This window comes from Harpegnathos saltator, unplaced genomic scaffold, assembly GCF_003227715.2.
Source record: "Harpegnathos saltator strain DR-91 unplaced genomic scaffold, Hsal_v8.6 scaffold483, whole genome shotgun sequence".
Taxonomy (NCBI): domain Eukaryota; kingdom Metazoa; phylum Arthropoda; class Insecta; order Hymenoptera; family Formicidae; genus Harpegnathos; species Harpegnathos saltator.
Window position 1 is genome coordinate 269,571 of NW_020230297.1, and position 144,179 is coordinate 413,749.

The 144,179-nt window shown below is 38.8% G+C and overlaps 1 protein-coding gene across 2 annotated transcripts; it reads right to left on the reverse strand.

Moving 5' to 3' along the window:
- Positions 1 to 31,576: 31,576 nt before the first annotated feature.
- Positions 31,577 to 101,943, reverse strand: LOC105187927 (T-box transcription factor TBX20). Of its 2 annotated transcripts, none has more exons than XM_011149081.3 (6): positions 100,598 to 101,943; positions 71,967 to 72,219; positions 66,070 to 66,343; positions 57,882 to 58,046; positions 36,558 to 36,634; positions 31,577 to 34,871 (listed from the first exon to the last, which is right to left on the reverse strand). In XM_011149081.3, exons 1-6 carry the CDS (start codon positions 101,103 to 101,105, stop codon positions 34,280 to 34,282), a joined length of 1,869 nt encoding a protein of 622 aa, XP_011147383.2. In that variant the 5' UTR covers positions 101,106 to 101,943; the 3' UTR covers positions 31,577 to 34,279. The 2 variants fall into 2 exon arrangements, with proteins under 2 accessions (XP_011147383.2, XP_025158059.1); XM_025302274.1 differs by having other exon boundaries at positions 31,577 to 34,859; positions 100,598 to 100,968.
- Positions 101,944 to 144,179: the final 42,236 nt, after the last annotated feature.

The following is a 144,179-nucleotide window of genomic DNA, read 5'->3' on the forward strand; positions in this document are numbered from 1 at the left end:
ATTTTATGACGTATGTTTCAATCTCTTTTTAGATTATAAACTTTTATTTGTACCAGAAACAAGCATTTTGAGTTTAAATTTTATGTATGTATGTGTGCGTGCGTTCGTATATGTATACGTATCTTGTATAGCTATGCGCATGCGTGCGTACAAGTCGCATTTAAGTACACAATCTAAATTATTAGAAGTAACAATTTATTATGCATCTATATTATTTGTATATATACAATCTCTGTACTATTTCATTTACAATAGCTTGTTGCTTTCGACAGTTTATATTTTGGTTTGTGAAACAAATATGTATGCTATTTTATATTCCATATGCAGAGAGAGAACGAGAGCGCCATCGCCGTCGCAACGCACGCGGTACGGTGTGCCTGGCACGTGGCGAGAAACGTGACGTCGGCGTTAGGCCAGATTCTGCCCTTTCTCTCATGAAGAATCCTGGCTAATTTCACGGAGAAAGGAAAGGAAGGGAAGCCACGCGACGGCAAATTCACAACGTTGGGGAGTTGGAGTTGCTGCTGACGCTACTGATGCTTCTGATGTTAATATCTCTGATGTCTTAGCCGCTGGTAGCTGATAGTTGTTTCTTGGTTAATTGGTTAATCGGTCAGTTTGTTACTTAACTAAAGTTGACAAACATATATTATCAATTAAAATAACATATGTATTAAGTTTCAATATAACAGAGAAATTATAATACTTTAACTTGACTCGCCATCATTCTACTTACACATATTTATTGTATCCCATAAATACACTGTATGATATTTTGCAATACATTTACGTACCAAATCGTTTCAACAATGTTTTTTTCAATTTGTTATGAATATTATAATTTCAGTGCCACCGTACAAAGCCAAATATACACGTAACGGAATTATACAAAATATATTTATTTATTGCTAATTAGACTTTTTTGTAAGATATACCGTCTATATATTCATATATTCATATTTCGACACATATAATTTAACTTTTATGATAAAAGTCGGTGTGAAAATTACTGTAGCGAGGAAAAAGAACAAAAGTAAGAATATAAAAGAGAACAATGAAGAATAAAAAAGATTTGAAAATATTACAAACATTTGTTAATTTTTCGATTTTTTAGATAAAAACATGTTCTAGTAAAATTGTGTTTAACAGAGCAACGAGGTTCAATTGTGACTTTAATATTGATATAATTATGTTATCAAGCTCAACACTAAACAACATTTAAAGAAAATTTAGATATCGCGCATTGTTCATTAAAAAGTGATTAATAAAGTTGTTCATTAAAAAGTGATTAACAAAAAGTGTTTAATTTACTCTACTATTGTTTAATTTTATTCATTGATTTTTTGCTACATTGCAGCAAGTAAATTTTATTGTTAATAACTTTTTAATAAACAATGAGGGACGATTAAAATATTTTGGCAATTGCTGAAAAAAAACAGATTAATCTAAAAGGACGATGATATTGAATATGCATATTGTTAATTCATCATGCTTAGTAATATTCAACAGGTTTTAGTTGCCACTCATTGTTTAATACAAATTTATTATCAAAAGAAGTTTGCGGAATATGAAAATTGTATGTGAAGACTATAAAAAATTTATATGCAAAATACAAGAATAAAAACAATACACTATACGTGTGAAAAGAATGGCTTTGCCTAAATAACATATAACTTTGTACACGATTTTTTAATGAAATCTTCAACAAGAGTTTTTCGAGAATGTCCAGCCGTGTATAAAGATATATAAGATGAAAGAATAAACTCATTTTATTAATAATTTTTAGACAAACCTTCAAAAACTGTTAACATTTTACATTGTCATGAATTTTGGTGAAATATTTTAAATACTTAAATATCTTAAATACTCTTAGATGGATTTTCAGTGACAAAGAAATTTAATGTCAAAAGTATTTAAATAACGTTATTATTGAAAATATTATACTCCTTTTACAGGTAAGTCAATCCTGTGATTGTATATTTGTAAGTTTACCTATTATCCTCCCATTTATTTGTGTAAATATTTTAAATTAAAAATAGATATTCTCTCCCTTTCTCTTTCTTTCTCTCTTCCTCTCTCTCTTTCTCTTTCTCTCTCTCTCTCTCTCTCTCTCTCTCTCTCTCTCTCTATTTAACTAAATTAGACTAAATTAGATTAAGTTAGAACAAATATTCATTTGTTATCATATAAACATATAATCATAGTGCATAGATAAATTTAGAAAGGTAAGTATAATATTAAAAGCAATATTATTATCTGAATTTTGATTTTATCATTAAATTTATAACAATATTATAACATTAAATTTATAGCAAATTATGGGCGTTAGGAGTTTTCGGAAATTTATCCTAATTCATTAATAAACAGTAAACAATAAGTGACGATTAAAACTTTTGGAGTGTTGTTCGAGGGATAATTTTGACAATATATGTTGGGGTCATAACCATATCCCGTTGTTGTAAAACGTAATATTTATCGTTGTTCTAATTCCACTATTGGAAACATTAATTTTAGATAAAAATGAATATTACAATATAAATTAAATAAATATTAATGGATATTAAATAAATATTATGCGCGCGCTTATACTTATTTATATTATTTATATTACAAGCGCATATATTTATATTATTTTTATCTATATATATATACTCACCCGCAAAAAAGACGGGCCAGTAAACTTTAGCAAAATTTCATGACATCTTTCAATAGCGATAACTCAGTCAAAAATCATCATCTTGATACGAAACAAGGCTCAAATTAAATTTTGGACATTTCTTGTCAACAACTAGAAACCTAAAAGTGAATTATAATAAATGTTTTACAAAATGGCGGATGTTGAAGATAGACTTAAATTAATGGGGAAATAAAATGTGTTCTTTAACTGTTGCGCTGCTCAGAGGAATCGGTTCTCTAGTACAAAAATATACGAAGTTTAAAGCTCATTTATTTCCTGACAAATCCATATTTTAATTATTTTTCTACAACCTTTTTTGATAAAATTATACCGTTTTGAAGAAAATGTTATAAGTTTGGATATGAATCTTATCGAGCATTTATGCAGCATGCTGAAACAAAGAGTAAGAAAACATATCATATTCAAACGTTAACAGCACTTCTCAACGCTTTGCAAAAAAAAATGGAACAATGTAAAACGAAGAAATCAGAAATTTGATTTACAGTATGCTCCACCGAATAGAAGAATTGCTAAATACAAAAGGAGGTAATACACATTATTAAACACACACACACACACACACACACATACACGGGATCAGATTCCTGCCACGTCCACGCCGCCGTTGGTCATGAGTAACGCTAAGAGCAAGACACATACATGAATGCATATGTACACGCACGCACTTATACGAAATTTAAATCCAATCATCTACTACCACGTGGAGTATCTTGATCGAATTACATGTTAATTTCCTTTTTGATAAAGTTTTCCACCATGGTTTTTATTCTGAACTGCAGATTTTATAAGAAAAGGTTGCCCATTTTGTAACATTTTTCTTTAAATGATATAACTTTATCAAAAAAGGTCGTAGAAAAATAATTAAAATATGGATTTGTTAGGAAATAAATGAGCTTTAAACTTCATATATTTTTATTATTTCATATATTTTGTTATAGAGAACCGATTCCCCTGAGCAGTGCAGCAGTTAAAAAACACATTTTTTCCCCATTGATTTAAGTCTATCTTCAATATCCGCCATTTCATAAGACATTTATTATAATTCACTCAAAACTTTTGGTTGTTGACAAGAAATATCCAAGCTTTAATTTGGGCCCTGTTTCATATCAATACGATGATTTTTGGCTAAGTTATCGCTATTGAAAGATGTCATAAAATTATGCTAAAGTTTAGTGGCCCGCTTTTTTTGCGGGTGAGTGTATTATTTATATTTTTATATTATTTTATCTTTATGTTACTCTAATATTTTATGTTATTACTTTAGCTTAGGTTATACTGCTTTTATTTATGTATATGGTCGTGGACAAAAAAATGGGAGATTATTTATGTGAATTTTAAAACGCATTTGTTTTGCTCAATGAGAAGATTTTCTTATTAGAAAATAAATTCCTTATTATATTAGACTAGATAGATATATTATATTAGACTAGGTAATATTAGACTAGATGGACATATTCTGAAATACACGAAAGTTATGGGCAACCTTTCTACGATTGGACTTGCCTTATCGAACTGTACCATTGCGTTAACTCAAAAAAGAATTAGGAAAGAGTAATGTAATGAACTGCTGCACTTCAGAAAAAAAATAATAAAGATATTATTTGCTAAAGAAGAAAGGATTTCAGTATACATTTTTTGAATTGGTGTAGATAGTTCACACAGTGAAGAAGAACCTATAATTCGTACGGTTTATTTTTTTTGCATGTAAATATGAACATATTATCACACAGAGGTCCTCCTGAATCTCTCTCTCTCTCTCTCTCTCTCTCTCTCTCTCTTTCTTTCTCGTATCATATCGTATATATGTATATACGATCTACATCGATAAAAGCGTCGCGCGGCTACAAATCGACTGAGAGGAGAACATCCGGACTAGCTGGCGGTTAGACTCTCTTTTCTTAAAAATCGATCTATTAAGATTCCGTTCCGATAACTCATCGCTCTCTGAAAATAAGTGCGGCCACGCGGCCACCCGTTTTCTCGATTCGGAGGGAAAAGGCGGCGTGAGAGAGGGCGAGATCGCGCAAATTATCTTTCGGTGCACGTCGTTTTATCGTCGCGTGGGCGCCTTCGGAGCACCTTTCCAAAGGTCGCGGGTCAAAAGTTTCGGGATCACGTACTACCCCGCGAACGGGGTGCGTACGTGACGCAGATAGCTTTCTTCCATTGGCGCTCTTCTCTATACGACCATCTATGTCGCGATCAGATAGCGAAATCCGCAATTATTTCATAAGAGGCCTCTTTCCTGCCTCCTCTTCTTTGCCTCTTTCCTCTTTTACGGACGGCGATCTCTCGCCAGGGCCGCTTCCTTTCTTCGCGAGTAATGATGGCGGACCCTGTAATTCGCGCGGCTCTTAAATTGCTCGCGGCGGCGACGGCGGCGGCAGCGGCGGCTGCCGCCGTCGCTGTCGCTCCGGTAAACCGCTTAGGCAGGTGCCGTGATTCGATCACTCTCTCGATGTTGCATTTTTTTTCAGTGCGTCTTACCGTGACGCGTATGAATCTTGAGAACGCGCAAAAGAATGTCCTGAGATTCGCGTAAGATTCTTTGAGAGATAATTCGAGAGGACTTTTTCTTCGAAGAGATGTTTTATTGCACGCCTATCTCTCTCTCTCTTTCTCTCTCTCTCTCTCTCTCTCTCTCTCTCTTTCTTGCTTCTTAATTTGTAATTTATTATATCTTTTTAACATAATTATGTCTCTGGGTAGATTCACGATAAATTTGGTTGATTCATGATTCAAAGACTAAGATTCTCCCATCTACTTTACTGTTCGTCAAGAGAAAGTACGTTTCTTTTTAGGACATCTTGTATAAGATAATGAGCATTAATCAAGCGACCGCGTGGATTTACGATCGATGTGACTGGAATGTTATTTAAATTACACTAGAAATTCGACTTCGATGAGGTGATATATCTTCGGTGATACTTAATATGAGCTTAATATCGTCGTAATTAAAGATAAGATTGTGTTTCTTCCATCTACGATCTTCGATCGCACATTGAATAAATTTTAAATTCGATGAAGAAATTTATGTTACCATTGTTCGTCTAATTCAAAAAGTTGATTTAATTTATTTTTTTATAAAGATCTTATACATCTGATTTTGGAATTGAGGATAGAACGAGAGATAATTCTCATAAATTAATTTAATAAAATTCTTAGTTCACGAATAATATATTCGATAATAATATATTTCGATCATATATTAACGTTAATCATATTTTATCAGATTAAATTCGATACGACAATAATCATCTGCATGCAGCAAATAGAAACCGTATATACGAAAAAAATACTGTTATACTAACAGCATCAGTTTAATTAGAATCTTTTTAATTAAACAGCTATATTATTGAAACAAATATTATTGTTTATTTGTATTGCTTGTTTGTATTATTTGTTCAAAGTTTTGAAGAAGACTAGAAATTTTTGAAAGAGTTTGCAATTCTATAATTCGGAAATGTCAATAGTACAAATGGAAAGAGAACTCTTATTATAAACAAAGCAATAATAAAGTAATGATATAGTAAGATACTTATTTATTTAATTATCGCACTTGATCACTCGTGTGGAAACACGCAAAAAGCATGCGTTACCAAAATTGATAAACTCTGGAAAGGTCAATCTTTTGACTTATATTTACTAAGCATTTTTTATTCAGTATAATAACTACTACTTATTATGTAAGTTTGGATTTTTTTTCTGAATACCTTATATGATTGAGCATAAAAATACAATATATTTATACTAAATTTATAATAAATATAATTTATAATAAATAAAATAAATATATGTAATAAATATGCTTTAGGGAATCTATCTTTAATGGTCTTGATATGTTGACATATATTATAGAACTCACCCTCCTGAGTAACAGTTAAGACGTTTTAGCCACCGCTAACTGTTTATTAAAAAGTTATTAACAAACGAATTTTGATGAATAGAACATAATCAACATTGTACGCATTTAACAAGTCTAAAATGTATATTTTTAGTAGGGTGAGGGCGAAGCCCTCACCCTACTAAAGTAGTATTTTGAACACGATGTGTATCCATTATTCAAAATGTCAATATTAAATAAAGTTTTCAATTTGCGTATACGTCGGCTATGTTTCAGGTTATCATAACCATAATATGCAATTTTTTTGCAGGAATTCCTCTGCGTATATATGTAAATAATATTTACAATATTGTGTACTTGCTTATGTTTATATACGTATATTTTTTAATCAACTGTCATTTAATCAATTTGTTATAATGCTGTAAGGTAGAGTTATGTTAAGTTAGATTTTTAGCGAAAGTAAAGCCCTTTACTCTACCAATAATGTACATTTTAGACTTGTTAAATGCTATTAAATGTTCTATTCATCAAAATTTGTTTGTTAATAACTTTTTAATAAACAATGAGCGACGGCTACAACTTCTTGAATGTTATTCAGGAGGGTGAGTTCTATAATATATTTCAACATCAAAACCATTGGAAATGGATTTCCTAAACAGCATGTTTACTATACATATTTATGTATATAATGAGTAAAATCTGTTTAATTAGATTTGCTGTCAGTTATATCATACGAAGTAATTGCCACAATTCAACAATATAATGTATTTTTTAAGGTTAATACGATTGTACCATTTTATTGATGTGATATATATAACTTATTTTATCTCCAATATTGCCGTAAATGAATTATTTTCGTGATATATATTTAAATTATGCTCACATTTATTTTCAAGCAACACACTATTATCCTATTTGCTCATCTGCTTGAATTAACTAGAACATAATTATCAAAACTCGTAACTTCAATTTAATTATAAAGTCAAATTTTTAATTTAATTTTTTATTAAATATATAATTGATTAGACTATATAAGGATTTCATTTAACTATATATATTGATTATGAACGTGATGATATTTAAGTAGAATTATTAGCATAAACTATAATATATCGAAAGAGCTTATTCGCGTTATTGGTTTCTCTTGTATCTTTATTAAGTAATTTTAGTAGAAATAAGTGTAGAGACTAGATATAATTATGAATTACAGTAATCTAAACGGTGATCGAAATTTTGCATAAAAATTATATAGGATATTACAAAAATAGTTGGCCGAGTTTTAATAATATCATACATTAAAGAAAAATAGTATTGAATGAAAAAATGTATTTGTTTAATTAAACGCTGATTAAAGACTTGGTTCAAAAGAAAATGATCTAATTCAATTAAACGTTGATACCACAGTTATAAACATATGTAGTTAATGCAACCCTAGTTGTCATTAATTTTAATTTTATTTCTTATTGTAAAAATAATATTTTATTTTTAAATCAATAACTTTTCACACAATACATACTCAAAGGCATCTTAAAAATAACTTTCAGATATGGATATTATATAAAATATGATGTTGCATCAACAAAAATAACACCAAATTGCATATATAGTGAAAAGTATTTTCACAATTTAGTATATTTTTAAGACAGCGTGTGATAGATAAGTTATTGATTCAAAGATAGTATATTATTTTTTAAATAAAAATCTTACAATTAAAATCAATAATAAATAGACTGAACTATTTATATTTATGGCAACTTTTGTACGACAATGACATTTAATTAAATAAAAAAGTTTTCTTCTATGTAACAGTATTTTTTCCATGTAAGAACACATTGAGTTGTACAAATTTACAAATTGTTGCGAAGATACAACACATTGAGTCGTACAAATTTACAAATTGTTGCGAAGATACTAATATTGGGACAAATCAACCCGTTAAGCGTCACTTGTGAAAATTCAATTTATGAACGTCGACGAAATTATTATCTGATTTGATACTTGCGCCCGAATGGAGATTTTAAGCCTTGCTTTCGGTTTGCTTGCGAGTGGGGAATTTAATTTGGGAATTTATAACGTGTGCGAAAAATCCTGAACAGCGAGACAATCATGCGAAAAGATCATGAAAGCTTATTGTCGGATTAAGAAGTCGGGCGTTTTGACTGCACGAGCAGGTGCAATCTACTTTTTCGGTCGTTCCCTCGCTCGCTTGTCTGCATTCCTGGTTGGCTGCTTGCTTACCTGACTGTCTGGTTGCTTGCGTCCTACGAATTTCAGCATTATGTCGAGTAAGTATCTTCTGGTTTTAGCGAGGCTAATTATACTTCACTAAAGGTGATTCGTAGAGTCGATGATCACGACGAAAGCAAGTACGAATTAGGGCACCATAATAGTCAACCGAAGTTCGAATCACTCTGTCGTCTTCTCTTTCCATCTCCCCTCTCTTTTTCTCATTGTGACGGAAAGGACACGCCCGGGATGATCGTCGTCGTTAGCATGTTGTTGCCGGGACGCAATTTAACGATCATTTTCACGTCGCAATTTCGTGCACCTTTCCGTCTCCCCTTAATGTCTTCATAACGCACAGGCCGCGTGAAATCCATCAACGTCGTTTCTACGTTTTATAACGTGACGGTCGCGTGTCCTGCCCGCGAGCGAATCGCCGCCGTATGCACGCGGTCGAATATTCCTCCTAGACGCGCTATAAGTATTTCAATGAACTGCAGAGTCTGCCGCAAGTTCTCTCGCGACACATCGGGTAGACAGATGCCAAGACACCAAGACGCGGTTGCGTCACGTTTTCATGGCTCAATTATGATGCTAGTAAAATCCTCGCCGATCTCGAGCTTTCGTAATTATTCCTGATAAGATCTCCGACGGCGATTCATAAGCTAAAATACACAAATTCTTATCGCATTGTTACTTGTCAGAATGTATCGGGTATCTCGGAAAGATGATCGAGCCTATTAAACGGAAGCATGATCGAAACATTTACTACCGTATCTTCTCGACGCGCTCGTAATTCTCGTGATTCTATCTCCATTTGTTTGATTTAACGTGGGTCTGTAAAGGAATCTTTTATGCTTGATTGCGACATATTCTTACTCGTAGCCTTGTACGATTCTAAAAAATTTAAGAAAACGATTTCGCTAACGAATCGATTTCTATGAATAACTATATCTCCGGCGTTTTTTTCTTATCCAGCTAAACTTATATAAATGATAATTTAGATAAAGTTCTGGCACTAATTTATCTATATAATATAAATTATGTTATTTTCATCTGCATCTCTTAAATTGATAAAAGCGTTATATCTACAAAATTATCTAAATAACATTTACAAATAATTTAATGTACACTGCGTAAAATATCGAAATATTAGTTTTTACGTTATAAACGTTTGCGACAGTACTGCATGTAAGAAACATTGGGACTGAGATTGCATTGAGATTCATCTATAATCAGGACAAAGTGCTAAAAGGAATTTACATTTACATTCCATTTAATCTTTATTTAGTTATTTTTAAAATCATCTAAACACGGACATTGATTACACCGAACGTTGTTTTTCGTAGTCACTAACGAATGAAATGAAACATTTCTACCAGATATCCCTCTCCTCTAGCAGAAGTTATTGGGGTCCTCGAAGCTCGAGTTTTACGATGACATATATTGCATCAAAGGAGATGAGGCGAATTGAGCGGGACAACGTGGAATTCGGCGATCGCGACATGGAAATGACTCTCCTGGAAACTATTATCCCCAGGACACTAATTTCAGCAGGCTCTCGGGGTTTGCTCGCGAGCGTCTTTGCTCTCTGACCTTGAGATTCCGGAGATACTTATTGTATCCTAACTCCCTCGTTCCTCTCTTTGGACACATTGATTCCTTGGTTCTGTTGTGGGCGGGTCCGCGTGTGTCGAGAGATCAGGCCGGATCTCCTCTCCCTTCCTTTGTCGATCTTGTCTTCGACTTCACCTGGGCTCGGCCATGGCGTGATGAGCAGAGGAGACCCGGCCGTTACCATTATCCGTAATTATCATCGAGTCCACGTATCTTATTCTTATCGAAAGATGCGAGACGATGCGGCTCCATCGACGGAAAGGCTCGAGTTTGCCCGTTCCTCCTTTCCTCGCTCGCTACAACGTAGGTTTGCACTAAGTTGAAAAACTGAATCTTCGTCGAAGGGTTATAAACAAAACCCTTTCTTTCAATTTAGGAAGATAAGATTTACAGATATGTCTGCAAAATTTGCAATTGATCGCAACGTTGTTTCCTGTAATTCGCATGTTAACTCGAATTGTCGATAAGACCAAAGAAACATGGAGAAGGACCTAACGTTCCCCACCCCGTGAGCCCACGGGACTGTTAAATTCGCGTGCAAGGTCTATGTTTGATGACCCGGACAATTTCGCGCGAAGCTTGTCTCATATCGAGTTGAGCTTTTGTGTGGCGGCCACCTCAAAGATCTTTATCAGAGGTGATAAAGCCAGGGACACACGCGCGGTTTCATTAGTCAACACGTTCGCTGTGGGCTTCGAATTTTTACGACAGGACCTGGTACGAACTGTTCGGATTCCGAACACTTGTAGATCGCACCGGGATAGTGTCGGACCGGACGATAACTCGACTAATTATCGGGACCGTGGAAGTCAACCGGCAGTCCGTTGACTCGACGCGAGTGTTGGAATTTCGGTAGATACTTTTACACGGGGTGCCCAATTTATTAGCCGCGAGAGCAGGCCCCATTCCCAGTCAGCTCTTCCTCTTCTTCCTCCTCCACTTCTTTTCTTTCTCGGACCCTGAAGAGATTAACTACGGACCTCTCGAAACATGTTTGTAAATCCTTCTGAGATAGAGATCGACGTGCGCTGATCTAGGCACGCTTTAGCCCTTTAAATTCCTTTCGGCACCGGCGCTTCTCACGCCATCTTTACTTCTGTCTGCGTTTTCTTCTCTTTAATTCCATGGATGCGCTGATTATGCTGAACATCCCTTCCTTTAAGGTTGATATATGAGAGCAATATAAATTTCACCATATCTTATGTCTAAAATTTTACTTTCGATTCTCTAATTTTCTACAACCAATTTCTCAAACTCTCAAGTTCTACGGGATCAAAAATGAAAAAAATTATTGAGACATATTAAGGTTAAAATTGGAAAGTTAATAATCGATGCGAAGAAATGAAATATATATATAGAGGGAGAGATCATTAACTTGACATAATGAAGACATTTGGGAAGACAGTAATGCACGTGTGTTCGACCTTTTTGAGGGCCGTCCCTATTTCGGAACTGGATCCGCTGGAAGTTGTAGAAACAGCTGACATAGCCCGGCTTGTATCCGCCGATTCTCTTAAGCACCGAAACGGCTAACTGAGACGTCGGATTGCCTGAGCTTTATCAGAATAGGATCTACGGCCCCAAGATCCGACCAGTTGCCATTTACTTTCCTTAGGCGAGCGAGAAGACGATTGGTTTGCGTCCGGATACCCAATACGTACTGTATGCTTCGTGAGTTCAGTATCGGAGCGGCGCTCGCTGATCGCAGATTCGGACGGAGTCGGTGTTTCCCTCTTGTAATTACACATATCTGATATTCCGATATTGTATACAAGGTGCCAAGATGTTTTGGATCTACCAATTTTCTTATTTACAGCAAATTCATGATAATAGTAATTATTATTATTAATCAACGCGTTATTTCACTAATTGCAATTATGTCTCCTCGCAACCTTTCTTTCTCTCGCCACGTGTTTCTTCTCTGATGATGAATGAAGCGTTACAGGTATAGAAATATCAACGTAACGACAGATTCAGTTGTTGCAGATGAACAGAACAGAGAACGAGAGCAGAGGGAGAATAAGCAAAATGAGGTTGCTTGCAAGTAAACTAGTTTGTAAGGGACATGGAAGATGTTCATAGCGAGGATGCACTTGAATGTATCGAGTAAAATGAGCTGCTTGTGTTTTGCTACTAAATATTGGATTGCGAATACGAAAAATCATTATCGATATTCAGCTTTTTCTCGTGTTGGTATAAAGACGCTGACCGTGGAAGAACGTCAACGGAGGAGTCGAGGGGGGACAGGGTTCTCTGGAGGAAGACTGAAGGGGTAAGAGAGAGACAGAGAGAGAGATAGAGATAGAGGGAGAGGGAGAGAGAGAGAGAGAGGGAGAGGACGAGCGAGCGGATGTGTCTGAAGTAATTGAGGCTAGAGGTCATCCGGGTCGCAAGAGTCACGAGTCACGAGCGAGCGACCTCGAACAATGCCAAGCGGCCCTTGTTGTTCATCTCCTTCTTCCTCTTTCTCTCTTCTCTCTCTCTCCTCTCCCCTCTTCCTTTACCTCCCCTCCTGTACCCCTACCCTCACTCATCCCTCTCACTACCCCTTTTTCACCCTCTGTTCCTTTCCCTTACTCCTCCTTATCCCCTCGCTTCCTTGCTCCCCTCTACCTGTTTCTACTCTCGCTTTACCCTCATTCCCTCCATCCCCCATCCTCTGTTATCCTCTCTCTCTTTTCTTTTACCCTTCCTTTCTTCTTTATCATCTCCCCTACCCTCTTATTCTTTCTCTCGTTCGCTCTTTCTCCAGTTTCTATCACCGATGCTCTCCATTTCTCGAGCGGCCAAAGCGGCCATCAATCCAATCGCCATCGACAGTGCTCCGCGCGCATCGCCTTTGTACTTGTTAGATTTGATCCAAACCGTAGATTAACATTAAAACAAATGTTATTTATGACGCGCGGTATCATTGCGAAACGGACCCTGATGTGATGACCCGCGATATTCTGTGCCAATATCGTGCTCTCATCTAACACAGCCAATCTTGTGCGCTTTCTCTTCGTTCGAGAGGGTTCATAGAGAAGTTTCATAGAGAGAAACGGAAAGCAGCAAGGGAACGACAGAGAGCAAGAGAGAGAGAGAGAGAGAGAGAGAGAGAGAGAGAGAGAGAGAGAGAAGCTGGAAGGTATATCGAAGGAGATCGGAAAAAAAGGAAACATACGTTTCCTGGCAAAAAGAGCGAGCGGAAGAAACTTAAATTGCACTTGGTATCTATAATGCGAGCGATACACAGAGACCAAGTAAGTCTTTCACTGTAGGACAGAATTTTGTTGGAATCAGAAACATGACGTAAATAAATTTGTTCTGCAGAAAATGTGTGAGACTAGTTTCCTTGTTTCTGTTTTTTCTAGGTAGACTTGTCTCTATCCGAATTGTAAATTGTAAAACCGTAATTATAAGTTCTTTTGTTGGATATGCATCATTCTTTTACTTACTCATAATATTATTTTCTCATAGAACTCGCTAAATTATGAAATTTCAAAATTATAAATTTAAAATTTTATAAAATTTTATAAAATTATGATTCACAAGGATGGCAAATTTTTAACTGAAAACGTTTGTTTTTCCGTGGTAGTAAATTATTTTATACAGGGTGTCCAGAATCTTTTGGGAACGAAAAATTGTGAAGATTAATCAGATCAAACTGAAAAGAAAAGTCAAGTAAAAATCGCAATAATTATTAAGTTATTAATTGAAAATGACCACCTCTAGAGGCTTTTTTAATTGATAACGTGAAAATTTGTATATTTATTTGCAAAATGCTAAAGGACTTTTTTGTTCAGAATAAATCTACCTAATCTACAATTATACGGTTATTATGTCTAGCGATAGATATGAGTATATATTGAACTTTAAATCTTGAATCTTGAACCTGTCGCTAGGCACAATAGCCATCATATAATTGTAGATTAGGTCATTCTGAACAAAAAACTCCTTTATCATTTTGCAAATGAGTAGACATAAATTTTCAAGTTATCAATTAAAAGAGCTAGATGTGGCCATTTTCAATCATTAATAACTTAATAACTATTGCGATTTTGGCACATTACTTTTCTTCATAATTTGAACTTCTTCTCAGTTTGATTAATCTTTACAAGTTTTCGTTTTCCAAATATCTCGGACACCCTGTACATCGCTTCAGTTCACTCTGCTAGGCAATTGATCGAGACATTTGTCCTTAATCGATTTGCAGGAAAGTGGAATGAAATAAAGAAACTAAAAATTCTAATTCCCGCGCGCAGATGATGATGTAACTCGGCATGGGGACGTGGAACAGATAGAATCTTCCACGCTAGCCGGCGTAGTCAGGCAATCGAAGACAAATTAGCGTTGCGTGATGCGCGTTGATTCCCTTCGATAATAGAACAACGATTACGTATACACTCGATCGACGACACACAATCACGAGATTCGTTCGTGCTTACGCGCGCGCATTCATGGAGAACGTATCTCCGAAATACGATGCAACCCAATGTTCGATTTCAAGCGAATTTTACGTTTGCGTTGTTTGCGCTACGCTAAAGTCTAACATTTTCTAATGAATACCGAATAAAGCTACAGGTACGAGCTAAAATAACCCGTGTGGCAAGATGAAGAGAACTGAATATTACTCGCATCTGCGTTTTTAAGTTGCTTCAAGTATTGTGCGTCGAAGCACGCCCGGTTTGGTTCCCGCGAAATCGCACTTGCACGCACCTCACTTTTTGCGTTTCGTGCACCTGTTCGACGGGTAATTTCTTCTTCGGCGATCCCAAGTTGTGTCATCCCGCGGCGGCAGCCCTGTTTCGCGGAAGCATATTCGACAGATACGTTTCGGCGGGAGTCGCTTTGTACATGTGTCGTTAGGACACAGCTGTCAGCCAGTTGGTATAATGCTTTAATAAAAGTGTTTTTGCTTACGCTCACGGAGAAGCTCTCGTATCTGTCGTGATGTCTACTTTGTGTGTTTTACGTAATCACTTATTGCATGCTTTACATGTTTTGTCACAACGTTAACGCAAAGGTCAAAATTTTTTAAATACTTAAAACTAGCGTTTGCTGTCGCTTCAAACTCCAGATATGTATGAAACTTTGTGCGTATATTTGATTACTTAAATTGCCCAAGAGCTCGAGGTTTCTCAAGCTCTAAAAAATTCCGACGACTTTGTTGGTTGTTTTTGCGAAAGTTCATGGGTTACGATTTTTCTGAGACAACGATCGTTCTTAGAATTTCGGTGTTAATGTGGAGGAGGGAAGCTAATAGCGATGCAAGAAGAGCGATCAATATGGTGAAACATGGGCGAATGGCGATTAAACAATTCCGGGGCGAAAGGACGAGCGGGAGGATGCGCGTTTGGCGGAAGGAACTGTAGCGTCCCTCCGAGTTAATTACTAGCAGCGAACCGGCGTGAACTCGAACCCGAGAGCGTCTTCTGCTTTTACCTGTAATTTACGTGCCGGGCTTTAGATATCCGCCGTTGTTCCTCCGTGCATTTCACTTCAGGTACAACGCTTAATTAAACTCCCAGTGTGTAGCTGCTGAGACGCGGGCGGGCGTTGGATGCTCGCCCCAGCTGAAAATCAGCCGGCCGGATAACAGGATTTCGCTCGCGTGTGTGTCGCCCGCGACGAACAATCAGCAAGCATCCACGCTCTAGTTGTTAGAAATTAAGTCAGTTTCTTCGTAAGTACGTGAGTAAGCACGGGAGTAAGTACGGATGCGCGAGGTAGATCAAGGCAAATTACTCGGTTCCACAGGAAAGGAACGCACCTTCAACATTATTTCGTGTATCAACAAATTTATATACGTTTCCAAACTTGAAAAAATTGAATAAAATTACATTTGTACTTACCGCGTGATGGTCTCTCGTTAAATTTAAATTCATAAATGTATCCACAATTTATAAATTTTTTTTTCTCAATAAGAACGCTTGTGATGAAGTTGAAAATTATTATTCGAAGAAACAAAGGACGATTTTGCGTTTCAAACTAAATATTCTCGAGATCGTAAAAGGTCGGAAGTTTACCTTCAATGTATTATTTTCGATGAAACGGCGGGCTTGACGGTTAAAACATTGCCTTTGCGGTCTGCCAGTGGGCTTGAAAATTCGCAAGAGTGTGCTCGCGCGCGAAAGTGATTCCGTGCGATTTCGCCAACTGATCGTGCCGGATTGCTCGAATTATCGGGTTCCTGTAAGTTGCGTGCCGAGTGTTGCGCGCCTCGGCTCTTCGAAACGGCTCTTCTCCTCACGACAGGACAATTGCTGCGTTTCCTGATATAGTTTGGACCCTTCCAAGTGTAACGGACAGAAAGTCCGCGCCGAACGCCGCTCTTCCGCGACAGCTAGAGCGAAAGAGCGCGCGCGCGCAAGAAAGAGAGAGAGAGAGAGAGAGAGAGAGAGAGAGAGAAGCGACGTGAAAAATGAGTGATGCTTTAAATATACGCCATTGCTCCCCCCCAAATACACAGTGTGGGCGCAGTAATACGGAGGATATCGTGGGGAAATAACATCTCGATCTCAGGGAATAACTAGAACCTAATCCGCGATTCTCCCCTCTATATCTATCCTGCTCTACTCCCCGTCTTCCCTTTCGCTCAGCGACGATATGTGACGGCTTATTTTCCGAAAAGGCAGCTCCCAACAACCCTCTAACAGGCAGGACCCGGCGCGCCTCGCAAATATAATCGAAACGACCATGGTTTATCTCGCTCTCCTCTCGCGTTACTCTTCGAAATCAATCTGCATATCGAAACGACCTTACGCGAATTTTGCGTTCGCAGAAATATAAATTCGCCAGGCGCCATTCGGCTATATAAAAAAAAAGAACACTCAGAACCGCGCCGCGGTCGCCTCGCGATCCCGGAAATTAAAAACGTGAGTTATTCGCACGAGTTATGCATTAAATGTAAATCAACTAAAAAAAATGTTTGATGGACGTGTGTGATGTTTTAGGCTTTCTGGATATGTGGAGAAGAGCGCTCGGACGTGGTTTCCTGGTTGGCGACGCGTACCTCGTGGATTTGTTTCTGACATTCTGCGAATATTTCAGTCGTTTGAAGAAGTGAATTGGAATGTTGACGAAAAGCCAGAATCAAAACTCGTAAACAACGCAACACCAAGCCAGAATAAGCATTCGTGGCCGTATCTTGTGCACGTGCAAAGTTCACATAAAAATAACTAAGGACTATCAAATTCAAATAATTATAGTTGAAAATTGACTGAGTTCAAGCATCGACCACTTTGATTTGAACTAAATTCCTCATCCTCTCGGCCTGGCGATAGCCGGAAATTCTGCCTTCGGATTGGCATCGACAATGCAGTCGCAATCTTCGGCCGCAAAAGTCGGATGGGATCCTACGCACTCAAGCTAATCATCGTTGCTCGAAGGAGCGTGAAGTAGGAGGAGCCGAAGGACATCCCCGTTAGCCGTGTCCTGACGTAGCGTGCACGGTGCAAATTGGCAGCTTCCTTCCTGCCGACGGACGCTCGATTTGCCACCATCGAAATCGCTCGAGTGTCGAGATCGAAATCGCGAGTAGTTTACCTCGATCACGGATCTCCTCGGCTTCGATTTACGGGCAAATCGGTCAATTCACACGCGATCGTCGTGGCTCGGTGATCTCAAGAACAGATCCTATTGTATTGTTGAACAACAACCGCTATCATGGTAAATGGCAATCTCTCGCAATTCGCCGTGAGGTTTGCCACGTTCAATGAGTTAGGCAACGGACCCTCAGAGGTCTGTCGATTGTTGCAGAATACGGATAATCGAACCGACGAACAGACGTTCCGCGAGACGATCACGTGTATTCATGCAGATTTCGTTGACATTTGAGAACTACGAGGTAGCGACGAACGAACGAACGAACGAACGAACGAACGAATGAACGAACGAACGAACGGGGCGAATACCGTTGGAGCGTCGGCAGGAATGAAAGATGCAATCGGATATAAATGCATAAATAAAGGTCCCGTGTTCTCCTCTATACGAATAAATAAAGTATAGCTTTCCCGCCTGTAATGGCGTTGTAGATTTAGCGGCGTGTATGTTACATACATAACTTCCCATATACCCGATATTGCATTCGTTTACATTACTTCCAGAATTTTTTGATATAATGCGAAATGTACCTTACACAAATGGCGTAATCACACTTTGAGCGTGATTCGATGAGTCGTTTGTCCGAAGTTGAGATGAATTAAACGCAGGATATACAAATGTAGTAACACTAAATAAACCTGCAGGTTTTCATGCAACAAAAGTTTAATCATAATTAATTATTTTTTTTGACAAGAATACAAATTCTTTATGACGGATAATTATGATGTGATGTGTCTCGTGATAACAAAATCAAATCGCTTTTCCCCCGTCTTGATGCTCAACTCGAAGAAGTGAACCATAAGTAGCTAAAGGGATGGAAGGGTGAGGTTTAGGGAGGGAAGGAAGTGCGGGAGGACGGGTTGTCGGCACGATCGCGGGAGGAACAGAAGGGCGAGGAGAAGGAAAAAGGAACGACGGTGAGAGAGAGAGGGGGAGGAGAAGAGGGAGAGGGGATTAGGAGGGGGTGAGGGGAAGGGAAAGAGACAGAGAGAGGTAAATAGTAGATATGAGAAAGCAGAGAGAGAGAGAGAGAGAGAGAGAGAGAGAGAGAGAGAGAGAGAGAGAGAGAGAGAGAGAGAGAGAGAGAGAGAGAGAGAGGGGGGGGAGAGAGAGAGCGGAAGAGGGAGGCGAGAGAGAAGGGGGAGAGGAGAGGAGAGAGAGAAAGAGAGAGAGAGGTGGTATGATGGGAGCTGAGGGAGAGGGGAAGATTGGAGAGAGATATTAAAAGCGGAAGAGACTCAGGAGTGAGAGTGAGGGAAGGGGTAAGTGGTAGAAAAGGAAAGGGGGTAGTAAAGTTAGAGGGGGAAAGAGTAAGAGGGGTAAGACGGAGGGGATGAGAGGGAGCGAGAGATGGGCGAAGAAGGAAGAGGGAGGAGAGGCAGCGAGGGAATGAGAGATGGGGAAAGGGGAGAGAGCGAGAGAGGGGGGAGAGGGATTTGCCGAGAGTTGCCTGCTTTGTAGCAGGGGTACAATGGGATCAATAACCTGCTTGCTGATGGACCCCGTAGTCCTCTATATCCCCCTCTCTTTCTCTATCCTCCTTTCTCACTCCTGCTCGTGGACCACCTGCAGACGCGCGTTTAGCTACGGGTTAGCTGCGCGCTTTCCTCGGTGTCACCAGTCCGTGAGGAAACTCTAAATATTTGGACAGGTTTCCACGGGGCAAATCGTATTGTCGATTGTTCCCAAGATCCGCTATGATCGTGTTGCTCGAGACTTAACGGCTGTCTTTGTAATGTCTGACTTTGACACTTTGTAATCACTCGTAATTAAGACCGCAATGTGCTTTTCATCGTCAACATGTACGCGCACGAGCTATCAGCAATACGACGATACTGCATTGTCTGGGCGTGAAATTCTCATTTGTCTTTCGTGAACGAAAATTGTCAATTTACCTATCATCCGTTTTCTATCGGAAGATTTCCACGTTTTCGATGTTGGGTTCGCGTTCAATCGTTTGCAATATTTCGTTGATCAAAGATTAGGAGAACTATCGAAATATCTTTGTTGATTTTATGTATTTCTGAATAATTTTTAAACTTCCACTTCTCAACGTAACTTCTGATTGTTCGTTTACCGACCTATGAATATTCGAAGACTAGATAATTTTGACAAGCGACCCCTTTCTCCTTCACCGCGCGTCGGGTGTTGTTTATGATCGATGAGATATTATTCTCAAAGAGCAGAGTCCTCGAGCTCGTCCGTTCGCTTGCTCGATCGATCCATCACGAGTCCGACCGGTGACAGCCTCAAACACAGGATTACGCGGCGAGTCAAGGGCCACAAGGACTTGATTCATTCGACGTTCTTTCCATGTCGTTCGTTGATATTCTCGAAAAAGGCGAAGTCAGAGCTGAATCACCCGCACACCCGGAATCTGTCGCAGAGCTCGAAAAATATTTTCATAGAGGTAGAGGGGGAGAGAGAGAGAGAGAGAGAGAGAGTCATGCCAATCTATTGTCGACTAGGGGATTACCTTGAAGAGCGCGAGACATTCTTGACTACGCGACACAAAGACTCGCCGAGATGGACAAAGATGCACGATTTTCTCCTGCGGTCAAATTCGTAAAGTCTGCGCTTTACGAACTAAAAACAAGACAATGTCAAAATTGATACGACGTATTTTGAATCGACGCGATGCGCCATAAATTGCCTTGATACACCATTATTTCATAATAACGCACAAATGATCACGTTTATAACTATCGCGCTCACATTAATCTTAAGAATAAAGAAATATCAACGCAAATTACTTTTAACGCCGCTTCAAAGTTGCTTCTTCGAGTTAATCAGCTCTTTCCTTTGCGTCCGTGTAAATTTCGAATTCATGGAATTTAATTCCTTGACTCTACCCGGGCTCTATCGCGAGGAAATCAAAATGATTCGATAAGACAAGTCGCGCGATGTTCACGTGGAAATTTGTGGGACCACTTGGGTGGTAGAGAAACGAAACGGATAACGATAGACTGCTAGCAGAAGTTTCTTTTCAAGTCAGGAGTATGATCGATCGCCACGACACTCGGATTACGTTCTATTCAGAGGAACGTACTACAGAATACTCTCAGCAGGTAGCGGAGCCCGCAGCGCGCGCAAGAATCGGTTTGACCATAGAAAAACGCTGGATGTAGCGGCGCGGATATCCGCTCGCGCTTTTCGCGAGCTACGACGTCGCCGCGCGCGGCAAATCTAAAAGCGGGCCGTAGCGCTTTGATCGCCGCGGCCGTCTTTTATTATTTATCCCGCGGATCTGTTATCCTTAATTTATCGTTTCGCTTATCGACGTTTACGAGCCTAATAGCGGCTCGCTATCCGACGCGAATTCGCCGCGGAGCGGAGCTGTTTGAATTTTTCAAAAGGTCGCGTGGCGGCGTCGAATCCGTCGTGGATTTCCGAGCGGTTATTTGGTCTCAGCCACCGTCGCAAACTTTCTTCGTGTCAAACAGCTGTAAATCATTCTCGCTGTACCGACCGAATTTTAACGACTGGATTGCGCGCTGCTTACGTATCGAACGACGTATTAAAAAAGAACGTTACGTCACGTACGTACCGCTTCTGTACCGAAGAATTGGCCGCAAGCAGTTTTTTACCGGACGAAAACGGAAAGAGGCTACGTGAAGTGATGTGTGCGTGCGTGCATGCGGATGTGCGCGTGTGTGTACAATGCTATTGCAGAAGAAAAAAGGTAGAATTCGCGACGCCCAATATCGAAACCTAATTTCGATGTTCGATTGGATATCGAGTGCAGTCGATTTTCCTGCCAGCTGTAAATCGAGATTAGTGACGCGCGGTAGGTCGCGTACACGCGAGCGTTCTAAAACGAACAGACAAACGTACAAATGAATGAATAGAGGTGCCTCTATCCGACCAGAGGAAAAAGAGGGAGAGAATGAGAGCGATCCGGGTTGGACGTAATTTCGCCCTTCAAAGAGGACATCCTCCTTCTCCCTCCCTCCCTCCCCCTCTCTCTCTCTCTCTCTCTCTCTCTCTTTCTCACTCCCTCTTTCCTGGCCTCTTGAGTTGGGTGGTACTCAGCTACCCAGTTCGCTCCTTAACTTACCTAGCTCGGGTGTCGCGTAAGCCCGATTTAACAAGCAGATTCCCGCGGCTGCCGATGCGGGTGTCGTTAGAAGGACTGATCGCACTGTCTGGTCTATTTGCGAAGAAGGGATCGAACAACGAATCTTTTTTAATTTACCTCACAAAATGACCGCCGATACGTTGTCACCGGAATATTCGATATCGCGAACAGTTTTTAGTTAACTGGATAAGCCGTGACCTGTCGCCTTATAGACCGAATCGCGTTTTCATTTCTAAATTAAGTTCGAGCGTGCATCCAGCCAATCGCGTGGAGATATACGCGCACAATACTGTTCGTTAATTTAGCGTAATCTGCTACACGGCAGTAAATTGGTGCCGCCCTCGCGCATATGCATACGCGCGAGCGGCATACTTTAATGAGAACGATAATGCTATCACTTTCATTTCACTCTCGCTATCGTGTTTTGCAGCTATTACGGCAAACACGACGGATTGAATAACGACTGCACACTCGAAAATCTGCTCTCCTTTTCTCTCTTTTCTTTCAAAAAGTAAATAAATAAATAAATAAATAAATAGATCGACATGTGGCGTTGCTTCCAATCAGCAGGGACACGCGTGCGTGCGAAGCTCGCAGCGAAGCACCCCTCGTCGTCGATGGCGTCCGATTTTCGTAGGCAACCCCTTGTGCTGTCCCTCCCGGGGATACGCGCGTCGGCAAATTAATTCGATCAATTAATACGTGTTTAAGCAAACGCGCAGCGGCGCGGTTGATAACACCAGGCGACTACCGAAAACCATGCGTCCGCGAGGCTGCGGAAGCAGGCGGTCGGTGCACACGTGCGGCGTCTACATGTACGTACGGTGCCGCCGGGACCCAATCGATACCGGTGGCATCGCCGGACCGCCATTTTATTTCACGGCGATCCCTTTCGCTCCACCACACCCGGAGACGCACGCCGAATAGCAAGAATCCTCCGCGGGAGAGAAAGATTCGCTACCTCGTGTGCATATTCCTTCCGACCGTGTGCGTCCGCGGGCATCTTCCCGCGATATTTTCCACTCTTGTGTATCCCTTTTCCTCCTCCCTCGCCGGGCAGGAGCACGAACAAATATCTGCTTCATCTTAAGTGCTCGAGATAAAAGGAGATGCGGGTGGAGAGACTTAGCTTTGAAAAGCAACCTCGCGGTGTTTCTCAAGTATTGGCCAGACATCGCACAGTCGGGCGATGAAATTATTGCGGATCCTTTCGTGAATGAGAAGTCAAGCATCGAGGGTCCTGACCTTCCATTTATCGAGATATATAATTGCGATATCGGTCATCGGCTCTATCGACGTCAAGATCATTGTCATAATTGCAATTGACTTGAATCCTCTTTAATTAGTGATGAACTTCAGCATATTTTCCATTGATTTGCCATTCAAGCAGGTCGATGGCGGTTACGTCGAGAGCCAGGCCAGAGTACAGGCCAGAGTAAGCTACCTATCTACCTACTAAGGGGTTGGTATGTCCCGCTCGAGCTCGAGACGCCGACGTAATCGGAACAGGCGATCGGGATCCGATCGAGATCTGATAATCGACTTGTTGGCACCTGTGGCAACCGACGTAATTAATGCCGGTGCGTTAGGTGCTAACCCCCGTGCTCCCTTCCCCCTCCTTACCTCTATCTTCCCTTCTCCCGTCCAGCCGTCACTCCCCGTGCCTCTCCTCTTCCCAGCTCGTTAATCCTCGGCGGGACATTACCGAGCAAATTAGGCAAACCGACTACCTACTCTTCTCCTCCTTGTCATTCTCGCTTCTCTTCCTCCTTTTCGCTCTCGCTCTCCCTCCTCAAGAGCTACCTTTTTGTGTCCCTTTAGCTTTCAAACGCGGAATAAAGTGGCCGTGAATCGGCCAGGAAGTGGGCGTTTCGCCGTGGTGCCAGCTTCCAGAAGGTACAAAGAGCAAGAGGAGCGCAGTGAACAGAAGAGGATTGCGAGAAGGCGGGTGGGGAGAAGAGGGGTGGCAAAAGGACATACGGCGCGACTCCGTTGCGCGATCGTCGCCGTTCTTCGTTCCGGTAGCGCAGTGCCGCTCCTCACCCTCTCTTTCTTCGCTCACAAACTGACTCTCCACGCGGTTTGTTTTCCCCAGCTTCGGCTCTTTTTAGTCCGATCTTCATTCGTCGTTCTTCCTCCATTCCTCTCTTACTTGTCCCTCCAACTGCCCTATCTCGCAGGCTTCACCTTCTCGCGGGGGTAATTAACGATTTAACAGACACGTTGAATGAGCGGTGCTGTGAGTCGGTTAAGCAAGTTGTTATTAAGGCTGACGCGGCATCCCCTTTTGCAGAGGAAGGAGAGAGAGAGAGAGAGAGAGAGAGAGAGAGAGAGAGAGAGAGAAGATGAAGGAGGAGGTAGAATATTAGAGAAGGAGAGAAAGAGGGATGTGAGAAGTAAAGGAAAGAGAAAGATAGGAAGGAAAAGACATACAGAGTCGACGCAGGGCGAAAAAGAAAAAAGAGGGAGAGTAAAGTTTATTACATATCCTAGGATATAAATTCTCCTCAGGGCTTGCAGCGCATACCAGGAATTAAATTATAAAGTACAAATTAGCATAATAAGGTACGCGCGAAGCGAGCATACGTGTAGTAAGGCAACCAAAGAATGCAACAAATACGAAAAGTTGCCAACGAAAACGAAGATGACTACATGCGTGTTGTGCGTTGCACGTCATAGCTAAAGGGTGCGTTAATTTAATGAGTGAGATATGAGGTAAAGAAGAGTGCAAAAGTACCTGAAGTACGAAACAAAATCACGATATTCAAATTTTCTTTTGAATGGAAAAGGGACAAGTAGAAGAGAAAAGGAAAGTAGGAGAAAGGGAAAAAAAGTTACATTCAATACATCATTTTACTCCGATCAACTTTTTTATTTTCTAAGCGCAAACTAAAAGATTCCGTTCGATTAAAATTTATTCGATATTGGAAGTGAGCAATGATCTGTTTGCATATATCTGTTTGCATTTGTAGTATATAATTTATAAGAAATTTTCGATACATATATGAAGAATAATCGATATGAACTACAGAATAACCGACACATATGATTTAGTCGATATAAAAATTGGCGACAGAAAGATAGTGGGAGAGGGATGAACCGACATTTTGCGAGGAGTTCGCGATGAAGAAGTGCGAGCTGGTTTGGCGGCAAGGATGCATATCGGTGGTTCAAGACGAAAGAAGCAAGCATAATGGCGAGACGAGGCGAGGCAAGCAAAGCCGTTAATGTTTTGTGTATTCAAATAAAGAGCGGCGGCGATGTGTTCACATTTGCACGCAAGCCAAGCTCTCGGGCTCGCCCACCGACTAATGGGTTTATAATGCCTTCATTTCGCATTAAAACGCCACCGCTCTCCGACGCTCGCCTCGGCGACCGTCGTTCTCGCGGCGGTCGTCCTGCGGGATCCTTGCGCCCGATGGAGCCGTCCGCCGCCTCCTACTCAGAATAATGCGCCAGGCACGACGTCTGCCACAGAAAGAAGCTGAATGTGACTTAATAAGTCGTACTTCGAAAATTGTGGCAGTTCTCACATGTCAGTATTATACCGTGCGATATCCTCGAAATGAGATTACTAATTTTTTTAGAAGAAAAATCATCGCGAATAAACGTCAAGATATAGTGTAATTTCCTTATTGAATTATCTTCTTAATGAACATTTAAATTAAACATAATGATAAAAATCGCCGAGGAATAAATATTTAGAACATGAAGGAGGCTCAAGAATGAGACAACCAGACTCAAAAATTTTAGTCCTACATTAATGTTTTAAGTTTCATTAGACTTGTAAAATTAATAGTAAATTTTGTAACATAACACTATGTACATTATTATTTTAACTTAATGTTACATACGGTTATGTATTACCGGTTTCTTTATGTTGATTCTTAAAAAAGAATTTATTCAAGAATTGTTTAATATTCAATTATTACAATATATTTTTTTTACTTACAATCAGTTTTCATTTATAAATTATTGAACAATGTAATAATTATGCAAATTACTTCATTATAGAGATTGAATATGTGAATATCATAGGAATATGATAGGAAAATATTAAAAAATTAATAAAGATAAAGAACGGATAAAGAACACAATAAACTTTCTATTTCCATAATCATTTAATTATTTTTTTTTTTTCGATAAAAATGCTGTTTTTTCTTTCTTTTTTTAACGAGATGAAAAAGAAAAAGTTGTAAGGTTAACAATAGTAGTAATAAGGTCACAGATATAGTTATATAAATACCGATAAGTATATATATTTGGATTTGATACAATAATAAGAATAAATGAAAGCGAAGAAAGGCATTAGGAATAAATTCAACTTATGTCTAAAAAAGCATTAATAGTCAAACCAGTTCCAACGCTAGTGAGTATTTGGCCAATAGTTCCTAGCCGTAAATTATTTACGAGCAATTATTTATAAGCAATTTATTAGTTACGAGCGTAACTAATTATATATTTGTATTAAAAAAATTTTCATTCGACATTTGGATTTGTATCATTTAATGCATAAATATGACTAATATTATAAGGTAACGAATGATCAAAAACTCATAAAGTTAAGATTTATTAAACAATATAATAGACTATAAATTCTAGCCTTAAACTAACTTCATAATTTTAGATCAGATATTTTCCTATTCTTGATGAATTCGTTAAACGTCCATTAAAATTGAAAACTTCTATATAACAGTTTATCATTCTTAAAGATATATGATGTATTATTGCCTGTCTCTTTGTCCCATATCTTTCGTCCTGGCTATTCGAACCATTTTACATTCTCGCAACATTTTCGTGCTTCGTAATACGTTTCTGTTTTATATATTTTTATATATCACTGGACATACATACACACACACTGACACTTGCGTCGACGATTTGGTTGGATATTTTTTTGTATAGGAGATTAAAGATTCAGTTGAGTTGATAACCGCGATTTCCCAAAAATTATATTTTTTAGAAGCTTCAAGAGCCTTCTAAGATATTCTCTCGAATTTATAAGCCGAAATTCCCAAAAGTATCAGAGTTATAATATTTTGAATAAAATCGGTCACGCTGGACGCGCAAATGTAATTGAAGAATTTAATAATAAAACAATAATTGGAAGTATGTACATACTTCCTTTTCTCATGTCTTTCATATCTTTTAGACCTTTCTCCACGAAATTTCTTCATCACTTTCTTTTGTATTTTATTGGAAGGTTATTGTTGTACGATAATAACAGTTCTAGATTAATATTTGCAAGAGTAAAATATTTAATTCAATCATTATTAAGAATAGTGTGTTTAACTCAATCATTATTAACGGAACATATATATTTTATCAGAAATTTGAATTCGTAATTCGAAAAAGCTAAATATGTTGTCATAAAATTGTATTTTAAAATTGGTGTCATAAATATGTGTGTGTGTTGGAACTATTCAGTCGATTTCACTGAAATTCTGCATAATTATTCTTAATAAGATCATTTAATTTTTGTCATATAATTTTTTATATCTATTTTAAAATCTTTTATAAAAGAAGAGAAGAAATTTTGACGATGAATTGATAAATCAGTTTTTAAATATCAAAAATATTATTAAAAATAAATATTTTAAAAATCTAATGCTTTATATACATATACATATATAATTACTTTTTCGATCTATTTATTGAGACTTTCTCCCTCCATTTTGTGAGTGTTATCTGCCTTGAACTCTTTTTTCTAAACACCTTACATATATACATGTACATACACACATAATTCATTTATTTTAAAAAGTTTAATCTTCATTTGTTTGAGATAAATAATGATATATTTATAACGCTACAAAAGTTTATTAACAGTAACTAGCTTCATAGAAGTAGTGATTACAACGTGACTACTAACTTTATTAACTTTTAACTACTAACTTCTTTAATGAAGTTTATGTAACGTAAAATGATAGTATTTCTAATTATTGATAAAAAGTTTATTATTGTAAAGTAGAGAAATTGTTTACCAAAACTTATTTAGTATTGTAATTCAAATATATTTGGTAATATCTGATCCAGGTGCTTTTCGGGTCACTGAAAATTCAAATTTATGGACAAAATTTTTAAATTTAAAAAATTCAAGATAGTAGGCACAATATGGCAGCTAAAAATATAAAAACTTGGATTCATGAATTTACATTTGTAGGGATTTTTCGCGGAATTCAAACCTACGGTCGAACTTTCTAAGTTTTCAAAATTCAATATAGCTTTAATATAGCGACTAAAAATATTTAAAAAATTCGATCATAAATTTGAATGCAACGACCTTAAAAATCTCTACCAAAATATATCTCACAACATTAGAACAACTTTTTGTATTTTTAGCTATTATATTGGATTCATTTTGAACTTTTGAAATAATTTGAAAATTTAAATAAAAAATCCGGATCCTACAACTCCAAATATTCCTTTGAAAAAGAATTTCGAAAAAAATAGTGGTTTGTTGGGATTTTTTATAAAAACCATTATATTTTTCACATTTTATGACAAAGAAAATGTTAATAATAAAGAATAATATGACTGAAAATTTTATTACAGTATTGCAGTGTATTATATGGTGTACTGAGTATGAAAGAAAATTTGCGTAACAATTTTTATACAAGGTTTGTAGAGACTACATTTTTTTGAAAATATACAAATTTTGACTATTTGCTTATTTATAATATTTTTTAAGTTAACAATTAATTTTGATACATTTTTTAGATACACTTTGTTTTAATGTACTTCTTTTTTATATACTTTTACTAATTTTGATATACTTACTAATATTCTATAAGCAACCCTTTAAAATATATAATAATATAAAAACCCCACATTTTTATTAGAAAGTTTTTGAAAAATTTCAAGAAATAAAAAATAGGGAGGAACATTAGGTGCTCCATACCGCAAAGGATCAGTCAACGTATGTGTGCAATATAGTCTAATCAAAATATTTCAATAGTCAACGAAATATTTTAGTCACACAACGCGAATTATAAACAATGTATATTTGTACATACTTTGTATCACGTCATGCGTTGATTTGAGACGTAGCAATGTGAGAAAGTACACGATGCACAAGAATTTAAATTTAATATTGACATCTTCAAAAGAGATCAATATTAAAACAAAATCATGTTTACTATTCGCGAGCCGTCGTTGCTTGCCAATCACTAACAAACACATTCGGTATCCGACAGATCATAATCACCGTTCTTGAAATATTCTGAACTTTCAAGATGGTCAAGTTATGAAATTAATAGTATAATTGCATATGCTATACGTATCGAAAGTGTCTTTTGTAACATTCGACTAATATGTCAAATCATAACAGTCGTAGTCAATGTGCGATTGTTAGATTTACTCGTTTTTTATTGTTTCTATGATATTATGTAGTATCATATGATCGTTAAATATTTACAGAATATTTGTCACAATGGTGGTCAGAAGCTGACTCCAGGATACATGACAGAGAATATGAAGTGGCAATTGACGAATATTTTCTCCGCTTTATTGATTCTTCAAATTCCATTAAAATTTTTAATATCAATAAAAAAAAATAATAAAAGTATTTCGAGAAAAAACAGTATTTATTGTTTTATTTATATTTATTTTTACTTATTATTCTTTATTAAAATGTTTAATATTTATTTGTGCGTATATTCCATTTGCAATTAAGTAAATTACATAATATATTGTTGTTGAAATAAAAATAAAAATTAAACGTGTGTGGATAAAACTACCGAGATATAATCGAAAATATTAATTTTCAAATATAAGTAATTTTTTAAATTTTGTGAACAAAGCAGCGGTAAAAAAGTAAACATTTTCAGCATCAAAGAATAACTTTCTGTATAGAATTATATCCTGAGATGTTTCCTTGATATTAAAAGTTTAATAAAATCTACAAAGTTAAAACATGGAACCAAAATTTTGTCTCGATAAATCTGATAGAAATAAAAATATGTCCAAACGTCTTTTTGTATGTCTCGTGGACAGGCGAAGTAAAATAAAGTTTTTCGCAAATTACATTCTCATCTCATTCGCGTGTGCACGCATGCATTTCGTTTTAATGATCGTAGAAAGGATTCTACGAGGAGGCGTCGCGTCGTTCAGCCGCTCTTTTTCCGAACTTGTGCTCGCAATCGCGTGTTTCATGACGACGGGAGGGGTCCTAATCAAACGACGGCGACGGACATCTTCAATGTTTATGCCGTCATGCCATTCCTTCGTCTTTTTTCGTCGTATAATGCTCTTACTCTGTCATTCCGCGGCGCCACTAATACCGGATCCCGTCACCTTTTCATGCCGAACGCCCGCGTGATTTACGAGCAAAGAATGGATCTACCGCTGCTGCGGACCCGACTATGTGTCTGTTTATACCTAATGCGCGCCTGATATGGCCATAACGACAGAAATGTATTCATCCTGCCTGTTTTACGATGCGATCATGACGCGACAAATTAATAAATAGAATGTTTAAGCAAACGATCAATTTTACGTAAACTCGGAAGCTCACAGCGCATATACATTTCAATCAATCGTTTTGATCGACAGCTGACGGTCGTAAAATTTCAAAGCTTCCGAATGTACAACGGACGAAAACTAAAATGAATATTACCATAAAATATTCGACTATTTTTACTCATGATGATATCATAACTATTCTTTTATTGTAAAACTTAAAAAACACATGTAGAAAGTGTCGAAAGTATGAAGGAATGAACGAAAATGTCTATGTTAGAAATATCAAATAGAACTTCTTTGAAAATAGTTATAAAGTTACTTGTTGCAATTTACGTTTACCGTCGTCTCGTCGCGATGCACACGCGCACGTTAATAAAAAAATGCCCATCGACGGAAACGGCGTATATTCGCGAAAGTGATCTCGTGATGACGCACTGGCGGACGATTAGCTTGCCTCGTCGGTTGGTCCGATTTCCTAAGTGCAGATGGTAACTCCTTCATTCTCTAATCGTACGGTCGGCTCGAGGATCGCGTGATGATACCTTTAAACGAGGCATCCTGTAGCTGGTTAACCGTACAGACCCGCCAACATTTGTCTCAGCGTGTACACGCTAGGCCCGGGCAGAGAGAGAGAGAGAGAGAGAGAGAGAGAGAGAGTCACACTGTCCGAAATAATAGTTCCTTACTACAACTAAGGTTAGGACTTACCCCACGCCGAAGATGAGGAGGAGGAGACAGCAGACTCCATGCACAATCCATGTATTCGTAGAATAAACTCTGCTGTGTGATGAAAATACTCTAATTGCCTCGTTAGTTTTAATACGTGACTAAGGTGATGGCGACAATTAATGTGCAATTGATCAATATATTTATTACTACTTTCGTATTTTTTGCACCAATTATCCTGGAATATATTTCTATCTGAATATGTGATTAAAAGTGTACATATGTATGTATGTGTGTGTTTGCGTATGTAATTGAATTTGTTAATATGTTGAGTGTGATTTCACAAAATAATTGCTTCAAGAATAAACGGGAAGAAATTCAACGGAAGAAAATATTCGGTACGATGTGTTCGGTACAAGAGTTTATTAGGGTTTATTTACAAGGGAGCAGCTTGCACAGCAATAGGTGTATGCGTCTTCACAACACAAGCATTAACAATATAACACTCTACACTAAAGATAGTCGCCGCGGCGATAATAATCATTTAGGCGCTCGCGAAGAACGCACGAAGAACGCGCCCGCACATGCATTTTCTCTGTCCTTCGGAATCCCGAAACGGACATTCGTTGATCACCTTCCTTTTGAGAATCTTCATCTCAGGAGGATTTTTTATATCAATAGGGATATTAAAATTTTGGGAACTTGTCAGTTGTTGGATCAACCAATCGTTAGTTACATCGAGATTTTCGAATCTCTCGTTTCAATTTTTCTTTTTCTTCCTTCCCGGCCACGTGGTTGGTTTGGATGTAATTAAAAGGCTTGGAAGAAGATGAAATTTACGTTTAAGTATAAAAAGTCTCTGTGGTAGATTTTTGGCAGGAACGTCGGTTTTCCGGATCATGCGCTTCGCGTTCGAACGCGCTCATTTTGCGTTTTCCCCGCTTCGGCAAGTGCGGAATCGAAACATAAATAACGATAACAGTAGGCTCGTAATACGAAATATACAACTTATGTTACAAGAGATAGTGGCGCAGTTTTTATTTTTTTACGCGCGTCGCGACTGAGTATATGTATATCTATATACAGGTAGTCGTCGTACAACTTACTTGCTCTTATGGATGCATATGCGTGTATTATGTCCGGTAATTATGCCGCTTCGAGAACCAGATTGGTTACATATTTACAACGTCTGTATTTTTTTTGTGCGCCCCCTCGCTCATTCATTTTGTATCCTTTCAGAAAATGTGATGTGATTAAATCAATGACGTCCCTCCCGTACAAAAATACACATTTGCAAAAAAGTAATTCTGACGACGTACAGCGAAAAATTGTTGTGTAATACAAAACTTTTTGACGGATATAATCAGACTGAAATTATATCCATTATCAAAAAAATTTCCATATTTCCTGAATCATCGTTAACAAGGTGTTCCTTGCCAAGGTTTTAGATATTTACGAAGAAAGAAAAATAATCAACAAATTGCAACGCGATGTGAGCAATTTGCTCAATTAATAAATCATTCGACTAGAAGATAAATTATTTAATTGAATATATACGCGCCTCTTTATAGGCTCGCTTTAAAAATTGTTGCGAAAAATAAATATATACCCGTATGCTTTGAGCGTGGTGTGTTATGTGTGTGTGTGTGTGTGTGTGTGTGTGTGTGTGCGTGCGTGCGTGTGTTTGTCGTCAAAGGATATACATCTCGCGTAAAAGTTTAAAAAAGAAATTTATACAATACAATATCTCATTAACCACCTCTCAGCGTTTTCTGTAAGTGTAATAGATTCATTTCTACCCTTTCTCGTGCAACATTTTTTCCTAACAACTTCGTAGCAATGCATTCGTAAACGCAACGATGCCCGACTACCAAAATGGCGGCTCAGCCTTATCGCTTCCGATCGTCGATCGGGGCATAGATATATATATATATATACTATAGAGTAGAGACCCGGCGCCTCTCTCGGCCCCAGAAAGTCCAGTCGGGAGACAACGGAATTGTCGAGTCACGTGAGAGGGCACGAATCCTCTGTACTTGCCACCATGTTCGCCAAAGGTCGAGAGTTCAGTCGCGAGAGGCGACCAGCATTCAAAGACTCGCGGCGATAGCCTTACGTTACTTTTCTTTCCCGTTCGTTTACACTTCTCTCCTTGTAATAGCGTGAGAAGGACAAAATGCAATGCCGGTTCGATGCCAATTCGACCGCGCGAACGTCGAGAACCTTTGACACCACAATTATCGTCGCTATTCATGCTGGGTACTGCGGCTTTCGGTCGATATCGCCCGGTTCCGCGGCGACATCCTGCCGATGCCATTTCCTCTCCTTTCGGACATCGTGTTACACATGACACGTCACACGAAAGGGTTCGCAAGGTGAATTCTTTCGTCAAGTTACGCGTTCTCTTACGTTCGCATTCAAAGCGCGCGAAAAGAATCGATCTTCGCTTCACGTGACTTTTCACACAAGGTTTTTTTATCACATTACATATATATAAATGGAAATATTTTCTTATACAGTCATCTTGTATTCTTACCGAACGGGAATTAATTCCTTCGGAATTCCAAGTCACCATTCGATAGGCATTGCACGTCTAATTAAAAGAAAATAATAGAGAAAGAGGAAAAGAAAGAAATCCTGCGGTTTTCAAGGTCCTATAATTTATAAACTGCGATCATAGGGAAAAAGAAGAAGTTTTAGATTAGACAAGTGTCACAATGGATGAAATCCATCTTCGTCGCGCCATTGAACTCTCGCCGTGTCTTCATGAAGAAGGAGTATATTGTACGACTGCGAATGTGATTCTCGTAAGTGACACCTTTAATGAACCGTGCGTCTCGCAAACGCGTGAACGAATTTGTCACTATGCCCTTTGGCCGCGGGAAACCTCGAATTTCGTCAGTCCCTTTTCCTTGCCACCGTCCGAGACGCCACGAGACGTTCGAAACATAACATATCGGAAGCACGTGCTTTTCAAAGAGACCGATCAATTGTCGCCGCGCGCGGTGCGACCTCGAGTTTAAAAAAGTCTCGAAGCCCACCTGAAGTCCATGTCTCTCGTTCTCTATGAGGAGGACGCAACGCAGTTTCCTAATGGAGCCAACGACTACGAAGGTGACAGGTCCTGCGCCTCCCTGCTGAGACTGTCTGTGGGCGATGGGGTGGCTCTTCTGGACGGTGACGGCGAGGGCGCGGCTGGCGTCGAAGATTTCGGGGCGGTCGCTGTGTGGTAGGGTGAGAATCGGTGATGTGCCAGGGCGAGGGGTGACGGGTAGAGCGGCCGCGGCGCTGCCGGTCCCGTCGGATTCTGCTGGGAACTGGAGGCGGCCAGTTGCTGCTGATGGTGTGCCGCGGCGAAGAGAGTCGGCCCAATGGATGAAGCCCACCAAAGGTGGCCGAGTTGTTGCTGCTGCTGCTGTTGGTGCTGTTGCTGCTGCTGCTGGTGGCTAGTGCTGGCCGTCGAGGCACCCGGATAGACCAAAGCCGGGCTGACCAGTTGAGCGTAAGGACTAACGGCGACAGCCGCCGCGGCTCTCAGCAACATTTGAGAACGCGCCGCCCATAAAGCCTTCTCTTCGAGGCTGAGATTGCTGACCGTGCCAGCTTGGAGCTGTTCCATCTCAAAGGGCAATCTAGGCGGAAACCTCAGCGACTGCTGCTCCGCCAGCATCGACTCCATCGTCTCCCTGAAAGGGAAACTGCTCCATTATATATCACGTCTGTCGCTCGTACTCTTCCAGGCGACGCCGTGGCCGGAATCTCCTTCGTCTCCTTCCCTCTCATATCGTTCTTTCATGCACCATTCGCATACACAAACACGTACGCGCTCGATTTATTTATGCTATTAATTAATAGGCATCTCGCTATAAAAATCGTCGCGTGCGCATGAGTTTTTTTTTTGAGCAATGCCAGATTTATAGATTTCATAGATAAATGATTCTTCCTCAGCTATGTAAGCTTAATGGTAGATTTATCAATGCTCAGCTAAAAGTGACTGCTATATAACTGAAAGTTAAGAGATGGCTAAGAGTTATTGTTCTAGTCACTCATCTATATGTTTATCCATTGCATTTCTGACTATTAGTTAAGTAATTGTCAGTTACTTTCGTTTTGACGTGGGTTGGCAATATTGTTAGAAAAGTTATACGTTTCTAATTGGTTATGAGGAATTCACACTGATTCGATGGTACGACATACGTTATACGATACCCAATAGAAGAATAGTTTTCTGATAGAGAATGCAATTCTCTTGAAAAGCTGTTCTTCTAAATATCGGACGCTGTGTGTATCCTCCATTACTTTATACTCTTCCAATTTGAATGACATACGTAATTTAAAAATTAAATAGAACAAAAATTTTGTGTCAGTGTCAATGTGTTACAATGGATACAAAGAAAAATAAAAGAGGTCCAAATTTTACTGCTAGCCATAAGCAATTATTATTAAGGTTATATAATGAATACAAAAATATAATCGAATGCAAAAAAACTGGTGGTTGCATGTAGAGAAAAGAAAAGGAAACATGGGAAGAAATAGAAAATTTATTCAGCAGTCTCACAACAAGCAGATTGTACGGTGCCTATCCGAATATACCTATCCGTAAAATAATATTTCTATCACGTAATATTCTTTAAGTGTTGACATTAGAGAAGTCTTGACATAACTGTGAATACACTTCACACGTTCGTTTTCTTTCTACGTAACACCGGCTGATATTCTTTTACATATATCTCAGTATATATACTATATATTGATTTGGTTTTACGACATTTGAATGAAAACTTCAAGAAAACACGCATTTTTGAAAAATTTGCGCTCGCATCAGCTTATCCTGTATAATCACTAATAAAGTCTTTATGTCCTCTGAAAAGGGATATCCGAGTGGTTTGCTAGACGTCCCCTCAGAAGGAACATCCGAGTGCAAAGGGTTAAATAATTGTTATACCGGATGTTCACGTTGTTTAGGGAGTTGCATCAACACAAAAATGAGGTTATATTATATTACTCGCACAGTTCGCTATATATAGACCGCCAAATCTGTAGTTACCATCTGTCAGTTATGTTTAGCAAACAAAAATTCCGCCAGTTACTTTAGCAAACACTATGGTTAACGGTTTATGTGTAACTGTTAGTCATCCTGCATTGATAAACACATAATTTACAGTTAACACTTAGCTATTAGTCAAATTTAACTTAGCTGAACATTGATAAACCCACCCTAAGTATTTTAATATAAAAGACAAAAAATGTTTTACGATAAAGGGATACGTTTCAAAAGAAATCGACACGTTGATTCGCATATCGCTCCACAGTCATTACCAAAGATTTCGTTACCAACGGGTTGAAATTCGCTAGCATGTAATGTAAGTCGTCATGCAACTCACCTCTCGAAGTCGGTGAGACGAGAAGAGTCTCGAAAACCCTTCGCGAACGGATTACTGTCGATCTTGAGCTTCGTGATCTGCAACAGACAAGAAAAGTGCCGGTTGGTTAGTTTGCCGGACACGGCAGAGAAGATCACGCGCACAATTGGACACGTCGAGAATCCGATCATCCCCGGACTCGTATTAACATCGCCGACTTCTCGCAAATTCTCCGATCTTATTACTGAGGCGTACGCGCGCACGAGGGCTCGGCGTCGCTTGAAGGGAAAATTACGTCACCGAGCCAGCAACGGCGCGTGGCGGAAAATGGCCGGCTGTTTCGAAACAGTTCGTTCCATCGATCGGGAGCCAACGGCTCGTAAAATTAGAAGAAAGCGGCGAAGCGTCGTACCTACCACCGTCACCAAAGAGAGAGAGAGAGAGAGAGAGAGAGAGAGAGAGAAGGGTGAGGGGCAGACTAGCGGGAGAGGTCAGGGAATCAGAGGGGATTGTAGGAAGAAAGATAGGGACGCGTTGCTGATGCACGGAAATCCTCGCAAAGCGTTACGCAGAGCGAAATCACACGGGGGATGCAGCGGCTCGTTCCGAGATTTTTCCTGCAGTTGGAAAATGGGAGGAGAGACGGGGGAAGAAAGAAAGTGAGTGAGAGAGCCGGCGTGTAGCGGCTGATTCATTGCCACGTCGAGCTGAGTCGAATATTGCTTTTGACTGAGATGAGGTAAGCGGCCGCGATGTACGAACTGCATGATGATAAACCTTTCAGTAAGGTGTCGTGCACTGAAAATTGAATAAATTTTTCGGTGTTTCCTCTTACTTTTTTTTCGTAACAGAGCGAATCGTGCATTTTATGAGAGCGACGTAAGAGAAATTACGAGGCTCGTTAAAACGTAAGAGTGTGAATATTTTAACGAGTTTTTATGTATGTTGAGATTTTGCATGCGAAATTTTGCATGCGAAATTTTGCAGTAAGATATTGAATAACTTTGCGTTCTCGTTATACAACGTATTAACAATTATTCTATGATTATCGCCAGTTTAGCGTTCATTCGATACCAAAATAATTGATAAATTTCCCTTTTCCCCATCCACCAGTTTTATAGTCTCCTATTCCTTTACAGAGGAGGTTTGTCGGAACTTTGCTCCTTTGCTGTCCTGGGGCACCCTTATTGCGAGAGCAAAGGACATTTTGTTCGCAGTCGCGCCACTCGACTGCCGCGGTGGTCGACGAGAGGAAATCCGAGAAAGTTGGCCTATGTGTTGGGCTACACATCGTCACGTCTGTAGTAGTCTCTTAAGCGGCCGGACTGTTCTCTCTGCCTTCCTCTCCCTCTGCCCTTCTCTCTCACTCTCTCTCTCTCTCTGTCTCTCTCTCTCTCTCTCTCTCTCTCTCTCTCTCTCTCTCTCTCTCTCTCTCTCTCTCTCTCTCTCTCTGTCTCTCTCTCTCTCTCTCTCTCTCTCTCTCTCTCTACATACAGGATGAACCAGAGCAACTGTCTGAGCAACATGATTTTTTCAAGAACGGCTATAAAGCCGTGTGAGAGGATAAAGCTGTAAAGCAAATATTTTATGCGTTAAATCGATTTCGAATAAAATCTAATTGTAATATTTTCAAAACATTCGATTATCTATGAGGAGGTTCTTTGGTGCGCTAGCGTCGGTTTCTTGAAACTTTTAGATAAAAGAAATATTTTTTGAGTTTGAATTTTGAAAGTGTTTATGAAAACAAATAACTTTTATTTCAAACGAAATTCTTCGAGATTCTTAACTATTGTAGAAATTTTCAGTGAATTTTGTATTTTACAAAATCTGTTGCTCTTATGCTAATGTTGTTTTTAGCTAAATTGATAAAAGTTAAATAATTATGGAAAAAAGTTCTAAGATTGAATAATAGAAGCTCACATTAGTAATGGCAGTCTCATACTATGTGATTATATTTACGATAAAATTTCCTAAACTATCAAACGTAACAATGTTTATGTTCTTTTAATTTTTTACTTTTCGATTCGAGCCGTTCCGTACGTTACTATTTGTTTAGGATTAGCCAAACGTCTCGTTGCTTGGTTGTAGTGGCTCTGGATGATAAGTAAGCAGATAGACGGACAAAACATTTTCTTCAAACCTTTCCGCCAAAAAGATCTGTATAAAATATTTGAAATACTTAAAATGAGTTATTTAGTTCAGCTTTTTATTGGTTTTGTGTTATCCTCGTATTAAACTTTTAATTTTTATAGAGAAGAGCGTGAAGTTACTATTATACCAAAAGTCAAAATTAATGATGCGTAGTTAGAAAGTTCTTATGAACTATTTTTTTCTAGAATCAAGTTCTATCAATTTGGCCAAACAATGTGAGATTTTGTAAAATCCAGAATTTATTGAAATTTAAAACATTTTTTAAATTTATTGAACATTTTTAGAAGAGTTAAGAAGTTTCAACAAATCTCTGTGGACGAAAGTTGCTTGTTGTTATAACCATTTTCAGAATTTAAGCTCAAAGTATACCTCTTTCGATTGAAATTTTCGAGGAGCCTACATTCAGTCTCCAATAAATTCGCATAACAAGAAGTCGGAAAGTATCTTCATATTTTATTAAAATATTTCTATATCTCCGATATTTTATAAAAAAATTTTTTAAATAAAAGACGTCTCTGATTTCAGAGAGAGAGAGCAAAATATGGTAATATTATTATGTAATCAAAATATTTTGTTAAAGTATATTTCAATGTCAATTTTGATTTTTTGAATAAAATCATATGTCGCGTACGCCACCCCTACAAAGATTCACTCTAAGTCGGTTCCGCACCTAAATTGGATGTTTTGCCTTACCTACGAGGCCACCCACAACGCAACGGATGCACAGGTGGCCTCTCTCTGAAGTCCCCTGTTGTCAACCTAACGCGCGACGCTCTTGCCCTTCCTCTGACTTGCCTTATTTTGCCTTGCCTTGCCTTTCCGGCAACGCTGTCGTCTTTGCCTCTGTTCCCGTCCACAAAAGCTTTGAGGCGAGAAATTTCGTCGGGTTGGATCCCGAGGGATGTACCTGACCCGGGCCCGTAGTTTCCAAACACGAGACGTGTTGGACCAATGAAATTTTCCGCACATTTAACCGCGAAACGAGTCAGCATTCGCAAGTCACAAGGTGCTCACAAGCATGAAAAGCGAACTAACGAGGGTCCAACATAGTTACGGTTTCTGATGAATGGCGAATAAAACGCTGATCTTCCGTCTATCATTGTTCATCTCATAACGATATGGTTGACATATTTTCAGTTTGTTTACCCGATAGTCATTCATGAAAATTATCGCATCGTTGCTAAATGAATGTCAGGGAGTAGAGAAAGGAAGAAATTTGTGATAAATGGTGTACATTCGAGAGACACGCATGCGTGCGTGAGATGAAATTGAGAAGCCGGACAAGCTCATAAGGGACGATTTTCCCCGGGTTGAAAATTAGGTGATTAGATGGCGTGTTAATTAGCGCCTTCTCACAGGCGTCCGTACAAACGGCTGTACACATCGGCGATACCAGCATAAAAATGTCAAACAAGAACAGTGATATCCCTCGACACGGATCCACCCAATTTCCGCTAGGCGAGCCAACAGGGATAAATCAACCTTGTCTTCCGGGTCGAGTGTCACAGACGAGTGTGTCGCGACTCGCCCGAACGAGAACACGTTCCTGCCGCTACAGTTCCGGGATATCGGCGTCTTTTGAGGAGAGACCACTGCTACACCCGAGATGAGGCGCAACACGCGGATATTTATTTGGAAAAGGGAGTCGCGCTTGTCGCAACGCCGACCTCTCCCTAGGTGGTCCAATTAATCCTCGCTGTTCCAAAATTCGACAACGAACGGCAAGCGACGTCACGATGACTTATTGCCATCAATTAAGATACTTGATATTAACGTGTAATTTTGAATTGAAACATTGAAAAATAAAATTCCTCATTAATGATATCGTAAATTCGATAAACATTAACGCACTTGATAACATATATAGGAAAATAAAAAACGAAAGTAATAATTTGAAAATGAATTCAAGTATACTTTCAATTTCTCTCCTACGGCAAGTACCTTTTCACGCAAGAGCGGAAAGCAACTCGCTTCTTAGCAACATCTGTAATTCATAATCGTAGTATGAGATGTCAGTCGCGATCGTTTCTCGTATATATTCAGTCGACTTATTGCAGTGATTTCGTCGATGATTTTGTGACTTGCGACAAACCGTGCACGTCCGCGATAAGCCCTCTCAAAGAAAACACGCGTACTAATATCTCCTCTTTTCTTTACGCGTGCCCGAATGCTCCACACATGCATTGTGTAGATACGCTGTATCGGAGACTGGCAGTAGAAGCTGTCGCGCGACTTTCAGTTTATTTGCTCGTTGCAGGTTTGTGATCGTTTTTGCGTCTTCGACGATGCGGAATCGAGAAAAAGAGAATAAGTGGTTGGAAGGAAAGAAGGGAAGAAGGAAGGGGGATGGAAGAAAGGAATAATGGAAGCAAGGAAGGAAGAACGGAAAAGTGGGTGAGAGAGAAGGAGGGAGGGAGGAAAGGAAAAAGGAAGAAGGGAGAAAAAGGAAAGAAGGGAAGAAGAAAGAAACGGAAGAAGAAGAAAGAAAGAACGGAGGAAGGCAGAAAGGACGCAAGAAAAGAATGAAGAAAGAAAGGATGGAAGGAAGGAAAATAAAAAGAAAGAGAAAAAACAGGGAGGAAAAGAAGAAAGGAGAAAAGAAAAAAGGAAGGAAAGAAGACAGGGAGAAAGAATGAAAGGAAAGAAGAGAAGAAGAAAGGAAAGAAGGGAGGAAGGGAGGATGAAAGGGAGAAAGAATGGAATGGAATGAAGGAAGAAAGAAAGAAAGAAAGGAAGGGAAAGAGCAAAAGGAAAGGCAAAGGAAGCAAGGGGGAAAAAAGGAAAGAAAAGAAGAAGGGGGAAAAGAACGGAGGAAGGCAGGAAGGAAGGAAAAAAGAAAGGAGAAAGAAAGGTCAGAAGGAAGAAAAGTAGAAAGAAAGGTAGGGAAACAGGAATGAAAAGAAGAGAAGAAAGGAGAAAGCAAAGAAGAAAGGGAGAAAAGACGAAAGAAGAAAGGAAGAAAAGAAGAAAGGAAAGGAAGGAAGGGAGGAAAGAAAGAAGGAAGAGAAGAAGGAAGGAAGGAAGGAAGGAAGGAAGGAAGAACGGAAGGAAGGCACAACGAGGAAAGCGAAGAATGGCACTCTCTCTTGACTATCGAGTGGGTGGTCCAATTACCCCACGGTTTCGCGCTCACAAGCAGCACGTGCAGCTCGGGGTAATAAGACTCTTTCCTTCAAAGCCGAGACTAAGCTGGTGCTAAGCCCAGGGCCGCCTCGGTTTTAGTTACGATTCCACTGACATCATTAGCCAAACATCTGGCTCGCCACCACCATTGTCAGCATCGTCGCTCCCTCGACAACATCGCCACCTCCGTCTCCGTCCTACATCATCTCCTCTCCATCTGCGTTTGCCCCTCGTCATCGGCGGTACGCCAGTTTGCTTGACGATTCGCGTCGTCGTCGTCGTCGTCGTCGTCGTCGTCGTCGTCGTCGTCGTCGTCGTCGTCGTCGTCGTCTTCGTCACTTTATGAGCGGATCATGCCGACAATATTCTGCCGCACAACTCTTTGAGAGTCGCGAAATCGCATATACCGGATGTGAATTTAGTTGACTTCTACTCTTTGATATCGACGTTTTACTACTGCGCTCCACCAACACGTGCTCCACCAAAGCTTCTCTCCGTTGCTCCCTCCTACCTCCCTCTCTCTCTCTCTCCTCTCTCTCTCGGGTTCTTCAATTTACATTAGATGCATCCGCTTACATGGCATAGCGCTTTACATTATATGAATTCATCTAAATCTCTTATCTAACCTTGGCCTAGCGATGTTACGTAACTTAACTTCAAACTGTTTTACAAAGGCTCTGATATAACAAAGTCTGCCTCAAGCCAATAAAAAAACATATAGTGTTATTACATTCATTATGATTAATTAATGAAAAGCACTAAAGTAATAACTAAGTAATACTAATGTAATTCCTTATTATATTCCCATCATGTTCCTTGTTATTGAGTGAATGCAAAAGTTTTGATGAAATTCGTGATGGAGAAACGGACCAAATAATTTTATTAAAAACAATTTATTTTTATTCTACGTACGAAGCAATTGCTATTGTCCATTATTTTTGGTGTATTATAAATCTACGTCGGGTGCAAAATCGCAGTCTCGTGAGAACTTCGAACCTAAACTCTTACCGGACGAAATTCCGAAATCTAGTGTCCGCGTTTAATTAAACGTTCCTCTTATTCTGCGTCGGCGGGCGAAATTCGCGCGGTAGTGTTGAAGTCCCGACACCACCAGTGTGTTTTTCGACAACAAACGCGGTTGGCCCCGTCGAAGTTATACGATTTCGCTGACATGGCTCGGCCAAACGCTTGGACCACTTCCCGGACCGATTTACGATGCCGTGTACCGCGCAGTGAGTGGTACACTGCGTGATAAATTCGCCCCGCATGCTCGCCGTCCTGCTCGGTTCGGTAGTCCGAGTACGAGCCCGAGCGCATCGCCGCGTGCGAATAAATCTTTGCAAGAGATGCGCGTTCTGTGAGATGATGCTTTGCCATGCACGAGAATGCACACGCGACGCAGCACGGTGCGTCGCGCGAAGTGCGAAAGAGACGTTAGTCCGGCGATTTTCTGTGTTCGCATGTCTTTAGAGAGATTGTGATTATTAATCGCAATTGTTTACCGCCAACGCGTCTAATGCGAATGATGGAAAATTTCTATTAGTCGTACACGAAATATCCCGAAAAATATACTCATTTTGGTTTAGATTTTCCTGATAGCAGAAATGATATCAAGATGATTGGGATGGAATATAAAGCGCGATAATATTACAAATTTCGAATTTGAATTGACTTCGTAATTTTTGAAATATTTTTGACATTTGTTTCATGCAAGAATGAAATATTTTTCCCTGAGATGCCAAATTATACGTCTGGAAACTTGAGAATAGTTATTTGAAAGAGAGAGAGAGAGAGAGAGAGAGAGAGAGAGAGAGAGAGAGAGAGAGAGAGAGAGAGAGAGAGAGAGAGAGAGCATATAAAATAGAAAAGTTACGAACTGCGGTCTCATTACTCGCGACAACGTGCTGAACGTTTGTTTCGTCATCATGCATATCCCTTTGTACTACGCTTTTTGCGGCGCGTACCGCGCAAAGAGGCTGTAATTCGTCTTTAAGCATTGCCGACGAGCATACGTACGTCGCATACCATGCTTGCAAAGTAATTTTTGAGAATCCTTTCTTTTGTCGATTCGTACAGAAAGATACCGCCGTTATATTGCTGGGAGTTAATCGACGATCAAACAGTCGCTGTCTACAGGATATCCAGCCGCATTTGGCAATGCTCTATGTAATGAATCACTTGACGAATTTTGGCTTCCCTGCGATTGATGTCAAGAGAAGTACAAATATGCTGTGTATACATCCATTTTAATGCTAGAACTACTATTACTACTATAAATATCAAACGGTAATTAATGACCAGTTTATGATTTCTTACAGGAGTTACTCAAATTTATATAACAACACTTTTTAGGTTTCTAATGAACTTTAAATAAAACTAATAAATAAACAAACATTTCTGCTTTTGCATAACGTACATTTTCCAAAATTTCGACTGCTCTGGTAGAAATCTTGATAATTGTCAGTAGTTTAGTATTAACAATCTGCAATAAATTTTTCCTCGATTAAATATTTCTTCTGAGATTTTCGTGTAACCTGAAAAATCGCGGTATGATTTACTCAGTTTAATAAATTTTTTAAGTATCCTTAATTTCCTTTATTGATTCTTGATAATATCTCATACACGGATAGCTGCGAAATTATTATAGCTCACATTTATAGCACACAAGAAGTAATGGTCGGACATCCGGTATAAATAAAAAATGACTGGTTTGTGATTTCTTATAAGAATTACTCAAATTTATATAATGATGTTTTCTGCGGGTTTTAATGGATCTTAAGTAAAACTGCAATGAAAAGTAGATATCTTTGCCTTTGCACGATGTACGTTCTTCAAAACCTCGACTGGTCTGGTAGAAATCGGTCAGGTTAATTATCAGTGGTTCTGATATTAACAATCCGCCGCAAATATTTTCTCGATCTAAAAATCCCCCTGAGTTCTTCGCGCGGTCCGTAATCGCGATATGATTTATTCGGTTTAACGAATTTTTCAAAAAATATCCTTTGAGAGTCTCTCTCTTATCACTCTTTTGTCACTCTCTTATCAATGCTTGACAATATCTCACACAACCGCGGCATTTCCAGAGTCCACGTTTGAAGAAGTAACGGTCGGACACCCAGTATACCTGCGAACGCGGCGAAATCAACGGGCGAAGCGTGTCACGCGACGACAAATTCAATGCGAAATTCGCGCGTTTTCGAAGTTGCGACATTCACGATGTGGGGGAAAGTAATTTTCTGGCGAGAGCTCACGCAGGGCCCCGTCAAGACTGCGTCAGGGGCCTGTCGTCAAGCGGCCAGCCGGCCGGCCGGTCGGTCGGTCGGTCGGTCGGTCGGTCGGTCGTCTGACGGCCCGAGGACAGATCGGTACGGTTGATCGAACGACAGGTAGCCAATTACGTCCAGCTGCGGAGCGCCAAGCCGATGAAAATTGAGAGAGAATTTGCGAACACAGTGGGCGGAGCGGACTGGAGCGGGCTCCGTTCGGCGCCCGGATATTCTGGGCTTCGGGACCCGATGCCGACGACGTGCTCTCTTGCAGCTCGCGTGCGGCTCCGCGTCGGCTTTAGAACCAGGAAGTGTGAGTTCTCCCGTCGAAAAAACCGAGGAGAGAAGGAAGAAGCTGAAAACGCCATGCCCCGAGGGGCCGAAATTCGCTTTTTTCTTACGCAAATTCGGATAATTGAAGAATCAAGAGAGAACGAGTGCTTGCGCGCGTTTTGTGTCGCTTCTGCATAATTAAGCGAACGACCGGGCTTTGGAAATATATATATATATATATCTTCCAATCCACGAGCAGCTAACGTATGTATCGTTCTGTCACGAAACGAAAACGGAAAAATGACCGATGTGAATTATTTGTATGGAATTTATATATTCGCATTAATTAACATAAGATATTTCCCGCGTCATATACAAGCGTCATTAATTTTCCAATACCATCGGCATAGTATTTATTTATTCTACGAGTTCAATTCAAAGCAACATTCATCCATGTGTACGGGCGCGTCTCGATCGTTGTAATTGGATAACAGCCGACCGATTTTCTCTACAGCAGATAATAATTCGCGGCTTCGTTGATTTTCGTTGATAGCTAAAGTCGTTAATTGCATGCGGTATGCGAAGATTATTACGAAGATTCCGAGGGAGCGTGTGCGTGTTCGCGCTGCAAATTTAAAATTAAAATGCCGGCATCGTTGACTCGCTCGCTCGCTCGTTCGCTCGCTCGCTTGCAATGATTAAAGACTCCTCTAATTATTAGCCGATAACGCTTCGCGCATTGTTCTGCGTGCGCGCGTTCGTAATCGAATTTACAAGACTAATTGGCCGCGAGAGGCAACCGGCGACGCGCCGGATAAGCATTGTAAACTTCAGCTTAGCGCGGAATAAAGTCGACATTATTTCACGCAACGCTAATACTCCCCGTTTATCGAGGAACGCGAACGAGCTCATGCTTTCTCATTACCTGACGCCGATGCGCGTCGATCGCGTCAAAACGAGCGTGCGAGCGCGGCGTCACGCGTTTCTATATATGCGCTTAATTACGGTAGCGCGACCTTGCGCGACAGTAAATCGTGCTTGTTTCTCTCTCTCTCTCTCTCTCTCTCTTTCTCTCTCTTTCTCCCTCTTTGTCTCTCTTTCTCTCCCGTAATGAGCACACTCGCGGATTTCATTTGATTGCCGTGACAGAAACGCCATTGAGAAATCTACTCATTCGCTAAGCGAAATTCCCTCTTATTCATCACCGAGCTCCAACAATAATCTGTAACGCGAAATCTCAGACGCTTGGATATTTTGGACTTCCGTATCCTCGGATTCCAAGCTTGACAAAATCGAACTTTTCAAGTCCAAAAGGAACGTTTTCACGATTCTTGGACAGTTAAATCTGCAGATCTTACACCCAAAAAAAGTATTCTATTTGTAAAGTGATTTTTGCCATAGTCTCATCTAAGCGAAGCCTTTTACAGGAAAAGGATTCTTCCTTCGATAAAGCGATTAAAGTGAACCGTTCGTCTAAAATTTATTAGATATTATTTTAATTGTTTTCCTCTTATTTCAAGAGGATTTCTTGAATCTCTTATATCAATTAATTTTCCTCTTATATGAAGAATATGTTGATTTGAATGTCCGCTTCTTTTGTTCAATCATGCTCTACCTCCAGACATAAACGAAAAACTAACCATATGCTCATGGGTCAGAATATTTGAAACGCTTTTTAAAAAAGGTATGTGTGTTGTTATAACATATAACGGAGATAATTTACTTATATTTGGTCAAGTACAGTTTATAATCTATTGCAAGAAGTTGAATAATATATATTTTTTTTAACCATGTTTCATATAATTGGTCATGATAAATATCTTTGTAGCTATGAAGTCCATAACAAAACTGATTGGTTTATTTGTTATGATGATCTTACTTCATTCGTGCTTACTTATTGTAGAACTGGAGCCAGAAGTACATTTATATATATTAATTTCTGCTATATATTATAACAATTTTTTCAAATTAACCAGTATAACCAATAAGAATAAAGTACAGTAAGAATAAATAATAATCCTTTTAAAAAAAGATTAAATAATCTCTGTATAAGAGGAATTTTATATTAAAATCAATAAGATTTGCATTGTACATATAACATATAATACTTTTAACATTAAGAATATGTTTATAATATTTTTCTCTTAATTTTAGAGGAATCTCTTGAGGCCATGTATAAGAGTAAAATCTTCTAAAATTTAGATGATCCACTTGTTTTGAAATTACTTTTTTTGGGTATATTTCGCGTTGGCGAAAAGCCCCAAATTTCCGAATTCTCCGCGTTCCGGGATTCGCGAATTATTCTGCTACACTCGTATCCTCGGAACTTGCGGAACCGCTCGTTTCCCCGTGCTGGAATTCTCGAGCCTGCCGATGCTCTAATCCTCGTGCTTTTAAATCCTCGAATGCCTCGGCTTGAGATTACTTAGATTCCCGAGTAATATCCTCTCCCACCATCTCGCGCTCCCTTCAATCCACTTGGAAACTCCCTCCTAGTTCCTTCGGCTCCGCACGTTATCGTCCCCCCTCGCGGCCCGCCGAGTCGCACACCCGGTAGAGACCGCGCGAAATGAAGCCGTAGGTAATTGAAAGGGATGCTTTCGCACCCGAGAGGCCCGGGCTCTAATAATAGATTTAATAGAGACACGCTCATTGAGGAAGGGGGTCGTACCGCGGCGCACTCGCCTCGCCTCGCCTCGGCGCGCTATTTAGTGCCGCTCTTGTGCTTTTGCGCCGCCACGCTCGCTCGCCCGTCCCGCCGCTTGCCTTTTTTCGTCCTTTGCCGATGAAACGCCGCGCGGCCGCTGTTATGGTGACGACTAGCGATAAAATTAAATTATCATATGCCGACTGATTTATAAATACGCCGCGACGCGTCACACCGCGCGCCGCTTTCTCCGCCGCCTCCGCCGCCTCCGCCGCCATTGTGAGCGATGTTTTAATCCGAAGGCGATGCGCCTTTGTCGACGGCAGGGTGGTCCCGCGCGATCTATTGGACGATTTTCTTTTTCTTCTCATAACTGCAATTCGTTTACCGTACCGTAACAACATAAATCAGAGGTTCCTCGACATTAAAATCATGATAATTAAAATGTCAGGTCAAGGTCGTAAAATATGAAATTTACTCAAAGTTTTGTCGCTCAATGGCTCCGCGAATTACGTTCGCGAAGAGCTCTTCGCGTCTCGTCGAGACTTCAAGACTAATCGAGACTAATCAAGTTTGCCAAACTTTCTGACTGAAGAGAAAAAAAATAATTCTATGTGTGTCGTCCATTGAATGCCTTATCAAAATGGTAGCCGGAGGATCTTCAGAGTGCATTCATATACACCATGAAAGCAACGTTGGCACATCTGGTATGATCGACGATGTTTTCGGTAAGACCGGTGTCAAGACCGGCTATATCGGGCTCATGAAAATTCACGCGATCACTTGAGCGTTAATTCCCAACGGTCGTCGACACGCATCCCGTGTCCCATCCTCCGTTTCGTGGTCCGTGTCGAAGGGTTCACCGAGGAAAGTGTGATATCAACGTGATCATTAACGTCGCTTCAATGTCGACGAACGGAAGCGCGTTTTAATCTCGGCTCACGCAACGCTTTGCGATCACGCCGGCCGTGTTGTTTCGGCCGGCATGCGAATTAATTAACCCTGTCTCGCGCGCACTCTTCTCCCCCTTTTCTTTCTCCTCCACCCACTTTCCCTCTCACGGACGAGTCGCCACGCATTCTTCAATATAGCCTCGGTCTGAAGCTCCGAAGAACGTCAAATCGCCCGGTTATTCGGGATGCGAGAGCGAGCAATATTCGTAAGGTAATTCACGTCCATGAGGCGAACAATGTTAGATCGCTAGATCGCACTTCTATCTACGAAAAGCGCGAAACGGATCAGACAGGAGCCGGGATACCGGGCGGCAATCTGTCGTCTTTCGTGTCAGCTTCCTCTTCAGAGCCGAGAGTGCGATGAGAGAAGGTGGAGTAACGTGGCGCACTGGCAGAGGCAGGCAAGGCATCAGGTTCGACGAAGTCGAGACACACAACGCGCCGCGCCGCCGTGTGTGGCTCTGAGAGGGGGCTCCTCAGTCAGCCCTTCTTCTTCTCCTTCTTCTGTTTCCTCCCTGTCTCATTTGAACCCGATTATTTATGTTTTCTTTCGTTCTCGCGCCCGCTGACGCCGACGACGACGCCTGCAGCCACTAAAACCATCGCCTCCTACCTCTTCAGCCTCTTTTGCCTCTTCTGCTTCCTCCTCCCTCTCTTAAACACCGATTCTTCGGCCACGGCTAAACAAGACCAGCGGCGCGTAGACGGCCGAGAACGCGAAGACCTCGAACGCGAACGCCCGTCGATCGAGAAACTCGATTGTTTGAAGATCGGAAGTTTAAAAAATCACGGAAGATTCGAAGATTTGAGATGCCGAAAATTCCAACACCTAAAGGATTGAGGATTTTCTAATCTATCTATCTCTTAATTGCAGTTTTAAATATTTTACTCCAAAAACTCGAATAGCTATTAACTAGGAAATACATGTCCTGGAATGTCAAGATATGCGAGGTATTTCAAGATTTGTCAGTTTCCGAGCAAAATTGTGAGTTCTGCGTGCGCAAAACTTGTGAGATCTGACAGTATCCTCAGGTCTCGGGATCCAAAATCTCGCAAGAAGCGAAGTATTCCGCCACAACCTACGACATGAATTCTCGTCGCTCTTCTGCCTTCTCTGTTCTCGTCCTCTGTCTTTCTGTTTCGCTACTTCTGTCTCTTTCTCGCTCCCATTTCCGTTCTAACTTCCACCTAACGTTCTGTTTTCTCTCTTTGGTCGCACCACTCGACTCATTTGGTAATGTGCGACCGCGGTGGCAAGTGTCTGAATTATTGCCCGACACATATGGTGATTGTTAAGGAGCACGGTCGCTTATATTCTTGGACATTGCCCTACATAGTTTTAGCGATGGGTTGATGAAGCTACCGCACGATTATTTCTGGCGTGTCGTTACGTCGAGACTTTGTAGATTTAACTAACGCGTCCATCTTTCTGGTGAGTTTGCTCGCTAACTGGTGAGGACGACTTATCCTCCTCAAAATCTCAGAAGATTGCGCCCGATTTACGATCGTATTTGCGCGGGAATATTTTCTTATGTCACAATCCTTTCCAACTTCTTATCATCGATATATTAGGAAGTTGAATTAATTATTCTTATTTTGTCAATTTTTTTATTTTTATTTTAAAGGAATGGTTAAATTTACATCAAACAAAATATTCTCCGTTGTTAACTGTTTCCCATTTTTCTGGCAACAGAGCGATTCCACAATGATACAATGATCTGTCTTTCGAAGCATTCCAATTAGACCATTTTTGTACATCTTCGTAATTATTGAAGTGTGTATCTGCCAAAGCATGTTGCATCGATCAGAATAGATGGTAATCAGATGGTGCTAGGTTTGGAGAGTATGCTGGGTGTGGAAGGATTTCGCATTCGAGTTCTAACAATGTTCGTTTAACGATTGAAGCAACATGTGGACGAGCATTATCCTGAATTTTGCGTCTATTGCTGACTATCGCTGGCCTTGCATCTGCTGGGCTTGCATTAATTACAAAAGAAGGCCAGCGCATCAATTTATCATTCAATTTGTTCAATTGTTGCTGGTATCGCTCCCCCGTAATTGTTTCATTCGGTTTTAGAAGCTCACAATACACTATATCTTTCATATCCTATCAAATACAGAGCATTGCTTTGTGACCATGAATATTCCGTTTTTGTGTCGATGTTGATGATTGTCCTGGATCAACCTCTGATTTTTTTGCTTTGGATTAGCAAAATAAATCCGTTTCTCATCTTCAGTTACATATCGTCACAAAAAAAACTCTTTTCCTGTCTGGCAGGCAAAGACATGGCGATATTCAAACAATTTGCAATAGTGCAAATGTACAAATGTACTTTCAATCAATTCATGTGGAACTCATTTGCCTTCCTTTTGAATTTTTCTCATGGCGTATAGGCATTTAGAAATTGTTGATTTATCGATGTTGAGTTGTTCAGCTAATTGTTTTTCCGTTTGAGCGGTGCTTTCATTCAGTAATGCTTGCAATTCAGAATTTTCGAATTTTTCTGGTTGACCAGTACAATTTTTATTATTCAAATCGAAATTATTATTTTTGAATTGTTGAAACCAAAATTTACAGGATGTTGAAATACGATGGAGCTTGATCATTATAAGTTGTAACAAGTATTTCATGAGGTTCAGTTGCCGATTTTTTCAAATCAAACAAGAAAAGTAATGTCAAAAATGCAATTTTGTATGATCCATTTTAGATGCTTATAAACAATGAAACTGTTAGTAACAATAGCGCGCAAACTGTCATATGTCATAGAGAGATGTCAAATTTTTCAGTGTCGTTAAATTTCAACATATTCGTACTAATCATTAACTTGTTACTAAAGCCATCTATTGCTAGATCAGAACTAATTTCATCTTCTAATAATAACATCTGAATGGAACATGTATTGTTAATTTAGTCAAAGGAAATGTATCAATTTGCGCGCGATGAGGGGAAAGTTCCGATATTTCAAACAATTCGGTTCACTTACTCTGCGTACATCTTGTAACGCATTAACAATTTACAATAAACTGACGTAGCGATTCCTTTCAAAGACATTACTTCGGTTATGTTCAGTTCAGTTGCAAGCGGCACAGCGCGAGCTGGATGAGGCCGGATATGTCCGAAGAAGTCGCAGCAAAGAAAAATTCACATTGCCGTAACTTTCCCTTTACCTCTAATTGAATGTTCTTCTCTTGGAACATACTCCGTCTCGATATTCTTATATCGGTAATCTTTATTCGGGAATTCTCGCAAATGAAAATTAGCGTAATACAAGAAGGAAGCAGAGAAAACAAACAACGCGTAGAAAACGCGGACTACTTTGAGGCCTCGCAACCTTGAACGAGACTTCCGTTTTACGCTACCAATGGCAAAGCTAGCCACGCTCATCTGCCGTTAATGCTCATTCACGCACCTAATTTGCCGTAATTTCGTGGGCGGGGGCGTCGCAGCGTATATCCTGCGACACGTCGAGGACACTACGACGTGCAATCGCGAGCGTCGGCAAACACGTCATTAAACGTCGCGCAATTACGTCACCGTCGCGCATTGTACCTGCGGCGGCGCGGCGCATCCGTAGCGTGTCCTGCGGCGTAGGAGAGATAATTATTCGTAATCGCATAATTGAATGGCGAGGGGGCTTTTACCTTCGCCGCTATGCCTGTCTCGCGTCTTCGTGGCGCTTTGCGCAATTAGGTACTCGGAACTGAAACGCGCGTGTGCTTCGTTCCTTCTTAATTCCGCTTGTGAAGAATGGAACCGAAGCGAGAGCATGAGGAGACGGAGGAGGGAAGAAAGAGGAACGTCATTTATTATATACCTTTGGGACTGTGCGAGCCCGTCGCGATAATTTCGTGTGATTACATCAATTAGTTTTCATGCAACCTAAATGCACGCTAGTGTACCGTCTAATGTTGCCACTTTGAATTTTTTTTCAGGCGTCAGTTTGGAATTCTACGTGGCTTCTTGGGGAAAAGAAGATAACAAACGCAGAGAGAAGCGTCGTGTATTGTCGCGCACGTGTGTCTCTGAATATTACGATTGGTACATACAATTTGAGAAACGGCAATCTGCAGCCAATGATCTCAAAGGGACTGCGAATCGCCGACAGAGCGCGACACGTCTATAACTCGCAGACAAAGAGTTTTGAGCTCGATAAAGATAACAATTGAAAAAACGGGATATATATGAAAATAGATTGCACCGTTGCGAATATGCGCGAGAAATGCGAGCGAGAAACATCGAGCTCGTGCCGAATGACGGACCTTCTCAACACGACCAGCGGAAATACTACAAAGCAGAGCGCTAGCTTGTTGACAAATAAATTTCTAAAAGCGGCTAGCGCGTGCGTTGGGCATTCTCGGCTGGCGGGACCGACGAATCGAGCACAAAGCGCGCGGACCGCGCAGATAATAGACCACTATGAAGGCGTCGACTGTGACATCGTCGTCGATAAATAAATGCAAAGCGACGAAAAAGAGGAGGGCGGAGGAGACCAAATCGCAGAGGTAGCGTAAATGCGGCCGCGAATAACGAACGACGACTAGGGGACGGTTGGTAGCGGCGGCAACGGCAACGGCAACGACTACGATGAAATTTTGACACAACTCTGGTTCTCCATAGCAAAAATTCAAGAAAATATCATTTTTTCATACGTTTTCGTCGTTAATATTAAATTACTTGGTGTACCTTTGAATATTTTAAGTTCAAATTGCTTCAAGGTGAAATTAAATTCAGCAAAGGACATTTGGAAGAGAGATTCGTTTGCGCCAGCGTCGTCTTCAATTGTTATAAAAAAAGTTTTTATCGAAATTTTACCGAAATTATATCGATATATAGACATTTCCGCGGAAGAAAAGCTGATCTTTTCGATTTATACAATAAATCTGAAAATTACCGAAATCACTGACTGATTCCGATGATAGAAGCGTTCGTTCGTATAATGGATATCTGCAAAGATGAGCGGTAAGACGAGGAAAATGGCAAAGAGTACGATTACCGTGAGCGAGGAGACGACATCAGAGGGCGATAAGGAGCCAGCAGAACGGATGGAGGAACTCTCGCGCGGTGAGTGCGGCAAGCCAGAGGGAAGGAAGAGAGGCGGCAGTTAAGTTATGAATTATGACGTGGTGCGAGCGAGAAAGACGAATCGAGTCGGTCGCGTAGGTCGTTACGAGGCTCGAGAAGGGAAGCCTGCCGGGTGAGTCTGCCGGAGAGGGGAAAACAGGGAAAGGCAAAAAGCACCCATGACGATACGTCGCTACTACGAGGAAAGAAGTGTAAGACAGAAAATATACCATGAACGCGAAAGAAGTTACTGGGGTCGAGGAATCGAAGCCAGGACCTTCCGCTTCCCCAACAACTTCACTCACCATCTAAACTACTAAAAATTCTTTAAAAGGTCCAAATATATTTGTCTCCTTTCTACTAAAGACCTTAATTGTCAAGATAGTATTCCTCCTGTCGTGCAATCGCTTACAGAAGGTGGTTCTTGTTAAACAAGCGCAACTCTGAAACGGTGAGCGCTGTTGCGACGGCAAAGACGACGATGAGTGACGGGATGACACGCTAATCGCAGCGAATAATTTCCGAGTCGGTATGTTGAGCGAGACGGGGGAATCTTTGTCAAAAATTGATGGATCGTGTACGTGAATATAAAGCACGGTCAACAGGATATCCAGATTCAAGTGCTGAGATCGTTCGCCGTCGGTCAGCAGCTCGCGACTTGCTGCCCCGCTAAATTCCATCAACTCGTGCAAGTTCTTGTCTTTTGGATATTTTCTTATATTTAACGTATTAAAAATACAAATTTGTAAACAATTACATACGCACTTATCGACATTTAATGTAACGATCAAATATATTCCATAAATATATATCATTTTAAGTATAGACAAGATGCAAAGCTCTTTTAATGTAATATTTGAATTGTTGTTATTGATGTCTCTATACATTTTTCTTATTTGTGGACGATCGTTATCACTTCATCTTTGTCGTAACATTAAATCTCCGCAACTATATTCTACTTCATTATCCTTATTGTTATATATAGCATAGTGAACTACTTGTTCAACATAAACGTCACGGATATTTCTAGCCCGTCTTTTTCTACACTTACAGGAATCTCTCTCCTATTCGTTATATCTCTTCGACTGATCAACTAATCTCCCCGTCTCTTTAATATATCGTCGAAACCGATCTTGTTAACAACTGTAGCCCCCTTTTTCACCGAATCTCGGGGGGGCTTGTCTCACATTCTAAACAAGTCGTATCTACCTATCCATCTGCCTTTGCCATTCATCTGTTGCGCGCTCGACTGCATTTCTACGTCGCTAACGTGCATTCCATGGTGTACCTCTGTCCTTCTTCTTCATCAGCATTTACTTCTTCCTCCTTCTCCTCTTTTTCCTCCTCCTCTTCTTCTTCTTCTTCTTCCTCTTCTTTTTCTTCTTTTTCTCCTTCTTCTTGCTCTTGTTCGACCTCGGCGCCCACCGTCGACGCTCGCGATGATCACCCCTCTCTCCCTTCTTCCTATTCGTCCGTTTTACACTCTACCCCGTCTATTTTCGAGCTCGTTGAAAAGCCGCAGGGACAGCGACGTTGGCATACATTGGCGTGTTCGCGAACGTTCGTCCTGATCGGCGTTGCCGCCAGGTCGACGATATTCGACGACCATCCTCTCTTCAGGAGGAAGAACGCCGGGAAAGAGAAAAAGGAGAGGAAGAAAGAGAGAGAGAGAGAGAGAGAGAGAGAGAGGGAGAGAGAGAGAGAGAGAGAGAGAGAGAGAGAGAGAGAGAGATACGGTAACGGGCGGAAGAGATACGGAGGCGACGAGAAAACCGCAAAGAACGATAATGACGAAACGAGAGGACGCAGAAAGCGAGTGGCACAAAAGAGAGGACATGGTGGAGGAGAAACTGGCTCGAGGTAATTGCCGGGGCGTCTCTTCGCACCTCATCATCATCATCAACAGCCGCGTCGCTCTCTTCGTCGTCGTCGTCGCCGCCGTCGTCGTCGTCGTCGTCGTGAACTTCGAGATGGTTCCTAAGACCACCCGTTAGAGTCAGCGACGGCGATTCCGTCGATTTTTTGTCTTTGACAGAATGAAAGAGCGTTACACTTGTCAAGAGCTTCGTCGAGACGACGACGAGCCGAAGTGCAGTCGGAGCATTTCGCAACGTACAGATAAAGTAGATAAGCCTCACGAAGGACATTAGGTATTTATGTGAGATACTTAGCGAGATTGAGTGTCACATTCAACCAGACGTGTCGTCATCAACTCCTTTCAGCTTTGCGGTTGCGGCGGAGTCGCAATTGTTTTCGCTAGACTTTACACTTTCTTTTTTTCATGTAATAACTTTTGAGAAACGATGTTATCTGCTATTATTGCAACCAGATTTTAAAAAATGATTTCTTCATTTTACAAAAGTAGTTCAAGCTCAATCCTTGAAAGTTGCCTTCTAAGCGAAAAAATGGCCCTGTCATCTCCCATGCAGGGAACAAGCTGCGATCCCGCCAGGATGCTTTTCGCGATAAAAAGAAGAGAGGTCAGCCATCAGGCGGGACCAGGATAAACATCGGAAACGGAGTCGGACAGTTGGCCATTGTCGCTTCCGAGGATCATAGATTTTACCTACTACGTCGAGGCTCGAAATTCCATCTACTGTCACGAAGCTGCAATGGCGCGGAGGGGACGAAATTGGGTCCCCTCGACGGCGCGGTGCGGTGGCGTTGACGGTGGCGAAACGGGACGCGCCGCGACGCTCGTGGAATGCGAACGACGCTGACCTGGACCACACATGACGGCAGAGTCGGCTCTAAACGACTATCGTGAAATACGATAATGCTCTGTCGTTCTTGCGCGCTGAACACGGAATCTGAACTTGGACACGGAAGACGGCTCGTCGAGAAGTCGAGACTGCAGCAGACCAGAGACGGACCTCTAGCGCTACTTATGATCATCTCTGCTGCTGCACGTGTCGCATCTTTTGACGGTGCACACTGCACGGGCCAACAGGGTAGCGAATATATTTAAGATTTTTCCCATTTTCTCAGTACACTTGTACGTTTCAAGTGTCACTTTCTACTTAACGGATTTCGAGAGATATCCTGAATCACAACGTCTTGCGCGCGCTCCGTCTTTCTTATATTCTGATCATGCGTCATGTCCAAATCAAAATTTAGAAAATCCTAAACATTTTGATTTTTCTTTTCATAATAACGCGGATATATGGTATAAAAAACTACGATGTCTTTTCTTCGCTCTAAGTTTTAAAATGAATCGTGGAAAAATCCAATTGATGAGCAAGTATGCCATAAACATTTCTAACGAAATAATTAAAATATCGCTCTCGTGTAATCGTCGTTAGCAAAGCAGGTGAGCGATTACCTCGACATGAGAGCGAGTGCTCGCCAATGCCTCTGCAAGATATTACGTCACTGTCTTAACGCCGTCACTCGTTCTTGACACAAACGATTATCGAGGATGAAAGAGAGCCGCAGCGAATGAAATGGAGGAAGCTGTCCCGCGTGGCCGACGTGGCGAGGCGTGGTGGAAGACCGGAGGCGACCGGATAGACGTGCACGACACATAGCGAGAGTACAACAAATATAAGGACAGGATATAAAGAGTGCCATGCACAAGAGGCAGAGAAAGCGGTAGAGTGAGAGAGAGAGAGAGAGAGAGAGAGAGAGAGAGAGAGAGAGAGAGAGAGAGAGAGAGAGAGAGAGAGAGAGAGAGGGAGGGGGGGAGAGAGAGAGAGAGGGGGAGGGAGAGAGAGAGGGGGAGGGAGGGGGAGAGAGAGAGAGAGAGAGAGAGAGAGAGAGAGAGAGAGAGAGAGAGAGAGAGAGAGAGAGAGAGAGAGAGGGAGGGAGGGAAGGGGTCGTGCAAAAGAAAAGACTGGAGTGTAACGGTAGCGAGAAAGAAGTGAAACTTACGAGCTGATTCTGATAGGCGGTGACAGCGGTGAATATAGCCTCCGGGAATATAAAGGTCTTGTGCGGTTCCTTCTCGAGATCCACAATTGGTTTCGCCGTTCCTGAGTCTGGTCGCTTCACCAGGTGGATCCTTGGCTGGTACTTGTGCATAGAGTTCAGCACCAGCTGCAAATTGTTTCGGTTTATCATCGTCTGTCCGATCGACCGACCAACTACTCATCATTGTGGACCCAATCGCGATACACGAATAAACGCTCGCGCACACGACCGGTTAAGTGCAAAAATTTCAAAATAAACGTTTCACTTCCTGCCATTTGCGCTGAAAGTGGTGTATCATGTTTATATAGGGGCAACCGGAGAGAAATCCTTTTATACAGAAGGTAATTGTATAATGTTTGAAACGTGCGATTTGTAATCTATTCACTTTTCGGCTTTTAATTCTTTGTTAATTAATCTTTGTTGTTAATCTTATTAACCTTTCGTCAATAGAAGTTTTTTATTTAAAGGTGATTAATACGTTAAACGTCGTGTCGGTCACTGGTGACCGACGATGAACTTTCCGTTCAGGTCGCGCCCATCATTGGTGACTGACAAAATAAAATTAGATAATATTTTAATATTAAATAATAGTAATATTTTAACATTACAAATTAAAAGTTTTAAGATTATAAATTTAAGATTATAAATAAAAAAAGAAAATATATCTACATATTACTTTTATTATTTAATATATATTATATTAATGTATTATATATATATGCGCGGCGTAAACGGAAAGATCAACAAAAAATGCTCAGCGCTTAATGCGTTATATATACAGAAATTTATTCCAATATACGTATACAATATACGTATACGGAGAAAAAATTTTATAGTAAACATTACTATAGAATTTTTATAACTTAAAAATATATTTATATTTAACACTAACTTTTATATTACTTTATATTTTCCATTTATATTTCTATCCATTTATGCTATTTATATTTTAAAATACTGCTCTGAAATCTAAAGTAATTTCTTTTATAACATGACGAAGAAAAGTATAATTATAAATTCTAATATAGTATCTTAGTTGCATATTATCAAAGTACGAACTTTATTAAAAATATAGGAAATATAAGTACTATGTGAATTTTGTAAATTAATATATCTGGGAAAATATTTTAATAGGAACATTGGAAAATATTTCAATATATACATACGTAATAATTTTTATACTGTCATAAATAGAGTACGATATTTCTAATGAAATTCATCCGTCAAGTCAGTTGGTTCTTCTTGCCAAATTTCATTGAATTTCATTGAATATCTTAGCAATCGAACTGCACAAATAGTTCGATATGTACTTCGGTTAACACGTTAACACCGTCTGGAAGTTCGGTTGCGTTGAGAAATCAAGTAACAAAGAAACATTGAACATTAAAAATTGATTGTAATATTTTCTTGCTCCAAAGTACTGTGATACTACAATGCGAATCATTACATTTTTTAAATACAAACATCAGCATATGATCAAATTATGTTGGAGAAGAATGAGAAAGAAGTGAGGGATCAGGAAGAAATAAAAGGATGAAGTATGTACGAGAGTATGTGTATGAGGGGGAAGAAGAAACAGAAAAAACCATATTATGTTATAGAAAATTTTAATATAGAATGTAGTAATTATTTCACTTAAAAAGCTTAGAAGATTAACCCTCTGTGTAATTTATGGGTCGTTTAGGGGCCGGTTAAAATTTTCATTGATCGTTACTTTTCAATAGTTAGAAGAGAGGTTTCTATATGAGAACCTCATGTAAAAAAACTAAATTGTAGGATATAGGAAGAGTCTATACCGGCTGTGGCTACAGCTAGTTTCGTCGCTTCGTTGCAAAATTGTGAATAAACAAAGTCGTGAGTAATTTTGAAATGATCTACGAATTACACGACGTTAATGAAAAGTATTACATTTTTTTTCATTTGCCTTTTTTCTTTGAGTATGAGCATATTTTTCGTATTAATTCGCAAATGAATATAATATAACTTAATAAAAATTATATATTTAATGTTTTATTATTATGATTATTTATTATATATATTGTAGAAATTTTCATATAAGACCATTTTGCTTTAATTGTATTGAAGTATAATTTTTTTGTTATTTTTTATAAACTTCTATTTTTCATAAACTTTATTATTATTATTATTATATGCATATCTTATTAAAAATAAAGAATATTTTGAATAAAAATTGCATTTATTTATTTTAGAAACCGCTTTATTTTAATATTTAGAAAATAACAATTGTCAGTTTATCAATTGCCAAAATTATATTTTTTTAGTGAGCAGCTTAAAAAACTATATTTCTTTTTTGTGAAAGATCGTTTCTCGAAAGTATGTAATTTTAAATAGATTTTCTTTTCTTTTAACATATTAAAGTTATGATTTTTTATGAAACTAGAAAAATTCCATTTCTCGCCGTATTTTGCTAAAAAAAGCAAAATATAAATATTGGGAGCTAAATAATTTAAAAAATAGAAAGTAGAAATCTGAAATAATGACAAAAAATTTTTTGCGATATTTTTTACTCATGTATGAAGGAAAGTACTGTTAAAAAATGACTCGTAAATTATATTGCAATAACGAAACAGAAAAAACAAACCACACGGAAAATAAAAAATTCTTTTGAAAAACTTATTATATTCTTTAGAAAGATAAAATTTACTGACAGTATTCCTACATTACTAAAAAATATAACAAAACTGAAAAAAACGTGAAAAGAACATGAAAATTACGTGAAAAAAAATTACAATATCTTTTCTGCGTACGACAGCGTATTCAAATCTCGTGTTATAATTAAAAAAAAGAGAGCGCGTTGCAGTTGGATTACCTCTCAACATGAAAATCGCAGGTATCTGACTTCGTTCAATTAAAAGCTGAAAGCGGCCAAGTACCGACCGATCCAAATGGACGATATGGATGTGGCACGTTGGCGCGATCAGTAGTGACCAGCTCTTTGTATTTTTTCTTACACTACACGCATGTCTATCTCAGTTCTCATTTCGAAGGGTCCCATTAGGGTTCCTGGATCACCGACGATGGCTCATCCTTTCCGGCGAAGACGTAGACGCGTCGAGATTACATCGAGCCTCACGTTCGCTGTCGCCTTTCGTCATTCGGGGATTTGAATCGGCCGTGGGCGATCCGAGAAGCGCGCGATAGCATTAACAACGGCAACAACAACAAGAGAGAAGGACGGGAGCGTGGAAGAAAAAGCGTATGAATTAGAAGCACTTCGGGGTCGGGCGCGTTCTCTCCGTTACCATTCAAAAGAATCACTTTGCCGCGTCTGGCAGTGTGTAATACCCTGAATACAAAATGAGTACCGTGAAGAAGTGCTGCCCCGATCGGAGTTCCTATTTACGTCAGTCATCCTATGAATTAAGGGGGTTCCCCTGATGTTCCGCTGAGAAAGAGAAGCTCGGCCTGACAAGGAGGGGTGAGTGAAGGAGGAGGGAGAGGAGAGGAGAGAGATGCAGAAGGAGAGCGAGGAAGACGAATACTGAGATTCCCGTGACTTATGACAAACGAGACAACGGACTGTCAAATTATCCTGCGGAGCGACTAAATCGCGCCGCCACACCGAAATCCGTTTTGTCGGTGTCATTTTTCTCTCTTTACGCTCTTACGCGAGCAGGTCGCGAGTTCCGTAGGTGGCTTGAATTCTCGCAATGATCACTACGCGTCTTTCGTAATGTTTTGTCTTTCTTCCTTGAAAAATGTGAGAAGTCGATTCAATGAACACGTACACGCGCGGTTAAATGCAATCAATTCTTCGCGAGCGCATGCGCGAGAATTAATAATTTAATAAAATAATGATTTCAGTGAAAGTAGAATATCATATACACATGTGTATATATGTGTGTGTGTGTAACCGCGTATTTAAAGGAAATTATACCTATACGTTATTACTGTTACTTCTCTTCGCGTTTCTTGAAATTACCGTGATCACCTTATAATGTCATCACCGCTCGACTTTACCAATTGTTAGCTTTCCAAAATTAATCGTATTACGTTGAATAGTATAGAAAAAAAAGAAAAAAAAGAGGAAATTATACACACGCAGGAAGAAATGCATTTCGCAGTGACGCAGGCGCGGGTAATAAATGCGACGTAAAAGCTTCGCGACGAGATGGAAATGCCACCTCGTTGCGTTCTACTTTTCTGAACTTTGTTGAACCTAACAATCGATGCTGGTGGATTTATTAATGTAACAGACGGACGCGGTAGGCGTGCACTCGCTGTCTTCGGCCGACGATGTCGTACTTTTAGCTACAGCTGTGCCAAGTAACGTATAAAAATTTAATGTGCGGGCTGTCTCGGATCGGCCACGTCTGCCATCACGAAGGAACGTGGAAAACTCAGTGTAAAACGGTCCGTAAGAAAATATCGACTGTTCGATACAAAACTCTCCAGCGTGCGTGTGCTGATAATTGACCATAGCTAAATGACGCGCGACAAAAAAAGAAGCTATCCTTCGATCTTTTTGTTTCGACACATCAGAAGGTTCCTTTTTTATTTCTTCTCACCTTTCAGAACTCACAACATAAGAAACAATGTTCAGATCAGAAAACGTTTAAAAAATATTCTATTGAATATCGGAATAGAGATGATAAGTTTAAGTTATATTGGTTTTATGTCTTATTATATGTCTTCATATACTTATTTTGAAAGAACTAATGCAAGTAGGATCGCAAAATGTTTAGAACATAAATACTTCTATCTAAGTTTCATTAAAATTGGAAAAATATTACAGTTAAAAAAAGGAAAACCTGATGTAAGAGAAAAAGAGTAACTTTCTGAGTGTCTAGAAAATTTGTATTAATATTATTCTCCACCATTAGTGGATATATGTAATCGTTAATATAACTACTGACGTATTATCAGTTGGAGTAAAGTTTCCTGCAGTTGTAATATATACTATTTTACATAATAATAAATAATAGAAAATAATAAAAGTTATTTTTATTAATAAAATAATTGAAGTTGAATGTAAGGACGGACAAGATAAAGTAAGCTATTATATGATGAGTTTAAATTTAAGTACAACAACCACACATCGTATATATAGAGCATGTTAAATTAAATAGGAACTGAACTGAATTCTTATATCATTTTTCATGTATAACGCTTTTATTATTGAAATATTTGTTGAAGGAAATTTTTATTAATAAGCACATGTGATGATGAGGAATAATCTCTGTAGGTCAATTTGAAAAGATATGTCTAGCTTGTTTTTCTGAAAATCCTAACAATGACGAGTACAACTATATGTTTGCAGTTCAACAATACGTTTGTGATGCTGCATAACTTTTATCTACCGTTCGCAACAAAGTTTTGCTTCTTATTGTCAGCCAATATTCATTGTTACTAAGAGATTATCAACAAGCCTATGACAAATTTCTTTAAACTGTTTTATAGAATTTATCTCATTACAGCACGTGCACTCTCATCCATCAAATTTTTCCGTAATTATTATCTTAATAGATAATATAAGCACTATATAAAAAACAGTATAAAATTTATTTTAGTGTGCTTTACCTGTACACGATGGGATCACACTTAAATTCAAACATTTTGTATCAGATTATAACAAAAGTTCATAGAATTGTTTAAAGTGGCTTTTAAACATATGAAACTTTGGCATGATTAATGCATGGCTTGATTATTTGATATGTGGATATTTTCTGACAGGTGATATTTCTTATAAATATAAGCACAATCAAATCGATTTTGGTCATTTTATATCTATTTGGAAATGTGTGTGTTGTAGAAAATGAGATGACATTTTCGACATCTTATATCAATTTCCAGAAAGATAAAATATGGTACAAGCAACGAAAATATACATACGTAGCGTTTATGAAGATAAGAGGGAGCTGAAAATATTGTTCGTAAGTGGAGTGCTTCACAATTTGTCTGAAAGAAATTTTAATCGCCTTCATTAAATTGTTTGAAGGCAATAGTCAAGGAGAAACGTTTGAAATTAGTTATTTCGAAAGATGGCATTTTTCACCAACACAAGATCTCGTATCTCTGATTTGCCAAAAACTATTGCGGTTTAAATGGAATGTTCCACCACACTCTCCATATTTCTAACATAGCACTTTTGAACTGCTATTTATTCTGATCTTTATAGAATTTGGTTAATGATAAAAACTTCATTTCTTTGGAGGCTTGTAAGAACCATTTTGAGCAATTCATCGCCGAGAAAGATGAAAAGTTCTGAAAGGACAGAATCATGAAGCTACCGCAATGGCAAATAATAGTGGAGCAAAATGGTGTATATAAGGTTGAATAGATAATCGTACATGTATAATAATTGTCTTGGTATTTCATTAAAAAATGCTGTAAACTTTTATTACAACCTAATACATATAGGTATTTAACAATTAATGACACAATGTTTATATGTAAGTAGAACATATCGAACTGAATAGGTAAATATTCTATCATTTTGCTACTCCATGATATTTATTATAGAATAAATTAAACACCACTAAATATATACGCGGGAAGCGGATGAGTAATCTCGAATAAATGTTTTAAATCTGTTGACAATCTTTAGGCAACGGCAGACGGTGCATGATACTGAACTGCACAACTTCACGATTACGTCTGTCGTTGCCAGATCATTAATAAATTCGACGTCTGAAATTTTATCTACAGAGTTCATTCTATCACTTTCCTGGCATTCATTTATTGATATTTTATAATTAATTTCTTAATAATTATCGAAAAATTTGCAAATTGTTAGAGATTTTTTCTATTTGATTTGGTGTATTCTAACACTACACCTTGTATGTTAAAAAATAAATATTCTCACCTTAAAAACCAAATTACACTAATATATTAAGTGTGTTCAATATAATCAAATATTCCATAATAAGATATTTAGAAATCTTAAATAAAGTTTTTTTCTTTAAATCAATGATACAATAAGTTGAATGCTTTATCCACAAATTGTACACCAACAAAATACTGTTTATATATTGCTACGTATTAGCTACATATCGGTATTTCAGTTATTTAAAAAAAAAAGTAGATGGTTTGTAGGGATGTTTCTGGAATAAAAAAATATAGAGATAGATTGTCTCTATCATATTTGTACAGTCATATACGCGCGCACGTGAAATGTTCTAATTTCGAAATTCTGAAATTTATAGTATTTCATCCCAGTTTCCCCTATTTTCTGTAAAAACAATTCTGTAAAAACTGAATACTTACGAGGGAGTATATTTTTGGCGGCATCAATTTTTTTTAGACTATGGTTTTTAATCGCTTAGATTTATCAATCGATTAGAAGAAGGTATTTTCGCGTCACGCAAAATAGATTATCAAGTGATTGTATTATGTTTTTAATAACAGGATAATCGATGCGTTCTCCTCTGCGATACTGAAATTAAATCGAACTGAGAGAATGAGGGAGTACCCGTTGATTTTGTTCCATTCGCTTTTCACCGGTTCGCCATTCACCATTCAAAACAACGAGCGAGACATTTCGCATCGTGTCGGGTCGAGAGATCGATGCGCGTTACTACGTAAGCGCCAGCGTATAGCGCGATTAAATTACTCATTCCGCCGTTATAACGGCTTAATAATAGAGGCTCATCTTCTCGCGAGCTGACAAGTGTCACAAGGAATTAACCGGATACCTCCACGTGGGAAATAGACGTGGCTGGTCTCCGGGCTTATCAACCAATAAATTTAATAAGAAACTTAACACATTCGTCATAGTGCACGCGAGCCAGAGAGTCTGCACTTCGTCAAAATTGAACTTTTATAGCAAGTCGGAGATACCGAAAGTGCACAGGAAATGTATCTGTTAGATATATACAAATTAGTGTTTGATCGCCAGATTTTTATTTCTCGGTTCTTCTCTTTGCCTTCGGAAACTTCAGTCGATCGGGGATAAAGAATCAATATCGCTCTTTATTCTTTATTATTATCTTTTCAGCTTATTGTAGATTAGAAAACTACCTACAGAAAAACACAGACAGAAGTCGTTTATGTGATACTTGAAAAGATATACAAATTTTGTACGGCAGAACAATGCGAACTTGTAGCGCGTTTCGCCATTGGATCCTAATTAGAACAAGTGGAGTAAAGAAGGTGAAAGAGGAAAGAATCTTTCAAAACAAATACTCACATGCCCATGCCTGTCCATATCGTTGTTGGTGAGTTTGACTTTCTCAAAAGAGACAACTTGCTTTCGGAGTTGTTCGCCCGTGAAAGGCGAGTCCGGGTGGACGTAGAGCCGCGCTGGCGCTGGCGGGTCAGCCTTACCGGCCACCAACCAGCAGCTTCTGTGATATGCGTATCGATATCTCTTATTGTCAACTGGCACGATGTCCATCAGAACGGCATATCGACTGTCCGCCTTCAGGCCGTTGAATGAGACGCGACATGTCGGAAACATTCGCCTGCACAAATGAATAAACAAATCCACTGTTAAATAAAATTTCCAGAATCATCATCGAACTAGAGTACTTTTATAACTGCACTCGAATCTCTGTGTAGTGCAACCATTGCAAAATTTCGGTACCAGCTTGATCTTAGCAACGAGATAATTCAATGTACACATTACGCTCATTTCTTTCGTCCTAATTTAAGAGGAATGCGAATTTCTCGACAACATACTATGTATGAATATTTATATAGAACGATATTTATATAAATATTACTTTAAATCAACCGAAACTCTTGATTCGTGTTTCGTCGAGACAAAACTAGAAGCGAGTCCTTCTATGTAAAACATTTCAGATTAAATAAAAATCTTGGTGAAAGAAATATGCAAAATTCGATGTGACAATGAGTACGTATGAGTGTGTGTGAAAACAAGGATCGATAATCAACAATTCAGGATAGTTCGCGATGATCTTAAAGGGTTAACCCGCCACGGTCACCGAAAGTGCACGAAACAGAGAATGGATCTCTCTCAGATGGCATGGGTTGGCCAGGGGGGGCGGGGGGATGGGCCCGAGTTAGCGGTTAAGGCAAGGAGGGCGGGTGGCCGCGGGGGTAGAGAAGCCGGCGTGAATGTTTTGCCTCGGAGGCCAAACATTAATACCGTGTCGGGCCCCCTGCTGCTCGACCACTAAAACGCGGGGACACCCGCCGATCTTATCTACGTCTTCTCCTCGGTCCTTGTCGACTCGGTATGCATTCATCCCGCCAGCGCCACGAGTGTGAGTAATGCTTTTATTTATCAAGCCGTCTTTTGTTAATGAATTGAACTCGGGAGAAGGTGGACCTCCTCACCCTCACGTCGCACCGTCCCCTTATCCCCTTGCAACCTCCTATCTTCCTTCCTTCGCTTCAGCGATTTTGAGCCTGATTTTCAACCCTTCGTCTCCTGACTGCTTCTTCTTCACCCATCCGCCCTTCCGCCCCCGCTGTCCTGCTTTCGCGCGACCATTTCTCTCGTGACGCCGAATGTACAGCCGATGGCTCCCTGACTGCTTTCTGACCGGATTATCTGCCAAAAATTCTCGCTTCGACGTTACGAGAAAGATTGCTTTGTATGGGGTAAGTTTGAAAGCTCAATCGCGATTCCATCAGCACTTCTACGAAGTTATTTCAGACACGAGGACATTTGTCTTGTCGCGGACAAACCTTTTTGACACCTAACACACGTTACCGAGATTTTATTGAACTTTTCAATGTCACGCTACGAGGATGATCCCAGAAGTACCTGACCTGACGTATAGATAGCGGTTGTTGTTTGAAAAGAATGACCATGGTAGAAAGTACCAACCTTATAAAGCTTAAGTTTGAAGTTTGACGACGTTACGTTGTTTAGTATTTGTGTGGCGGCCATTAATAGTGAACGCTCTCAGTGAATTTGTAAACATGGAAAAAATTGGTCATCGTTATGTGATACAATACTTTCATTTGAAAGGCCTCAGTCTAACCAATATCAAAGCAGAGTTAGATTCTACTCTGGGGGAGTCTGCTCCTTCGTTTACAACAGTAAAATATTGGGTGGCAGAGTTTAAACGAGGCCGTACGAGCTGCCAAGACGACTTCGCAGTGGTCGACCAAATGAGGTGACTACGCCAGAAATGGTGAAGAAAATCCACAGAATGGGTGACCGTCGACTGAAAGTGCGCGAGTTAGCAGACATGGTAGGCATTTCAAAAAGTGCTGTACATCGCATATTGACTGAAAATTTGGACATGAGAAAGCTGTGCGCAAGATAGGTGCCGCGATTGGAACAAAAACAGCGTCGTGAGGATGTTTCAATCGAGTGTTTGGCGAAGTTTCGCAGCAATAAAACCGAGTTTTTACGTCGATTCATAACCATGGATGAAACATGGGTCTATCACTTCACACCTGAGGCGAAAGAACAGTCAAAACAATGGACCAAGGTGACTTGATGGCTATTTTGAGGAGCTCGACGATTCCCACTATCAACAGGGTATCGAAGCTATTGAACATCGCTGGGAAAAGTGTATTGAGTTAAAAGGAGACTATGTAGAGAAATAAAAATATTTTTCTCCAAATTTTTTGTGTTTTCTTTGTTAGGTCAGGTACTTCTGGGACTACCCTCGTATATATCATTGCTCCGATTCATGGATTCTTATGGAACTCTCAAGAAAAGCTGCTATTGCAGCTCGCGTGATTTATATTTAGGATAAAAATTTAATTTGAACATTTTTGTTATAAATAAACCGAAAAAGTGATGTGTGTGATGAGAGAAAGGGGAGGGAAAAGAAAGAGAAATTCATTAACAAATCGGCAGATTTTTACAAAGTACATGAAACAGCATGGAAACACATGGCACGAATTGTGAGGTTCTGAAAATTTCTTCACGACAAATCATGGAGAGGCGCGACCAAAGGACGAAGGCAGCGGAAGGGGCGGTTTCTGAAGAGGGCAGCACCGGAACTACGTAGAGGGTGGAAGGTCTAAGCGACGATAAGGGTGAGGCGAGTTGACGGCTGAGGGGAGCGACGACCAGTGCCGCTAAGACAGAGATCCAATTACCGACGCACGAGTAGGCGCGCACCCGGGTAGGGGAACGAGCTCATCCTTCTTTCCTTCCTCCATCCTGCCCTCGAAGGGAGAAGCTTAGGACGAATAAAGAGCGGGGATGTTGCCATCATCGTGGCGGGCAATTAGGCGCGCGTTGGCCGCGTCACCGCTCGTCCGCCTTCCATCTTTTCCGCCTCTTCTCTCTTGGCTTTCCAGGAGCTTCACGCTTCTTTGGGAACGACCTTCCGATGTTAACCCTCCGCGATCTCCCACGCACCCCATCTTGGACCACGAACCGGCATAAGCGACCCTTCAACGTATAGGCACCTGCTTTCTTCTCTCCTTTCATGAGAGGGAGAGAGAAATGAAGAGGAGAAGGGAAAGAGGGAGAGCGATGTTTAGAAAAGAAACATAATTACATGTATACAGAATATAATTCATTAAAGCGATTATAATCTGTAAATGTGAATGTAATTGGGTACCACATTTCCTCCATGATATTTCAATATTTTGTGTTAAATATCTTACGATACCAAAAATTGAATCGATATTAAATTTTCAAAGTCTTATCATTTCCGAAATGACGTGTATTCCAATTATCTCGAAAATCGTGCCACTGCGCGTTGGGGGATATACAAGAGATTTCTTGTAGATGGTTAACTTCGCATCGAATGTCAGCGTTTCCGTCGTTAAGTCGGAGATATATACCTGAGAAGGTGGTATATCGCGAGCCGAGACAAACGCGAACATAAAACTTCTCGACCGCCTTCCGCGAAGAGGTAGGAGAGAGGCAGAGCCCCGAGATCCTTCCAGGACTCCCCCTCGTGGTGTGATCCCACTCGAATCCTCACGCCTCCAGTCGCCACTGCTCGTTCCAAGGACCCTTATAAACTGGCATAAGCTTGCCCGGTTTCTACACCGGTTCGACTAATTGACTGACGGTCAATATAGCAATTTAACCCGCCGCTTGCCACCAGTTCTCCACTTTTTATTCTTCTTTTCCTGCTAGTCTTCTCTCCGATTCGGATCCCCCTCCGCTTCCCGATCCCCTACTCTGACTGTTCGGGTAATCTTTCACAGTTCTGTGTTATTCCCCGGTATATATTTGTATTTTTCTATCCATGCGCAACGAAATTTACATTATATTATCTTATATAGAAACGGTTTAATTCTGCATACAATCTCTCTGCAAACTTTTTCTTTTAAATTCTCAATACTACTACGTTCTATTGTCTTTCCATATTTTATAATAACGTTAAAATTTAGAATTTCGACAATGCGAATTGCATAAAATTGCTTTGTAGTCCCGATAGATTTATATTCTTTAAAATATAATCGAAATGTATTCTTCTTTGAAATTCTATATTTATAATTGATGGTTTAGTTATAATTATAATACTATAATCAGTAAATTTTAGCTGAAAGGATTAGTTAATAGCAATTGTTTCCATTATTGAAGCAATAGTAGATATAAAATTACGTGTTATCGTATGCAAAGAAGAAATTTTATCGCCATAAACGCAGAAAGGATTTCATAAGCGTATAATAAATTTGTGCGCTATATATTTTGTAATGGAATCTTATTTCTATTAGTCAAAATCAGTGAAATACAAGACGGAAAAGTGAAGTAGAAATGTTTTTGCTGATGATTAAAGAGAGTAAATACTATTAAAATAGAAAGAAACTTCTTATCATTTATTGAATAAGAAAAGTGTTATTTGTAGATAACTGTATTTTTAAAAATAACATATGACACTGACAAAAAAAAATATATTTTGTAGCTTAATGTTCATACTTTTACGTAATATTAATGAAATTAGAAAAAAATTTGTTGCTGCTATAACGTCATCCATCAGAATCATTCATCACTTTTGAACTATTTTACTCCATTCTTCCTCAGAATTATGACTTGATAACTAAATATTGACAACAAATTTGTGTTTAGCGGTCCAAAATACATCGGAAATGATTGTTCGCACTCACGAGATCGGTCTATATATTACACATCAATAAGATATTTTTTTAATCGGAACTATTTTAACGATTTGTTTTAAACGAGAGTAGCATTCTAATTGTCATGAAAACAAAATGAATGGCATCTACTCTTGCCTCGATACTTCTTGCTCAGTCGGCGCGATTAAGAGATCCGGCGTTCCCGACACGATCGGAACGTTTTGCTTATGTTTAGGTGTAACGTGTCGGGAGAGTGACGGCTTGCTCAGGGTAACGACACGTTTCGCCCTAACCCTAACCTGTTTCTATCGCCGGGTCCCTCTTGGGAATTTTCGTGGGTGCCGTATCGTGTCGTGTCGTGTCGTGACCCGTGGCAGAACGTGATTGAGTGTGCAGCGACACCGAAGTCAGGCGGGCGAGGCAGTTTTGGGAACCGAGGAGCTGAAGGGGTGAGCAGCCGCGAGTAATGAGAAAGAGTTGATTCGCTCTGTCGGTGTCCAGACGAGAAAGAGGGAGAGGGAAATTCCGACCAGCGATGCATTAGCGGCTACGTCGTCCCGAGGGAACTCTACTTGTAGCATATGGTTGCCTCGGGGATCGCACTCGCTTGTCCCTGAGGAACCAGGCTGGAATTGTTTCCGTCTGCGAGAGCCTTTGAACGGTTTTTCGTAAAACACGCTCGGTGATTTAAAGGACATTTCTTCGACCTCGGGAAAAATCATCTTCAAGCAATAATTCAATATTGTGCTTCGAAATTTTATGGTTGCGTGGCTACGGCAAATTTATCGTCGCGACCATCTTGCAAAGATACATGTGTAACTGCGAATTGCGTGCAATTTATACAAATTACCGAATGATGTTTCGCAATATGAATTTATGTAACATGCATTGTAACTTGGAAAAAATAGACTTCGAAATCGAAACCATGGCACAAACATCGGGAGTGCAATTTAAACGTCGCAATAGTCAACCACGATATGCGACAGGATTCAATCCAGACCTAGCGATCATTTCGCAAGATTACCTTTGGTGTTATTTCTGGAGGTAAAACCCAACGTGACAACCAACATTGTCAGAAGATGGAAACTGACAACTTGCGATATTTTTTGACCTCACCTGCCGGTCTTTGTGATGATCATTTCCGTGCCAAGCTCATTGAACTTGTCCCAGAGATCCTTCGTTTCCAGGTGGCAGACTACGTGTCTCAGTTCTTCGCAATTTGAGCGCTCCTGCAGGAGAGGATTCACCGGCGAGATGCCTTTGCTGCTCGTGCTGCCAGTATCGTCGGTTTCAGGCTCGTCCTCCGCATTGATCGTCTCCGGAACTGGCGGAGCACCGCGCACTACCCCTGAACCGCTGGCTTCCCTTTCTACAATCAGAAATTTGCACGGAGGAACGTTCAATATGGCTGGTTTACATCGTAAAATATCAAAGCAAACGAGTTAGGTTGGGCTAAATATTATGTTGGTCATAATACGCTTTGCTTATGTTTACATTTTTATATTTAGGATGAATTTTATATTTAGGGAGATATGCTGTAGTTTTCGAATTTTATTTTCAAAATATAAATTTATAAAATTGAATTTTCAATAATATGTAAACTTTCAGTAATATGTAAACTTTGGGATTATTTGGGTTTATTCTTTGTCAAAAAGAGTAGTCATAATAGTATTTTTTACTGTAAAAACTTACATTTAAAAATACTCGAATTCGGTCATACTTCCTGCCAGAATGAACAATATGGCCATAACATAATGTGAGACTTATTTTACAATAAAAATACATGGTTAATGATAATCGCAACATATAAAATACACTGCTCAAAAGAATTATGGCATAGATAATTTATTGCCGAACATTGGCCAACTTTGACTGGCGATTACTTCGCAAAAAATTATTGTAGACTAATGATTTTTTGTTCAAAATGAAGCTTGAAGTCTCTATTTTAACAATGTACCTCCGTTTTTTGCATGCGATGTATTTATTAACTGTGGAAGTGACGAACCGCGGGATCCTTATCTCTTCTGTCACGGACACACACACACATGCGTGCATACTTGGTCCGAAGGCCAAAAACAACGATATTTTTGAAGGGCTGTAACTTTGCGAAAAAAAATTGTAGCGTCTCCATTTTTTTTTCAAATTGAAGGGGAAGATTTGAATTTTATGACGATGCAAACGGCCCCGAAAAAAATTGTTCACGTCCGTGCATTCCGTCAAACTTTGCAATTTTCAGTATACTAAACATGCCCTCAGATGTCAGGGGTTACAGAGATAGGGGTGCATCGCATGCAAAAAATGGAGATATTTTCTTAAAGTAGAGACTTCAAGCTTCATTTTGAAAAAAGTGTCATTAGTTTACAATCATTTCTCGCGAAGTAAAAGTTGGCCAATTTTCGGCAATAAATTATCTATGCCATAATTCTTTTGAGCAGTGTGTATTGCAATTAATATGATTAATCATAATGCACTTTTATTTTAAATATATGTAAAAGAAAATTGTAGAAAAATAAAAAAATAATATAAATGTTATAAAACAAAACGAAATATTGCAAACATTGCAAAATCGAATTATACCCTTCTTTAAAATAAAATTATTATCGAATTATTTATCAAACGTTCGAATAATATTTTTTTTTAATTTAATTCTCATATTTAGTATCTCATATTTAGTTTATTAATAATCAATTAACATGCGTCATTTCTCTCAATATATCATAAAATGTTAAATGAAATGCCATATCTCTTGCACGCCAAAGGTGCTATATCTCTCTAACTAGTCAGATATATTCCAAAAAATTTGGAACATTTACATTTCCACACTAATATACTATAACTTACACCAACAGACTTCCCACACAAATTAAAAAATTGGGATTAACTATCATGGAAGAAAACTTTTGTACTGGCACTCTTTGCGCTCATTATCAGTTTTTAATGTTCTTACTTGGATTTTATAAAATATTAAAATGGGCGGTAAATATAAATAAATAATAAAAAATATTTAATAAATAATTAAAAAATAATTTATAAATCTTCATGCATTATATATTTAATATTTGATAAAATTTACGCAAAACGACGATTATTGAACATTTTATCTTATTTAAACTACAGTAATTATTTTACATATTGTAAAAAATGAAGTATTCGCTACCAAGAGAAATTGAAAAAAACTATCATTAATTAGTAAATATCTACATCAGAACAATTAGTAATTATGATAATGTAAATAAAGGATAAAAATTACAATATTTTGACTATTGAAAATATGTTTGTATTTTACTTTGAATTGAAGTAACATGTTTATTACAAAATTGTTTTAAACAATAAAATATTTGCTAAAGCCTCTATTCCAGGTTGAATTTTTACTTTGTCAATCGGTAGCAGTCAGGTTGTTTGAGTTGATCAGAATACCACATACTTATATTCTATAATTATCACGGAAAAAATATATGATACATGGGATAATTTCTAGCATAAAAACATAAAGGACAGTTGTCTTTATAATCTTCGTACAGCTAATCACAACAATTACTTGCATAAAGTTCTGCAAAATATATTATCTTACTTCTTTTATAATAAAATGCGATATAAAATTATTGCACCATCTTTTCCGGTTATAATGAACTGCTTCAGCATGAGAATTTATATAATTCAAAAGATAAAGTTTCTACGATAGTTCATATCTAAAGTTCGTCGACTTCATGTGCACTTTTGGCTATGAGGAAGCCACTATCAGAGAATAGCGCTTGTAATTTGCAATACGGTCCACAACATTTCTCTTCTAACATTAGTACCAAATTATCCTCCGGGAATGTCATTCGTCGTGGCGTCATTAGTATAAATTATTGCCTGTCTTACAGCCGTGGTTTTTATTCGCTGTCGGTGCGCCGAGTACACGACCGGAAAGGATGGCGGGAAGGAAACCGCTTCCGGCATGAGTCGATAGAAAAATCGAGAATTGCCGAAGGACGGTCAAACTTTACCCCTCAAAGAGAGAGCTGGAGGCACCGAGAGCCGAGCTTAAGGACCGACATTTATCACCGGCATGTCATTGACGCTCGTTTTTATCCGTTCAGCTGTAGCCACTAAAATAGCGACTAAAAGGCGAACGGGAGTTAATGTGAATGGACCGTGCACGCCTGATGAATATTTAAGAATCGTTCAATTACAGTTATATCTCTTGCCATTTTTCGTTTTGCGCACGAAATATTCCTCCTCACGCGGTACCGCGCGCGCACGCTCTTTCGCCGCTCTCCGCCGCGGCGGCGAGCGAAATTAAAAACAAGGCTCTCTCGTCGATTCGTAATTTACGGGTGGGTCCCCATTACCGCAAATTGTTATTAATTTCGTTCCGAGGGAGCCGACGCGCGCGGGCGCGCTCGCTCATTCGCGCATTGCGATAACTCGATTCTAAATTACGTACGACAGGCCTCGACGTCGATTAATATCTTTCTCGGTTGCGCCTTATTGCGCTGCATCCTGCTCGCGCCGACTCTGCGAAGTTTCGCGGCATTTTGCAAGTGTGCTTTGCCGCGCGCGTCCGAAGAAATACGCGCGTTTACATATGCATAAACGCTAATGAAAAATCGCTCTCTCGTGCGAAACGCAATTATTCAACCGCTCGCCTGATGACTCTATTAACGGAGGATAATAAGGAATGCGATCGTGTTTCGTTGAAATTGGGATTTTAATCGAAAATTAAACGGACACCTGGGAGAGGTTTGATGTTAAACGATAGGTAGGTGGATGATATTGAACGATAGGTTGCAGCAATGTCGCCCGACCGCTTCAACTTTATCACAAAAGTCTCGGTGGTTGCCGAAAAATTACATCAAGCTAAATTACAAAGGATAGTATAGAAATTGAACTTCGTGACTGCCTAGTCATGAGATAATAAATTTATGTCCAACTTCGTTACTAGTCAGTAATGTAACGTTCATTCTCCTAATGGCTTTATAAATTAGTTAGCTAATAGCTAGATAAGAGAGACTACAGTTATGAAGATAATAAATACAAAAGTGAAAGATCACGAATTGCGTGCTAATAACGTAATGATCAATAACGTAAAGATTTCTGTGCTTTTTAAGATTTGTACGGAGTAATATAAACTTAATTTTGATTTGCTACCCAATTTCAAAATGCTAGTAACGGTGCAGTAACAAGATTATGTACTAGCTTGTAAGATCACAAATAGATGGCTGTAGCACAGCGATATTATTAATTATTAACTAATTGTTTTCCATCATGTTGCTTTTTAGTTTTTTATTGTTGGTTATACTTGACTAAAATTGATGCTTGACGATTCATAATTCTGAATAAAACATCACTTAACACGATTGAAGATGGAACTAGATAAAGTTCATCTTCGCCGCTGCATGTTTTATCACTTTAATCGGGGTGAAACTGTTGCATCAACTAAAAGACTGATTTATGAGATTTGTGGCGAGACTGTTATATCTGTTGCTGTCTGTGAGAGAGAAGCGATTTAAAAGGTTTATGGTTTTGATGATTATGATGTCAACGACAGGGCCCGTTTTGGCCTTTTTCGTCTAAACGGGATGGAGAATAACGAATTGAAAGCATTGTTCAACAAAAGTTCGGCCCAAACGTTGAAAGACTTTGAAGTACAGCTTGAAATTGATGAAACAGCAATGTCCTACCATTTAAAAGTAATGGGAAATATTCAGGAGGAAGGAAGATGGTTTCCCCATGAACTCTCCACAAAGGCGATTGCGAATTAACTTACCATCTGTCTTTCATTGCTTACAAAAATTAATCTATTTTGACAATTCTACGTGCAAAATATCATGGGTTGATCTCGACTAAACGATATCGACGTCCACGATAAAACGCAATATGCACTATCATGTGGTTCTCTTGTGTATTTGGTGGGACTAAGAAGGAGTATTTTACTACAAGCTATCACTACCAGAGTAGACAGTTATAGAAGATTGCTACTGTGAACAATTATGGCGTTTGAATTAAGCTATAAAGGAAAACTGCCCTCAAATAGCTGTGAATTGGGGCAAAGTCATTCTGCTTCATGACAACGTCAGACCGCATGTTGCTGTTCCGATTAAAGAGATGTTGTTCGAGTTAAACTGGAAAGTCCTGTTGTATTCAACGTACTCTCCAGACATCGTCCCATTTGATTTTCATTTATTTAGATCGATGTGGCACAACCTATCCAATATATAACTTCGAAATGCTGAAAAAGTATGAAAATTTATCAATGAATGGATTGTATCCTAAAAGATAAGCCATTTTATTGGCGCGGGATCAAATCGCCCGAAGAAAAATTGCGAAAGATTATTGACAACAATGGTCAATACTTTGATTAAAATATTATGTCATCTCATTGTTATTAATAAGTAAAAATGGTTTCAATATTGGGCAAATTTTTACAAATATCTAATATTTTAGAACAAACGAAATTGTTTACTTTATTATATTTAACATTTAATTTCTAAACAACAACTGGATTACAAAACTACATGATTCTACATCGTATTGAATAATCAGCCAGTAACTAATTAGTAACAAGCTAGAAAATTTAATCTAATATATTTAAAAACTAGTTAGCTACTACTGCAAAAGCTACTACAACTAATTAGTTATTGCTGAATAAGCTAGCTAACTAGCTTTTGAATCAGAATAGTTAATTACATGTCTACTCGAGAAGTTTTTAAGAAGATATATTTTGTAACATGCTGACTGACAATTACGAGTTAACTCATCCATGATCATTTTGCACAAATAATTCAGTTCATTGTAAAAATGTTCATTGAATAATAAATATAATTAAATAGCGTATTAAAGTAACACGCTGATTTTAAAATGGCGTCGGGAATAAAATTCCATGTCACTGTGGTAGTTAACATCTCAAATAGCTTCCTTCTTTTTTGAAAGTCGATATATTGTCAGGATCAAATAATCAAGCTCCATTATGTGCCGCGCAAATAAGACTGTCTTCTTCTCGCGAATATGTCACAGAGGATGTCGAGTGAGATAGAGACGATGCAGGATTCCATGGAACTCACGTCGATCAAAGTGATTCACTTGATTAATGCGTCGAATTAACTCGAGATCGCATTATACTGAGGCGCGTTTTATTTCGTGTAGATCGTGCTAATCTCTCGCGTTTATACACGCAAATGTTTGCGTCTACATGCTGCGTATGGCTGCGTAGCGTTGTATGCACGATCGGTCTCGCGCCATTCAATCACATCGACGTAAATCTGGGAGTAATCTATTTGGCGGCGGTTATAAATATCCAGTTATCGATGATAATATATCGTTATTGAAATAAACGACGACAGTCCGATAAGCAAGTTCCTTCGACGGTTCGCGGCATCGCGCGCGATTGATTGTAAATAACGAACGAACGCATGGACGCGCTAACGTCCTATCGCGCAGAGGAAACCCGCTCTTACAGCAATCTCTTACGTGAATGAATCGTTTCCGATTTTAATGATGCAAAGGCAAAGCGTAATCGGTTGATAAGCTCGATATATTGCTGTCGATGGTGATTAATCGTTATGCCGTTGCAATTCTTGGCGTAGGAAGTCGAGGACATTTTTTGCGGGACGCACACGCAAATTTCAGGATACGTCCGCCACACGAGATTAACAATCGAGCATTCGTGACAATGTAATTCTCAAATTAATCATTTTCCTTCTGTGACGGCAATCTTCTTCTTTGTTGTTGCAGTAAAAGTAACAAGTTAAAAATATATTATTAAAGCAAAGAAATAATCGTTGCGATAAAATCAAGCGTAAAGAATTGAGAAGGGCTTATCATTGAATTGATCAAAATGAAATTACGTTGAATAAAATCAATCTTGCGCAAAACACAAATAAAGCTTGTCCAGCTTGCAAGTTGCATCTGGAAAAGCAATGGCAGTTCGTTCGCAATAAGGGTTTCTTGATGAATTCGGAGGGGCGATTTCTCAAGTCTTTTTTCTCCGAATCCCGTGATAAGAGTCGCTTCACACGTGCACGCGCGGTTGAGATTAGATTTATTAATACCTAATGGGAACGCGTGGAGCACCCTGGCATCTGCTGTCTTAACAGGATTCTTCTCCGCGTAATTCGTGCGTACGTATTTACCACGTGCCTTTTCGTGCGCGCACAAGCGCACAAGAAAGAGGGAGAGAGAAGGAGGAAGAGAGAGAGAGAGAGAGAGAGAGAGAGAGAGAGAAAGCCAGCGTTTGTACTCTGAGAAACCGTAATAAACTTCGTAATGGGCAATTACGAAGTACCGACTTGGCACTGTCAGGTGACGGTTATCAATTTTGTACGTTGATGCCTCGCATGAGAAATTAATTGTCCATTCTGCGTAAGACGAAGTCCGAGGCTTCGACGTGCGGCATTACAACGTTTGTTCCTTCCTCTCACTGTTTTATCGTTTCTCTACAACCGCGAAAATCCGTAAGAAGAAAGAAACCAACATCGTTTCACGGTCATGCATAATTTCATCTCGTGGGTACAGTAGTAGCAGAATTGATATTTGTTAATAGAAATATTAAGAACGGAAGTATAAATAATACACACACCGGTTGTGCGCGTAACACGTTTCAATTTGTTGCTGTATAAACTAGTGTACAAATCATACAGTGTCGTAAGCATTCGTGAAAATTACTTCACTCACGTGCATTATGGTGATGGGTACAAAGTGAATTCACTCGAAATATTTGTGTCGCGATCTTTTGATCTTCTCGAGGATGAAGCTACAAAAGCCGACTCCGCCGTGCTCTCTCGTGCGTACCACAAACGGGAAAGTAACGCGGTAGTAAATAAAGTCTTTTGGTTTATCTTAAGTTACTGGAAGTTATAATTTCACGAATCGCCGGCCTCGGCCGGCATCACGCTAATAACGTTAACTAAAGCGTAAACTAAAGCAGGCTCTGTCGTGCATAAGTGGATAATTATCCTTTTCCCAGGTGCTACCGCGCTGTCATTACATCTTCGCTGCGCGTGCGCGCGAAAGCGCATGGTGTGTACGCCCGTGTCACGACAATAACTGCAGGAATTGGTCATTTTGCATTTGATTATAGACGGAACCGAAACCGGCAAGAGAAATCAACGAAAAATCTACAAAAATTTCAGCGATCTTATAGACCAGTAATCATCAAAATAATTGTCCAATATGTATCGCGAATTATCGTCCAACTCGATATGTAAATTAGCTTTGTGCTTTTCTCAACCGTACTTCTTCCTCTTCTTCTTCCTCATCCCGTATTTACATCTCATATTTTGCGCCAAACGTGCCCGTTTGATTCTTCTCGGAGTCTGCGATCATCTCGTTTTGGATGCGTTGGAAAAATTAAAATCTTAGAAATCGAATGGACAAGTTTTGCATTAATTGTATAATCTTATGTATAAAATATTTTATGTATACAAGATGTCTGACACAACTACGTTTGCTTGTGTATAAATAGAATTCATTAAACTGTATGAAAAAGTCCTATACCATTTTGTAAACAATTGTAATAATTATTGAGATATTTATTAAAGACAATTAGCAACTAATTAGCGTATGAATAAAGCGTATGATATAATGAGATGAGTTTGTTAGGTCTTACTCAAGATATTTAAATCTGAATCAGTTGATAATCTCTTGCTAATGGCGGACAGTACGTAATGTTGGACAGGGAAGACATCAGACCAATATTACACATCTCCTGTTGATGTTAAGGGATTGTTAATAAATTCAGACATCATAGCCTCAAAAATTCGTCCCACTGAATCACACGTACTCATATCATATATTAAATTTCTTTAATTAATATTTTAACAACTATCGTGGTTACAAAATGGTGACTTTTACCTTTAGTTTGGTGAATTGCACCTTGTACACAACCAGCCTAGTTGCGTCAGACATTTTGTCGATCAATATGGCTAATATTGTCAACATATTTTTTTATAAATAAATTATTAATTTTAGTGTAAAATATACATAGTTAATATCATAATATAAATTACATCGTTCCATTTATATATCTCGTTTTTTTATATTTCATCAGATAAAATTTTCCAAGTGTTATTTTATGCTCTTAAATATCGTACACAATGCATAAAATACGCTAATTATTTCGTGACATCTATCGTGACATCTACAACATCTTAAGTATGCTAATGTTTAGTCTCGTCTGTTCGTATTTATCGCTTGCGTGTGAAAAGTACATCTTCGTAACATTAACGAACATTATAACGTACATTAAATACTAAAATTACCTTTGTGGTCGTCGACGCCTTTATTGAAGCTCGTAATATGAATAGAATGTATTTATCGCCGAACCGTGGTTATTAACTTGATGATGCCGCATTAATTTACGCCTTCGGGGAGTGTAACGTGTAATTCCCAATTTTTACACAACCTGCGGGAGGTTGTGCGAAGGTTAACTACGGATTCATTAATTAATTTGAAGCCGATTTTTCCTCCAGAGGTGTTTTTCTGATACGAGATAAAGGAAGTATATTAATTTATTAAACATTCCACTATCTAAAAATTAAACGTGTCGATATTTTAACCTCGAAATGAAATGTCGAGAAAGTGATTGAGACTATTAGAAAACTTTTGTACCTTATAAGGGAAAAATTATTTTTATTAAATTTTTTATCAAGAGAACCTTATAATTAATATTATTTAATATTATCTTATTAATGCCATACAATTCTTCGTGTAATCGTTGGAGATCCTTATATTCACTTATATTCACATTCATATATACATCATTGTATCATACAATACTTGGCTTTCTTCTGGATACTTTTCAACAACATTGTCCGCTTGTGAGAAACGTCCGCTTATTTAGACAAACGGACATTTAGACAAACGGTTTCGGTAAGAGCTGTTAAAGGGAGCTTTCGATCTGATAGACCAGGCGATTGTTTGCGCAATAGCGCGCTTGCCACGGCGGTCGCAACACATCGCAGAATATTAGGTACGAATTACCACTTGCAATAACAGTAATCTCCATTCGTCGGTCGGGCTCTTAGCCGTAAAACGCTGCGGAGAGTCCCTTGCGGTCGTGCGGGCTCTGTATTTACGTTGGCGCTCCGAGCCTCTCGCGGCTACGAACCTTTCAATATAGGAGGATCCTCGAGTCGGCGAGGATTATCCGCACGCAACTCATCGTTTCCACCGCCGAGTAGAGTCGATAACCACAAAGCAATAATTAATTACCGCCGGCACCGATACGCCGATTTATCGGTGCGGTGATTATCCGTGCTAAGAAGGGACCTACACTTGCATATATGTAGCTACGCCTTGAGTCGCGCACGTTTAAATTCTGCAAAGAAGTTACTTCACCGTTGCGAGATCTAGTGTATAAATCATGATACACGGCTGATCGATATTGCTTTATTAATATAGCTCGATGGATGTATCCGGAATTACGGTTACACCTGCGGTAACGCGATGATGTCCTCCGCGAGGATATTTCCTTGAGGTAGGTATATCTCTTTGAGATTATGTGGAAGATCATTTTAAAATAGAACTCTGTGAAAATAGAGCTCTCTCCCACTTTCTACTCCTTCCTCCTCTGTTTCTCTCTTCTCAGACTTTTTTCCGAAGCTTTTGCGAACATAATAAACCTTTGTTCCTGTTGTTAAGAGAAGTGATTCATTTAACTTAATGCCATAGGGGAAATTCTTAATCTAACTTTGTATGTTTGACTGTCTCGCAATCTCCTATTAACATCCAAGAAAGTTTGTCTGGAATCGAAAGAAATTTAATTCGAGCTATTGAGAGTTAAAGAACTCGGGTTTCGAGTGGCATATGTGCATGCGGGCGTGCATGCACGCGTACGTACGTATATGTGTGCGTGCGTATATTCATGCATGTATACATAACATACTCATATAGTTCGATACTCGCTGATTAGAAACGATAATCCCCGACGTGCATCGCGAGACGCATTATTTTCCGGCCGGGAACATCGCGTGGCCTGAAATCGAGCGTGTTTCTCCGCTTAATTGCGGAGAAGCAAACGACAAGGGAAAGAGAGAGAGAGAGAGAGAGAGAGAGAGAGAGAGAGAGGAGAGAGAGAGAGAGAAGAGAGAGAGAGAGAGAGAGAGAGAACCGCCGTCTTCGGGATATCCGTGATTAAGTTGCCAGCGAGGGTCGCGTCTTGACGCGATAAGAACCCGGCATCAGGCGATACTTGCTGTGTCACGTCGATCGCCGCGAACATACGAACCCGGTTTTTCGAGACATCGCCGACGCAAATGAACGGTCGGCGGAAAAAGCTGGTGATCTTCGCCAGTTGCACTGGTCTTACGTAAAATGACGCGACTGGCGAAGGCTCGATAAATCGGTATCGTCATTGTCGTGCTGGTCGTCGTCATCGTCATCGTCGTAGGGGTCGGTTCCTTTTACATTAATTCGATAGCCGTTTTCAACTGCGTTCTCATGTCAGTAGTTCAGGCCATCACACACAAACGAACTTAAGCAGTAAGAGGTAAGCAGTAAGCAAATCGACTAATCACAATCGAAATTTAAGGACGCCATTTTAAAACTTACGAGAATGATTGACCGTGATTGGTCAGTTTCTTTACTGCTTACGTCTTACTGCTTACGTTCATTTGTGTGTAATGGCCTTAACATGCGTTGAAAATAGTACAGCATTTTCATGAATCCGTGGTAAATATTGCGAATATGTTCATATTTATCGATAGGTTAGAGATATCAGGTGTACAAATGAATAATCCAAAATTTTCAGTAAATTCAAGGTTTATTTTAAAAGAAAGTAAAATAAATTTGTCAATCAAAATATTCGCCGCTGTTTCCTATAACTTTAAGCCATCTTTCAGGCAACTGATGAATTCCATGTTGGAAAAATGTTGTGTCTTTAGACACGACAAAGTCGTCAAACTATTTTCGGATCTCATCCACTGATTTGAAGTGCGTATCGGACAAGGCATGTTGCATCGACCGGAACAAGCGGTAATCGATAGGAGCGATGTCTGGTGAATACGCCGGGTGCTGCAAGACGTCCCGGCCAAGATTTATTATGATGTCTTTTGTCGTAGAAGTAATATGTGGCCTAGCATTATCGTGCAACAATTTCACAGGACGCTCTTCTTTGCCACTATACGGGCGTTTTCGTCTTAATTCTTAACTCGAACGGATTAATTGGTAGCGGTCCGCAGTAATTGTTTTATTCGGTTTTAATAGCTCATAATAAATCATGCCCTTCATATCCTACTATCATATCCAAATGCAAAGCAGAATCTTCTTTCTGAAGTGTTTTGGCTTTGAGACTGATGTTGACAGTCCGTCGGGATTTACTCATGACTTTCTGCGTTTAGAATTGTTATAGAGTATCCATTTCTCATCGCCCGTAACAATTTTCCACAAGAGAGATTTTCTACGCTGCTTATTGAGAAGAGAAAGACACACTGCCATTCATTGATTTTTGTTGACTTCAGTGAGTTCATGCGGAACCCATTTTCCTTCTTTCTGAATCTTTCTCATCTCGCGTAAGCGTTTGGAAATAGTTTGTTGCGTTACTCTTAACTGTTCTGTAAACGCTTTTTGCGTTTGTGTTGAATTTTCAGCCATCAATCTAAATTATTGTTGCCGTATTTCCGAGGGCCTGCAGGACGTTCTTTGTCACTCAGACTTTGTCACGGAAGTTGCCGCTTTTAAACCAAAATGCACACACATCGTACGATACAACACTTTTGCCGAGAAAGGAACAAATGGATTCGTATGCTCTTGCAGCATTTTTTCTTGCTGGAATTCGTAAAGGATGCAGTGTCAGATATGTACCTTATCTGTTGCCATTTTTGACTGAACTGAACTGAATAATTTTTGAGGTTATGTTGAGCCTTCCACCATATTAAATGTAATTTTTAATAGCTATATGTCAACACTACATAACTGTAAATGAGCGGAAAAATTTGATTGTTTTAAACTTAATTTAAAAAAGTTTTAAACTTAATCGTTTAAAAAAGTTTGGATATTATTCGTTTGTACACCTATATATAATATATTTATTTTGAAACAAATTTTTTTGTTATAAATAAAATAAAAAAAAATAAAGAAAAACAATTTTAAACGTTAAAATATTTGTCAAAAGTTCTTACTTTTTTCTGGCTGCATATTCCAACTCGTCCTGATGGTAAAATATATTATGGAATATGCTGCATGTTCATTTATTTTAGCCATTAGACCGTAGAAGAAAGTGACGGTTTATATATAACGTTGTTCCTGACGCAAGACGATAGAAAAAGATTATTTCTATCATATTCGTAATGTTAATTTCTCACAACAGTTGTTCGACAAGTTCCATCACCGAAATTTTGAGAAAAGTCTGTCTGTCGCTTCGGTTTTGGCTACGTTTGCATATTTCCAAAAAGCATTTCATTTCCTAAATTTAATCTCTTTTCCGAGTGAAAACGATAATAAGCGTTAAATTACAAGCGTAAGAAAACATCGCGAGAGTAACGCCTTTTATCTGATCCATTGCAATCACGCGACGGTCCCGTTTTCCCGTTCGCGAGATACTTGAGGCGTTGAAGCAGTGTTTTCGCCTAATGACGGACGCGAGGGACACATCATTGCGAGCGACGGCTCATAATTGGGGAGAGCGCGCGCGGCTGCGCGACCCGGCTTCTCGATGTGTGGTCCGTTATTTACGTATTTTTATTCGACGCGATCTACGGTCGTGTTAAACGACTGACGAAACGGATGACGAGCCAGCCGGGAGCGTTCGCACGAGGGTGGCGCGACGGGGTCTCGCCTGCCGTGAGCGCGAGCCTCACGCGGCTTTGCGCTCACGGCACGCCGAGTGAATTACGATTGCGAGTGCGAGCGCGAGCCACGAGCTTCGTTCGGATCAAAGCGTTTGCGGGACAGATTGAAGCGGGTTGCGATACCCGGCGCAATCTACGAGGTCCTTGCGGATGCGAAAGAGAAGAGTCAACGCGAGAGATCAACGTCCCGTTCCACGGCATGGAAGTCGACGCGAATCTACATGACTCGTTAGTTTCGTTAGTATCGGCGGATTGACGACGTGTCCCCGCCTCGAGTTTAGCACTGACGATCACTAATTTCGGATAGAGATACACACGAGAGCAGAGTCGCTAGCGAGAGTGTAATGTTTGGAGAGGAATGTCAAAATTTAGTCTTCGGCCTTTGAGAAGAGTGACAATGTCTGCCCCGGGGAATGCTGTTTTATTCTCAAGCGGACGGGAGGAGAAAATACTCACCAGTAAGAGTAACAATGCGGCTCGACGAAGGTAGAGACGGGAGAGTGATATCGTAAATATCCAGCGACGGAAGTCAACGTCTGCTAGGCGGGGTAGGTTTACGAGCGAGCGCGGTGCGCGAATGAGTTACGATCCTCACCGAAAATCGAAAATATTTCGAGGCTGACGCGAAACGCGAATTTGGACATTCGACATCTCGCGAATTCTCGCATGCGCGATGTCGCTGTGCGATTCCTCGGCATTCGGTCGCGGTTTTTTTACTTAGCGCCGCTGATAACGGTTCGCGGCGTCTCCTCTAGCCGGTCTAATAACACAGGCAGACCCGTGCCGAGGACTAAATATCTAATTAAGATAGTGAAAAAGGCATTAAAGAGGCTGTGTCGAGCGTCGGCAGAATTGCGCTGACTCATCGATCCGTCATTAGTGAAAAGTAAATTAGCGACGTATATATCGGGCGTGCATCACGCGCGCGCGCGCGTACGACCGTGAAGAGAAAAAGACGGTCGCACGGAAGCGCCGTGCGTTTGCCGTGCAACGAGGTAAATTGTGTATTGACGCGCCGTATCTGATCACGATAGGTGAACGTCTCTCCACGGATCGATCAATCAATCTGTCGACAGGTAATTAAGACCGGCACCTTGTTTGTTCGCGAAACGTAAATTAATCTGAGCGTGACGCGGTGCGTTCCTTCCTTCCTCCGTCCGTCCGTTCGTCTGTCCGTCGCGGACGACGTTCTTTTGCGTCGCGTCCGGCGCTACGGCAAAAAAATTGATTACGCCATTCGATGTCTCACTTTGGAAAACAGTTTTATTAACGCTTGGGCGCACGCGGGCGCGAGAAAGAAAGAAGAGGCTTGGGGAGCCAGGGAGAAGGACGCTTGTGACGAACGATAAAAATTGCATTGCTGAGTTCGAAATTAAGAAATTTTATCTATTTTATCATATATGGGCGAATATTATATATGTATTATATAATACATATATATTATATGTATTATATATGTACACAAATATACAAATGTCGCACGAAAATATGTCGTTCACCCGCGGAGAAAATTCATTAACAAAGATTAATGAAATTGAATGAATGAAAATTGATGAAAATTTTAGCAACACCACTCATTGTAATTTACACATATACTGCACGATAACATCACGACTGCCGGGGAGCTCGCGTGAAAATGTTTCGTTCGAGATCTAATTATCGCAATCCAGTTAACAGACGCTCGATATTCATATGGAGATGAAAGTTCGCAGATTCAGTGAGCGCGCGCTTTGCATCTAATGAATTACCCTTAGAAGCTATCATAGGTGAAATTTCATTCCTGATAACTTCTACACTTTTCATCTAATATTTAATAATTATAAAACGGTCAATTGCATCTGTTTGACTTTTTTATTCCTGAAATAAATATATACTGAGATGAAATTTCACCCATGATAGCATCAACGTGATTTTCTTTCGTGATAAATAGCTTTAGGGATTAATCTTCTTGGTTTAGAAGAACGTAACGAAGTTCATAACTTGTTTCTTAATTGTGACGCTTTTTTATTTGATCTGCTACTTGTAATTTGTGATACTTAATTAAAATTATGTAGATCGACGATTCGACCGAGAGACAATGCAGTCAAAGTGGAACGCACATAGAAACTCCAAAGGAAAGCCAATCGGCCAGTCGAGAAGCAACAAACCAGTAAACCAGAGAGCCAGCCAACAGTCGGCCAGCCCGTCAGCCAGCAGCGAACCAGCTCGACATGTCCCACGTTCTACGTATCTCCTCGATATCGTTGCGGAACGAGCGTAAGCGTGGCAGGAAGGCGCTAACAAATGTCGTTCGCGCCTCGTATTTCAAGCACTGTCATTTGTACACTGCGCCACACTCACGACAGAGGTAACGAAGTGACGATGACTTCGACGATTCTTTCGTTTTCTCTTCTTGCTCGCCTCTCGTTATTATGAAATTGAACCGGTCCTCTCACGGATTATCCGTCGTAATCGTCGAGTCATTTAAGCAATGCACGCCATGCCACGACTCGGCCTCGCGGTAACACGCGCCGCATTGTCGACGCGAACAATTAAGTAATTCCCCGTGTGGTGTTCCCCGTGTTCGTCGCTTTTTCTCGTCTCGTTTCGATTCGAACGGCAATGGCCGCGTGAAGACGCCTGTAAAATTATCAAGAAGGACGACTCACTCGGTGGTCGATGATGGGATCGAGAACGTTCTCGTATCGAGAGCGTACACGCGAGCATGAGTCCGATCTCCGTTATTCTTCGATTTCCTCCTAATTGTCAGCTGCGTTTTCGATTTTACGTTTCGGTTATCCAGGAACTCATGATCGATCCACGTAATGATCGGTACGGTTGCATGGACAGACCGGGATAAGGCGCTCTATTATGATTTCCCAGTGTACAAACCAATCGGTTTTACTCGAGCAAGAACGCAGCGTGTAATCGCTACCGAACGAAGCATATCGTCATCGTTCGGTGCTCGCCGGCTTTCCACGAACGGTTTCTGTATCCTGGAAAATCGGTCGATCGCCTGTCATTACCGGCAATTTGCAAAACTATCGGAACGGAGGAATGTGAATGTAATCTCGAGTTGCTCGATCCACGCCTCTCTAATGAGTGCGCTCTTACGTGGCGTTTCGTCTTTCGAGAACGTCGTCGTCATCGCCGTCGTCGTCGTCATCGTCGCCACTACTCGTCCATCTCCGCGCGAACGTCTTCATAATGAACGTAATGACAGTCCTGAACGTTCAAGGAGAAAGCCAAATAATATCCGTAAATCGCGATAATTGAGATAATAATATATAATAGCAATTATTGGTGGATGTATACGGTAGTATTGAAAGATACGGCAATAATACGCTTTGCGTTTACGAGATTTTCAAAAGCGACTCGCGATTAATTGCGAGAAATTGCTTGCGCGATCCTCGTGTGAATTGAGAGTAACATGTTTCTCGAACACGAACGCACATTTAGCGACATTACACGTACAACAAACCAAGTTCCTACAGTTGTGAAACGTCATTGTGGTGGTTAGGTAAAATGATACACGTATATTGAGGTGAATCATGATGATCCGGATATTTGTTGGTTACCTTCGCAGTGTCAGCTATGATTTTAGAAAGCTAGTAGCTTTTGTGGAATAGTGACTTTTTGATATAAGTGGTTTTTGATAAAATAAATCACTAAGTATTAGGTGTACAAATGAATAATCCAAACCTTTTTAAGTGGCTAAGAAATTAGCCACTTTCAAATAATCAAATTTTCCCTTTTACGGTTATGTAATGTTGACATATGTTAGCTATTAAAAATTACATTTAGTATGGCGGAAGGTTTAACACAACCTCAACAAAAATTATTTAGTTCAGTATAGTCAGAAATGGCAACAGATAAGATGCATATCCGACACTGTATTCTTGATGAGTTCCAACGAACAAAAAATGCTGCAAGAGCATGCAAATCCATTTGTTCCTTTTTCGGCGAAGGTGTTGTATCGTACGATGTTTGAGTATTTTAGCTTAGACGATTTAAAAGCGGCTATTTCAGTCTGAATGACAAAGAATGTCCTGGAGGCTCTCAGAAGTGCGGTAACAATGATTCGGAGCAACTGCTCGCTGAGAATTCAGCACAAACACAAAAAGAGCTTGCAGAGAAGTTAGGAATAACGCAACAAACTATTTCCAAACGCCTACACAGAGAAGATTCAGAAAGAAGGAAAATGGATTCCGCATGAACTCACTGAAACCAACAAAATTCAACGAGTGGCAATATGTCTCTCTTTTCTCGATAAGCAGCGTAGAAAGTCTTTCTTGTGGAAAATTGTTACGGGAGATGAGAAGTGAATACTCTATGACAATCCGAAGCGCAGAAAGTTATGGGTAAGTCCCGGCAATCCGTCAACATCGGTCGCAAAGCCAAAACACTTCGGAAAGAAGATTTTGCTCTGCATTCGGTGGGATATGAATGGCGTGATTTATTACGAGCTATTAAAACCGAATGAAACAGTTACTGCGGACCGCTACTAACACTAATTAATCCGTTTGAGTTAAGAATTGGAACGAAAACATTCGTATAGTGGCAAAGGAGGACGTCCTGTGAAATTGTTGCATGATAACGCTAGGCCATAATTGCTTCTATAAAAGATACTGTAATGAGTCTTGGTTGGGACGTCTTGCAGCACCCGACGTATTCACCAGACGTCGCTCCTACCGATTAGCACGTGTTTCGGTCGATGCAACATGCCTTGTCCGATACGCACTTCGAATCAGTGGATGAGATCCAAAAATAGCTTGACAACTTTATCGTGTCCAAAGACACACCAAAGACAACATTTTTTCGATACGGAATTCATCAGCTGTCTGAAAGATGGCTTAAAGTTACAGAAAGCAACGGCGAATACTTTGATTGAACAATCTAATTTACTTTCTTTTAAAATAAACCTTGGATTTAGCTGAAAATTTTGGATCATTCATTTGTACACCTAATATATCACATCCCAGCGTCAATGACGCCGGGTTAAAATTCCTGTTTGTTAACGAACCGATCTGATGTGCGTCGACTTTGCGACGCAAGCAAGAGATCGCGGATCGTTGTCAAGGGTATCTCAAAGCGGGCCCGTCGCATGGATCACCGAAACTGTCGCATCTGTTTCGGGTTTTCTCGAAAGGAAGCGTCTCTGCGAGTCGTTGCTTCGAATCCGACGTCCGAGTCAACGATCGTTTAAGTGTCCAATGTGGACCAGGTGGGTGCCACAAAGTTCCAAGCGGAACGACACGAGTTTCTGTAGCTCGATCGAGTTCTACGTGCTTCTCCAGATTCGAGAACACCGATGTGTGACGTTGTTATCATTGTGTTACATAATCAGTCACTCGCGACACGTTCAGCGCAATTTGACTATTCACTCGCGCAGTTCGTTAACTTGTCGAAACGACTTCACGGAGTGCGCGCACTGGCTAATTTCCTCTCGTCGAAAAAGCTCATCGCACTTTGTCCCACCAGTATCACTTGTTTCTCTCTGAACTCGCCAGCCCGCTGATTCTCGACCGGTTGCTACTTTGCGTTCGGCCAAGTAGCCGCAGCCAAGCGCGAACTAAGTCATCGGCTATTTATTACGGTTGACACTCCGACGAAATCCTATATGTCCCCGTGACGCTCTTTTATTTCGCCGTGCCTCAGCGACCGGCTCGTGAAAACGAGCTACCGTTTATTCCCGCGTATCCCATGGACCCGTGGGCCGTTTGGGAATTAACGCGCTCCCCGGATCCGCTTTGTTCGCGTCGCTCGCGAACCCGCCGAGTTTCAATCGGGAATTCGCAAGTCGGTCCCGCACCTGCACGTGGAAATATAAAAGAACCGGCGACTAAAGTGTCTGCAATTATTCAAATACAGCCTCGGCACCGGCGAGCGGCAGAGCGAACCGTATATGCGATCGCCGAAATTGATTCGGCGAAAAAAATTTGTTAGAATTCCTCGCGCTCCATTTTTTCTGTTGAAATTATTCGCGAGAAAAATTTCTCGGCTTGACATCGTTGTGCCGAGCGAAATATGCAATTACTACCGTCTCGACTGTCGAAAAATATGACTTCTAGGAAAAAAAAACAGGAGTTTCTTTTTTTATTTCTTAGTTCTACATCCAATCGCAGGATGTGCCTCTCCGTTTCAGGATTTTAGTTTTCCGATGTATCGAATAAGTCGCCAGATACACGAAAGTGGCTCCGGCTCAATCGTCTCTCTTCATGATAGTGCAAGATGAAACATTTAGTGGAGCTTCCAGCACTATTTCTTGCGATCTATCGATTATTGTGGCCTCCGCTCTGCAACCGCTCACCCATGGGACGTTCACAACCGCGAGTTCGCTTCCAAGTTCTGAGAGAAACAGCGCGCGTTTTTCTCAACGGCAACAGGGAAAGAACAGTCCAGTCTCAAATTCGGTCGTTGTCGGTATGGTATACGGCCTTGAGCCAGGCAAACTCAAACGAACTCCGAGGCGCCGAGATAACAATGTTAAACGTTAAGCACGGCGATACTGAGCGCGCCGAGCATAATCCCAGAGTTATACCCGCCGCGGATATACCGGTTCCCCCCTTCGTATGCAACACGTCGGATTTAACACGCGAATGTTCGACGGCCGATAGTAAAAATAAATCTTGCCTAACGGCCGTCGATTTTGTCGTCCGACGACGCACGGCACTTTATTCGTTTTAACATCTTATTTAAATTTCTCGGCGGCGAGCGAGGAAGCGAGCGGAGGTGCAAAAGAACAAACGAACGGCAAAGGACGGCATAAATGGAATAAGAGCCATCGCGAGCGGATTTACGCCAACTCTGACGCGCCGCGAATCAGCGTGTCTTGCTGACCAAACGATCAATCCGAATCGTTGCATTGCTTTTGCGGGATTCGCGCTGAAAGTCCCATTCACCTAACGCGATTGTTCATTCCGATCGCACGCGGTGCTCGCGGTGGGTCGCCATCTTCGAGGCGACAGAAAAATTCAATGTGAGCGTGAACCGTTATCTAACTTGAGGTTCCCTCTGAGAATAGGAAAATAGAAAGTTTCTTTTTATCAGAACCAGTTATTTAGTTACGAACAGAGGAGGAATCTATAATCTAACCGTCGTCTTCACGATAAAGTGCCGAGACACAAGTATAGTGTTTTACATTGTCGGCTTGTAAAAGCGTCTCTCGCTTCTTCCCGAACCTTAATTCGTGACTTTCGAAGATACATTCGCCTAACAACACCTTTCCACTCTCCTAATCGCGTAAGGACCGATAACTCTTTTTTACTCGCTCGCTGAAAACTTGCTGCCCTCAACGCTGAAGATCGATTCGAATCGATCGAAGAGGTCTGACCAAGTTTTACGACGCAGCGAAATTCGCGGGATCGCGCGCGGTTTTACGCGTTCACGTGTACGCGCAATTGTGCGCGCATATGTGTGCGTGTGCGTTGTCCGGAGAGGAGAGCCCGATTCATGCCGCCGTTTGCCGGAGTTTATTTGGGAATGGCGGCTCGTTTCCGTGGGTGAATTGCAGCGAGTCCGACCGTAAATTTCGCGCCGCGTAGGATCTTCGTGGGCGATTATTCGCCGCGGGCGTCCAAGATACGCGATGATGAAACCGAACACCATCGAGTCTCGTTCGGACGTCTGGCTGGGCCCGGGAGAGCGGCCACAGTCGTTTCCAGAATTCCGATGGGACACCTCACCTGGCCAAACCGATCCGCGGAGAACAACGGGTTTTTTCGAGCTTCGCCTCGTCTCGCCTTGCCTCGCCTAGCCTCGCTCGACTGGACCTGCGTCTCGCACCACGACTCTGTGTACACAGACGTCATCGAAACGTCGTCGATTACGCCCTTCCGATAACGGATACCGAGAGAAGAAAATGAATGGGATGGTTTCCGATATTTACGAGTGGATGCGGCGAGAAAGAGAGAGAATGAAGAGGTGGAAGGGAGAGAGGGAAAGAGGGGGAGCGAGAGAGAGAAAGAGAAAGATTTATCGAAAGCGCGATCCTAAAACTGATTCAGTGATGTTTTCAATTAAAATTATAGAAAGATCTTGTTTTTCAAAGAACTTTCTTCTCCTTCTGAATCTTCTCCTAATGAAAAGCAACGAAAAGATGAAAGTAAAATTAAAAATTAGTAGAGTATCTTAAGTCACGTGTAGTGCCGTAATTTACTTGCTTTATCTGCGGATATAACATAAATATTATACATTGTTTATACATTAAATTCTCTAAGCTAAATTAGCTTACAGATTTCGCTGTAACGTCAATAGGCAGCATATAAGGCGAATGAAATCACATGAGTCATCGTGGTAATCGCGAGCACAGGTCGCAGTCACTTGCCGATGTTAACTGAGTGTGCTCGTTTAGCGGAAGGGGGAGGGGGGAAGAGGTCAAAGTGTATGTTATTACGCTTGTAACTATTTCTTCTCGTTAATGTAGAGAAAACTGAGACGAGATGCTATACTTTTTAAAATTTTGGTTTTAGGAATTTTTGAACTAATTGTCGAACTATATGTACAAACATGATAAAGATAAACTTTACTTCTTTCAATAGACATGATTCTGTATCTTTTTGTATCAAAGTATTTTTTTGATCAAAGTATCAATATGCAGAATTGCGATCAATAAATTCCAACAACGGTTTAAGATAAGGGCCACTGATAAATGTTCTATTATTCGAAACTGTTTCTCTCGTAAATAGGATTTACTACGCCGAGAAAGTTTAAAAGATATTTTCAATAATCAGAACATTATGATTTTTATTTTTTATTTACATTAGCGTAATTTAGTTTCTTCAATGTCAGAATATTGGCGTGTGAATGTGTATACTGAGTATATATATAAACGAACAGAATAAATCACAGTTTGTGTAAATATAAATGCGTATAAATACATTTCTATATTTATAATGCCTCACTTAATTTCGCCGATAACTTTGATACCAATCATCTCAAAATAAAAGCTATTTTCATTACGTAGAACAATATATTATGTAACTGCAGAAAAGTTTATTCTAACTAGTAAAGCATCACTTATGTATACTCATTTATAATGAAGAATATTAACATGAGATTTTGCATTCAAGAATTTATTAAGCTTCTTTTAATTCAGACTCTTCTTTTTTCTAATTTTGCAACACTTTTCCGATTTTAATGAAATTCAGGAAAAAATATACGCTGTAAGAGGAACATTTGGCAATTCCGTTTCTGTTATTTCTCTCATCATAAATACACGAACAAACTGCATGGCCAACATGAACTTTGGGCTAACTTGACCCCCCGCTCTGTCCTGCACTATTTCATAGTTACCGATATCTACTTGAAGATTAAACGCATAAATTTCGGATGCGTCTTTACACGTGTAACATAAATATGTATCTTCTACACCTCGCAGCTGCTACACGTCGCTTCGTAATCTGCTCGGAGCAAACAGAATCGATTCTACGATATTAAGAACCGATAAAGCTAAAGTTGAGCATTTCTAGCCGCGCGGCTCGGATTTCATTGACGCAGGACGAATATTAAATAATTCATTAGCGCGGTGCCAACGATTTATGCGCGTCGAATAATTCGGCGTTTTGTTTGTTGGTTCTTCTATCGTTTCGTCTAATGGTTTCACTGCCTGAAATTTGAATTTCGATGCTGAATTGACGATTAATCGAAATCTGTAATTTTAAGCAAACTGCGCTCTTGATAACGCGTGACGTAACGTAATGCAACGTTCTCAATTAGACGCGACGCATGTTTCCTTGAATAATGCAACGTCTCGTATCTCTAACATGTCTGTTTTGCTAATCAACGACAAATTGTCTTCGAGTTTTTCCGTTGGTCACTAGCTAGTTGATGCTTGTATCCGAATCACGCTAAAATCATGGGAAATTTACTATTTTGTTTTGCAGTATTGAAATTAATAAAAACATGCGAATACATGTTGCTCAAGTAAAAACTTATACTTGTCTGCGTGTATAGTTGATTTCGTTCGATTAGATAGCACAAGTTAGAAAATCTTACAGAGACTGAATTTCGACACTATCTGTTTATTTGAAGGTGTTTAAATATCTGTTATCTGTTTGCCGATTGTGCAAAGAAAATGTCCTCACGTATACGATAATGTCTTTCAAAATTTTATATCGACCTGGATATAAACGAGAAAGATTTATTTCCTTTTGTTGAGAGAACATATTACCTGGAAATATCTATTCGTCCGTTTCATTTATAGACCGATTTATAATAATCTATTCGTTTGTTCTCGCTTACCCGTATATACTTGGCATAATAATTTATTTGTATTGAAACAAGTCACACCGCGCACACACGCACGCACGCACGAATACAATTGCGTCGGTCATTCTGGATTCCATTGTCGCGCGCATTTCGCAAACGAGTTCCTAAACACGACGAAATGCCGCGCCGTCGCATTCTTCTTTTGCATAAAACATTCGCGGCCGATTATTTCACGAGAACGAATTTCGTCGGGTTTAGATAGCCCTATTGTTTACCGTTTCATTCACGCCATTGCCGCGCATTAAATAATTCATTAATGTCAGCATGATTTACGGTCGTTATCCGAATCACGCGCTTCGAACACGATCTGATATGATGATTCGATCTTCATAGTCGGTCGTGCGACCAAATAATCCTGTGAACGATTTTCGGAGGAAAAAAAGACATTGAAAACACCTGTGTTAGCGCTGGAACGCGAGAGAAAACAATCGCGAGTCTCGGGAATTCGTCGGAGTTAAAAGAGACAAGTTTTTTGCTCGCCTCTCTTCCTTCTCGTGAGAGAGGTTCGATAGTAATAATTAATGTAATCGAATCGAAGTGCTCTGAAAGGATCGATCGTCCGAACCGTCCATCGTAATTAGAAGAACATAGGACAACTGTTCGCTGAGGCTACGTTAATACGTTTTCATCTGAGTCAAAAGAACGAACGCCGCCTGCGCTCGCTTGCGACAACATAGTGTATAATGAATTTATCGCTTCATATGTATGATACACGCGTGAATCAAACATATCATTGCTAATTATTGCTAAAAATGTAGCCTATCTTAATGATAATTTCTATCGCTCCATTACCGGCGCAATAACAGCTCCCTTATCATATACGGCAATGTCTGAGCGCGTGTTGAGCGACTTCCTCAGTAGCCATTCGAATCGATTTACCTTCAATTTACGAGATATAGCCATCCGAATGCGAACGACAGATTACCGCGAGCGAGCGCAAATTCCCGTACCGGACACGTTTTTCGGTCGTTAAAAGAAACGAAAGTGACGGGCCATTATCCCGTTTCCCCACAAAAACGAACCGTTCTCGTCTGCAGCAGCGAGAAACGGGGCCCTTGTCCGGGCCATTTATCTCGATAATGACAGTTCGGAACAATTTCTATATTAGAGGACCTCATTAAGGCGCCGCGCCAGCTTGTAATTTTCCTCGTCGACATTTTTACGTTCGCGAATGCGCGAATTAAAATACGACGACAAGACCGCTGCATCGTGCGCGCTTCGTCGGACCTTATAATATACAGACACATACACACGTGCGCGTGCGCGCGCGCACACATACAGACTTCTTATTAATTGCGTGAGTGTCTTTTTTCAATGAGCGAACGCTCGAGAGATACGGAGATAGCTGACTTGAGCAGACAGATAAAATAGCAAAATAATCTTAGGAGCAATAGGATTCGCGTTATACTTCATTGAGCTTGTCCAACGGCTCAATTAGTAGCGCAAAATTTTTGCAGATATTTCTACGCGATACCAACGCGATATAGTCACGCGACGCCGTGTGCGCGTGTGATTTTATGCCAATATTAAATTAGCGAGAATATAACATACACTTCAAATTACTGCATCGCAATAATTGTTCTTTACATAATTGTTCTATCGTCAGAGGTCACGCTAATTATCAATATGCAATAATATTCCTGCTTTCAGCGAGATATTATCGGCGCGTTGTTGCTCTCGTTAGAATTTTTGCGATAATATCAAACTGCATACGCAAGGAAGGTTTCTCTATACACGGTTGACGTTGACAGTCGAGACGATGACCGGGCGGGCGGGCGTACGGACACAGATAGGTAATTATAGTTCACGTTTCAACCTGCGTCATCGGCGCTTCCGGAATTAATACTTGAATGAGACGGGACATCAAACGGAAAAACTTTCCGTGCGCGATTCAAGCTTCCTTAAAACGCTGGTCTTTTTTCCACATCATGTACTCGTATCGCGACTTGATCCGTTCGCTTTGAGAACCTCGCATAGTTAAGTTTGATAATAACCCAGGCATAAGAGTCTGAAGATTTTAATCGCGTTTATAGCATCAGCGTGTATGAAAAGATATCGTTTATCGCTGAGGGCGAAGTGTCTTGCCTCTGAACCGAAAATATTTTGAAGGTAACGTGAAAAATGAGGTCTTTTTTATTTGTTACAGAATAAATGACCATATTATAAGGAATGTGCGTATGACGAATCGAGTTTCTAGTAAACATGTGAGTGTGCGACGAAATATTACATTTATCATTTTCCATAATTTGTTCATGTGCAAACATGTGTCATAAACTCAACAAACGTTACTCGAATCCTTCTTCATGTTTTGTTTACATTCGATTTTTCTGCATACATCTTGCGATTATACCGACGACATTCTCCTATGTAGCATTTAGATATTCCAAAAAGAGAAGTTTCCTTCGAAGGAAGGCGTGCGATGAACGTTAACGGCTGAAAATTAATTGGCAAGTTTTTTTAACGTGGCAATGAAAGTAATGAGCCGTGGCGGCAGACAGGTAGGCTGTCGGAAATGGTGCAAAAATCGCGGGATAGACTGGCCGCTCCATTTTCGTCGGGAGTGGCTAACGTTATGGATGGTCGTACCGAAAGAGGTGAACGATTTTTCTTCGAGTTAATGTGTCGGCAAGAGAAGCACTGTACCCAGAGAATTATATACCGCGTGCAATATTATACCGGAATGGGAACAATGCGCTCGCGTGCGAGAGATGCGTGATAACAATAAACATAATAATGTAACAAAGTTGCCTTGAGTTGGCTTGAGTGAATGGAACTGTAAGACCGAGGCGACAAAGACGATCGACGTGCGACAAATTCGATACGAGGGACATTCTGTGAAAATTAAAATAAAAAGCACTTAATTCTTTCTGTTTCCTGATGAATTCTTTCTATTTCCTGATTCTGTACATAATCAGAAGAATTTAAAGAGAACTGATTGATACTTAGAATATTGATTACGGAATAAACACTCGGTTTGACATGGCCTGATGATTACTACACAGAACTCGTATACCTTGAAAGACCGGAAAATAAGTCCGACACATACGATGCGCTGCCGAATAATTTTATCCTCCCGCTAAAATTCTTATTACTACATCCAACGTCTAACGACATTATTAGATATTTATTTTTACTACTTCAGTATCTCGTATTATTTTCAAACCTAGATGAAATATCATAAATAGTTGTATGGTTCGTATCCAATCGTCAAGCTGGATGAATAAACACAAAACGATTTGCGCGGAGAGGAAAAGATGTGAGGTATTCAAAAGATTCAGTTGTAGTTATATTAGACAAAGTTCAGTCTCTTTTCGGCCGAAAGAGTGGACCTATTTCGTCGATAGCTACACCTTCCGATAATGAGTTCGAAACAGTTTTAATAATAACTTCGAGACGATTGCCATGGGACAGGCGACTAATCGGCCGCGTTGATATATTTGTGTGGGATGTCAATTACGCGACTGTCGAGTAATGAGTTCCCTGAAGCAAAGGAAAGAAGGAAAATTTATACCGCTAAATTTTCGAAGAGATGAATGCGATCGGATTTAGAATGTTTTAAAATATAACATGTGTTTTTAAAATATAACATGTGTTATCACGCATGGTACATCTCAAATATACAGACGGCGCAAATGACCGTCTTGTCGTAATGAGAAAAGCTCTTCATCCGTGTTAAGAGAAATTACAGACTACAATTTAATCAGGTTACTTTAATCAGATTGTTCAGTGGCGGAACGTAGTGTAGAATTTGCAGAAGTTTCATTATGAAAATGTTTGTTCTTAATATCGCGTTTGATTCCGTATCGCACTTAAATTATCGACATATTCTTTTTATAACTTAAAGGAAGGAAGACATATGATGTGAAACATTGAGTGTACAACATTAAGTGGCAATTCGTGTATCACGTATTAACAGAAAAGGGAAATACGAAAAATCTATTATTAATTCGAATCTATTATTAATTCTAATCTGTTATTAATTCAACAATAATAGCGAAGATACGACATTTTTTACGCGTTCTACCGGTGTCAATTAATTTTAATTGACAAACCGTGTCGAAATAAGACGCTCTTAAAGTTGCCGCGGATGTTTCGAATCAAACGATCAATTTCGACAGGATTACATGAAAACTTCAAGAAGTGATAAGCAACGGTATGATGCATTGTAAGAAACCCAGAACGAGGAATTAAAATAAATTTAAATAGAAATGTGAGTTGTAACAAAAGACAATATTTACTGAAAAGACAGGATAAATTTTTAGGGGTAGCAAATATATTCTTGAAAAGAACGTCAAGAAGCAAAGTTTTATAGTAAAGTTTGAAGACTGATACTTTTATCTCATTAAAGAACCAAATTTAAGGAAACTACTAAAGAATAAGAGGAAACTACTAAAGAAAGAGACTACTAAAGAATGTTATCCATCGTTTTTTTCTTGATAATTCGGGCTTACGAATTATCAATTCGGGCTTAACGAATGGTAATATTCCCCAGTTTAAAATCATGACTTATCGTACCTGCACGTCTCGCTAACGCGTCTTTATCAAAACCGTTATTGATTTCCATCCTCTCGAACGATTTTTCTTTGCTATCTCCAATCATTCTTATACATCCTGTCATCAATCGACTACTACTAAACTTCCGCACTCGCTTAATCAGAAGAACAATCATTGTCTGCTTGATGATATTACTGACCGATCAGCAAGCTTTATCAAGATCACGAAAGGACTTACCGTGCTGGTGCAGTTTCCCGCCGCCGACGGCCTGCTGTTGCGGATGCCTGTGATGATGCTGTTGTTGTTGCTGCTGCTGCTGCTGCTGTTGCTGCTGCTGCTGTTGCTGCTGCTGCTGTTGTTGCATCTGTTGCTGTCGTGAATCCCGCGCCATGATTGCGGCGATACTGAAGTCGGTCGCGCATTGCCGGTTTGAATTGCAATTGTTGTTGAGATTGTTGAGGAGGCTGCTGTTCGGCGACGGACTCGAGCTTTCGTCACCATCATCGCCAGCGCATCCGGATAACCCGGTGGGAACCGCGGGGGTGGCGGTGCCCTCGCCCTGCATCTTCCTGCCCAGGTAGAGGTGTCGGGATTCCTCGTCGTCCTCCTCGCTGCCGGCTCCTCCGCCGCCACCGCCACCACCGCCGCCTCCGCCACCGCCGCCGCCTCCGCCACCACCGCCGAACGAGGTCAGTGTCAGTCCGTTTCTCTTCCTACCGGCGAGACCTCGCGACTCCAGCAACATTACCTCGCGCGCTGCTTCCTGGGCCACGTGGGGTCTACCGATGAACTAAACTAATTTGAGACGCGCGTTTCTAAGCGTCTCTGGTCCTTGATGTCGCGACCTCGTCACTTTTTTTACGGGCGCCGTGAGCGGCAATGGTGCCAACGATGGTAGCAGTGACGGTGCGGATTTCTATCCTCGATACGCCAATACTGATGCAGTGGTGTCAGCATTCTCTTCAACGTCAGCTCCAACCTGCAGTGGTGCACATTACACGCGCGCAGTAACTTCCACACGTGCACGTGCGAGCGAAGCCAAGATGTGCTAACAGGAACTGTGCGCGAACGCGAATGCAAGTGCACACTCTCGTTTATTGCTGGAATGATTGTGTCGCTTGGTCAATCGCGATCGGCGCTTTCGCACGGTCAGTAAAACGCACGATCGAGCCACAGGAAGGAACCAAAGAAGGTCCCGGCCGGAACGACTTTCCAGGCACAACAACACTGAAACGTCGCTGACGACGATGGCTAGCCGATGACACTTGGTGTGTTTGAAGTACCGGTAGTGATTTGGACGGAACTATGCGCGCGGGCGCGACAACGTCAGGTACCGGACACTTCCTGAAGTGCGCGAGATACTCGAAAGGGCGAGTGTCGTCACTGCGGGAAAAATACGACCGCTACTACGTGATGTGTGCGCGCGCGTACACATGAAAAGCGCAGAGTATCGCGTTCGCTTTGATGTATCGTTTATACTCAGACACCGCGTGAGTGAAACGTGGCGCGGACAGAGCGAGGCAGGGAACGACAGACCGACCGGTTGCCCGACAGACTGACCCGCGCCACCGCCGGTCGCCTGTTCGTTTCGGCCCCCACCCGCCACGCGATCGGACTCGGGCTCGGATAGACGAGCCGAAGGGACGGTAAGACCCATGAGGTGAAGCGAGATGAAAGGATACTCGGCTGAGTGGCAGCGGGTGTCGATGGGCGGCTCCAGGAACAATACGCTCCGCCTCTGGGTTCGGTTTCCGACTCCGCCTGCAGCTTTCTCCCGCTTAAAACCCACCTCGAGGTTCAGCCGAACGTTATTACCGCGCCGTTCTTTCTCTCACGTACATTTCTATTCTCTCTTTCTCTCTTTCGCGTTCATGTCTAACCGAAACTGCCAACCGGGAGCCGACGATACATACGAACATATATATTCTGGCTCACGTCCACAGGAGGGGAATCCGGTCAGCGACGATGGTGGCAGTGCTGCTGGTGCTGATGGTGTTGGTGGTGTTGGTCGTCGTCACCGCCGTTGTCCTCATCGTCGTCTTCGTCATCATCGTCGTCGTCATCGTAGTTGCTGCCGCTCTGGCCAGGTTGTCCCTCCTCGTCGCACGTTGCTTTTTTCACGCCGTCTGCCTTCTCCCTCTCTGCCTTGCTTCTTCTCTCAAGATCGTCCTTGTCCTTTCCCTGCATACCTCCACCTTCGTTCTCCCCTCTCGATGCCCTTGCCAACCTAGAAAGCCTGCCCCGCCCGATGCGTTCGCGCGCTACACGTCACACCTACAGACAAGAAAGAGTAGGGTGGTAGAGCGGTATTAAGGTTTCGTACGCACCATACAGCCACAGCAGCTGCCATTTTTTCTTATAAGAGGGGGGCAATTGCTGACAGGGACCGCTTTCCTTTGCGTCGGTACGCCGCTACTCTATTTTTTTCTCTTTCTCACTATCCTCTCTATTTCCCCTCGTCTTTTCTCTTTCCTCCTATTTCTTGTTTCTTTCCGTTCACCCGTCTCCTCCTCCTCCTCCTTCTCTCCTCCCCTCTCTCCCTCTCTTCCTCTCTCTTTGTATCATCTCATTTCTTTTTCTGCCACTCTCTCGAGCACAATTTATTGTTTTACTGGCGAAGCTTTAAACACGGCCGAGCGACGACGGCGGTGGCGGCGGCGGCATCAGCGTCAGCATCAGCTTCAGCGTCAGCCGCGGGTAACGCAGGTGGGTGGTTAGCTCGTTGCTGGCTGGCTGGACGGTAGTTAGAGTGGGTAGTAGTGGTGGTGGTGGTGGTGGTAGTGGCGGTGGTAGTGGCGGTGGTGGCGGCAGTGGTGGTGGTCGAGAAGGTGGTGGTTGCTCAAACGGCGCGACTCGGCTCGACTGGGTTCGGCCGCCGCCAAGTGCGGGCGTGGGAGTATATCGTTGTGCACTCGCCGGGAAATCCCGTCAGCGTCTACTATCAACGTGCCGCGGATACGCCACACTTAGCCGATCGTGCTCTTATTATTCTCGATCCCGCGTTCCCGCCGCGTCTTACACTGCCTTTCCCTCTTCTTCGTCTTACAAGTAGTTCGCTTGATCTGATCGGCATCTTTTGACGAGATTTGCGGATGCCGCTCGTGAAGACGCGTCGCGTTTCGCTGATCTTATGGCGAATGGAGGAGCAAATTTTATTGATTCTTCCGGGTATAATAATTTCTCTTCGCTTTTTTAACGTAGCACTTTTACATCTGTACTTTCTTCTTGGCGTATTCTATATTTCATCTGCATGTTCCGTAGTCTAAATTGGAAACTGAATTAGTCGACCCAATCATTCGTTTCTCGTGGAGAATCTATACAATTTTCTTTTTCTCCTGTTTCTTTTTCATAATCTTTTTTTTTTCAAGAGCCTTTCACATTTCTCTATTACTATCAATTGTGAAGAAACAAAATATGATATAAAAGCTACGAGAGTTTAATACAAAATTCTTGCAGACCTCCGAGTTGTATCGATCACGATCGGTAGAACCATTAACAATACTTCTTGTCTCATTTTATAAGTTTGTATCTGAGGAGGTGCTCTAAAATCTCTTATTATTCTCCATCTTGGCAATTCGACGCGCTGTTATTGTCGTTATTGCCGTTTATCGAGGAACGAAGAAGTACGCGTATTGCAATACCGAATTACTTTTTCCGCTGGACGATTTTCCGATAGAAGTATTACGGTCGAAATAACGTTATCCTCCGCCGGAACGAGCGTCGAAGATGAATGGGAGTTGGAGTACCGCTACCCTGCATCGCCGGCGCTTTTTCCTCCCGCCTGCACCGCGAGATATTATTTCGTCGAATATCTCTCGCGAGTCGTTTCGGACGCGGCATTTTGTTGGAGATAAGTTTGGACTTTAACTGGTTTGGATTCTCGTAAAAAAAAAAGAAAGAAACGCTACGTCGTTGAATTCATCGTATGAATCAAAACTACGCCGTTATTTCGCTGTGATTGGATTGTCAGCTAGGGTCGGCTTCACAATTTTGGAGAAATCTCCGAAGGAATTAATTTCGTGAAAAGATAAACGAAAATGCGTCGAAAATTTTGTCGGTTAAAAAAAATAACAGCGAGAGAGAGAGAGAGAGAGAGAGAGAGAGAGAGAGAGAGAGAGAGAGAGAAGAAGGGAGGGAGGGAGAGGATTGACTTTATAATAAAAAACCTCTCTCTGACTTCTCACCTTCCGTACGACGCATGCGGTATCTTGACTTCCGCAGAATGAACTTCCAAGCCGTTAATCGCGAGAATCGAAATGGTCTCGCAGCCAACTATCTAGTTGTAACTGACGGCGCTAAAATGTGAAACCGTTCAGTGACCGCGCTAAATAATTAACGTCACGTTAAAAGGCGGTACGAGAACGGTTAACGAAGAGAAGCGGCGCGCACGAAAATAAGAAGGTATTCGGGTGCTGGTGGAGGCATATTACTCCGGATATTATTATAATAAAGCAGGAAATTACCTCGTGTGATAAATGCGCGGGTAGCGATGCAGTCTCGTAAATTATATCATCAGCGGATTATCGTAATTACACAGCACGCGGCGTATCGCGCGCGAGAGAAACGAGCAGCGCAATGCCGCTGCGGGGGAGGAGGAAGAGGAGGGGGATGTAAAAGAAGAGGGAAAGGGACAAGCTAAAAATCTCGCGATTCGCGCGGCGCATTGTGTTATTATTACCCTGCTGGGTGGTAAACGTAATCGTTCGCGCACAAATTGCTAGCCGTGCGAAACAGTTAATCGAGGCGTGACGCGCGATCCGCCATGGCACGGCGATGTATTTACGCGCGATCGGATATCGATCCTGCTTTTATCCCTGCGACCGGAAGCGACTGGCACTTCCAGTTATCGTGTTATCGGACTCCGACTTTCGGCTCACTAGTATGGCGTAATTCGCGCGCGGCCGTGTCTACGAGTGGATTGGGTTAATTCAATTAATCGATCCACCGCACATTGGGCGAGACCGCTAATTTAAGCGTGCGAAAGCAGAGGAGAAGGAAATTTCGACAAATCTTTGCCGACATGATCGGTATTGTCGTCTGTGCAACGTGTCTAAACGATTCAATCGTCATTTGCATCGCTGTTGACAGTTAATTATAAAATTATCTAAAAGGTATAACATGTTATATATTTGTATTATCATATTCTCCTTTACCGAATTTCTTCAATGTAAAATATCGGTTGGGTCAACACAACAAATGCGATTTCTCTTAAGTTTTGGCCCATTATATTCTGTGAAGGTCCGCGTCGAAAGACATCCTCTTATAACGAAATCCACGGTAGTATATTCCACTTCCTATCTACCTATATACATATATACATATACACACATACATAGACAGAGTGCCTGGAATCTTTTGGAAACGAAAAATTGTATTGATTAATCAGGTCAAACTGAGAAGAAAAGTCATGCTCCCCTTCCCTTATATTAATTTGCAAAAATCGCAATAATTATTAAATTATTAATGATTGAAAATGATCATATCTAAAGGCTCTTTTAATTGATAACTTGAAAATTTGCGTACTTATTTATTTGCAAAATGTTAAAAGATATTTTTGTTTAACCTAGCAACAGATTCAAGATTCAGGGTTCAAAATCCAATATATTCATATCTATCGCTAGACATAATAGCCGTCATATAATTATAGATTAGGTCATTTTGAACAAGAAAGCCCTTTATCTCTCTCATTTTCAAATAAGTACACAAATTTTCAAGTCATCAATTAAAAAATCCTCTAAATGTGATCATTTTCAATTATTAATAACTTAATAATTACTGTGATTTTTGGAAAATGAGGGGGAGGGTACATGACTTTTCTTCTCTGTTTGATCTGATGAACCTACATAACTTTTCTATCCAAAAGATCCCTGACATCTTATACATATAGGAGGTGAAATATACCTTCAAAAAAATTAATTTTTCTTTTAGAATAATTATCATAGAAACTCAAGAACAGAAAAAATATTGCAACAAAAATCAAACGTTTTTAAGAATATTTCACACTGATGTTTTCGAAAATGATATATTTAATAAAGATTTTTCGAGAATGTTATATTTTTTAACATACTTTCATCATTTATTACTTTTTTTCTAATTTAATAATATTTTTCCGTCCACAAAAGGCCGAATTCAACTATGACAATGTTATATTTTAAGTAATTATTTTTCTAAAATTGGATGAAAACACTTCCATACTTTTGTATTTTTCGCGCTTTCTTATAGTGAGAAGTAACGATTACTGCAGACATGCAGGATATCTAATTATATTATATAATTTAATATTTTAAACAAGATATTTAATATCTATAATAACAGCAATGATAATTATAATACTAATTATTTTAGTATATTTAAACCAATTATGTACACATAACAATAGTTATGTATTTCTTAACTTCTTCGTTATAAAGAGTTATATGTACACTATGAATGTAAAACATGAATGGCGTTTGTGAAGAGACATGGCGGTGTCTCGCATAAAATGCATGTAAGCGACTGTAAAGCGTAAAATGCATGAGCAGCGTAATCATGATCGCATGTTTATTAACGCAATGTAGTTTCCAATAGACTCATAGATGCATACATTAATAAATTATCTATTACAATGTAAATCAATGGTAGCCCATTCCGAAGTCAATAGCGATATGTATGAACCGTGCGCGAATTCTAGCGTTTTTCACCAACAAAAATACTTAATTATATTTGCTATTAATAAGCTGCCGCATGTTTTATATATATATTTTTTTATACGTTTTTCCCTCCTCTTTTACTTAAATATTATATTATATTTATTTTGTGAAAAAAATATTACGGTGGAGCTATCATGTGATCTCATATCTCTAATTGTTGTTTAGGTCGTATCATTCTCGTATCTGTATGTTACGAAAAACAATATTAAATCCATAATGTTGCATTAGATATATTCCATTTTGTCTAATGATACACAAGTGCATAATTCTCCATAACATATGTAAGGGAGTTATTGGCATAAAAATTAATATATACATACGAGTATATTATTAATATGTATTAAAATAGATATTAATATATCATAATTGGGCAGGTATACTTCAGTGGATTTTCTTGTTAATGACATTTGGTAAATCTGCAACCTAAGTAATATACAAAGGATATATCAAAGTGATGGCATGCCATAACTCAAGCGAGAGTTTTCGCTTGAAAGCATTACGTTGTAACAGAACACGGTTATAATTAACGCGATATAAATCCTGTTATGTTCGACGAGGATCGGCCTCCATGCGCCCGTTTTCTTAACCAAGTCTTCAAGATTTAATTATGGCCGAGGCTGTGGCGGGGAAATGGTGATTCTCTATCCACAATTAGCGTACCAGTAACACGTACCGTGCAGAACACGCGCGATCGAAGCTGCACCACCTGGATTCCACGCTTCGATCTACAGTGAATACCGGTAATTAAAAATACCTGAGAGAGGCGACCCGCAACGACTGGTGCCAATTAGTAGCGGCAATGACATGAGCTGTTCATTAATTATGTATTATTATGAGTGGTACGCACTTTTGGGTCAGCCGAATGATTTGTGTTTATTTCACACTATGTGCTAATCCACACTCGATAAAAAATTGTACAAATTTAATCAATTGGTCAGCCACTTATTTTTACTATTTAATTACTGTCAATATTTTATTCTCGCGACTCTATCAAGTACCGAGTGTCAACTATAATCTGAAAATCTGTGAAAATTATATTTTTCTACTATTGAAAAGAATAAATAATGAATGAGTACGTGATATTTATGATCTTTCAAAATTGAATGCGCCTCAAAATTGCGATGGAGAAAAAATTGCGTAGCAATCCGAACCAATAGATATATTAGCCATTCAAAGTGCAAAGATAACTGTATGCACGAAGCAATTAGAAAAATTCAATTATAATCTAATTGAGACGTTAGATACAGTTAAAGAACACTATGAAGGTTCACCATGCATACATACACGCTCATAACCATTAAAAGATATGATTCTAAAGTTCGTAAAACTCCCTCCATATGCTTTAGATACACCATGAAAATTCGGATGAGCATTAAAAAATGCAAAGTTCTTTCTTCAACGTGTCATGAATTTGCAATTTAAAGGTACAAAGTGCAACACCGTTTATGATTTAAAATGTCGTTCTTGCGGGTCTCGTGTGAAATTTCATCAGGCATCATTCTCACGCGAGCAAGTATGCGAGCAACTAGTTTTCGCTAAATTAATTTCATTTATGCTTGTCGGTCAACGTTTACGCTTCCACGACAGGCGGGTGCGTAAACGTGGGCTCCTGCGAGCTTCTAAAAAGTTACGCCTTGGTGTGTATCAAAGAGAACACCGCCGCGTCGCTTCCGGTCGTTCAGTTCTTCCGCCCTCTGCCGTCGCCGACACTGCCGCCACGGCTTTTTCGTCCCAAATAATCTGTTGCGCCGCGCGGCGGCGGTTATTGCTTGCATTACGATCAGGTAAACCCGTTTAATACTCGAAGACCAGCGAAAACCACTTCAAAGGACCGCGACAGAACAGACGCTGCTCGGCCCGACCTCTATAATTTTATGTATCTCCAACGCTGGGCGAGCGCGCTAAAAAAGATCGACCTCGAGATGATGAAGGTGTAATGGATAAATTCGGTTGACTAATGGGCAACGAAAATTCTAAATTCAATGTTATATATATGTATATATATAGGCCATAAGTTTCTCAAAATATTTTATAAGGGATACCGGGGTTGGTTTATGTAAATATGTTGTGTGTGCGTGTGTGTGTGTAGATTATGAACAATTTATTTATGTACGTTGTGTAAAATAAATCATAATAAACTCGAGAATAATTTACTTTGAGGGACACGTTAGCTTTGATCATCACATATATTATTAAGGACATGCCATTTAATATCCTTCAAAATGTTTTAATTTCTCTTAACAATCATTGTTTATTAAAAGGTTATTAAGAAAATAAACTTAATAGCAGACAGGAAAAAGCATTATCTCTGTTTACATATTTATTTAATTTATCTAATTGTAATATGTACGAATATGTAGGAAACCGACGGGTTTCGATCCCGAAGAAACTATACCTAACCTAACTAAATCCAACTTACTTATGATATTAGCATATCTTTTTAACGAATGTATAAAAATAAATACAATTTCTTAACAATATACGTTCAGTCATAATCATTTTGAGTTAGATTAAATTATATTAAATCATGTATTTTTTCTGAATAAAGATGTAGGATATTCGTACGTATAATTAAGTAAATATATAAACAAAACAAAGCAAAGCTCTCTGTATTAAATTCTCTCTCTCTCCCTCTCTCTCTCTCTCTCTCTCTCTCTCTCTCTCTCTCCCTCCCTCCCTCCCTCCCTCCCTCTCTCCCCCTCTCTCTCTCTCTCTCTCCCTCCCCTCCTCTCTCTCTCTCTCTCTCTCTCTCTCTCTCTCTCTTTCTCTCTATTTATCTCTCACTCTATTCTCGCTCTATTTATTAAATTATTTGATATAATATTTTAATAGACAATATCTGCCAATCAAAACTTTTTGGATACTATTTAGAAACATGCCCTTGATAACATATATGAAGATTAAGGTTATTGATATGTTTTAAAAAAATATTGTTCTAAATTATAAATACAAAGAATATATCTGCTTGGCAAGATACCTAGCTTTTTAAAGTTATTTAGGAGATTGTTTCGAGAGTAAGAGATAAAGCTAAAAAAGTAAAACTTTACTAGTTTTAAAGTTTCTAATTTCGTGATTCTGTTTTTATAATTTTAAGAAATGGCTGTTTAAAAAAGATTATTTTTTCAGCCTTTCTATTCAACTAGAAATTAAAATATCTAATCAGTGGAATGAGCTTAAAATTTTTGATTAGCGGAGATCGAAAACTCATAAATAGATCTTCATTATGAGCTATTTATTTATTTTTTATTACTTATTTTATATCAAGACCATATTGTATTGAGTAGCCGAGAAAACGTTTCTTGTTCCAATGTTAAATAATTCGTTAAAAAAGTCGTACTATAATTAACAAACACAAATAAAAAATAAACTTGATGTATTATTTTGAGAGCTGTAAGCTGTAGTTTCGTGTGATTTTTTATTCGCGCTATGAGACTTTGCGAACTTCATAAATAGTTCTGAGATTTGACGCATCTTCGTATGTATCTGTTTAGCTTTATGACAAACAATTAAAATCATTACTTAAGGACCGATCTAAAAAGTAGTGATTTAAAGTTGTAAAATATGTTTTAAAATTCATTTTATTATCATTTTTGCCAAAGTTACATTTTTCTGAAATTTCCTTATTTTTTCAGGAGTAAATAAAGTGATTCTTTAATTTTTTAGGATATGGTATATATAAATCATCATGCTCAAAAAATTATTTGATGTCGCGCTTAAAAATCATGTGAAGACCATAGTATTCTAATTTCTAATTTTTTTCTTTAGAATATATCATAAAACTAAGAAAAAATTAATTGATTGTACGCTAAAGACTTACTAATAAGTTTCTATGATAATTGATGAAAGAAACTCAATGTTAATATAAACACATGAAATCTTATTTCTTTTTATTCATTAACAAAAAAAATATTTATATTCACTGACTACATAAATGCATGCAACGTTTCGCTGGCTATACAGCTTACTGATCTACAGCGCGCGCATTCTGTCGTTATAGATAATAGAATTCAAACTAAAGAGAAAGAAAGAAAAAAATGTGAACTACGATTAATCATGTTTAAGCGTGACATAGCAATGGTAGACGAAATTATACACTCGCATAATTTTATAGTCCACGGCACAACTTCGTTTTGTATGCGCGAGAATATAATACCACGGTGAGGATTAATGTTTCACGATTCTACACGTCGTATCGTTAGATGCAGTGCGATTTATATTCGCACGAACATGCCGTGAAACAAGCAATTATTGTTATAGCCATTTTGTGCGTTGCACCGATTAATACGGCGCGCTTCGCGATCGTATCGATCACGCGCAGAATTGATTCGCGCCTGGCAATCGTCGTTAGGAAATAACTTTTCCCTATTACGATCTGCTGAGTCGTCGCGTGATTTATGTACGTTATCCCGCGTTTATCTCACATACGTATGTAAACTTAAATTAAATATTCATACGCCGCGTGACAGTACGTAGAGGTTCTCACAACATTTTCATCGAAGCAGAGTTTGGACTTAAAATCGCAAATAATTCTCATTTTTCATAATTAATGAAAATTTGCATACCAAATCTTTACATAAACTTCTTTTCCTGACCGATTATTCATTAATGAATATCTATTTTACTGCATAACTGTAAAAGTTCATGTCTGATTTCAATAAATATTATTAAGACAATTGTAGACAGTAGCGCCATTGATTATGTGTATGTGTATGTATCGTTGGAAAAGTGACATATTTAGTTGTCACTTGAGCGAAAGATGTGTGTTTTAACTGAATTTAAATTGTGAAGAAAAAAAATTTAAAAATAAGTGAAGAAAAGTATATTTATGTCATGTTTTGCTTTGGGAGGATATAATAGTTCGAACCGCTATAAAAGAATATCCAAGATATCTTTTATTAGTACCGTGCGCCAGCAATTAGAATTATTAAGAAATAGTTTGCAAAATTTAAACAAGGTGATTTTTATCTTGACGACCAGCCACACTCTCGTCAACCTTCATAGATGATGACATTGTGCACAATTTGGTGCAAAATAATTCATGAATTTCAGTAGAAGAGGTCGCTGAGAGATTTAACATTGACAGGTCGAGCATTCCGGTATTTAAAAAAGATTTATTATATTTTGAAACTTAACGTGTGGGTGCCGCATTTTCTAACCGAAGTTAATAAATTTAATCAAGGTTCTGCAGTTATTTCCTTGCTTGACCAACTATTAAATAAACAACTGTTAAACAACAATAACTATTAACAACTAATAAATAAACTAATAAATAAAGAGTAGTTTTTGGATGGAGACTCATTACAAATGATCAAAAATGGATATAACAACGTTCAATGTTCAACGGAAACGCACTTGGAAACAAGCAAATGAACAAGCAAAATTCAAAAATTAGCAAAAGCCAATTTGCATCCTGAGAAGGTGATGCTTTCTGTTTGATGGGATTGCAAAGGAATAATTTATATTGAATTGCTTTCCGTTAGCTAAACTATTAATTCTGACAGGTATTATCAATAATTTAAAGACAGCAATCCAGAAGAAATATTCAATTCTGGCCAATCGTAAAGAAGTCGTCTTTCACTATAACAATGCAAAACCACACATTGTAAAACAGACTTTGCGCAAACTAAAGGAACTGAAACGGAATATTATAATCACATCCACTATATTTTCCTGATACTCGCCATGAGATTATCACTTGTTTCGATCAGTACAAAACCGAATTCGAATGACAAAAATTTGCATCTTTGCTATTAAAAACCTTCTTTCTTCCTTTTCAAACGCAAAATCAAGGTCATTTTATGATCATGGCATCGATATGCTACCAAAACATTAGGGATAGATTGTAGAAAACGACAACAATGACATCATTGATTAATAAAAATTTTACATGCCAAATTACTGCTTAAATTTTCGTGAGAAATCGAGCACGAACTTTTGCACTTGTGTGATACACACGGATATGATATAACACTAATTTATTACATAATATTAATAAAGATGTAATATTGCAAGACGGAGAAGTGGAATGAAAACGTGTATATCGTTTCTATTATTTCTAACAATTCGGAAGCAACTCGCTCGAAGAAGTATTAATCGCGTAACAGGAGGTCCCCAGCTGTAAAAGAATGTCCTGAGTCGGTCAATCACGCGGGATAGGCGTTTCTTTCTCTCGGTTGCCCCGCCGATGGACCTCCCAATGAACTTTCGAGACTGCCACGGGCAGTCGGCAGGGTTGCTACTTCGTTTGGGGGAGCCTGTGTAATCTGCTTAGCCTTGACGCTGATCCGGACAAATCGCTGAGCGGTTACACAGCACTTATTCTCGTCTTTCGATGCTCCTTCACTCTCGACCTGTTACGACGAGGCTATCCTTGAGTTTTGGGCTTGGTTCGCTACGCACGAATCCAATCGATGCATGCGGCGTGAAACGACGGGTCCAGCCTTGACCATTGAAAAATGCAGCGCGTCGATCTTGATCTCGTGGAATAGACACATAGATGACAAGAAACGATTTACATTGTGTCCCGCTGTCGCGTGAGAACTTATTAGAATTTGCTTTGCAAAATTATTTTGCGCGATATTCGCGTCGCGAATGAGCGAAAGAGATACCTGCGAGTCCTCTCCTGCAGGTATTCTCCGAAATTCACTGTTGTCAAAATATGATGGCAGCCGCGAGCGTTTTGCGCTCTTATCAGGTGCTGTAGAAATATCAGTGCGAGAAGGACAGAGCACGAAACAATGCCCGCGTGGTAATAACAGTGGTGCTATTAAACATTGCCCGTGTCATTAAGGTAAGTGCTCTTTACCTTTTCTTACTGTTTTTATTTCCATCGACCGTAACGTACGAATTAACCATGGCGCCCATGTATCTTTGCAATATTATCTTCCGAGATAACACACCGCCAGACTTTATATAAGAAATACCAGCTGCTTTTCAACGCAATAATTTGCTAAAGAAACCTGTCCCTCCTCCTTTACATTCTGGAGAAATAATTTAGGCGACTTTTCGTCTTATCCAGATAAATACATGTCTTTATACCACTGTTGTCGCTTATTTCGTACAAGAAAAAAATCAATTTTAATCGAGAAATTCTCACCTTCACTTATATACAATAAAAACTATTTCTTCTTACGATATTAAAACAAAGAAGTAGTAAATTTAGCATCTTTTAAAATTCAATTAAACATTCGAATATTGCACAATATAAATCGCTCTGATGTAAACCGAGTCCATTGAGCTGAAAATTATAGCAATAAAACAACGTGTTTTGAAGATTGTAAGGCAATTTTGTAAAGACATTCGTCGTGAGCGACGCTAAAAACGGCAATGTGTCGTGACAAAGGACCATTGTCCTCATCCTTCGAGCGTGATTGACATCTGTTGTACAACGAAACTTGGACGCAATTCCAAAGTAGCTCGGTTAGGTCTGCGGTTTTGACGGGTGCGGCTGCGCCCGTTTACGTCGTTTGATCTCGACCACGTGGCCGTCGTCATCGTCGTAGTCGCCGTCGTAGCGATATTTAATATCACAATACAATACGAGAGCACAACAGTCGAGTCGAAACGGTGAGCAAAACAAGATCACATGACAGTTTGCAATGGACTAAACAAAGAGGCCTTTGATAGCCATTGATCGTGTTCAAGAACAGACAAATAATGGAGATGAGAATACTTTAAGCAGCGAGAATACTTTTTCGAGATTTCTTTCAATTCTCGTGCGGTATAACTCGTGCGGACGAAGTCACACGTATAGATATGGAAGATATGCATTTGATCTTGATCCATAATTATATCTGAAACTGTACGATCTTTCCGCATATGTCCTAAAATATTCTCGTGTCGTCTCTTGAACCAAACAGAAATTAAAAGAAAAGATCGAAAATTCAAAAATTAAAATAGAAAATGAAATTTGAAAATTTGAAAATTCAAAAAAAAGATTCGAGAAAAATAAAAAATTAAAAAAAAGTAAAAAATTGAAATAGAATTTAATAGAAAATTTGGGATTTAAAAATCTAGAAGAAAATGCAATATAAAAATTCTCGCGTGATATAAGAATATGAAAAGTTGAGAAGATGGATATAAAAATTTTACGGGTCAAACAAATTTGAGGACTTCCAAAGATAGTTTTGTTATTATCATAATAATGCACGATACACGGTTGCAAGGATTTATAGTAAGTTTCTATTGTTTATTTGTTTGTTATTTGTTTACTGTTTTGAAATTCGCTACAGCGAGATTCGAGTGTAATTCAATTTCTTTTGTGGTGGTAGACTAACGTACATACCGACGCGCTATCACCCCGGTCGCCATAGCAACCATCTTGAAAAGACAGCGGCTTAATTAAAAGCTGATTCGTTCTCCACCTCGCCAATTTTCCTAGCGGATACGGCTTGAAACCACTTAATCGCCCGACCGCAGAAGTGCCACCAATTTGCCGGGGTATATAGCGCGTCTGTTCGAAGATTTTCGAGGGATGGATGGACTAAGGGAGGAGGCAGGCGGCGAGGTGGATAGGGAAGGAGTCGAAAGGAACAGAATGATCGCAGTTGGTACCCAGAGCCTCAGAGCTAATCTCCGAATCAATCGAGAGGCACGAACGTCTATCAACTTGTTGTTACACGAAGCCATCCCAGCTGCTAAATTTACCAAACTTTTCGCGGGGCTTTTCAATTAACAATCAGATTTTCCATAGTTTTGGCTCAGCTGGTTGTTGAACTAGCACCAATGAACCAAAAAGTTAATTTATGCGATTTACCTCGTTTACTTAGTTTTCATTTTTCTCCTTTGTTCGGTTATTTGATATATTTTTTTACTTTTTAATTTGTACATTCCATTAATATCAATAATATAAATGAGAGATTAACGTTTATAGTAAATGTTTATTATCTTAATTTCGCATCCACGTTAGATAATAACTCTATGGAAAAATAAAAACAAAAAGATGAGATTACAATGACACAATTTTATGTAAATAGTTTGTCATGGAAAAATTTAATCTCTTATAGTGTGATATTTGTGATTAAATTTTTGTGTAGAGATGCGCTCGCGTCGTTCTGCTGAATACTTACATATGGCTATACATCAACTCAATAAGTGAAATCAACTATATCTTTTTATTTTACAACTAACCTTCATATAATTATAAATACCTACACACATATATTTATGATTACTTCATCAGAAGAGTAAGGACTCTCACATCTGTCATTTTGGTACCGATTAACTGTTGTATTAACATTAACGGTTAATATCTAATAACGATAAAATTAATTAATATTATAACGCAATTTGGTATGCAGATTATAACAATAACGATAATAATAGTAGTAATAATAGATGATAATAATAGTAGTAATAATTAATAGGAACCTGTGATAGTGTACATAATATATTCAATGAAGAAAAGTTTTGTCTATTTAAATAGGTCTTTGATCCCATTATATACCGCGATGAAATCTATTAAGAGATACGTAAAAAAAATTGTTCACGTAGAAAAAATCGTTCAGCGATGTCACGCAAGCAAGGAACAAGATTTACACGTCTCGTCTTATCATTCGAGATTCTGGCCTTCGGCACGGAGCGATGTAGCATTTTACGCATTATTTCGAAACGAAATAGGAAGTTTTTTGTTTTGGTCTCAGTATGGTCAAACAGAAAGAACGATGAAAACGTGTAGAACGCAAAAAATGAAAGGAATATGAAAAAAGTAGAAAGAGAGAGAGAGAGAGAGGGGGAGGGAGGGAGGGAGAAGAGGGGAGGGAGTGAGAGAGTAGAAAGAAGGGATGAGTGAGTAGTAAGAGGGGAAGAGAGAGAAAGAAAGAGTGGGAGTGAAGGAGAGAGGGGAGAAGGTATCAAGATGGCGAGAAGGGAGGTTGAGAAGGGTAAAGATAAGAGAGAGAGAGAGAGAGAGAGAGAGAGAGAGAGAGGGGGGGGATGAGGAGAAGACGAAAGTTCGGGGGAGAGACGTTATCCTCCGGGATGAATATGATGTAAATAAATGACGAACTGCTCTTAAGGGAGTGGATATTGGAGAGTGGGGGTAAGAAGTGTTATAAAACATAATTGGCGGCCGCCGCCACTGACTCGCGATGATTACAGGGCGGTGAGCGAAAGTCGTATGGCGCGCGGTGGCGGCAGAGAAGGAGCTGGTACGGACCCGGGATAGATTTCCTGAGTACAAGCTACTTGTACTTCTTCTTGCCTTCATCTCTTACCGCATTCGAGCGCCCGAGCGGACGCACGCGCGGGCGCGAGACTTCACACCCACGTGTAGGAATTGCATGCACCCGCTCAAGAATGCACATGTACAGGTAGGGTAGCACGTGGTACACACCATCGGCCGCTTACATGTCGACTTAATATCATTGGCGCCGGAGCCATTTTTTATTTCTCTTCGAAATTCGTTTTGATCCCCCCCCCCCTCTCTCTCTCTCTCTCTCTCTCTCTATCTATCTATCTATCTCTTTCTCTCTGTCTTACTTCCCTTTCTCTCAAATAATTCGTGCATAATAATAAACGGATACTTTGTTAGAGGCTGAATGCGTGTTAAATTGTGTGACACGAGATGTCTTGAAATTTCGCAATATCATAATATTGATAAAAATAGCTCAACAGTAAATGATAATTAGAATTAGAAGTTGGCTGTCTGGATTAGACGCGATTTTCGTTATAATCAAAAGTCCATTAATTAATTTGCCCCGTCTGGACATTATCCAATGAATTCTCGAACTATTATTGACGTATCATTGTTAGGCAGCACTACCTTCCATCCGCCTTTATGAATATATTACATCGATCTATATCCTGACAAAGTCATAATGCATTATGCAGGCTATCGACTATTAGAATTTAACAATAACCGATGTGGTCCACGATTATCGGCCCTCGAACCAATCAATCAAACGCGTCTAGACATTTAATTATACTTCGGCCGCCTTAAAATTATTCACGCTGTTATATGTAGACCGGTGTGGAATTGCGGACGGCTGATCTACGCTCTCAATCCCGATTAAATTTTCGAGTAGTAAAGACGTGCAAACTACGCCAATGCGCTGCATGGTATGTATGTGCGTACGCAGGCTTAATGGTCGCTGTGTGTAGTAATTGGTACCGGTGTTCCATAAGCCAGTATCAGGCCGGTAAATGGGCGGATTCTTCATCTTTTTATGGTTTTAATGATCGACCGTTGAAAATGAACGAGCACACCATGAATATTACGCTTTCTTTCTATCGACGCGAATGAAAACTGTCATCGCTAAGGACAGATGTCTTATAAATTAAGAACGTAGTTTTCTAGTATTTAAATAATTATTAAGGAGATTATTGTATCGAGAATCAGAGGATAACGGATAAAGAGGAATCTTTAATTCTGGAACAAATAAATAGCATTAGGAGATATTAGGTCTAGATACTCTACATTTCAAAATTTCAAAATTACAATTCCTTAGATTAATTGTTGTAATTTACGGTATATATTAGGTCATTAGGTATGAAATGTCCGATTTCGAATCAAATGTTTGGTTTATTATATTTCAAACTAGAAATAGTACAATTAATCAAAGTATGCGTCTGAACTATCGACACAGTTCTGCCATCTTAACAATAGCTTATTTATACTAGTAGCGAAGAAGTCTGAAGAGCGAGTGACGACGAAATCGCGGAATTCCTAAGCTTGTTAAGAATTTTTCCTTACAAGAAGTAATCCAGTGCCTGGAAGAAGTAATAATCAATTGGTGCAAGGTCTGGTGAATATGATGGGGGACAAAATGTTTCCAAGTTCAGCTCCTGCAGTTTGAACAACGTTGTTTGTACGACATGTAGTCAAGTGTTGTTTTGCAAGAGGATTGGCCTGTCTCTATTAACCAATCTCGGCTGCTTAATCAAAAGCATCCTCATCATTTTGTCTAATTGGTTACAGTAGACATCCGCTATAATCGATTTACCAAATTTCATGAAGCTGTAGTGAATAATACCAAGGCAGACCATCAGACATCATTAACTTCCTTTTGTAAATATGCAGTTTCGGACTGTGTTTCGACACTTCACTTACCAACCATTGTGCCAAACGCTTGCGTTTGTCGAGAAGAATCTATTTTTCATTATACGTAACAATACGAAGTAAAAATGTTTCACTATTATATCAGGATAGTAAAGAAAGGCAAACTTCGAGACGATCTTTCTTCTGACGCTCGTTTAATTCATGCGGAACCCAACTATCCAGCGTCTTTACCTTGCCAATTTGTTTCAAATGATCCAATATTGTTGGAATAGTAACATTAAACTTTGCTGCTAATTCATGCATAGTTTAAGATATATCCGCTTCCACTACAGCTTTCAGCTTATCATTATTCACCTTGGTCTCGGGTCGCCCACCTGGCTTAATTTCAAGATTAAAATCGCCAGAGCGAAGCTTCTCAAACCATCGACATACTGTGCGTTCATTAGCCACATCTTCATCAAATACTTCATTGATATTTCGAGTTGTCTGCGCTGCATTGGTTTCATGACGGAACTCATATTTGAAAATTACACGACCTTTTGACTTATCCGTGGTTACACAAAAATTACTGTAATAAAGACAATTCGAAAAATAATCACAAACCAAAACATGCGTTTGAAAGAGTGATGATGTATGTACCTTCACAACAAAATAAAAACCAAGAACTGTCAAAGTAAAATATCAAAGATATCGACGGTCGAATTTAGTACTTAAGGAAATCGGACATTCCATATTTAACGATCTAATACAAGATAGAGACAATTTATACGAGGTATATCCAGAAAGTAAGAATACAAGGGCTGTGTAAGACGTAGGGATTTTTTTGTTGCAAAGTTGGCACCCGTGACGTATAGAGGAGTTCGTAATGGTCAAAATAAGCCATCGAGTGCCTCAATCAGTTACGAAATGTCGTCGCAGCAGCCTAATACGTCAACCAGTACGTCCTCCGTTCGCTCTACCCACAGCAGGTGTGAGATTCGTTCAGTCATTCGGTTCCTCACTACAGTCTCATTCTCTTCAGTCTCAGTATGATAGTCTCTGCAGTGGCGCCATACCCATTCTCCATCTTCAAAAAAATTCAAAGTTCAATCTTCAGAGAGGAAAATCATGGCGTCCGTGTTTTGAGACCGGAAAAGGCTCTTGTTGGTTGATTTCATGCCCAAAAGGACCACTATCAATGCTGCTGCATATTGTGAGACCCTAAAAAAGTTGAGAAAAAAAATCAAAGACAAAAGGAGGGGAATGCTGACTCGTGGTATGTCCTTCCTTCAGGACAACGCTAGACCCCATATCGCCCGGCTCACTCAAGACCTGCTCGTGTAGTTTGGATGGGACATTGTGACTCACCCACCCTACTCCCTTGACCTGGCACCCTCGGATTACCATCTTTTCAATAAATTGAAGGACTTTTTGGGTGGACAGTGCTTTTCGAACGATGAGGAGGTCATGCAGACTGTGACAAAGTGGCTTCAGGAGGTGGAGCGAACGATATACGACGACGGTATACAAAAGCTGGTGCCCAGGCTTCAAAAGTGCACTGACCTCAACGGCGATTATGTGAAGAAATAATAACATATTTTGGCACATACCATGTAAATTTCAATAAAATATATTCATTTTTCGATTTTAAACAATTATTGTATTCTTACTTTCTCGATGTACCTCGTATATACAGGGTGTCCCATTTTAATGCCCCATCCCAAATAACTCTTCAGTATTGAAGTTTCAAGGAAAATGATCTGAATAAAAGTTGTAGGGATTTAAGTGACCTACTTTATGATGACCTTGATTTTGACCTTGACCTCTGTTTACAAAATCATTTGAAGATTAACTTGCGTTTTTAAATGATAACCCTTATTTTTTATTACACTGTTTTTCTACTACTTAATTTGAACAACTTTTGTCTGAAACATTTTTTTATTTGTATAATATTTTTTGAGATATTTGAGGAAAACTTGATAACTTTTTCAATATTTAATTTACGATATCTCGCTAATTATTTTTCGGAAGAAGTGGTACTAGACTTTCTTGCTTTATTTAGTCTCAAGAATATATTGTTACAATAGCGCCCTGACTTTTGTTAATTTGATGATTTTGAAATTTCCAAAAATCAGTAAGTTATCGACCTTCGGAAATTTCAAAATTATTAATTTAACAAAAGTTAGGGCACTATTATAATAATATATTCTTAATAGTAAATCAAGTAAAAAAGTCTAATACTATTTTTTCTTTCGACGAATAGTTAACGGGATATCGTAAGTTAAATTTAAATATTGAAAAAGATACCAAGTTTTCCTTAAATATTTAAAAAAATATTAGAAAAATAAAAAATGTTTCAGACAAAAGTTGTTAAAATTAATTGGTATAAAAAGAAGAAATAATAAAAAATTGGGCTTACTATTTTAAAAAATTAAGTTGACTTTCAACTAATCTTGAAAATGCCCTCCAAATAAAAAATTGATAATGCCATTCTCTTTCCCTTCAAAATCATGGAAAACGTGTTTTAGCTCTTTTTAATATCTTTCATAGTTTTCGAGATTTTTTAATGCGAAAATTGAAATGGGACACCTTGTATACATATATACATACACAGTCTGTCCCAGATCCAATGAGACTGGTCTAAAAAAAATACAAAGCGTTTATTATTTTGATTTTTTATTCTTGTTTATTCAAAATAGTCTCCTTCTGAGTCAATACAGCGCTGGAAACGTTCAACAAATTTTTTGAAACATTTTTTATACTCATCGGCTGGAATGGCCTTTAGTATGGCGGTCGAAGTCTTTTGGATGACCGGGATGGTATCGAAACGATTTCCTTTTATCGCCAATTTCAGTTTGGGAAATAGCCAGAAGTCGCACGGAGCCAAATCAGGTGAATACGGTGGATAATCGATAACAATGATGTCTTCGCAATGCTGAACTCTTCAATCTTTTTGGTCGTCTGTCAGAGTGTGTGGCACGAAGCGCGCACAGACCTTCCGTTTGTCCAAATCTTCGGTCAAAATTCATAGACTGTGTTTTTCGGTATCCCAGTTTCCTCTTCGATGAGTCTCGCAGACACAGCGGTCGCTTCGAAGAATTTCTTTGACTTTCTAGATGTTTTCTTCATTGCGAGTGGTTTTTGGCGGCGGTGCTCGGTCATCGTCTGCAAGGTCCTCACGACCGTCACGGAATCGGCCAAACCAACGGAAAACCTGTGCAGGGGACATGCATTCATCCCCGTACACATTTTTTAGCGTTTCGTACGTTTCTGCACCACTTTTACCCAATTTAAAACAGAATTTAATATTCGCTCCATGTTGGTTTTCGACCGACGTACACAAAGTGACTTTACATAAAATGTCAAACCACAGTGAAATATCAACTGAATTCGCTCAAATTTTGAGATTAAGTAGATGAAGGGTAGAACATTCACCTACCATCATTCACTCATAAATGTCGCTGCGCTAAGAACTTTGATGGAACCAGTCTCATCGTATCTGGGACAGACTGTGTAGTATATACAGGATGTATAAAAAGTTCCGGGACGGTGAAATATCATGAAAACTAATCATTTTAGAAAAAAACGTTTTAAGTAAGAATTGTAGGGTTTTAAAAAATCTATTTACTGACCTTATGAGTTTGACTTTGGGTGGCGTCACCAAGGTCAGGATAAGATCACCTTGAATTTTTTAAATAGGATTCCCTATTTTTTATTAGATATTCTTATAGCTCTTCTTCAGCCCTTTTCAAAGTACTATAACTTTTTCTACTTTAAGTAAGCCGTTTCGAAGTTATCGAGCTTGTTATGATAAGATGTCCAGTCAACCAAGGCAAGATCAAAGAAGTATCCAGCCAGCCAAGGCAAGATCAAAGAAGTATCCAGCCAGCTAAGGCAAGACGATCGTAAAGGAAAACTAGTAATTGAAAGCGTGATTAATGTATCAAATGTTCAAATTGTTCACCATTTGACAATGCGCTAATCAATGATAAAACCTGAAACAGCATCTTCTTACAAAAGCGTTTGAGCATAATGTTAATCTCTAAAGGAAAAAGTAAAATCTAACGAATAAGCTAGGAAACAAAAAGATTTATCCAAGAAATAGAAATTTATTTATTATTATTTATTATTTATTATTATGATATTATTATTATTTATTTATTATTATTCATTATTATTATTTATTATTATTTATATTATTAATTAGATAATTCAATTAAAGAAAGAAAAGTCAGTAAGAAAAATCATTTATCTTTTCTGTATGAAACAACGCGTACCACGTGCAAGTAATGTGTTCTACTTCAAGTCAAATTCGTTGCAATTAATTTGAAATGATTCAAAGGTGAATTTTAGTGTTGTTATAAATTTAATACATTAGTATTACTTTAATATTATACGTATCTGAAATACAAGTCACGAAATTGCTCCAGCCGCTGGTTGGACATTTTATAAAAAGTTCGATAACGTCGAAACAACTTATTCAAAGTAGAAAAAATTATAATGCTTTGAAAAAGTCTGAAGAAGGGCTACAAGAATATGCGATATAAACTAAGGAGTCCAATTTGAAAAATTCAAGATGACCTTATCCTGACCTTGGCGACACCACTCAACATCAAATTCATAATATAAGTAAATAGATCTCTTGAAACTCTACAATTTTTATTTAAAACATTTTTTTCTAAAATGTTTAGTTTTTGTGATATTTCACCATCCCGGTTCTTTTTATACATTCTATATATTCACAACGATTGTCGATCCTGCAAATCATATATTTCTTTCTATAACAACCGATATATCAACATGGTTATTTTGCTTTGGTACTGAAGCCAACAGGAAATGAGTTGGCCAGCAGGTCAGAGTGAGGTCACATAAAAAGTCAGCATGATACGCATTTTGACATATATTTTAACATTTAGAAAACTTTTGTAAAAAACAAGAACTCTTGGTACTGTTATACTTCAAAAGAGTGCAAAGATATATTTTCGATACGGTGATAGCCAGGATATGGTGATTTCTGTTTTTCATATAGCAATAGAAATATTAATATTGAGTTAACATGTGTCGATATATGCATGTCTAGATGATACTTATGAAAGGTATGTCTAATTAATAGTAAGGGTAATGTTATATTTTAAACATGGACGAAATTAAGTGGACACTGCATAAATTTTGGTAAATCTCTGTTTCATTCCAACGTTATAAATAAATTTTAAATTTTGAACGTAAAATATTCTTGTTGACATGAAGGAATATTAATTTAGTATATATAATTGTAAAAACAGTGTTTCTGTAACTGTTTACATATATGTATTTATTCATATGGTTAGCATTTAGACCTTGGACAAAATTAAGTGGACAAATAGAAAATTTTATATTTAAAGTGGAACAATATAAACAAACATTTAGCTTTATCTAATATGTGAGCTTTATCTAATAAGTTTGTCTTTACTTGTCTAACTTTGTCTAATAACTATTGCGTCCTGAGTGTACATTGATCCTTGTACCAGTACAATCAAAGTTAATAAACAGACACGTCTAAGCAAAGAAAAGAGTTTTCCGTTTATCTGCGAAGTACATGATCGGGGACGGAGACATAACACAAGTACATATGATGACAGAAGAATTGTGAGAGAAGCTCAACGTAACCCATCGACGATGTCACGCAACATTGTTGAACAACTACAATTAAACATATCTTCAAGAACTGTGAGACGAAGATTAAAAGAGGTGGGATTAAAGAGTTGTGTATGTAATAACGTAAACCATACATTAATAAAGTGCATAAAAATAAACGTTTAGATTTTGCAAAAAAATATGTAAATAAGCCATTGTCATTTTGGAAACGAATAATATGGAGCGATGAAAGTAAATTTGAATTATTGAATAAAAAAAAGAGAGCACACGTGTGGAGGAAATCGAATGAAGCTCTAAAGAAGTAATATGATATATTATACCAACAGTCAAATATAGAGGAGGTGCAATAATGATATGGGTTTGTTTTTCGTGATATGGAATTGGAAATTTAGTAGCTATACCAGTATGTCGGTAATTATTTTCCGGTTTTTGTAACAGATGTCACTAGCCATAAGTATGCAATGTTATGATTTGATACATATGTCATTTTATTCTACTGACATTAACCTCAAAACTACACAAGTTACGTTCCGCCAAAATAACAGCGTTATAGATTAATAATTTTTTGAAAATGTCGAGTTTTGTGCCTGAAAACGTGCATTTGCGGCACGCATTACTTTTCTTGTTTAATCAAAAGAAAAAAGCCGCTGAAAGTCATCGTTTGCTGGTAGAGACTTACGGTGAGCATGCTCCAACCATAAGAACATGTGAAACGTGGTTTCGACAATTCAAATGTGGTGATTTCAACGTTCAAGACAAAAAACGTCTTGGTAGGCCGAAAACGTTTGAAGATGCGGAATTGCAGGAGTTATTGGATGAAGACCCAACACAAACTCAAAAACAATTGGCAGAAAAGCTGAATGTGAGCCGAGTAGCAATTTGTGAACGATTACAAGCGATGGGAAAGATCCAAAAGATAAAAAGATGGGTGCCACATGAATTGAATGACAGGCAATTGGAAAATCGAAAAATCGTCAGTGAAATGCTGCTTCAAAGGTATGAAAGGAAGTCATTTCTGCATCGAATAGTAACGGGTGATGAAAAATGGATTTATTTTGAAAATCCCAAGCGAAAAAAATCATGGTTATCACCTGGCGAAGGCGGCCCATCGACTGCAAGGCCAAATCGCTTTGGTCGCAAGACCACGCTCTGTGTCTGGTAGGACCAGGTTGGTGTCGTATATTATGAACTGTTGAAACCTGGAGAAACAGTTAATACTGATCGCTACCAACAACAAATGATCAATTTGAACTGTGCATTGATCGAAAAACGTCCACAATACGCTCAAAGACATGATAAGGTGATTTTGCAGCATGACAACACGCCGTCTCATACAGCAAAACCAGTCAAAGAAGTGTTGAAATCACTTGGATGGGAAGTTTTATCGCACCCGCCGTACTCTCCAGACCTGGCTCCATCCGACTACCACCTTTTCGCATCGATGGGGCACGCGCTTGCAGAGCAGTACTTCGCCGATTTCGAAGAAGTTAAAAAATGGCTCGATGAATGGTTTAGCTCAAAGGAGAAACAGTTCTTTTGGAATGGCATCCATAAATTGCCTGAGAGATGGGCAAAATGTATAGAATCAAATGGCCAATACTTTGAATAAATATATTTTAACTATCCATTGTAAATAACGTGTTTTCTTTAGCGAAAAAACCGGAAAGGAATTACCGACACACCTGGTAGATGGAATTATGAATGCTGATAAATATTATATATTAACATTTAAATGAAAACTTAGAAGAATCAATTCTAAAAATGGATCTCGATAGAGAATGGATGTTTCAGCAAGGCAATGATCCGAAGCACAGCAAACAAAACGAAACAGTGTTTCCAGAATTGTAAAATAGAAGTTCTTGAATGGCCTTCGCAAAGTCAGGACCTTAACTCAATTGAAAATTTATGGAGTTTACTGCAGAGATTCCATTAGAAAAACGCAATAATAAAGAAGAGTTTTTAAATGAACTGCAACTAAAATTTTAAAGAATTGATAAACATTATCTGGAAAAACTTATTCAAAGTATGCCACGACGTTTACAAGCAGTAACAAAAGCAAAAGGCTACAATACAAAGTATTGGGTCTGGGAAAAAATTCGTGGCATTTTTCCCGATAGATGGCATCAATTGCAAATAACTCAGGAAACACAGATAACAGCGACACCACTAAACGCTCGTTGGAAAGGTGACACTTCGAGCGTTACTTTTAGTATATAAACATCGAAATTGGTGCAGTGGTTGGAAAGTTGTTTGCGTTTGAAAATGGAGAAAAGTAATGAAAAATTGCACTATATTTTGCAATATTATTACGACAAAGGGAAGAACGCTGCGCAGGCTTGTGAAAAAATTTGTGCTGTGTACGGTGAAGGTACTTTATCAAAATCTACTGCGCGGAAATGGTTCGCTCGCTTTCGTTCTGGTAATTTTGATGTGAAAGATGAGTCACGCTCTGGTCGTCCAATCACTGAAAAAGCTGATGAAATTCTTGAAAAAGTCCAGCAAGATAAGCATATCAGCAGTGTCGATATTAGTATGGAGCTAGGCATTGACCACAAAACTGTTTTGAACCTTTTACACAAAGCTGGCTACAAAAAGAAGCTCGATGTATGGGTTTCTCATGAGTTGAGCGCGAAAAACATGATAGACCGAATTAATATCTGCGATGCGCTGCTGAAACGCAATGAAATCGAGCCATTTCTGAAACGTGTCATAACCGGTGATGAAAAATGGATCACGTACGACATCGGAAGCGTAAAAAATCGTGGATAAGGAATGGTGAGCCGTCGCAAGCGTTCGCGAAGCCAGGATTGACGCTGAAAAAGATGATGCTGTGTGTGTGGTGGGACTGGAAGGGAATCGCCCACCATGAGCTACTTCCAGTTGGTCAGACGATTAATTCTCAACTCTACTGTGGACAACTAGACAGATTACGCCAAGCAATTGAAAGAAAACGGCCCGAATTGAATAATAGGAAAGGTGTTGTCTTCCATCATGACAACGCCCGACCACACTTCTTTGATGACCCGTCAAAAAAATTGCGAGAGCTTGGTTGGGAAGTTTTGATGCATCAACCGTATAGTCCAGACATAGCACCCTCTGACTATCACTCGTTCCGATCTCTGCAGGACTCTCTCAACGGAATCAAGCTGGTTTCAAAAGAAGCCTGTGAAAACCACTTGATTCAGTTTTTCAACCAGAAACTACAGAAGTTCTTCACCGATGGCATCATGGCTCTACCCGAAAAATGGCGAAACATTGTTGATAATAATGGATCATATTTGGTTTAAATAAATTCATTTTCACACTATAAGAAAACCAGTTGAATTTTACTAAAAAAACGCTACGAACTTTTTCCCAGGCCCAATATTAATACTTGCTTTGTATAAGGTGTCCACTTAATTTTGACCATGTGCAGTTTTATGTTATTATTATTAATCAATAAAAATTTTAATATATTATTTGTTACAATTGGTTTTTCTTTATATTTTGTCAAATTATACTTCGTTAATTTAAATAAGCAATACAGGTTTGATTTTTTGACATTATTAATTAAATTAAATTAACCTCTTGTCATTTATGATATCTGTTTATTTAATTTTGTCCATGACTGTACATATTAACTTGCACTGAAACTGTGATACAACACTACTGGAACTACATGTTGTTCTAGATACTGCGCTAGACACCGAACTAAATACGAATTAACTTTATCGTCCGTCCACCTTCTCAACTTCAATTATTTTATGAATGAAAATTTTTTACCTGAAATTATTTATTACACATTTGCAAAAAGTTTCATTCTGATTAATATGTCATTTAATCTTATTCACTTGTGATAGAAAATATTAATACGAAATATTAAGATGTCCGAAAATTTACTTTGCCAATCTTAAAGTACATTTGCCTTTGCAACATTCAGAAATAGGAGGTTTTTCCGGAATCTGTTTTTGTTAACCGTAAACCCTTTAAAATTTAATGTTTATAGGCTTGTTCTCCTAACATTTTACTACATTTATGATTCTTACAAGAAAAATTTATTAAAAAATGCGTCCATAAAATTGTTTGTTGCAAGTTGCCTGAGAAAAGTTTTCTCTTGATGGTGACCATCTTAACTCGTCTCCAGGTGATTTGAATTAAAAAACCAAAGTGATACATAATCTTCACACATGTGGCTATGCTATGAACTAAAATAAAGCGAAAAGAAAGATTAGAAGTTAAAAAAATATCGTTTTGAAGAGTAAATATCGATTTTTCGACGAAAATTGGTTATATTTTTTACAATAACGAAAAAAATACAAGCTGTAATAAAATAATTTTAGTTCATATCAGAAAGAGACTTGTGTTTTATATTCCCTACAAATTTGAAGTCAATCAGACTATCCGTTTTCGAGATATAGTAGTCACCAGGTGGAAAAATGTTGTTTCGAGAAAAACGTGTTTAAAGATTTAAGTACAGTGAACTATAAAAGTTTAAATACTTACAATTGTTTGATGCTAATCAGCTATTTCAGGGCCATACAATAAACTCTCCTGTTCTTTATAAAAAGCTTGTAATGCCACTTCTTCATCTTTTTTTGCTATTCGAGCCTTTTTGGTTGCTTGAGCGAACGCTCTCACAGCCAGTGTTCAACTGCTGGCTGTTGTGATACTCGGCAAATAATTTTGCTTGAAATCCAATCGTGATATCCATTACTATCATTATTTTAAGAATCATTGTTTGATGATTTTTTATTCATTTCTTGCTCCGCTATGCACGTTTTTCCGAAACAAAGATCAAGAGAGCACTGAACATACACTAACTGAATTCAATGGTCGTTTTTGACCTCTTACACACATAAATACAAATATATACACAAATAAGATAAGATAGATTAACAATATACTATTCTCTTTACATCTAAAGATCTTTTTAAACCAATCTGACTCGATCTAATACGGCTTTGAGAAGAAGGGTGCTACACGGTACCTACTTCTCTACTTGCGCTATGTCACATAACGGTTTCTAATCTTCAAAATTGTTCGAGTTTTGACATAATATTTTAAAGATACATTTTTAAGACTTCTTTTATCTTTCAAAATATGTAAAAAATCGATTTTTTGGCCCGACAGCCGATAATGTACTCTTAAATCCTTTATTCCTATATTTTAATTGTAATATTGTTTTGATCTCAGTAAAACTAAGGAAAAATATTAACGTTTTAGAATAGATTATTTTGTGATTTTTTCCACTGTTTCCCACAATAAATATACAATTACATTATATATTACAATATACATTCCCACAATAAATAAACAAAATAATAACATAATGTAAACATAAATAATATATCTCTAAAGTCATTTATAGTTGTGATATAGTTGTGATTTCCTCTACATTTTTTATTAGAGAATAAATGTAATTGTATATTTATTGAGTAATGTTATTGCTATTTATTACTGAACTTTCTAAAATATTCAAAAATTATTAGCAGCAAGAAATTCTAGGCATGTAGAATCAATAATTGATATAAAATACTAATAAGTTTATCACATGATGACAGTAATACACACTAACAATTTTCTAACAAAATATTATGCATATTACAAAAAATTAAAGAAAAACTAACTTATAACCAGGAATGGTACCGAATTTTCTTCAGGAATGTTATCAGGATCACTGGTATCTATTATCGAGAAAAAAAGAAAAGATAGAAATAAATAAAGACGGTAAAAAAGAAGAAGAAAGAGAGGATAAGGGAAGGAGGTGTGGAAGAGAGAAAGAGGAAGAGTGAAAAGAAACTCCGTGTTTGGGAGAATCGATTAAGTTAAAGAGAGCTCGAAGAGGGCTCATCACGTGATGTACCAAATTTATTAGCAGCCATTCTCCATAATGTTTACGGCATCCGCGAGAACGTTCTACAGGATCATTTTATCCTGCATGCCACCTTTCTGGAAAAAGGTCTCTCCACAAATTTTTATGGTGCCATGCGAGATAACTCGGGGGTTGCAACTCGTCCTTCCCTCTCTCGTCAATTCTGATCTAAAATTGCGAGTTTAGATGACTGCAGAATGGTGTATGAAATTTTTATGTAAATTTTGACGCAAAATGTGTGGGTAACTTGTAAATAATGCGACGCATTTGTGATCTGAATATACACATGGAAGAATTTTTAAGTAGGGTTTGAAATGATGTGCTGTGTTTACGATCGCAATAGGAATTGAGGACATAAGGTATACGATGAATAACCATAACTGCATGAGCCTGTTGATGTACTTGATGTGACGAATGAGAAATGTTATTCGTAAATATATTGAAAATATTCAAGACACTCTCCGAATTGTGAAATCTCAAACTCTTAATAAGATATCAAAGTGTTCCAATACCGGAAAGAAATTATTCGTCATCTCTAAATCGTTCAATTTCCAATTCAAGAAGTCAAGTTCCAGATCTTAAAATATTTCCGGTAAAAGTACAATGTTTCAAAATTTCTTTGAAATTTTTTGTATAAGAACCCGTGAGCGAAGAGATCTGTTGGTGGAATCCAACAATTCACGAATTCGAAATTCCTACAGTTGCGGAATTAATGGCCGCGTTCAACAGAAAAAGCTGTTTATTAAGCGCTTAATGATTATCGTTCCTTATTGGTTCATTCCCCTGGATTCGTTAAAGATCTAAAAGAATATTCGAAACATAGATAATAATCACTTAGTAAGCGCTTAGTAAGCAGCTTTTTCTGCTAAATGTAGCCAATGTAAATTCGAGAACTTGAAGATGTGTATATTGAGTAAGTGCAACAGTTTTGGTAGATTGTTAAAAAAAATGTCATAATTGATCCAATTTTAGGGTAAAATTTACAAATATGCAGGATGTTCTGGATCTTTTGAGAAAGAAAAATGTGGATGAATTAAATCAAACTGCGAAAAAAATCAAGTACCATTTTGTAAAAATTGCAATAGTTATTAAGTTATTAATGATTGAACATAATCATATTTAGGAACTCTTTTAATTGATAACTTTAAAATTTGCGTATTTATTTGCAAAATGATAAAGAACTTTTTTAACTTATAACTATTGCGATTTTTAAAAAATGTTACTTGACTTTTCTACTCTAATTTGATCAATTTTCACAATTTTTCTTTTCTAAAAGATTCAGGACACCCTGTATATATTACAGATATATACACTGAGAAAAATATCCGAAATATCCGATTGTTAATTTTGTTATCCGATCAAATATCCAGTGTATTTAATCGGATATTTGGTCTGATAACAAAATTAATAATCGGATATTTCTAATATTTTTCTCCGTGTAATATACCAAAGATAATGGAAAACAATGGCAATTACACTTGATAAGATGAATAAAGTACTTTTTAATAAAATTACTTAATTCATTTTTTCTATCACGAAATCCATCAAAACTTTTTCCTTTACTCAATATATGAAACAATTGTATGCGAATCTAGCTAATTAGATGGTTAACATCTCTACTAGAACTGGAATAATAAATTGAGAGGACTTCGTGAGAGGGAACCACTCAGCCTGCTGCTTCTTAACCCTTGTATCCCTTTTCATTCCCGCCGCGGAATATCTGGTATATTGTAGGATATTCGGCGACATATGCGTGTGTGCACGGAGTAAAGCAATATGCAGAGAGAAACGAGAACACGAAACATACCGAAAGGTATATGGAAGAGAATATAAAACCCGATTCACGCCTACTATATAATTATACAGGAGAAATTTACCAGTCGCAGCTCTGTTTTATTGACAAACGATCCTGTAATCTCATATAAATGTATTGTAACAATTTTTATATCAAAAATCAAATCTATGACTATATTGAATAACACTTACAAAAATTTATTAGGGTTATTTATTAATTGACATATCAAAAATAAGGTCAACAATTGTACAAGATCACTTTTTCAAATGGAAATTATAATACGAGAAATAGTTTTTTTTAATATATATTGTAATAAAAAAATAAAGTCGACCCACATATCATAATATAATTATAGCTTTAAGGAGAGTTAGGGATTTTATTTTGCAGGGAATTATCTTAATAACGATACGAATATGATGTAAAAGTCGTTTAAAGATATATTGAAAGTGATAGGAGCCGAATGCGCAAATCGGCCTTAAGACGACAGTATGTTGGTGTAGTCCGGCCACAGCTTGCGGGGATGCGAGCTCGAGGCGCACCCCACGAATGTTAACGCGCCGCATTAGCCCGGTATTGGTTAGAAATGCGGGGGTGAGCAATAATTCTGATAACGCAGCATGTTGTCATGTTGCGCGGCATACGAAATGGTTCGCGTTCTCCTTTATGGGAAAGGCAAAATCACCCTTACCCCGGTATACTTAGACGCACTCATCCTTTGTTGTGGCGGACATGAAAAGATCATAAGCTATCCTTGAAGGTCTCCGCGCGACGTTGATTCTTTCCGCAACATAATGATAACGATGATATTAAAATGGCGTTATCAGATATATTTGATTTAGAGTGAAAATTTCAATCCGATAAGAAAAAGATTATAATGCAGAGTGTTGAGGCATCTTCATTTTTTTTGTTATAATTATTAGAGTGACGTTATTTATCACATATTATTTTTCGTTGAATTTATCGGATTAACAAAACGAGAAAAAATTGTATTTTGCCGAGAAAATTATTCTTTGTTAGAATTAAGTCACTATTAGAAACGTTGTTTTCCAATCTGTGCTCGGAAGATTAATATTAATTTGACTGTGTTAGATTGAATGAAGAAAATTCAAACGATAGGTGTGACATAAATATTCAACTACATGCAAGAAGGTATGGCAACATCTTCAAGAACGCTCGACATCGTTGCAGCCTCACGATGTTCTCAAACTTTCATGCGGTAGAGACGTTTTTCTGTGAGAGCAATATCGGATCCAATATCGTGGCAATAAATGGCCGGGGTATTATGTATCGGCCTAATAACGATCGTAATAAACTTACGAGTTACTTTATGACATAACCCGACCGCTTGTATATAGATGGCTGCGACTGCTGTGCCAGGTGACGCGTACCGTAAAAATTTCGTCAATTTTATTCCATGCCCTTAAGACCCTCGACGAGGTTACACGAGTCGCTTTTTGCTGGCGAGCAAATCACGCCGACGTATCGAAATTGAAGCACATTGAAGAAAACGGCCGTTTCTTTGACGATCTTCGCGATTGCTTCACGTTCTGAGGCGCGCTCTGTGAAGCGCGAAGCACGTGATTCAATTCCATGAAGTTTACGACGATATGGATGATCATAAAGAAGACAATAATAAATTGACATAATAAATTAAGAACATCCGATAAAAAATTTAAAGCGAAAAAAATCAGAATTATTTGCAATACGTATAATTTCCTACACAAGTAAAAGAGATAAAAAATTTCGTAAAATTTTTGAAATAAAAATTTCGTAAATATCTAAACTATCGACTTTTTTAATACAATTGCTGCTGTTGATAATTATTTAAAGATTAGTGCACGATTCTCTTAACAAAGTGCGATTCATTTTTCGTCGGATCCCACGCCGCACGGGAAGTATACCTCTTTGCAACAAGGGTCCTGAGAAGAGCGTGGAGAATCTTTTGTTTTGACGTGGATTTAGATTCGCAGTTGAGATTAAACTGTTTACGATTAAAAACTGTTGCGAATTATATGCTTCCTCTGTAATCCGTGATTTACAGCGGCGGAGATCGCAACAGGGGATCGAACTTGCCTTTGATCCTAATCTCCGTGGAGAATTTAACTGCGAACAGAGGGTTAGTTCACGTGCATCCCTTAACTCGTGCCAACAGCACGTGTTATATCCTTTGATTCTAAGAGCGAATTATATTACGTCAAAATGCAATTATCATACAATTTTATTATACTATAAATTTTATTACATTATTTTATTACATTGTAAATATTTTAAAAAGTTTGGTAACGTTAAATGTTTCAACATTTATTAAGCCAAGCAGACTTTGGATCTTACAAGGAGATTTACGGAAGTGTCACTCATTGATTTTAATGAAACTTTGCAAAAATAATCGACACATATTTTTTTATTTCTACAATGGTGCGAGTTCAAGAGTAGAGTTAAGGGTAGAAACCATCCCTTGAACCTTAGGCATGGCAATGTTAAGTATGGCATAAGTATTTATTATGTAAAGATAAAGTGCACAATTCATGTTTCACATAAATATAGCTCAAGTATGGCAAACCCTATAAAAAAACACGCTAAAAATATCTGAAAAAATATATCATTAATTAAAAGAATTTTGCCGTTGCCGCTAGCAATCAAACTCAAGCTTAACACACAAGAATCTAAGGACTTAATTAATAACTATGCTACTGAACTGTCGAACCTCAGTTATCAAAACCGATTTAATTTACTTTTATATAAGTGCATATAAAAAAAAATTATTAAACTTTTAATTAACCACTAGTAATTTTTATACGTTGTTACTTAAGAAGGAATTTTACAGCTATAAGAACTTTCGAAATATTTTTTCTTCTAAATTATATGATTGTTTTATATCTATGCTTGAAGACTCTAACGTTCAAAGGGTGGTTTCTATCCTTAAACCCGCATCATTGCAGAAATAAAAAAATACATGTCGATTATTTTTCGATATTCTACAGGGTTTTTCAATTGATGCGGATCGATGTTGGCAGCCTGTGGCGGCCATGTTGTTTTGGCGGTGTCTGTCTAACCTGTTGTTTATTATTCAGTCACTGATGCCAAATCACCATGACAAGTTACACGATTGAGCAGCACGTCCAAATGATAAAACTTTATTATCAAAATGAGTGTTGGTTAGTGCAAACGTTGCGCGCGTTGCGCCCATTTTACGGCAGACGCGGTGGCCCTTCAAAGTCGACTCTCCAACGTTTGGTGGCCAAATTCGAAACGACCGGTTCGGTAAACGATCAGCCAACACCCGTACGTCAAAGGAACGCCAGATCGGCCGAGAACATCGCCACTGTAAGTGAAAGTGTGCAGGAGAACCCGAGGCAGTCAATTCCTCGCCGTGCACAAGAACTCCGCCTTTCGCAGACTTCAACTTGGCGAATTTTGCGTCGGGACTTGGGTCTGCATCTGTACAAGATCCAACTGGCCCAGGAGCTCAAAGTTAATGACCATAGACAACGCCGTTTGTTCGCTGACTGGGCTTCGGAGCATTTGGAAGAGGACCCCAATTTTGGCCGAAAAATCATCTTTAGCGACGAGGCGCATTTTTTGATGAATGGCTATGTTAACAAGCATAATTGCCGTATATGGCACGACGCCAACCCACACGAGGTTCAACAGGTAGCAATGCATCCACAAAAAGTTACTGTTTGGTGCAGATTTTGGGCCGGCGGCGTCATTGGTCCGTACTTTTTCGAAAACGATGTTGGTGAGGCCATCACCGTCAATGGCGAGCGCTACAGAACGATGATAACCAATTTCTTTTGACCCAAATTGAACGATATGGATGTGGACGACATGTGGTTCCAGCAGGACGGCGCTACGTGCCACACAGCGGACGCCACGATGGACATTCTACATGAACGATTTGAGGGTATGGTTATCTCTCGCAGAGGTGACGTGAATTGGCCACCAAGATCGTGCGATTTGACCCCGCTAGACTTTTTCTTGTGGGGTTTTCTGAAGTCGCAGGTCTATGCCAATAAGCCGCAATCGACCGATGCCCTTAAAGTCAACATAACCCAGGCCATTGCTCAAATTCAGCCGGATCTATGCGGCAGAATCATTGAAAATTGGACCACTCGGATCCGTGTCACCGTGAGAAGCCGCGGCGGACATTTGAATGATGTTATATTCCACACATAATGGCATACATGGGCCTTTCAAATAAAAAAAGAATTTCGTTAATACCTCACACACAGCTTGTTTTATTCCATTGCAACATTGATCCGCCCTTATTGAAAAACCCTATACAAGTATGCAAAGTTTCATTAAAATCAGTTGACGTGAATGACACTTCCGGAGGTCTCCTTATTAGAACCAGAATTAAAGATGCATAAATTATATTATATTGTACATTACGAATTATATTATATATTACGATTATCAAAATACTTCAATACTTGAAAGTTGTCAACTATACATATACGCAGATTTTTTAAATGTATGTTGATATATTATAATACAAAGTATTTTTAAATTTAAATGTTTATATGCAAAACTTGTTATGATCGTTGAATATCTATATCACTGAATAGAAAAATCTTTTATTAGTTTATAAACTGCCACTATAAGTATTTATATATTAACCCATTAAGGCCCATGCTTAAACCAATAGAGATATGAAAAAAATAACTATTGGGTTTCTGGCATAGGTCTTAGCAATGATTATCGGTGCCTCAAATTTCTTTTCAACTAATTTGCTTATTTAGTTATTTTTTTTTTTATTTATTTAGTTACTTTTTTCGTATATCTACGGGTCTAGCATGGGCATGGGCTGAAGCGAGTACATCCATATAAAGATTGTTTGTAATTTTTTAACAACAAATGAAGTGGAAAATCGAAAATGTAACACATGTTTCTTTAGTGATTTTTCCCGCGGAATCGATTAGCGTGGTTAGTTTTTCGGAAAAGTTAATTTTTCTTAATTTGTTTACAACAATTTGTTTAAAAAAATTTGTTTTCAGCTAATTTGAAGCACCAATAATCATTGGTAAGACCCATGCTAGAAACCCAATAGTTACTTTTTTTAAATCTCTACTGGTTTAAGTATGGGCCTTAATGGGTTAATTAAAGAAGCTTAACGAATGAGTATGCGATGTTCAGAGACGAGATCTATGAAACAGTTTGAAGAGACATGTTTAGGCTTGTTGCCAGTTTTTTAGCAACGGCAAATATGGGTATATAGTTTAAGATCATGCGTGAAGTATAGGATCTTTTTAAGCGTTTTTTTAAGTATTTTCAATTCTTAAAGGTTGATAGTAGCTTTTTTATTTCAATGGTTTAAAATAACATTTTTTTATTTTGACATTTTATTTTCTTTATTGCTTCTTTATTTGCTTACACAACTTAAAAATTAAATAATATATAAATAGATATGACAAATTTAATAAATATATGAATTAAAGTTCTTAGGTAAGTTTAACAGCATTAATATATAATATATAATACATAGTTTATACATATGACGTAATAACCAAGATATCTGTCATGTGCTTGTAGATTATGTTAAACTGAATGAAAAAGTTTTTCATCTCTCTCTTATCTTGCAAACAACTATGTACAGTTTTGAGTTACTCATTGAAAAAGACTGATCGCGTGTGATGCTGTTGATATGTTCTATGAAAACAATGTTTCAATTTTCTACTTGTCGCATGAATTAATTAATAGTAAATAAGGGCACAGTAAAGTTTAGTTTTCTTGTTCAGTTTTCTTATTTGTTTTTTTCTTTTACTTCTTTAATTTTATATAGTCTACAATTATAAAATGAATGTCATATTTATATGTACACACACATACATATATAGGGTGAGTTAGTTAACAGGAGACAAGCTTTTATTAGCTTTAAGCAGAAACAAAATATTTTAGAGAAAAATATTTTTCATAAAAGTTTTATGACTTCTAAGGAAACATAAAATTATGTCATTGGTTTAGCTTTGGATAGTCTAAAGATCATGTGAAGGTCATCTTAAATTTCTTAAATGAAAATTCTTTTCTTTTCTTTTACATATTATTAGTTTATATAGTTTATCTCGAAACCTTCTTAAAACACTATAACAAAGTATTTTTTCATTAAACACTTTTCGAATTATAAAGCTTAAAAGTTACCATCTAATAATACCGCCAGCATTAGCCAGTTATCAAAAGTGGAGTATACCGCGTAGAGGTTAAGTTAGATAGAAGTATGTCTGCTCACATAGAACCGGAATTTGCATCGATAATGCCATTACCATTGTACTCATCGATAAAAGCACGTTACTCCGAAATTTTTATAATAGTCTGGTGGTTCTTATTGAAAAAGAGTTGTGATACATAGTTGTAAATTCAGTTGTCCAGAACAATCTCTTAGAAAACAGAATTGTCTTGCATCTGTCAGGATTATCATGTCAGATTATTCTTCCATTAAAATTGTCAATATTTTCCTGACATATATTTAACTGATTTGACCTCTACGCGATGCACTATAACTTTCAAGTCTTATAACTCAAAAAATATTTAATGAAAAAATATTTTGTTATAATGTTCTGAAAAAGTCTTGAGGTAAGCTATAAGAATATGCAAAAAATGGAATGGAAAATTTTCATTTAAGAAATTTAAGGTGACCTTCACATAAGCTTTAAATGACTATTCAAGGTCAAATCATGAGCTGCGTTCCGAAATTCACTGCCAGTACTGAAAATACATAGATTGTGTCACGTATACTATAGATTTTCAGTACAGGCAGTGAATTTCGGAACGCAGCCATGGTATCATCTTATATCCCTTTTGAAGTAAACTTAGAAAACTTTTGTAAGAAACATTTTTCTCTAAAATGCTTCGTTCTCGACATATAAGTTTTGTAGGATTTTAATGGATTCATCCTGCATATCTCAAATGTTTTTTTATGTAAAAAGTATACTTTACATAGTTTACTGGTATTAAGAGATCTTCACAAAACATTTATATGTTTATTTTCGTTTATATGTAAGTCCAAAGTTTTTAATATTAATTTACCGCTAACATTAACTTTATCCAAGGTATGTAATATAAATGCGGCGCTTTATATCTCTTTGCGTACATGCATGCATGTATATTGCATACACGTGTACATATTGAACGGCGATACTAATTTTTATATCATATTCATATTTATATCATATATTAGTATATTAAAGGATCTGCAAAAGAATTTCAAGTTTCCTCCGTGTCCTTTTACATTTTAATTAATTTCATCCAATATTCTAGAAGTATAAAAGTTGAAATATAAAATTATGAAGATAAGGTTGCCAAGAAGTGAATAATTTACGAGATATTCCATATACAGGGTGTCCCATTGTAATGCCCCATCCCAAATAACCCTTCAGTATTGAAGTTTTAAGGAAAATGATCTGAATAAAAGTTGTAGGGATTTAAGTGAGCTATTTTATGATGACCTTGACTTTGACCTTGACCTCTATTTTCAAGGTCATTTGAAGGTCAACTTGCGTTTTTTAAATGGGAACCCTTATTTTTTATTACACTGTTTTTTCTACTACTTAATTTGAACAACTTTTGTCTGAAACATTTTTTCATTTGTCTAATATTTTTTTAGATATTTGAGGAAAACTTGATAACTTTTTCAATTTTTAATTTACGTTATCTCGCTAATTAATTGTCGGAAGAAGTGGTGCTAGACTTTCTTGCTTTATTTAGTCTCAAGAATATATTGTTACAATAGCGCCTTGACTTTTGTTAACTTATTGATTTTTGGAAATTTCAAAATCATCAAATTAACAAAAGTCAGGGCGCTATTGTCACAATATATTCTTGAGACTAAATAAAGCAAGAAAGTCTAGTACCACTTTTTCTTCCGACAAATAGTTAGCGAGATATCGTAAGTTAAAAATTGAAAAAGTTATCATGTTTTCTCAAATATCTAAAAAAATATTAGACAAATAAAAAATGTTTCAGACAAAAGTTGTTCAAATTAAGTAGTAGAAGAAGACAGTGTAATAAAAAATAAGGGTTCCCATTTAAAAAACGCAAGTTAACCTTCAAAAGACCTTGAAAATAGAGGTCAAGGTCAAAGTCAAGGTCATCATAAGGCAGCTCACTTAAATCCCTACAACTTTTATTCAGATCATTTTCCTTGAAACTTCAATACTGAAGAGTTATTTGGGGTGGGACATTAAAATGGAACATCCTGTATTGTATTGAGAAGCGACAATGCAGGATATGAAATAAATTGAAAACTATTTATATTTCCATGATTTTCTTCTAACATTTTTGTATCACCAAAAGATCTAATTTATGCTAAAAATGTCATAATTTTTGTTAAAGAAATTAAAAGTAATCTTCACATTATCAAAGTCATTGAAGGTAATTCCCATATAAGCAAAGTCATTGAAAGTCAAGTTAATAGTATTATCATAGTTAATAGTATTGTCATGTTAATAGTATTGTCATACATCTACCTTGAAATCCCGAAATTTTAGTTTGAAATACATTTTCGTATTTTTTTTAATTTCCGAGATACCTGTCTGGCGCATTTAAGGTAGAGTACTACACGTGCGCGAGTTAAAACATAAACGTGTTAAAACATTAAAAATAAATTGATGACTTGGTAACTTCTTTGACTCTTTGGCTTGTAACTAAAATAATGTTATTACTGTATGTCGTCCATGAAACTAAACACATTTTGTCTAAAGTATTTATATGTATTGGTTTTTATCATTAAAAATATAAGAGTTATTAGAATATATATGAGTATGTACGCACACGCGCATGTATACAGGGTGAAGAAAAAACCACGGGACCCTTGAAAATTTCGAAAAATATACACTTTATAAAAAAATGTTCCAGACAAAAGTTGTAGCATTGAGAAAGATCTATTTACCGATCTTAACAATTTGACCTTGGGTGGCGTCATCAAGGTTAGGACAAAGTCACTTCGGATTTTTTAAATGGAACTCTCAATTTTTTATTGCATATTCTTATAACCCTTCTTCAGACCTTTCCAAAACACTATGGTTTTATTCAATTTGAATAAGCTGTTCCAAAGTTATCGAGTTTTTTAAAGTAAGATATCTAGCCAACTAAGGCAAGATCGGAGGATGATCCAGCCAAGTAAGGCAAGGTCATAGAATGATCCGGTCAACTAAGGCAAGATCGGAGGATGATCCAGTCAACTAAGGCAAGATCGTAGTGATCGAGCCAACTAAGACAAAATCGGAGGGTGATCCAGCCAACTCTTAAAAATAATTGCGCGACTAACTTCCAGCCGTTGGCTCTTATTGGCTTGTCTTAATTTCATTGATTGATTTATTTCAGTTATTTATTTATTTATTTTAACTATTCTGCTGTTCAATGTTTATTTCTTCCATTTACTCATTTAATACTCATTACAGTTTAGTGAATCGCAAACTCGACTGAAATTCCTCTATTTTTTTGAAAATTATTAAGAAACAGCTTGAAGCTAGTTGTAAGCTGACTTAATTGCACTTCATTTCGTGCTCATTATTATTCTTCAGCACTGTCTTTAGAATAACTTTGAATTGATCCAAATATTAATTTAGTCGATTAGACTAAATCTTATCACTTCTGCTTGTCAATATGGCAAGTCTTTCAGAACGAGAACGCATATCTCTTTTGATGATGAGAGGCTGGGGGAAAATCTACCGTTGAAAGTAAGATAAGGCGTTTTCAGGAAACTGGAAGTGTGAAAAATCGTGTAATACCAGGTAGGCCAGTATCAGCAACAAGTGTAGAAAAATCATTAGATGTTCTACAATCCTTTATCGAAAATCCGCATAATTCGACCCGCAAAGTAGGACAGCAACATGAAATAGATCAAATGTCTGTGCTTAAAATATTGAAAATGAATAAATTTCATCCTTATAAGATCCATCTTGTACAAGAGCTAAATAAAAATGATTTTGATAGGCGCATTGAATTTTGTGATTTGATGATGGAAAAAATAGTCGAAGATCCTAACTATCTATCAAATGTAGTATTGCCTTAGTTGGCTGGATCATCCTCCGATCTTGCCCTAGTTGGCTGGATCATTCTCCGATCTTGTCTTAGTTGGCCGGATCATCCTACGATCTTGCCTTAGTTGGCTAGATATCTTACTTTAAAAATCTCGATAACTTCGGAACAGCTTATTCAAATTGGATAAAATCATAGTGCTTTGAAAAGGTCTGAAGAAGGGCTATAAGAATATGTAATAAAAATTGGAGGTTCCATTTAAAAAATCCGAGGTATCTTTGTCCTAACCTTGATGACGCCACCCAAGGTCAAATTGTTAAGATCGATAAATAGATCTTTTTCAATGCTACAACTTTTGTCTGAAACATTTTTTTATAAAGTATATATTTTTCGAAATTTTCAAGGGTCCCGGGGTTTTTTCTTCACTCTGTATATTTCATATTTCGATGATTTTTGTATAATGTTCCATCTTATCCGCATTTAGCGGATAAATCGGAAATAAATACTACTAATGTGTTCGTAATTACTTTTAGGAAAATTTAAAAACTTGTGGCTTTTTTATATTTGATAATTTCCAGAACACTGTTTATATAAAAAAGATATTTATATCAAATGCTGATCGTCGTTTTTACAGAAAAAAATATTTTAATATTTTTTTAATAACTTTTAGAAAATATTTCATATTTTGTCCGCTTATGTTATATTTCTAAAAAAAATTATGAACTTCAATAACAATAAGAAATATATGAAGATAAAAGATTCAGGATATCAACATTAAATTATTCTATATCAAATCATTCTTTTTTAAAGAATTGAGAATTTCTTGATAAGATTTAGTTTTTCAAACATTTATAAAGTTACTGACATTTGGCAAAAGTTTCAAATCTTTGACGGTGACGAAAGTCGATAGACTACATGAAACCATAACTGTATGTAAGTATTTTTCTTCTCGAATGTATATGTTTCTATAGTCATGTATGCATTAACAAGTACATACTAAGGGAGCTTACAATAGAAAACTCAATGCAATAGCAATAAATCTCTCGATCATAGGATTTACGATTTGGCAGGAGCGGGACGAGGGGTAAGGGTAAAGGAGCGGCAGCCGTAACGAATTTAATGAAATCGCTCGCGAATTTTTTTCTCGACAACGTACGACGGCGGTCTAATCCACGGATTAGAGATCGGATCGACGTGCGTGCAAAATCGAGACTTTATGATGCACCGTCACTCCATTCGTTTCTGAAGCATGCTTTTATCGCATGCTATGTCACGTTTGTTCTGATCGCGGTGTCTTTGAATGAAATTTGCAGCAAATCTAAGTCTTTACCTTTTAAAAACAGGTCACTTGTTCAAGTGATATACTAAATTGTTGCAAAATTATGTAATGGGATTACACGACAAATATATTAAATTTAAAAAGTTCGATATTTAAAAAACGAGATTATGTTGTTATAAGATTATATTCTTAATTCTCTCTAATATTAAAATGTTTAAACTTTTAATGTCATCTCTGCACTGTCGATATAAATATCTATTTCTCGTAAAAATTTAAATAAATGAATCATTCATTTTTTCTTGAAAATTTTTCTTACAAAACAAAATTTTTCCATCATTATTATAAAAAATAGAAAAATCAGAATAATTTCTTTTCGGCTGACTTTCTTCATGTAACGACGTTTACCGAGAAAAGCAATTATTTTCGTACGTGTTCACTTTTCTCTCTGTTCCTCTTTCCCACTCTCTTACTCTCTTCTTTCCTTTCTCTCTCCCCCCGTTTCTTCCTTTCCCACTTCCACTCGCGTCACGATTTACAGAGCGATTTGCAAGCCGGCCTTTGAAACGGATCGCGGCGGCATCGCCAGCACGTCCGCGCTAAACGCGAGGCCCGAGTTAAG

Coding starts and splice junctions, on each gene's coding strand:
- LOC105187927 (XM_011149081.3), bottom strand. CDS start 101,105: ATGTTGCTGGAGTCGCGAGGTCTCGCCGGTAGGAAGAGAAACGGACTG. Junction 36,635..57,881: donor CCGCCTATCAGAATCAGCTC/GTAAGTTTCACT, acceptor TGTCTGTTGCAG/ATCACGAAGCTCAAGATCGA. Junction 34,872..36,557: donor CGTCTCACCGACTTCGAGAG/GTGAGTTGCATG, acceptor ATAATGGAGCAG/TTTCCCTTTCAGGGAGACGA.